Source organism: Triturus cristatus, chromosome 8 (genome assembly GCF_964204655.1).
Source record: "Triturus cristatus chromosome 8, aTriCri1.1, whole genome shotgun sequence".
In the NCBI taxonomy this organism is placed as follows: Eukaryota; Metazoa; Chordata; class Amphibia; order Caudata; family Salamandridae; genus Triturus; species Triturus cristatus.
This window is the reverse complement of record NC_140591.1, coordinates 1452348087-1452492265: the sequence shown is the minus strand read 5'-3', so window position 1 is coordinate 1452492265 and position 144179 is coordinate 1452348087. Positions and strand designations below refer to the sequence as shown.

Sequence of the window (144179 nt, the reverse complement as noted above, 5' to 3'; positions counted from 1 at the left end):
CACGGGTGTACGGGCCGTACACGCGTGAGTACGTGCCATATCACTAGGCCCTACGGTACCCCCCAACTATAGTGATAGGCACGTACTCACGCGTGTACGGCCCGTACACGCGTGAGTACGTGCCGTATCACTCGGACCTACAGTAACCCCAACTATAGTGATAGGCACGTACTCACGTGTGTACGTGCCGTACACGCGTGAGTACGTGCCGTATCACTAGGGCCTACGGTATCCCCAACTATAGTGATAGGCACGTACTCACGCGTGTACGGGCCGTACACGCGTGAGTACGTGCCGTATCACTAGGCCCTACGGTACCCCCCAACTATAGTGATAGGCACGTACTCACGCGTGTACGGCCCGTACACGCGTGAGTACGTGCCGTATCACTCGGACCTACAGTAACCCCAACTATAGTGATAGGCACGTACTCATGCGTGTACGGGCTGTACACGCGTGAGTATGTGCCATATCACTAGGGCCTACGGTACCCCCAACTATAGTGATAGGCACGTACTCACGCGTGTTTGGGCTGTACTCGCGTGAGTACGTGCCATATCACTAGGGCCTACGGTACCCCCAACTATAGTGATAGGCACGTACTCACGCGTGTACGGGCCATACACGCGTTAGTACGTGCTGTATCACTAGGGCCTACGGTACCCCCAACTATAGTGATAGGCACGTACTCATGCGTGTATGGGCCGTACACGCGTGAGTACGTGCCGTATCACTAGGCCCTACGGTACCCCCAACTATAGTGATAGGCACGTACTCACGCGTGTACGTGCCGTACACGTGTGAGTACAGCCCGTATCACTGTAGTGATGGTGCCCTAGGGGTACGTGTGAAACGCGCCGTACCTGTGTGGGGATTTAAGAATTACAATGGGGACGCATGAGGGACAAGTATTAGGGCCTAAATGCATGCTGGTTGTCATGGATACCAAGTTTCAAGTTCAAAATTTAACATCATGTGGTCTCGAAAAAGCAGTTGGCCACATTATACATTGTTGCAAAGTGGTTCTTGACTTGACATGATGCTGCAAAATCGAAAGATGCTAAGGCTGTCACTGTTGTATGTTTAAAGGGATTGGAGGAAACGTAGGATGCAAATGAGTCTGACCAATCACTCTGTACTCCTGTAAATGTAATAGGCCAGCAAGGCAGATATAAGGCAGGCAGAACCCATGAGAGGGCACTTGCCTGCACAACATGTCAGTCGATACCACTGCTGCTGTATTGTCTCCCTCTGGCATCATGTCAAGGACTGTGGAGAGGGCCCAGCCTTTCACCCAGGAGGAGAACGAGACCCTGCTGGATGTGATCCTCCCACGGTACCCCATGCTGTATGGTCAACCAGGGGAGCAGGTGAGTGCTGACTCCACTATCTTTGCCTGTGCACCTTTATTGTGTCTGTCGCTTCTGGCATTGTGTCCAGGTGTGACAGACATGCAATGTTGGTTGGAGTGGGTCCCAGGGGGGGGTGGATGGCTTATGTTTCTCATGCAGGGCTTGATGTAGTTCATGTGTGCACTCCTCACTTGCATTGTGCTTACTGTGACATTCACTGCATAGTGCATGGCACATTCAGCCAGCTTAATCCTCTTGGGCATTCTTGTTCTATTGTCCTGCGGTGATTCAGTGGTCACCCCGGTGTGACAGGTGACTGCACCCACAGATGTGTGTGAGAGTTGAGTGGAGCTGTGGTGAGAGTGGTGAGAGTGTCCAAATGATGTGTACGCCCCCTGGACATTGATGTGTGTGAATGTTTCTTGTCATGTGGGTGAGTGTCTATGTGGCGTGTTGCACCACAGCTGCATGGAGGAGGCAACTGCTCAATCCATCTGATGTGTGAAGTAAGCCGTGCTGTGTGTCTGACTTGCTGAGCTAGCCCCATACCTGTGACCCTCCCCCTGGCAAGTGGCACATGTGCAGAGTGAGGTTTGCATCCGCTGTTGCCAATTGCAGGTGATTGATGTGTGCCTGTGTGTGTCTGTGTACTCTGCTGAGGTTTCGTCAGTGGCCTGGGGCATGTGACTGCTTTGCGGTGCTGTCCATCAGCCTTGTGTTGCTTGGGATGCACAGTGTGTGCCATGATCAGGGATTCTTTCGCACCCCTCATGCCACCTGTGTACTTACTATGCCATGTAGTGCATTGGTGCGTCCCCAGTGGAAAAAGTCCCTATGACTAAGGTGCTATTACTTGCTAGCATACTATGCCCTGTTCAACAAATCAAAGATGTTCAAATGTGTGTCTCTGTGACATGGTGCAGGTGTAGTGATGTTGTCCCACTTTGTCATCCACACAGGTACCCGCCTACCACAAGGGGAAGATCTGGAAGGATGCCGTCAAGGCCGTGCAATCGGTGGAGGGTCGCAGTCGGCGCCTGCCACAAGTGAGGAAGAGATGGCAGGACATCCGGTGCTGGACCCGGAGGATCGCCCGGGTCATGCTGAAGGAGGAGGCTCCTCGCAAGCATGGCGGGCGCCGGCGCCTGACCCACCAGATGAAGCGTGTCCTGGCGGTGGTCTTCCCTGACCTGGATAGGCGGATACAGGAGTTACAGCAGCAGGAAGGGGGTAGGTACATGTGTGTTTGTTGTGTGTCGCCAGCTTTTGTAGCTGCTCAGTCGCCTGGATACACTGCCAGGCTATATATGTGCAGTGCATATCCTGTTCCCCCAAGTCAACCTGTGCTGTTCTTCCTCCCTTCCCCTCCTTGACATGTGTTACCTGGTCTGTGTGTTATCACTATTGCACATGGTCATCTAGGCTGCCAGTTTATCAAGGTGCACACTGCTTTCAGCATCAAGTGTGGGGGTGGTCTGCCTGTGCCCTGTCCTGTTCAGTCATTTGGGGGTGCATAATTGTTGGCACTGATGCTAAGTCTCAACATAGGAGTGTGAGGGTTCCAATGAACAGACTTGCAGCATGCATTACCAATGTTGTGGCCTCAGACATGATGTGCATGAGTGGGATATATGCATAGTGCCGGGACGGTTGCTCCTGTAACAGTCAGCTCATTCCAGGACCATGGAGCAGTGTGCCCACTACAGTCCCATGACACAGCCTGCCCTCCTACTCATGTGTGTCATCCAACACTGTGCACATTCACTGTGGGTTCAGCATGGCTCTGCCTCTGTGGCATTGTTCCCTGCCCTAGATAGTATTTTTCACATGTGTGATACATTTGTCCACTGGACAGGGATACACCAGTTTGCTTGTGCATACTCACACTGGCCAGTGCCTGTGTGGCTATTCACAACAATCTGTTGATGTTTGTTTGTGAGCAATATGTTTTGGCAGCCCTACAAGGTGATGTCGTGTTAATGAAGCTAGTTTTCAAGCACAGTTATTGTAACCCTGAATAAGAGGTGTCACTTCTTGATCGGTATCAGTCACATTGACTCAGGTATGGGTGGGTGTGTGCGGGAGGGGAGTACATGTTCAACCCTGATGTTTCATCGTGCAGTGCCCCCGTGATGTTGGCCAGTGCTTAATGTTCGTGCTTCATAGCCTGTGTCAGTTTTTGACAATCATGTATCCTGCTTGTACATTTTTGGCACCTGTGTGTGGTTCAGATGCTACACAGTTGTGACTTTGTGTGCTGACATCTGTGGGTACATTCTGGCTTGCCATGAGGGGGAACCCACAGTACAGCTAGGCTTTTTTGCTAAACAATTGCAGGCCCATTAGCTTATGCATTGTCCTGGGTGTGGACATGTGTGCCACTCCAGATGACAGTCAGTAGGTCATATGTGTAGCCAACTGTGTGATCAGGTGACGGATAGCCATGTGACAAATGACATTATTCAAGTTGTCACTCAGAGAAAATGTCCATTGGCACTCACTACACCTGTCAACATGTCTCAAAGTTTCATATGCTTGACCTTGTTGTTTTGTTGTGAAGGACAATGATGTGCCTGCATGACAGATGTCACCCAAGGAAGTGCACAAGACACCACCTTTACACTTTCCAGGGACACGCTGGCACATTTTAAAGTAAGGCACAGTTTGAACAAAACTTGTTTGGAGTTCATACATATACATGTTCCCACATTGTGGTAGCATTTGGGTTAGTCCTTGGTTGTTGCTGATACCAACTTACGAGTGTCAAGGCATCCAGACCACCGTGGTGCCATGTATATGTACTCACTGATATGCCATTTCAGCCTAACAGTGGCTGATTTGAATGAGTCTGGCAGCTCCGACAATGACTGTGTACATGTAGTTTGGTGTGCACCTCCTTGTGTGACTTCTGCTATACAGACACATGTGTGTTGTGTTCACAGAGTGCCACATTCACACATTCTAGACATGTCCATTGTGTAAAGTGTTGTGATTCTCCAGGAGTCACAATGTATTTCTTTGGGGTGTCAAAAGTACTCACAGGTCTCTGAGTGTGGGGACACCTTCTGCATTGGCATGTGGTATTTGGCCTTGGGTGCGACAATACTGTTTGGTTCACAGTGAAGAAGAGGTGGCATGCCTTCATAGTCTTGCTGTGCTCACCTGATCCCAGACACTAGCGTCTCATGATCTTGTGATTTCAAGTTATTTGCTGTTGTGTCCTAATTTTAATTGTTTCCAAGTGGCATGGTGGGTCAACCAACTGGGGAGTGCAGGGCTTACATATGTGGGGAGCTACGTTCCCTTTAAGGTGCGCGCACGCGCGCACCTTCCATGATGTCAGCGCGCACTCCCGGATGTGGAGCGCGCACAACGATTCCAGGACGTCGGGAGAGAGGCGCCGCCGCTTTAAGAAGCAGGCGGCACGAAAAGCAGGCACTTTTGAAGCGGTGCCGGAGAGGAGTCGTGGAGAGCGCAGGTAAGGGGGCTTGGGGGCTTGAGGGCTTGTGGCGGCGGGGGGGGCTCGGGGCGTGTGGATGCAGAGCGTGGGGCTGATTGTGGCCTTTTGTTTATGCATTGATGGCAATCACAGCCCGTGAAGGGGCTCTGATTACCATCAATACTTAAACAAAAGGCCACAATCGTCCCCGCGCTTTACTAACAAAACAGTAGAGTCGGTTTAAAATCACAGCGTGTACCAAAGTACACGCTGTGTTTTTAAACTGGCTCTACTCTTTTGTCAGAGGCTTTTAGTTCTAAATCACATAAGGCGAGAACCGCGTTCTTGCAAAATTCACGCATCTCACCCTGAGCACGGACCCTTGATACCATCTGAGTTTTCAAAAACGCGGTTCTCGCCGTATGTGATTTAGAACGGAATGATTGTGTTTACTATTACGATTTTGTGGAGGAGCAGCCATCATGACCTGACAGCAAACAGAAAATCATGGCAGTAACCTCACTTCCAGACCTCCGTAGTGAATACATGGGTGTAAAAACTCTTCTGTTCTGTCTCGAGCCTTGGAGTTTGACAGTAAGGTTGGGAGAAGGGCAGAAAGGGTCAGAGATCACAGTCGCAGTGCCAGAAACAGTCTGCCATGCTCTGGAATCTGCCACCAGGCCCACTCAGCATTCTTGTCCAGCATGAGCATCTCTCTTGCATGGCCAGAGCCCCAGGGGAGAGGGGGGTGGCAGCGGAATGCATCCAGAAAACATGACACTATATTCGTGTTGCCTTATACATTAATACATTTTGCACATGTATATCACAACGGATGAACAGATATGTCTTTATAATCGGAGTTGAATACTGTTTTATATTAACCTGAAGTGTTCATCAGCCTTAACAGGCACGCTTAGTGTCATGATCACTATAAGCTTAAAAGCCATTTTATGTGAGGCAGTACATCTGCACATTTCCTGCATTTCTCAATAAAGCGTAGCCTCACTTCCAATGTTGGCAAACGAAAGAGTAATGATAGGAAAGTAATGAATTCAGAAGTATGTTTATGTATCTTTATCTTACAATCAAGGTCGTCCCCCATTCTCTCCATAAGAAGATCCTGCCTTCTACTCATCAAATAGTTTTGGTGAAGTAACAGCTTCTGTCACATGCTTCTGCTCCATAGATTTGTGTTGAGACAAAGGTATATAAGGATAGTTCAAAACTGCATGCAGTTTCGCATTGCATGCTCCAACTGGCATTTTGAGCGAGCGCACAGATCGACTGAAATGACAATTGTTGCATTATTATGTGCTGTGCCTTTTGCTATTTTTGCACATAATGCATGTTAGACTTTTAGGTCTCCCGACGTATTGGGTTTTCATTTAACCAGGGGGAGTGCGGAGGGTCTGCAGGTTGGTGGGCTGCATCCCTCTGCAATGCCAGGCAGGAGTGTTGGGTGCACGGGGATCACTTGTCGGGCCTTTGTGCAGCAATGTGTTGGATGAGGAAACCGCCCTTGTGCAATCAGAACTCTCCCCATGGCCCATGGGTGAGCATCAGCATGTATGTATGTATGTGGCGGCTTGGGGGGGGGGGGAGGCTCGGGGCGTGTGGATGCAGAGCGCGGGGCTGATTGTGGCCTTTTGTTTATTTATTGATGGCAATCACAGCCCGTGAAGGGGCTCTGATTACCATCAATACTTAAACAAAAGGCCACAATCGTCCCCGCTCTTTACTAACAAAACAGTAGAGTCGGTTTAAAATCACAGCGTGTACCAAAGTACACGCTGTGTTTTTAAACTGGCTCTACTCTTTTGTTAGTAAAGCGCGGTGCGGGGACGATTGTGGCCTCTTGTTCTGGGAGCAGGCTGTACTCTCTAAAATAATTTACAGGAAGAAGATTGTTTCCCAGTTTCATTGAAACGGGAGTTGGGGTAGTAGCGCTGCAAAGAACCGATTTGCGTTCAAGCCGCTCTGCAGTCACTCAGTTGCACCGAGGCCAGAAAGGACAGTTCTAGGCAAGTTTCGGTGCTTTGTAGATTAATCTTGCTTGCCGTATACGGTATTTCACTTTCAGTCTTATTCCCACAATTGCGGGGCAATAGACTCCCTTATCTAAGGGTTCCTTCAGTCAGAAACCAGGGGGTAGTACGTCCTATCTGTGAGATCACCAGCTGCAGCAGGAGTGTAGTTACAAGCCTTGTTTCAGTGTATATAGTCAGACCTTGTTACTGAATTCGTAACATTCGAAAATCGGCACCAACGAAACCCAGTAAATCTTAGGATGCAAATTCCCACAAAAGGCGAGGGGATTTGACTTCAGCCACTTTTGGGAAGACCTTTTAGATGGTGAAAAAAAAACAACTAAAGTTAAATCAATGAGGACATTGTTCCATGTTGGCGGTGAAACAAAAATCGCGATCACCTGCTCAACACAAGAAAAAAGAGAAGAGAGAGTGTAGAGGGGGGAGGGAGGTAGAAGGGAGGTGAAAAGAGGCAGAGAGAAATTTCCCCAGTCTCAAGGATCTAGTCCCGAAGGGGAGGACTCAATGTAGCCTCTTGTTAGCCCTCACACACCCCGAAGGATGTCTTGCTTCATCATTGGGCTTGTTGTTGCTCCTCGTCGGGCCGGCGCTGCAATGCCCGACGGTCCCCCGAAGGGTCTCTCTGTCGGAGGTCTTTTAAAGAGAAAAGCCGTAAGGTGAGTGGGGGTATGTGGGCTAAAAAAATGTTAGATCCGAGAGGTAAGTGGTTGCGTGCGTGCGGGGTGTGTGAATAAAAATGCCTAGGGGTGTCTAAAAAGTATTGTTTTAATATTGTAGGGCCCCTGGCAAAATAAAAAGACCAAGAGGTCACGGGGTCACTAATAAGCGCGAGGTGCTAGTGTGACTTATAAAAAGGTCGACATGTTTCACGCCTAGTATGCCCAAGAGGGTCAGTGGCGTTTCATCAAAAAAAACAACAACAAAAAACATTTTGTCACCTTGCAATAAATTATTTTACGCTGTGGATGCGGTAAATTTTGCACTTGCACTAGAGTTAGTGCATGTTTGAGGCACAAGCAAAGGCTGGTTGTAAGCTGTTGATCTTTAAAAGTGAAATGCTTTGCCGTGGATTGTATCATTGAGCTGCTGTAGAGCATGCATAATGTTGCAATTATCTCCCTTGTTAGTGCGTTCTTTAGGCACATGGGTCATGTCATTGTGGGCGCTATATGTAGTCTGATAGCTTTGGGAATTGCCAAAAAAGCAACTTTTGTTTGCTGCTGGAACCCTAATCCTGCCTGTTTTTTGCGAACAGCTAAGCAATGCACTTCCTGGAGATAAGCACAATATTTATAGGATCCTTGTGTTCGACATGTAGGCCCCTTTTATGATCATCTCCACTCAGGTGGATAATAAGTGCTGCTTTTATTTTAAGCATCAACTCACTATTTTGCCTTTGATAATGAATGAGACACTCAAGGTACCTCAGGGGAGAAGATGTGGCCTAACGGCGCTGTAGCAGCTACAGCAGCTGTGGAGTTCATAATGGGCTTCTTATTTCTGCAGGTCCAGACAAAGGTTCATAATTGACATGAAAGGGTGGATGGATGGATGAATGAGTGAAAGTATAGATGTAAGGATGGATGAGTGAAAGAATGGATGGATGAGTTCAAGGGAGAATGGATGGATGGGGTTTAAGTGGATGGGTGAGTGAAAGGATGGATGGTTTAATGAAAGAGTGGATTGATGGATGAAGGAAAGAGTGGATGAATAGCTGATGGAGTGGGTGTGTGGATGGGTGGCTGGGTGGAAGGATGGATAGATGGGTGGAAGGATGGATAATTGTGTGGAAGCATGGATAGATTGATGGGTGGATAGTTGAGTGAAACGGTGGATGGAGCGATGAGTGAAAGGGTGGATGGATATGAGTGAAAAGGAGGATGGATGGGGTGAAAGATGGAAGAGGAAAAGGATGGCTGGATGGAGGGATGAGTGAAAGAGTGGATGGAGGGGGTGAAAGTGGATGGATGAGCGAATGGATGGACTGATGAGTGGAAGGAGGGATGGATGAGTTTGAATTATAGATTTGGAGCTGGAAGGATAGGGTGTCATGAATGAATCGCTTTAGTAGCTACACTGGGTATGGGGCTCTTGATGAGAAATCGACTTTTATGATACATTTGAAATCACAAGACCCCTATTTAAGAGTCCCTATGGTATATATCAATGGTTTCAGTGTGAAATATTTTTTAAATTCCGTGTGCATTTAAGAGATACAGACAGCGCTAATATGTGTTCCCCTTCAAGGATTGCCAACGCACGGATGGAGTTCTGCTGTGGCTTGTAGGCCTCCATCCCTGTGCTTGCAGGCCTTCACAGGGGGTTGCAAAATGCCCTCTTTCTCCTTAATATTCATGAGGCGGGAATATTTTTGCTGTCCTGCGAATATCCATTTTCACACCGGACTGATTGGTACATTGGTCATGTCATGTCACATATAGCTGGGCATGTCACAACCAGTTGGTTTGCAATTTGCACATACAGGTTTTAACCTGCCCAATGATACATTAAAAACACAGCGTGTACTTTTAGAAAGTAGTAAGTGGGGGAGGAGGGGTAGACGGACACACACGTGTGGTTAATCACCGAGATGCAGCACCAACCTTCTCATTACATGTTCCCGTTTTTGGCAAACTCTTCCAATATAAAATACAAAAATCATTAGTAATTAGAGTTTGTTTTTGTGTTCGAATTACTCTTGTACTGCTTACATCATACTAATAATGAAACACATTGGCACACGCCTGTTTGTCCTAGACTGGAATCCCAGGTAATTATTTGGTCAATGTTTCTATTGGGCTCTCTAGACCGGGCCCATTCATATTTTGTGATTCTTCAAGCGTTTGCTGACTATCTTGTCTTCAGTTGCAGGTTTCCAGTCTGTAAGGTATTTGGATAGGAGTGGTCAGGTGCGAGTACCCACAAAGACAAGGTAATTCTGTGTACGTTCCTCGTTGGGTTGGGCGTTGCTGGGTAAATAGAATCACAATCTGCACCCCTTTTCTTTTGCAGGTATGGGAGACCGTACTACGAATACAATTGCACAGGCAGACGGGAGTACAGGCAGAACAAACAGGTAATTGTTTGCTAGAGTTAAAGTAGTGCATCTTCTGTTGCAGGTTTTGCTTCCAGAACCCCACATATTTAAACTGGCGTACGTGAGTTCAAGCAGAAGAGGTAATTGTTTGGTAGAGTTAAACTGTGGTGCATCTTGATCATTGTAGTATAATATACTTACCCATGTTTTCTTCTGTTGCAGGCTTCGCAGCCAGACCCCAATACATTCACACAGGCATACGTGAGTTCAAGCAGAAGAGGTAATTGTTTGGTAGAGTTAAACTGTGGTGCATCTTGATCATTGTAGTATAATATACTTACCCATGTTTTCTTCTGTTGCAGGCTTCGCAGCCAGACCCCCATACATTCACACAGGCGTACGTGAGTTCAAGCAGAAGAGGTAATTGTTTGGTAGAGTTAAACTGTGGTGCATCTTGATCATTGTAGTATAAAGGATTGCATTCATGAGCTAGGCGTCAACGTAAGCCATGTTCCCTTATCTTGCAGGCTTTGTGGCACAGCAGGTTAAAACCGGCGGGCACGGAAATGTTCAAGCGCAAAGCTGTCACTTTGGGAGAGTGCAGTGCGTCACCACAAAGGAAGAAATGTTGCCTTGTATTCAAGGAAGAGTGGATGAAGGAAATTGTGGAGGCTGAGACGCAGAAATCATGAAGCAAGGTCCGCGTGCAACTCGGGGAACTTTTCCAATACAGTTCAGACGTGGGCTTGATTTGCAAAGCATGTGCCGAAGCCAAGATTGTTGGGGACTTTTCCACAGGGAAGAAATGGAGTGATGGCTGGAAACTGGATTACATGAAACGCCATCTACTTAGCAAAGTACACGAGTCTGCCATGGGGATCTTGAGAAACAGAAGTGCTGCTGCCAGGTTTGGTTATGGAGTGCGGGCAATGCTGACAGAAACTGCCACTGACAAAGCAAATAGAATGGAAGAAGTTGAACGCCAAAGATCTGTGCCTGAAGAGATAAAGATTCTCATCAACAACGTGTTGCTGGCAGTCAAGATGAATACTTCAATGTTATCTGTACAAGACATCCATGACCACCTAGCTTTGTATGTCAAGATACCAGACAGCTGGAGGAGCAAGAACTATGCCTTTGAGTTCCTTGAGGCCATCAATAGCGTGATACACTGTGAAGCTATGGCAGAACTTCGTAATGCTTTGTATCACACATTGATAATTGATGAGAGCACTGATAGCAAACACTGAAAGTAATTCACGCGAGTTGATGGAGGCTTAAGACTTCGGGATGTACTCGTCCTAGATTTGAAGCGGCTTTTTATTGGCAACACTTGAATGGCCATTTATTTGTTGGAGGACGTAGACGGTTCACATTTTCCCTTAAGACCTACCGGGTCGGAATTATCACCGGTTTCAAGGTCTGATATACCTGCTACACATATAGAAGCCCTGAAGAAGTCTGGGGTTTTAGCCCTTTGACGAAACACGTGTTGGCTGGTTGCATCTCCTAACTCTCCATAAACAGCGAGACTGAATATAATCCTGTTTCCTGTGGTCCATTGTTTTGACAACTGCTTTGTTCAATGATTGTTTATCGATATATTATGCTAATACGCATTTTACACCCATCAAACGTGTGCACAGCTTGCATTTTGTTCGTACGAGTGGGCTATTGGTCCACCATTGGAGGGTTTTAGGGGAAAATTTTCCCTCTCCTGTGGCACCGTTGCAGATTCATTCAGACTCATACATTAACGTGATCTACAGTGCGCCCAGTAGGGACCTGACATAAAAATAACACCCCTTATTTTGTTTCACTGATATTTCTGTTTCAAAAATGCTCATCCTGTACTTCAAGTTCCGACCAGTACCATCAACAGAGCACAAAACACAGTTTGGGGGCATAGTGAAGCTGACTAGTTGTAATGCTGAGGCTATCACTACTGCTGTGAAAGATTTCTACACTGCCAATGAACTGGACCTTATGAAAATGGTCATGTTCACATCTGATGGTGCGTCCGTAATGCTGGGTAAGAATAATGGTGTTGCTACTCGCCTTATACAATCCATACCTCATCTAGTTGGGCAGCATTGTGTCGCCCATCGAGAAGATTTGGGAGTTGATGATGCCTGGAAAAGGGTTCCAATGGTTAAAGAGATGGAGACATTATTGAGGACTGTCTACACTGTGTTCTCCAGATCTCCTGCAAGGAAGTCCAAGCTGGATGAAATTGCATCGGTCACTGAATGTGAAGTGGTCTCTTTTCGACCACTGAATGAAGTCCGGTGGCTTTCAAGGCATTTTGCTGTTGGTGCACTAATTCGTAATTACGAGGCTGTTCTTAAGTACTTTGAGCATGAGAAAGTTGAGGAGAATGATCCAGTTGCTAAATATTGTTATAAAAAGCTATCAAACTCCAACTACCATATTTCACTTGCAGTACTTAATGACATTCTGGGTGAATTTGCATCTTTGTGCAAACTATTCCAAAAAAGTTCTCTGACTACTGTTGAAGCTGTACAGTATGCAAGAGCAAAGATTGGCCAAGTTAAGCAACAGTATTTGGGGGACACTGTCTTTTGGAGCAGCAATGTAAGAGATCTGATGGTGTTGTACAAGGAAAGGCAAGAGTTTGACAGTGGGCCTATTTTGTCTTTTGTTTCCCTTCTTTGTGAGCACATGCAAAAAAGGTTCCCTGAAGATGAGCTAAAAGAATGGGCAAGTTTTGAAATCCAGGCAATGGCCGCACAATCACATTTTGATTTTGGGACTGAGAATATACAAAGACTTGTAGAAAAGTATAAAAATGTCTTGGTCCTGGGTGATTGCGAAACACCAGAAGATGTTGTTCGACAGTACAGAGACTATAAATATGTGGTGGCAGAACATGTAAAGGGTGGGTTATTTACCACCTTTCAAGACATGGTGAATTTCACTGTACGCAATGCTGCTCAGTATAGTGTGGTCTCTCAGCTTGTTGATGTCTGCGCAACGTTTCAAGCATCTAGTGCAGATTGTAAACGAGGATTCAGCCTCATGAATACTATAAAGAGTAAATTGAGGAATAGACTAGAGCAGAAGCATTTGGATATGCTGATGAGGACAAAGGCCTACCTCCTGAACGGGAAAGTTGACCTAGATCGAGTTTATAACCACTGGAAAAATGGCAAAGATCGCCGTGAGAAGCAACCCTGTCACCCCTCTAGTGATGCCACTTGACATGTCTCCCTTATTGTTTATATGTGATATTGTATAGGCTCCCAACATTTCCCCACCCAATTAACAGTGCTCAAGTTAAGAATATTTATTAAAATCTTATGATGGTACCACCGTTTAAGTCTTGTGCTTTTCTATACATGAAGTGTACTTGCCTGTGTAACCAATTCATGTCATCATGGCTCGTTTATCCAATTTGGAAACTGCCCTCAAGACACTTATTGTGGCACTGTATGTGTGAAAATGCACCACCTTTTTACTTATTGAAGTAAACGTTCTGAGTAACATTTGGCGCCGCGCACACACGCGGTGTGGTTCCTGGCGCACATAGCCATGGTTGCAGCGCACAGAGACCCTCCACTGCCGCACACAGAGGAAAGAAATTAGAGGGAACATTGGTGGGGAGTATCCTAGATGTTACTCATGATGCCTTTCCTGATATGCACTGTTGCCTATTTAGTTTGGACTCATGTTTCAGATGTATACAGGTGACTGATTTTTTCCTGTCTCTTCACCTTGCCCACAGCATCATCGGAGGACACCGAGGGAGACACTGGCATGGACGTGGAGAAGGGATCGAGCAGTGGTGCCACCACTGCTGAGGAGTCGGTGGAATCTAGTGGCACGGAGGGCGAGGGGAGTGAGGCGGAGGACCTGCCCAGTACCAACACTGACTACGAGGGAGGAGGAGCCTAGCGCTTGACCAAGATGGCCGCGTGAGCTCAGAGCTCCCGAGACCCCCGCGCCCTCCGTCGACTATCCTGTCTTTAATCCTGTCGGTAGGCATGGCATCGTGTGGATGACCTGTCAGGGAGGCGATTGATGCTACCCGCGGTCGGATCGCCCACCGGGAACCGGACTTATGCCTGGCGGAAGATTGAGGCCTATCTCCGGGGGATGCCAGGGGCTAGAGTTGGCAGGATGCCCGACTCCTAGTTGAACAACAACGGCCTGGCGAGGTGTGAACTGTCGGACGGAGGTCCCCGTCCTTTCACTTTCGCTTTCTCTCCCTTTGTCAGCCCTGCCCCTGGAGAGCTCTTGGTGGCTTTATAACCCTATGGACGCTCTGCAGGCTACTCTGGCGGCCCACTGCAGAACTGATCACTCCTGATTCCTTTCGTTGAGAGGGACCCGTCTTATCTGAACCGACCTGCCTGGTGTCAACCATGTCGGGCAAAGCAGAGGTGGATCGGCTGAAGGCTAAGTCTACCAGGCGGGGAGCCTATACCCAAGTCAATAGCATGGACCGCTATGCTCTGCAGAAGGGATCACCGAGTGGGTCGAGCCAGTCGCTGGATACCCAGAAGGCGGCCTCGCCTTTGGCCCCGGAGCTCTCACTACATGATGTCATGGGCGCGCTCGAAGGGATGCAGACTTCGATTGGGAGACAGTTTGATGCCCTGGCGCATAAGGTGGACGCCATCTTGGTGGATGTCAACCTGATCCGTGCGGACTTGGGTAAAACGAATGAACGGGTTAAGAACCTGGACCTCAAGACCACGGGCCTCACCGATGATGTCACGGAACTGCAGACCGAGGTTCGTAAGCTGAGGACCGAGAGTGATCTCGCCGCCCGCCGGCTGGAGGACTTTGAGAGCCGGGCCAGGCGCAACAACGTGCGCGTCATCGGGGTCCCGGAGTCCTCGGATGAGGCTTCGGTTGACCTGCTTGTCGAGGACTTGGTGCTTAATCATCTGCAGCCTAAGGGTCTTGGAAAGTTCTTTGCGGTTGAAAGGGCCCATAGAGTGCCGGGTGGGAGGCCCAAGGCGGGTGCCCCGCCGAGGCCGATCGTCGCCCGGCTCTTTCATTTTCGAGATCGGGACGCTATCCTGCAAGCATCGAGGGTGACGGGCCCGGTCCCCTTCCAGAACGCGTCGGTGAATTTCTATCCGGACTTCACCCAGCAGGTGCAGAGGCAGAGACAGGGCTTTCTGGGGGTGAAGAGGCGGCTCCGGGAGAGGGATCTGAAGTATGCCATGCTCTTCCCTGCCAGATTACGTGTGGTGCACGAAGATCGGACATTCTTCTTTGACTCTCCTGTTATGGCCGATGAATGGCTGGACGCTTTGCCCCGACGACGGACGGGGGCGGACACTGCCGAGGATGGAGACAGTGGCCGGGATGGGCAGGGCTGATTTTTCGGAGCCGGTCTGACTCGATTTGGCTATATTTGAAGACTTGAATAGAGTGCAGTAAATGCGGAGGGTTGCGGGAGGACGAGGGGTGCTCTTTTCCTCCCTTAGGGTACTTTTTGTAGATTTTGGGTTTTTGTAGGGCGACAGGCACACTGCAAGTTGGGGGGGCTTTGTAAGCTGCAGCAGGGGTGCAGGGTGGGGGGGGTTCTGGGATTTTCGGTTTGTTGTTGGGGGGTTTATTTCTGCAAGGCATGGTGATTATTTCCAGGACTGTTCCATGGTGGCTCTTCGGGTGTGGGGTGGGCCTCTTTACGTTTGAGGATGGGGGGTAGGGGTTTAAGTGTTATAAGCTGGAATGTTAATGGTTTGGGGGATCGCATTAAGCGTGGGATTGTTTTGCAATTCTTGAAACGGTCAATGCCGGATGTTGCCCTGCTGCAGGAGACGCATCTTATAGGTAATACGTGCTATGCTCTGAATAGGAAGGGTTATACATTCATAGCACATTCGGGATTCTCTTCCGGGTCCAGGGGTGTGGGCATCCTAGTCAGAGCCTCGCTGCCATTTGAGGTGGACTCCACCATTGTTGATGATAGGGGGAGGTTTGTGGCGGTGGCGGGGCGGTGGGAAGGAAGAACTTTGGTTTTGGTTTCGGTTTATGTCCCGCCGGCCCTGCAGGCCTCCACGTTCACAGATCTGGGTAGGGCCTTGCTGGATCTCCCAGGGGGGTATGTTTGTGGTGGGAGGTGATTTCAACGCTGTTGGCTCCGGTCTGCTGGATAGACACCCGCCCAGAGACACAGGGGGGGCTCAGAAGTGGCTTCCAGACTTCCTAGACACGCTTGGCCTGATAGACTGCTGGAGGCTCCGGCACCCCACACAGAGCCAATACACGTTCCACTCCGGGGCACATGGTAGCCTTTCCAGGATTGATTACCTACTCACTCTGGCTGCGCATGCCTCATTGGTCTCCGAGGCGAGGCACATGGCGCGTGGTATATCGGACCATTCGCCAGTATGGATCCGGCTGGATCTAGGTCGGGAGGGAGGAGGAAGGGTGGCCCCTATCAACCCGTGGTATTTCCGAGACCCCAAGATGCGCAGCGCGCTGGTAAAGAAAGTAGATAATTTCTTCAAGGACAATCAGGGATCCGTGGACTCGGCAGTGTCGCTGTGGGAAGCATTTAAGACCGTGCTCCGAGGGGAAGCCCTCTCCCTTGTAGTAGCTGCCAAGCGGCGGAGAGATGGCGAGGTTCTGCAGGTTGAGGAGGAGATCGCGGCTCTGGAGGGAGCGCTAGAGGAGGAGGTTACAGAGGCCTCTCTGCATGAGCTTTGCTTGAAGCAAACTGAGTATAAGGACCTGGTGACGAACGCCGCTAAGACCCTCAGTAGGGAACAGCAGGGTCGTTTGTATGATGTAGGTGACAAGGCAGGGAAGCTCCTGGCTTGGCTGGACAGAAAAGAACGGGTCAATAGAGTTGTGCCAGAGTTGACGGGAGAGAGGGGAGAGGCGATTGTGGAACCTGAGAGGATTGTAAAGTGTTTCTCGGACTATTTCTGTAGGGTTTATGCTTCAGTGTCGGACAAGCCGCCCGAGGACTCATGTGACCTCCTCCGTGATATCGAGTTGCCCTGCCTCTCCGATATAGATAGGGACGATCTAGATGGTGACATAACGGTTGACGAGGTGGCGGGGGCCATCCGCGCGTTAAACTCGGGCAAGGCCTCGAGACCGAACGGCTTGCCGGTCGATCTGTACAAGCTGTTTCTGGATAGGGTCGCCCCTCACCTGCGCGCCATGTTTGTGAAGGCGCGGGGGAGTGGGACCCTCCCGTTGGACCAGCGACTGGCGACGATTGTGGTTATACACAAAGAGGGCAAACCCCGAGATAAGTGCGCCTCATATAGGCCTATCTCACTCCTTAACACAGAGCCGAAAATTCTGGCCAAAATCCTGGCGACCCGATTGATTAGGGTACTCGGTGACTTGGTCCACCCGGATCAATCCGGCTTCATCCCGCACCGAAACACAGCGTTAAATCTTCGGCGCCTCCATGGCGTAATCGCCAGGGCGGGCACGCTGCGTGAACCGGCTATTGTGGCGTCTCTCGACGCCACGATGGCCTTTGACACGGTGGAATGGGCATATTTGTGGGCCGTGCTGACCAAGTTCGGCTTTGGCCACGGTTTTGTGAGCTGGGTGAGGTTGCTGTATGAGGGGCCTCTTGCGAGTGTGGTGGTGAATGGTCGGGCGTCGACTCCGTTTCAGCTTGGGAGGGGTACTCGGCAGGGTTGTCCCTTGTCGTCTTTGTTGTTCGCCCTCGCCCTCGAGCCGCTGGCTGCGTGGATACGTTGGCACCCGGATATACGGGGCCTTAGATGGTCGCCTGAACACGAGGACCGTATTTCGCTCTATGCTGATGATATCCTGCTGTATCTTGCCTCACCCAAGAAATCACTTATAGTGGTCTGTGACGTACTCACATCATTTGGTAGGAACTCGGGTCTCGTTATCAACTGGAGTAAATCGTATTTGTATGTTCTTAGTGGCGAGGTACCACCGATCCCTAGAACATGCTCGATACAGGTCGCTCAGCAGGGCTTCGTGTACTTGGGGATCTTTATCTCCATGGACCCTGCTGTGCGATATGAGAAGAACCTGCTCCCCCCCTGGCACGCCTGAGGCGGGATGTTGAAGGCTGGCGGAGGCTGCCGCTCTCCCTCGTTGGGCGTGCGGCCCTGTTCAAAATGATGTCTCTTCCCCGCTTCCTCTACGCACTGCAGAATACTTTGGACTGGGTACCGGCCAAATACTTTCGGGAGGTCGAAGGCCTCCAACGAACGTTGCTGTGGGATGGGCGGCCGCGAATAGCTATTGCAAAGTTGACGCTTCCATGGTACGACGGGGGCATTGCGCTCCCAGACATCCGACGGTACTATTGGGCCACCCAGCTGAGCGCGATTAATCATGGGTTGTATGGCCCTGCCCTCAGCCCTGGGTATGCCATGGACAGGTGGCTGCTGCGTGGTGGTAACTACTACAGGGCGTTGTACTCGCGGTCCCTAGACTCGTCCCTCACGGGGCCCACTGGTGTGGCAGTGCGTGTGTGGAAGATGGCAACTGACTCGCTGGGCTGGAAGGATAGGCTCACCCTCGCTACCCCGCTGTTTGAATCGGAGATGCTGGGAAAGCTTTGGCACACAAAAGGTTTTGATAAATGGGACCTGATCGGCATCTCCAGGGTGGGAGATGTGCTGAATAAGGGGAAGGTAAAGTCCTTTGAAGAGTTGCAGATGGAGTATGAGCTGGGGCCTTCCGAGTGTTTCCGATATATTCAGGTGCGTCACGCCCTCCGATCAGTCCTCGTAGAGGGTGAGAAGGTGCCTGAGTCCTCTCCTTTGGAGGACCGGGTCCTTGATGGCCATATGCCCGAAAGCACGATCTCGCTCATCTATAAGAAACTGATCAACGTCCGGGCGGACATGCTTCTGGGGCTGAGGGACCAGTGGACTAGGGATGGCCTCGAGTTGGATGATGAGGATTGGCAGTCTGCTGTTTCCTCTCCTAAGGAGGTTGCGATCCCGTCGCGTCTGAGGCTTGTGCAGCTTAAAATACTGCATCGAGTGTATGTGACGGGGCCAAGGCTGGTTCACATGGGATTCTCGGAGGACGGCCTATGTAGGAGGGGATGTGGTATGGTGGGTACTTTCCTGCATATCATTTGGGAATGTGGTGTCATTACGGAATTCTGGAGGAGAGTCCATGCAGTGATGGGGGAGGTGACGGGCATTGCTATGCAGCCGGAAGCGCGGTGTTGCCTCCTGAATGTCTGGGGGCCCACTGACCACGATGCGGCACAGACCCAATGGGTGACTCTGGGCAACATGGTCGCTAAGAGAGATATCGCGCGACTGTGGGGCTCCGCGGGGCCCCCCACATTGACCGCGTGGAAAGAAAATATGGACTGGAGTATGCTAAGGGAGAAGATGGTATATTGCACTAGAGGCCGCCCCCGGAAGTGGCACGCCATCTGGGGGCGGTGGAATCAATACAGGGGGGGAATATGTGTTGCCCCGGATCTGGATCCTCCCGAGGAACAGCTTTCCTCCTGACCTTCTTTCCAGCTCAGTATGGTTAATGGACCCTTTTTTGGCCTCTGCTCTCCCCCCTTCTCCCTCTTTACACTGTACTGTAACTGGTAGATGAGTGGGGTCCGGCCTCCCCTGGGGGGCTTTCACCATGGGCTTTCAGTGTTCTTGCCTTGCTGGGGTTTGTTGTGTGTTTTGTGTTTACTTAAAATTGAACCTTTGCACTTCTCCAGTCACGCTACTGGGGACGCATCTCTGTTTCTATATATCGATGCTGCCGAACCTCCGGGTTGTCGGCTGAATAGCTGTGTCCTCACTTTTGAAAATAAAGGTTTTTAAAAATAAAAAATAAAAAAAAAATAAAAAACACTGGCTACGAGGCAGACGGGTCCGAGGCTGAGCTCCCAGAGGGGGCGGAGGCTGCTCCCACAGCTGACAGCAGCAGTACATCTCTCGCCGCCCCCTCCATTCCCATCACCGCCCTCCCACCTGCTCAGGTCCCTTCTGTCCGTGCTAGGCCACACCGTGTCTCCTTCGTGCCAGGCACCGCACCCCCTGCCCCTGTCCCCCCTGCTGCCCTCACTGCCGAGTCTGTGGACATTCAGCAGCAGTTGCAAGTTGGGCAGACATCGATCCTGACTGTCCTCCATGGCCACACCAGACTGCTGACCCAGATGGTGTTGTACATGGAGGGCATGTCATCAGCGATGTCTGACCAACGGATGTTGCTGAGGTCCCTGGACTCGTCACTGATGGCAGTAGTGAGTCACCTGCAGCACTGCCTCCCCCCCACCCCTGCCCCATCCACATCCCACACCCATGCCTGTCCCAAGCACACCAAGACATCCACACACACGCACCCCACCAGACACAAGCAGCACACCACCACGTAAGGGCAAGCGCACACCTCCTGACACGCACACTCAGGGGGAAGCAGGCACACCCACTGGGTCTGGGGCACACAGGCAGGCACGCAGCCACAGTCCTCGTCCACATGACTCACTCCCCAGTCCCTCCGATGTCACTCCCCTTGGCTCCCCTGCCCCAGATTCGGAGAAGGAGGCCTACTTTGCTGGGCTGGGACTCAGCCCCACTAGTTAACCTGGCCGGAAACGGTCAAGGCACTCCACGGGTAGGGGAGTTAAGTCCCCCAGCCTGTCCACCACCTCCCCCAGTAGCGCTGCAACCCATCCCTCCGACCCCCCCCTCCTTTGGGCCTGTTGTTTCTCCGGGTGCAGGGGAGACGCTTGAAGAACTGGCAGAAGTGTGCAGCGCCGAGCTCACCTCCACCTTTGGCGCTGCCCCACCCCCTGTGGTGGAGTCGTCCGTCCCTGTACCCACCACACCTACCCTTCCCCCTCCTGTCCCTGCGGTGCCTGGTCCTTCCCCACATGATGCCCCCCCCCAGTCGCTGAACCAGAGGTTTAGTATGTGCAGGCAAGCTAGGGGAGACGCGTGGCCATGTGTCCCCCCCAAGGACTTCATATCTGGACTGGCCATTGGCCTTTGTACATAGTGTTCTTTACTACATCTTATTTTTTCATGCTGAATAAAGCATTTTGTTTTCCGTTTTGAAAAGTCTTGCATTTCATGTATTGATGTTGATGCTGAGGCTCCAGGAGTTGGGGTTGTGGGAATGTGTTATGTTTTATGGACATGTTGTAGTCTGCATCTCATGGGGTGGAACCTGGTATCTGCGTGCCCTCACAAGGTCTCTGCAAAGAATCTTTGGTCGTGTCTGCTCTTTGTGTTTGGAGACATTGTCCCTAGGAGTGTTCCTTCCTCTGTGGCACCTGACATCTCCCCTGCAGAGGGTTGCACAATTGTTGTGTTGCCCTGTGTCTACATTTCCTTTGTTGGTGATGGATCCCTTCAACTCTGGCCATGCCTGGTCAGCAATGTCTCCGGCTGCATCGTCTGTGCCATCCTTGGTACTCACTGTACTTGTGTATAGAGTATTTTGCCATGCCTTCATGGAGAAATTGTCCCTTTTCCGCACAATGCATGTGTGTAATCCCAGCCTAGTACACATATGGTACTTGTTCTGCTGGGTATTTGAACACCTGACTCACAATTGTGGGCATTGTATCTGTGGGAACTCCACCCTATTCCTTCCATGACAGACAACATCTTGGTGGCTGGCCCAGCACCTGAACATTCCTATCAGTCCTGGGATGTGCGTGACAGTGTGTGTTCTCTTTGGCTCTCTTAGTTTATTAGGCAGTGACATGACTATACAGTCTTGTGGCATGATCTCAGTGTGTGTATTGTGCTGCATCTGCCAGGGGTGGGTATGCATGTGTTATTTGTCCTCACACCCACATGTGGTGTGTCATGCAGTGGGGGAAAGACATCCATCCTCCTGGGAGTGGGACACTGCTGTCAGTGATTTGTTGTTATGGCACTATCATCATTGTCCAAAGTTAGGGATGCGTACATACACCCATGGAGTTGTGGTCATCTGATAATGATGTACACCCCCCAATGTCTCTGTCCACTGCTGGGAGTCCTCTGCACCCACCCCCATGTCTCTGTCCACTGCTGGTATTCCTCTGCACCCACCCCCATGTCTCTGTCCACTGCTGGGAGTCCTCTGCACCCACCCCCATGTCTGTGTCCACTGCTGGTATTCCTCTGCACCCACCCCTATGTCTCTGTCCACTGCTGGGAGTGATGGGCACCCACCCCTCACATGTCCCTGTCCACTGCTGGTATTCCTCTGCACCCACCCCCATGTCTCTGTCCACTGCTGGGTGTCCTCTGCACCCACCCCCATGTCTCTGTCCACTGCTGGGAGTCCTCTGCACCCACCCCCATGTCTCTGTCCACTGCTGGAGTTGATATGCACCCACCCCATGTGTCTGTCCACTGCTGGGAGTCCTCTGCACCCCCCCCATGTCTCTGTCCACTTCTGGGAGTCCTCTGCATCCACCCCCATGTCTCTGTCCACTGCTGGGAGTCCTCTACACCCACCCCCATGTCTCTGTCCACTGCTGGAGTTGATATGCACCCACCCCCATGTCTCTGTCCACTGCTGGGAGTCCTCCGCACCCACCCCCATGTCTCTGTCCACTGCTGGGAGTCCTCTGCACCCACTCCCAGGTCTCTGTCCACTGCTGGGAGTCCTCTGCACCCACCCCCATGTCTCTGTCCACTGCTGGAGTTGATATGCACCCACTCCCATGTCCCTGTCCACTGCATCAGGGAGTCCTCTGCACCCACCCCCATGTCTCTGTCCACTGCTGGGAGTCCTCTGCACCCACGCATTGTCTGGGTTCAAATTCGTAACATCGTCGTTAGGGACATTTCTGTGTGAAAGTGCGTGAGTGCAATAGCAACAGGTTCTCGTGAAACTCTGGCCTTAATTCTCAGTGGCAGTGTAGTCTCCACATGTGTCTTATCCCCAAGAAACGGTTAGCCTTCTTGCTTGTTAGAAGGTAAGGTAGAGGGAAGTGCTACTTTATCGGCGAAACAGAATAATTCTGTGGTAGGGTAGAGGTAAGCGCTGCCTTCGGGAAATACAGAATTCTTGTGTAAATGAGCAAAACTATCTCTTTGGATTAGCGAAACAGGCAATGGTGGTGTTTTTATGTCTTTATTAACAGATGTTTGATTGAAAAGAACGTACGAGAAATTTTGCAGATACATTTTTGTAAAGGAGGGGTCAGCAGAAGCAGGAGTAGCGAGACAAGCTGACATCAGAAAGACCGCGCTGGGATTGGCCAGCCATAGAGAGACGAGGTCTTCACGGATTGGTGCGCTGGTGTAGGCCGCGCTAGGCGTGGAGAATTCCAGTGTGACATAGACGCTCAGGATTGGTGCGTTGGTGTAAATCGCGCTGGGACTGGAGAATTACAGAGTGACGTAGATGCTCCGGATTGGTGCGTTAGTGTGAGTCGCGCTGGGATTGGACAGCAAACAGAATAGTCGTAGAGAAGCGATTCAGGAAATCTAGCGATTTCGAATTAAAAGAAAATGATGTATTACGATCCACCAGAGAAGAAGAAAAAGTCATGGTTTGGGAGAATCAAGAACCTATTTAAAAAGGATAAGCCAATTGTGACTATGGAAGGACAGCTACTTCCTCCACCGAATTCGCCCGCATCCTTTATGGTAGCGAAATATGGGTACCATACATGTATTTGGCTAGATAATTGGGCAAAGTATACAAAAGAAGATGGAGTTTTAGCATTTCCAGAAAGTGGTTCGTTCAGTTTAGCTGTATTACGGAACCTAAGAAAAAGAATGATGAGGATAGAACAGAGACCTAGACCTACTCAGGTTGAAGCTTTAACGGAATGGAAGAAGATATGTATGAAAGACAACGGCAGCGGAGTGGCGGAAGGTATAATTAAATGTTTGGTAGACCGTGTGGAATGGAAAGTCATGATGACAGAATGAGGAGATGGCGGAGTGCCAACATGACTGATGGGATGTTTCCATTGAGATATACTGAAGAGACTAGTGGTAGAAAGTGTACAGAAAAGAGAAACAATACAGGGTCAGAAGGTTACAAGTATGTTGTGAATGAATTGGAGGATGATGTGCTAGAGGACATGTTTTTATAAAAATCCTCCCCCGTATCAACCAAACTCCACATTGCTGACGCCGAATGCGCCAGTAAAAGAAATACCCCAAAATAGAACTTTTGAGCAAATGCCACTTGATTTAGGGAAAAATAATCAATTTCGAGACTCTGAAATGCACAACCTGACAGGATGGTAAATTAAAATTCGGATGAACTGGCTAGAACTACCCTGGAATTAACTGAGAAAATTAGAGAATTAACCAAAAATATGGAAGCTGAAACCGTTCCTGTGACTATAGGACCAGTGATGCCTGTCTTTGATAAACAGAAAGATAGTGAGCATTGTTTAACAGTTCCTTACAATAGTAATAAACAAATCGAGACGGGAGAAAATCCATGGGGAATATTAGTAGGTACCTCAGGGTTAAGTACTCCAAAAAATCTGACAATTAATCAAAGTCCAGCAAGTAAGACGCTGATGACAACAGAATCAGCATCAGAGACCCAATAAAGAAGTATGGGACAGATAAGGAATGAAACAATTCCTGTAGGTCGAACTTCTGATGAATTAAGTGATTGGTTAAGGAGTTTACAGCGAAAAGATACAGAACCTCAACCTTTAGATGTGGCAAAATTAAAAATAACGGAGGAATTAATAGTAGATACTATTCCAACTGAAAAATTAAAAGCATATCAGGATGAAGAGCCAATGTTTCTTTGTAAAAGTATAACTTGGAGAGCGAGGAGTTTGCATGAGAAACTGGAAGAAGTGGCAAGTGAAATGGGCATTGATTTTGAGAAAATAAAGTCATTACAGAAGCCATATAGAGTAGATTTCTCTGAAAAGGATATCGAAAATCTGAATACTGCAGGAAGGTTGACTCAAATTAAAGAACTGATTGCCTTGTTAAGAAAATGGGGTGATGTAGCTAGATGGGAAAGCAGGTGGTTTCGAAAAAGAGATGACGCAACAGATAAGACTTTTTCAGCGTTCCCGGTGAGAGAAAAGAAAACAGTGGTAACAGAATGTCCCATCATGGAGGAGGTTATGTGCATGTTCCATGGACTAGACAAGACATGTTATCATTTACAAATGATTTCCCCAGGCTCCGGGAGAAGCCTGTGGAGTGGTATCGACAGGTAGAAAGGTATGTTAAATTATCAAAAGTGTTGTGGATAGATTTGAATGGTCTTTTTGATATAACTGTGCCTGCAGATCTGTGGGCAGAATGTAAAATTACAGTAGGCTGGCCTACTCAAGAGTATCCAAGGGATCCTAAAACAGGTGCCCCTAATCCAGAAGTAATGAGAAAGTATGAACAGGTAATTACTTAAAAAAAAAAAATAAAGTGCCTCCAAAAGAAACTGATTGGGTACAAATTGATAGAACTCATCAGGAAGTTAAAGAATCTGTCCATGCCTATTATGAAAGATTGCTGTTGGCCTTTAAGCAATACAGTGGGGATGAGAAATTAAGTGAGAAAGATTTAAGTCACGTTGTATATTGATTTGTTTATGGTTTGAGACCTGAAGTAAGCGAAATGATTAAACAGCATACAGGAGATTGGCAAAATAAACAGATAGATGAAGTGCTGAGACATGCAAAATATTTTAGTGACGAAATTGAAGCAAAACAACGCAATCTGAAAGAGAAGGCCATGTGGACACAGGTTAAAGTAGCAGAAAGGCAAGAAGCCCAGCTGACCGAACAAGCAAATGGCATGGGCCATGTGAGACCAAAACCTAATATTGGAAAAGGAAAGGGACAGATTAGTTTAGATGAAGCGAAAAAGAAGTGGTCATGTCATAACTGCGGAAAATTAGGGCATTGGAAATCCGAGTGCAAATTGCTCCAGGTGCTAATGGTGATAATGCATCACTGAATCCACAGGTGCAGAATGAGGTGAGTTGTCAACCGCCGCGACAGCAGCAGGTTGTTGCCCAACAGTGCCAGGTGCCAAAGCCACCTTTTCCACAGAGCATAAACCCTCAGAGATACAGTAATGAGACAGGATTCTACACCGAGGAACAGGGAACAAAGCTACCACGCGCTAGTGCCGTTTCGCAGTATTGGCTGCAGCGCAATGAGAGTGAGTCAGAAGAGAGTTATTGACGGTGCCGAGGAGAGGAAGAGGAGTGCGTACTTGGGGCAAGTCTAGCGGTAGACCAGACAGGCCCTTTTTTGGATGGAAAGGTAAATGATGAAAATATTACTTTCCTGGTAGATACTGGTGCTACTCGTTCAACTGTTAGATCAGATGACGTAAAAAAACTTCCTCTCTCGGATGACACAATCCAAGTAGTTGGAGTCTCCAATAGACAAATAAAAACGTATCTTACTGAGCCTGTTAAAATTAAGATAGGGAAATTTACTGACATGCACCGTTTTGTCGTGTGCCATACCAGCCCTGTAAATTTGTTAGGGAGGGATTTGTTGTGTAAAATGAACTGCACGATTTTCTGTACCCCGGACGGCATAGCTTTTGAAACTCCTGATGAGGATGTACTGTATAGAATGACAATGGATAATTTGGAACCCGAAATCACTGAGGCATTTGCTGTATTTGATCCAGAAGAATTGCCTCAGGAATTAAAGAAAACAGTGAGACCTGAAGTGTGGGATTTCACAGGAGAATATATGGGATTGATGAAAAGGGTAGACCCAGTGAAGATAACTGTAAAAGAAAGAATAAGTTACCCGAATATTCCCCAATATAAATTGACACCAGAAATAATTTCAGGAGTGACTCCTATAATAGACAAGATGATTGAACAAGGAATTTTGAGAGAAATAATGAGCAGTCCATGTAATTCACCAATTATGGGTTTGAAGAAGCCTAACGGGACTTTCAGGCTAGTCCAAGATTTGAGAAAAGTGAATAAAATTGTTGTACCTTGTTGTCCCATTGTACCAAACCCTTCAGTGATCCTATATCAGATTCCCCATGACGCAGAATGGTACACGGTCATTGACCTGTGTCACGCTTTCTTTTCTATCCCATTGCACCCTGACAGCCAACAGATTTTTGCGTTCCGGTTCGGCGAACGTACTTTGGCATGGTGCCGAATCCCACAGGGGTATACAGAAGGTCCATCAATATTTAATCAGATCCTAAAGAAATCCCTGGAAGACTTAAAAATGCCCGAAAGCTCAGTACTAGTGCAATACATCGATGACCTACTGGTGGCATCGAGAATACGTGAAGCCTGTGTGGTATATACTGTTGCATTGTTGAACCATCTGGCGGATGGAGGACTTAAAGTATCCCCATCGAAATTACAATTTTGCAAAAAGGAAGTACAATACTTACGTCATAAGATCGAGAAAGGCCTGAGAAAGGTGACTGCAGATAGGATCAGAATAATAAAGGGAATGAGAGCACCAATGACTCAAAGAGAGGTGAGAATGTTTCTTGGAATGGTTGGATACTGTCGTCAGTGGATCAGCAACTTTTCACTGATTGCAAAACCCCTGGTACATTTGACGAAGAGTGATGTGAAAGACCCCCTTGAATTGAACAAAGAAGAATTGAAGGCTCTTAAACAATTGAGAGACAGCTTGTGTGAAGCACCGGCTCTTGGAATGCCTGACTATGAAAAAGAGTTTGAACTCTATTGCAGTGAGAGAGATGGATGTGCACTTTCCGTGTTAGTACAAAAGCATGAAAAACTGAGACGACCAATTGCATACTTTTCAGCACTATTAGATCCTGTAGCTGTAGCGTTGCCTGGTTGTTTGAAAGTAGTGGCTGCTACCTGTAAGAGCTTGGAACAGAGTGAAGGAATTGTGATGGGATACCCTGTGAGAGTGTTTGTACCCCATGATGTTGCGATCCTTTTAACAAGGAGCCGCACTCAGTTTATGACGCATAGTCATCTAACTAAATATGAGAAAGTCATTTTGGGTGCTACGAATGTTAGCCTTGTGAGGTGTCTCAATGTGAACCCCTCAACGTTGCTGCCTGATGCTGTAAATGTGGAAGTGAAGGATGAGGTGTTCACAATTGTTTGGAAGTGCTTGAATTTTGCACTAAGCCACGTCCGGACATAAAAGATCTACTTTTGAAAGAAAGTGCCTATGTGATGTTTGTGGACGGGTCATGCCTGAGAACTGAAGAAGGAATTTTGAGTGCAGCGTACGCAGTATGTACTGTAGCGGCTGTATTGGAAGCGTCCTGTTTGAAAGGAGTGCGATCAGCTCAGGTTGCTGAATTGTTTGCATTAACAAGAGCATGCAAGTAGGGAAAGAATCTGCAAATAACTGTGATTACTGATAGTCAGTATGGATTTGGAGTTGTGCATGATTTTGGGAAGATTGGGTCCCAAAGAGGGTTCTTGACATCGGGTGGAACTCCTATAAGGAATGCGGAAGTGGTTGGTAAGTTGCTTGAGGCGATACAGCTGCTTAAGCAATTGGTGGTAGTAAAATGCGCAGCCCATTCGAAGGGTGCTGATTATGTGTCGGCGGGTAACGGATTCGCAAATTACATAGCGCAATATTGTGCGTGCAACCAAAATTCAGTCAATCGAAACAGGGAAAAGGAAGTGAACTCATGTCCCTTACTTTTTACTAACACTGTGAGTACTTGGGAGGAGGTGAGGCAGTTACAGGAAGAGGCAGGTGAGGAAGAAAAGAAACAGTGGATAAAATCAGGATGTGCACCACGAGAGGCAGACAGAGTTTGAGTTTATCGAGATGGAAGACCAGTAATGCCTGATAGCATGATCTCTACCATGGCACGGATGTACCATGGACAAGCACATGTGGGTAGGGATGCCATGATCAGACTTTTCAAACAGACCTGGTATAATGCAAAATTCCGGCTTGTAGCTGAGAGCCTTTGTCAGAGATGCCTAATATGTCAGCAATACAATCCTGGAAGAAAAACAGTGGTGAGTTTGGGAACGATAGGACGGGAGGGAGGTCCTTTCACCAGAATGCAGATTGATTTCATTGAAATGCCTCCATGTAATCGGCTCAGGTATGTTCTAGTAGTTGTTTGTCTGTTTTCACGCTGGGTGGAAGCGTATCCAACAAGAAGGAGTGATGGGGTTACAGTAACGAAACTCCTATTGAGAGAGTTCATTCCTAGGTTTGGTTTCCCAGTTACGATCGAGTCAGATAGAGGAAAGCATTTTGAGAATGAGATCATAAAATTGATTTGTGAAGCACTGAATGTACAACAGAAACTGCATTGTGCCTACCGTCCAGAGGCTTCTGGAGTAGTGGAACAGATGAATAGCACCATTAAAAACAGATTGGGAAAAATGTGTTTGGCCACAGGTTTAAAATGGCCTGATGTCTTGCCTCTAGTGCTCATGACTATTAGATCGATTCCGGATAGGAATACTGGACTGAGTCCCCATGAGATTGTTATCGGTAGAGCGATGAGACATGTTTTCATTCCTGTCAACAAACTACTGCCTATATCTGATGACTTCGTGTTGGATTATTGCAAAGGGCTGGCTGATTCCGATCATTCTGTGTTTCATCAGGTTGGATCGGATGCCACCACCCTTGAAAAGAAGCCAGGTCATGATTTGAGTCCAGGAGACTGGGTAAGGATCAAAGTGCATAGAAGGAGAAATTGTCTGGTCCCACGTTGGGGAAAAGCATGTCAAGTGATTTTGACCACGACAACGGCTGTGAAATGCACAAGAGTAAAGAATTGGATACATGCGAGTCATACTCTCTGGATCCCTAGTCCTGTAAATAGACCTGAGGAAGAGTATTTAGGAGAGTAGGAGACCAGTTCTGAGTCAGAATCAGAAGAAACCAGAACAAGACAAGCTCCGAGAAGGGGAGAGTTGGAACCAAGTCAAGTTCCAGAACAAGATAATTTGCCATTAAGGAGACGACTGGAAATTTCGGATACTAGCTCCGAATCAGAGACGGAACAGGTGAGAATGCAGGAAAAGGAAAAGGAGAATATTGAGGAAACCGACAAGGAAATCCTAGATAAAGAAGCCCCACATACAAGTAAGAGAGAAATTCCATCTGAGGTCATAGAGCTAGAAGGTGAGGAATTAGATACAGAGAGTGAGGGTAAGATTGTTGTGGAAGACCCCCGAGGAGGTGTAGGGAATACACACATCCAGGTAGAAGAAGGGACAGTAAGTCCGCAGGAAGATGGCGTGGAAGAAACACGAGGAGGGACAATTGTAGATAGGGGACAGGAGGTCGTGAAGGAAAAATCCAAAGAAGGTAAGTCAAACCGAGACCGAATCTCAAGAAAGCGAAGGATAAGCACAAGAAGGACGAGTATTGCGGAAGAGGGCTTAGAAAACTGAGCGAGGTGAGAAGGGAACTAGATTGAAAAGGCCATCAAAAGAAGAGATTTGGCCAAACAGAATAAAAAGATTGAGTTATCGGTTGACAAGAGTGAAATCATCTAAAGCAGAACAAGTGAATGAAGTGTCCAGTCAAGAGAGAGCAGAAGACACTGATCAGGCACTCTTGAAGAAGGAAAGGCGAATTAAGAAACCCAACCAGAAGTATAGGTCACCGGAATGGACGTATGTGGCACTTCCTGAAGTACAAGAGGAAGCAGACAGCCAAGAGAGTCTAGGTGTGACTGTACCGGAAGTGGTTGAAGAAGAAGAAGATTTGGAGATCCTGAGAGTTATCTTGTCTGATATTGGAGAAGAGAAGGATGTTCAGGAAATTCTGAATCAAGATTGTGAAAACAAGGTAAAAGACGATCAAATGCCAGACTGAAGTGACGAGAGGAAGTTGCAGAGAGATTGAATTACCGGATATGACATATAATAGAAAAAGGAACCAAGTAGGCGCTTAGAGCCTTGGGTTTAGACAAAGGTTAGTTGTGAATAAAAGAGGCTAAGTAAAAAGACACTGATCATTTCCGAAGTGGCAAACACAGAAGGTAGAAAACCTACATGTGGGTTCCTTCGAAGATGGTGCAAGGTGTGTTGTTGTTGTACAGGATTACTAATGCTTCTTTGGAGTGTATTAGTTATCATAATTTCATTTAGAGTCGCATTGGAAAGGGTAGAAAATAACACTGAAAACAAGACTAATATAGAAAGGGTTTATGATACTTGTGCAACTAGACTGGTAGATAGAACTGACTTACATAAGGATAGGTCTATAACTGGTTTTTCTAATAACGTTTTTTCAAAATTATTGTATGAATATGTAAAGACTATGGATGTTAGAGATTGTTATGTTTGTATGCAGTTACCTGCATCAGTATCAGAGGGTGTTAGCTATCACCACCTTCCGGTGACATATGGGATAACATGTAGTGTATTAGCGAGTTTGTTTTATAAGACAGGGAAATTAGGCTATTATTACTCTAATGTAGATAATATTTTCTCACAAGTACCTGTAGTTCCTGAACTAAATAAGATAAAACCTGGTAAAGTTTTAGGTGAATATTTCTTAGAAACTAGAGAATTAACTTTAGAAGAAGTGTTTAAGAATAGTCTTACTTGTAGTCTGAGAAAAGAAGAGAAGACCTTCTTGGACATGGTTGAAGAGAGGAGCATTAAGATGCAAAGAAAGATACCTGAGGGAAAAGGAGAGACGACAGTTTGGGATGTGGATAAGGAAAAATATTTGAAGGGAGAAACCAGTCCGACTATGGCTTTAGATTGGCCTTAGAGGGGGAAATTGTGTATTAGACTAAATGAAACTGTTTACGATAATTATTTTATAGGTGCAAGTGAATGCCATGATACATATAGAATCATGGGAGGATGGGATTTAAAGGAGGAAACGATCCGGTATACCCTGGATTATATTTCATCTGTGGGAACAAAGCTTATTATTGGTTACCAGACCATTGGTATGGCACATGTTACCTAGGCCTGGTCTTCCCAAAGATATTTCATGTGGGAAGGGGAAAAGATAGTGTGCACGAGATAGGTAGGCAACTAACACGTAGAAGGAGAGAAAGTTGGTCAGAAATTGTAGGGGATATTTTTGGAGCACTGATACCAGCAGTTGGAATATCTCTGAATACACATAAAATTAGAAAATTGTCAACAGTAGTGGATCGCTTATCGAGAAGCACTGCTGGAGGATTCTTACTTGTAAATACTGAAATGGTTGCCATGAGAGCCATGGTGATGCAAAATCGACTTGCCCTTGATATTATTTCGGCAAAAGAGGGAGCAGTCTGTGGAATGCTGAAAGTGCAACATTGTTGTACTTACATTCCTGATGAGTCAAAATTTTAAGAAATATATTAAGAACATAACAGATTTGCAGGAGGAAATTGTTCCACTGGTGGTTGAAAGAGTTTGGGAAAGGATTGGTAAAGGGTTTTCTACTATAAAAAAACTTCTTAATCAAAATAGGTAGTTCATTTGTAGGTACGATTCTAATGCCAGTGACCTGTGTGTTAATACTAATATTGATTTTAAGATTAGGATGTGTATGTATATTATTATTATTAATAAATTTGTTAGGCGCACAGCTACCCTATTGGGGTTTCCCGGCACAAATGAGTCTAAAATTAGACTAAGTAACTAGGCCAGTTGCTGGATGAAGAGCCAGGTCTTAATGTCTCGACGGAATTTTAGGTAAGATGGTTCCTGTTTCACATGGTTAGGAAGAGAATTCCAGAGTTTAGGTCCAAGGTACGAGAACGAGCGTCTGCCCATTCTTGTCAGTTTGAATCTGGGAAGCGCCAAGTTACCCAGAGTGGAAGAACACAAGGCGCGATGTGGCGTGTAAGGGCAAATAAGATCACGTAGATACACTGGGGCTGCGCCTTGCTTTATTTTAAAAATATGACAGAGAGCCTTAAATTTGATGCGGCTGCCAATGCAGAGCCAGTGAAGATTATGAAGAAAAGGAGTGACAGAGGTTTTCCTTGCGATGTGACAGAGAAGGCGCGCTGCAGAATTTTGGACCACTTGTAGCCTCTTCAAGAGTTCCTTGTTGCAACCTAAATAAAGGATGTTCCAGTAGTCCAAACGGGAAATAACAAGAGATTGGACTACGGTTCTTTGTGTAGAAGCAGGGAGCATCCAGATTATGTTCCGCAACCATCTTAGTATGGAAAAACAAATGCCAGCGGTGCTCACTGCTTGTTGCCGCATGGAAAGTTGGCTATCAATAATGAAACCTAGGTTACGGGCTTGGGCTACCGGCTGAGGGAATGAACCCATTTCTTGAGGCCAATGAGAATGGTTCCAGAGATGTTTATCTATGCCCAGGATGATGACCTCCGTTTTGTCCCCGTTTAATTTTAGGTAGTTGGTGTTCATCCATTCCGAGACTTGAAACAAACCACTCCTTAAGGAAGATATCGTGTTGTCTTTAGAAGAGGATAGCGAAAAAATAATTTGAGTGTCATCTGCATAGGAGTATAGGGTGACCCCTGCTTTCTCAACGATGGTAGCAAGGGGACGCACATAGATATTAAAAAGTAATGGACTCAAGGTAGAACCCTGTGGAACTCCATATGCAGATGCACGGGAAGTGGAAGAGAAGCCAGAGGAGAAAACCTGAAATGAACGGTCACTAAGAAAAGAGGTTAACCATAACAGGGCTGGACCTTCCACACCTGCTAACTGAAGAGATTTCAACAGGATAGGGTGAGACACAGAATCAAACGCTGCGCTCAAATCTAATAAGATGAGCGCCATGGTCTCACCCTGATCTAAGCAATGACGTAATTTTTCAGTAACTCCTAAAAGGGTAGTTTCAGTAGAGTGGTGTGTTCTGAAACCCGATTGAGAAGGGTGCAGGTATCCAGACTTTTCAATATGAGCAGTTAGATGAAAATTGACGTGCTTTTCCAGAATTTTGGAAAATACTGGTAGAAGTGAAATGGGGCGATAATTAGCCAAGACCGAGGGATCGGCATTGGGTTTTTTCAATAGAGGAACCACCATCGCGTGTTTCCAATCAGATGGAACATGGGATTCGCGTATCGAAGTGTTAAGGAGCCCTCTAAAGAATCCCAGTGCAACAGGGGAAAGTTGTTTTAGAATGTTAGCTGGTAGGGGATCCAAAGGGGAACCTGAGTTTACCCTGGATAGACAATATTTAAATGATTCATCATCAAGGAGAGGCCACTGTGAGATTTTCACTATGTCCGGAATTGAATCCATGTACATAGTGTCTAATCCAGACGAATTTGAATCCTGAGAAAGAGTGGGAATAAAATTACTATATATAGTCTTCACTTTCTCAGTAAAAAAATTTGCGATGTTGTTACATTTGGAGGCATCCAGGGCAGGAGGTAAGGGGAGAGTGTTAGCCCCGGACAGTTTTTTAACCATTGAGAACAAGACTTGAGGTTTGTTCAATGAATTAGTGATGGTCTTAGAAACATACGTTGCTCTTGCTGCCTTAAACGCGGCATGATATTTATGAAGAGCTGTCTTGTAATCAACTTTACAGCTAGGAACATATAATTTTCGCCATTTTCTTTCTAGAGCTTTACATTTTGATTTCAAAATCTTCAGGTCTTCATTAAACCAAGGAACTGGGGTACAATGGGAGGAGCGAGTTATCAACGAGAGAGGCAGGCAAAGGTTAATAGAGGAAAATAGCCAGTCCGATATTGCCTTGTTTAACGAAGTAAGTGGAAGTGTCGGATCTGGAGGATTCCCTTCAAGGAGACCGTTTAAAGAGTCTAGATTTAACTTGTGCCAGGGTCTCTTGCTCCCAGAATCAGATATTGGCAGAGACAAAAAGTAGAAAGTTACAAAATAAAATAAAAAGAGAACTTGCAAAGAAAAGAGAGAAAGAAACAAGGGAAAGAGAAATGGGAGATATAGAATTGGAAGAATGGAAAGAAAACATGTAGAAGAAAACAAGAAAGGATGAGATGGGGGAAACAATGATGTGACGTAACAAAATGTAAGAGAACTGAGAATTCATTTCCATAAAATTTTTACTGAAATTTAGTAGGATTTGTGGTGATATCAAAAATCACCAAAGGGGGGATTGGTGGAGCAGGTAAAGCAAAAATGTGTATACCTTCTCTATTTTGCATGAAAACACTAATTACGTAATAATTGTAATTATTAACCTGTACTAATTGTTTGCAGTGTTATTATTAATCAACTTTACACCTTAATAAACACGAATTACACGCGGGACTAAGTTGCAAATTGCATGGCTAATAATTGTAATAAATAACTGTGGTACGCAAATTAAACGTAGAATGTGTTGGTATAGAAATCGCATGATTTATGTTGCTTTTGTAATGGTTTGCGTTCCTGGTATAGCGGAATGGTGAATATTATTGCTTTAAATGTTGCTATAAGCTAGGAAAATATTAATATATAATGGGATTAGTGTGGGTTTAAACATTAGAATCTTCATTTCCGTATATTAATTACTTTTTATGTTTGTTTTGCTTCAGTTGGCATTCGGGCCTACTAGGCCGCAGTATTAAAAATGGAGTTCGGAAGTGGCCACCATCATTTGAGCGCGATTTCTACTGCGCAGACTCGAATGGCTCTGAAGATCTCCAGGCGACCTCCGAAGCAGGCACAGTGTTCCTTGTCAAGGATAGGAACGTGGAGGATTGCCAGAATTCGGCTAGTGTGAATGACAGAAAAGACAATAAGTGACCTGTATCCAGAGGTCTACATGTTGATACTTAGGAACTTTTCACATAAGAACTGTACAAACTAAAGGATGACATATTCAATTCCCTGAGAACCAAGAAAACCTGGGAACCAAGTTCAATATTGCAAATTTGAGGGGATTTAGACAATCAGGTTACTGCTGCCTTTAACTTGTTACACATTGAGTCTAGAAAACAGGGGAAAAAAGGTATAAAAGATGTTTAGTAGGAGAAAAGTGTGTGCGAGTGCGTTCCAGAAGTGCGTTCCAAATTTTCCGTTGGTGACTGCTGATCGATTTGCTTGCACGATTTATTGGTCCTTGTGATATCTTTGGGACAGTATCATGCCGAGCGAAAGAACTTTTCCCAGTCTTATTTGGGTCTTATCCTGCAATTGCTTGGACGATTTTACCAGAAGGGATTTGATTTATGCAGGATTGATGGGTTTCGGGAAATGGTCACCTGTATCAGAATTTAGGTAAATATAATGGTTATACAAATTCGTGACAAAATATTCATTGAAATTCTGATTTGATTTAAAGCTGATTATACCAATGAAAGTGAATTAAGTAGATAAAATAAGCATTAATTTACAAATTATGAGTCCGTGATTATTTAATAAGGTATGGATAAATTGAAATGTCCGAGTCTTTAATGTGTTTTAGCTGGTTCTAAATCACCATCAACCAGTTCAACTAATAGGTCCATCGACCAAGTGGTGGAGTGCCTTGATGTTAAAGTTAGGATTCTACAGATGCAGATGTACATAATGTATTTAATGTAAACATTTTTCTTCCTCTAGGTAATAAGGTACCCCCCCCTGTCCAGCGCTTCATTCCTCCTGTGTGCAGACTCGAAGTGTGACGTAACAGTGTTGGTGTTATGGGCCCCACCAATGAATGCGTGTATGAATGAGTGATGACAGGTCTGTGACGCAAGGAGGATATGTAAATTTGCCCTTTCCCACTGGAGCAGGGTACTTATATGTACTGCTGACAATCTGTCACCAAATTGTATTAACAGCCAATTCAGGCAAAACGGTGATCTCTGCTTTATTTTTTTATTTTATTTTTTGAAACCTTTATTACAGAATGCAAAAGATATACAAAGATGGGCCTACAACCTTCAGGCCGGCCGCTAGCAAACAGTGAGAGCATAAAATACAGTCATTAAACACAAGCGGCAAGCGATAAAAGGTCCCAGAAGTCGAGGGAAGCGTTGGCGGCCACACCGGCCGGACCCCCCAAATGGCGGTTCCATTTTTTATAAGAAACCACAAACAAATCCACAAGGCAGCAAAAGTCAAAGCAGCATTATGAGCTCCCTTGGGGAGGACCCTACCGATCCACAGGAATAGGGGGGGGGGGACAGGCCGGGACAGAAACAAAGTAGACACAATGCCCAGAACCAAGGTGGCAAGCAGACTAGGGAGACTGGGCCACTGCCAAGTCAGGCGTCAGCGGCGGGGATCTCTGCTTTATTGTTAAGTGTACTCATCACAGCAGGAACGTACAGAAGAAACTCTGCACATCTCCTCCACCAACAGCATTCTCCAACAGAATAGAATACTCTTAGCATCACTGGAATCGGAACACAGAAGGTAACATAACATAACACAAGCCCACAACACAAGCCTATCGAAAATATAGTGTTTTCTTCAGAAAAGCAGCTAAGCATATTCTACAAGTGCTGGTCACACCAGCAGTTTATGATTTTGCCTTGCATGGTAATGCAGAAATAACATTAACAGTGTTTGCCTCTTAATTCCGCAAAGCAAAATATTTTGCAGAAAAAAATATGCACTTCACAGAAAACATACAAGTATATATGTATGTGCATGTATTATACAGAGCAAACATAACTGGGAAGTAGCAGAACACTTAAAGGTAGGCAAGCCCAGAGAAACATACTTCACTGTAGCAGAGGGACAAGTAACAGATGGGTTCCCACCCTCTAGCATACTGCGGTTTGGAGAAGGAGCTTAGACAGTCCTGTATGCATACTTGCCAACACGCCCAATTCAGGTGAGAGACTCCCCACTTTTTAACCTAGTAATGGCTAGTAATTAGCTGTCACCTGTCTAAAATTGCTTCCACCTCAATGCAGGTTGATCGGGAAAATACATTCCTCCAGTTTGATTTTCAAAAGCTTCCTTTTTCCTGTTTCCAGATGTTGGCATATATGAATAGCTGAAAATATGAGGCATGCTATTTAGATTTTAGCTGCATTTTTGTTCCACTATATATTTTGTTGACATTCGTAAGCTATGCGTAGTTTGTAAGTTTAAACTATGAGTCACCTTGGTAGATGATATCTGACTTGGCCCAATTTATACTAATGCCTATGGGAATGTGCTTTCCATAACTTCCATATATGAATAAAGGACTTCAGATGAAAAGGCGCTAATAGTGTATATTCTAAATACAACTTTCCCTGCATTCAAGGTGTGTGTGTGTGTGTGTTTACGAATATATATGAATACACACACAAATACACATATGTGCTCTTCAACTAAAAACAGGGCACTCTCACCTGAAAAGTGATTTGATTGTACATGGCCATCCACTTGCAAAGCGGTGTGTGCTGTTCCTTGTTTTCAAAGGACGTGCACAGATATCTCTCAGATACACACAGCTTGTTAAGTATCCAAACTAGAGTGTCCCAATCTACACCTTTAGTATTGTATATTGCAATGATTACCTGATTTCCCTAATGCAGGACCTTTGCCAAGATGCACTTGTGCGTCTTACCCCAACTTTAAGTCCTAGGCTGGGCACGAAAAGAAGAGGAAAACCTCAAACCAGAAATAATAAGAAGAAAAAAAGGGAAAGAAGAACTAAAAGTGAACCAAACTAATGTATCATGGTGAATGTGTTCCAAAGCGGGCCGAGTGGTGGGGTGGTCTTGTGGGCGAGGGCTAGGGTCATTTCTCTCTCATCGTATGTTCGCCTAAAGAGCTCCCCCTCCAATTAAATGTGAAAAAGGTGAAGTGCTTGCAGTCTGGGGCTACATGCAAATAAGGGCAGTCCTTCTGATAGATATGCCACTAGCAGGGACCAAATATACTCTAACCACTTTCTTGAACCCTTTCTTATGTCTGTCAATCGCACCAGCGCTCACACTCACCACAATCTGGCGTGCCACTGCATGATGGACGGAGCCTCCACTCTCTTCCAGGCAGCCACAATAGCCATCTTAGCAGCACCCAGGCACAACCACATGATGGAGCGATCTCCGTATGTTTGCTGCTTCAGAGTCGGATCTTCGATTCCAAGGAGAGTGTGGTCTATGGTGTCTGGAATGGGATACCCTAATATCCGTTTAATATGTGAGAGAATCTACTTCCAGAATGGCTGAATAGAGGGGCAGTCCCACCAGATGTGTTGAAAGTCCCCCAGGAGCCCACGCCCCCTCCAGCACCTGTCCGTAGTGTTAGGGAATATTTTTTGTAATTTCTGGGGGTGCAAATACCAGTTGTACATAATTTTATAGTGAGCCTCTCTCAAATGCATAGAGCGGTTGTGCTTAGCAATGTCATTTTACAAGCGGCTCCATTGTTTCTCCTCCAGTGGCCCAGAGAGGGTAGAGTGCCAGAAAGTCTTGTGTCTCGGAGTCGACCGTGGGCTTAGCGCCCTAATGAGGGAATACAGAAAAGAGATAGTCCCTTGGAGGATGCCCCCGCTTGTGCAAATCTTTCAATTGGGAGCAGATCCCTGGTCGCGGGCAGCCACACCTAGGGCTGCTGCACCCAATGTTTAAGCTGTGTGTAATGGAAGCTCTCTGTGGGTTGCAGTTGGAATGTTTTGGCGCATTCTGCAAACGTCAGGAGTTCCTCTTTTTTGTATAGGTGAGAGATTGTAAGACAGCCCCCAATTTAATTGTCTAAATGGCCCCTCCTGCATCGCCGGAGGAAACTCCGGGTTGGAGTAAATGAGGGTGTAGGGTGATGGGAAAGTTGTCAGGGATAATTTTGTTGTTGTAACGTCTGTTTATTGAAAACAAAGCGAGAAGAAAAACAGAGGCCAAGCAAATGTCTCAATAAGAAAAGCGGTGAGATAACATCAGTGACCAAGCTGTACATTGAAACATCAATATAAAATCAAACCACCAGATACAGAGGTCGGACTGTGTAAAAAAAGCAAACCCTTCCCTACAAAATATAGTAGATTGGGGCAATATAAAACATGGTACCCTCCCAGGTCACAAACAGCGTAGCAGTAGTCCCAGCTCCAAGGGAAAATATATGGGAGGAACTAGGGTACAAAAGCCAGTCCAGAGTCCAAGCATCCTGTGGAGGAGTGCCGCAGCGCCACAGCTGGACATACAGTAGAGACATGTTAGGCGTAGCCTTAGCAACGATGAGACCTTCACATCATGGAGAGGAAATACCTTGCACTGTGGAAATACTAGACAGCTATCTCCATTTTTATGAACAAGAACACACAACAAAGAAAAGAAAGAACAAGCATTGGCATAGCAAATAGATCTTGCTTTTGGGACCTTATAAGTATTTAGTTATGCAGCACAATATCCTTGGTGTAACAACATCAACTGTTGCATGGCTAAACACTTATAAGGTCCCAAAGGTGAGACCTATTGGCTATACCAATGCTTATTATAGCTCCATTCACCCCGGGGCCTAATGGGACAACATAGGAGAATAAAAACCCTAAGGATAAAAAGTAATAGCATAGTCTGAAAGCTCTACTGGCAAACATCATCTGAACCACTCTGTTTGCGGAAGAGGCAGGATTTCTTTGCTTTAGGGAGTTCACGCTGAAATTGCATAAAACTACTCCTGAATCCGACCCACGATTGTAAATGTAAGCTCAGAATAACATGGGCAGAAATACAAAATTTATTAATGCCCAAGACTAACGTATAATCTAATAAACAGGTATTAGCAAACCATCTATTGTCTTTTGTAAAGTGAAATGTGACAAACCCCAGAAGAGCCTCAAAGGCAGGTTAGCCTCAGAATTTCAAATTATGCTCTGCCCATTGACAGGTTTCATGAGTCGATTTACCAATTTGTTGATACTGGCTTATGGGCTTACCTAGTCTTGTTGTTATGAAAGAAGTGTGTGGTTACTTAATTACCGCACATCTCTCCAGATAACACCGGCTTTCAAGAAAAGAGGTAATTGCGCAGAACATCACAAAATATTGTGAATATTTTCTGGTGGAAAAAGGATGATGGAAATTGTACTTGCTACTTTAGTTGTTTTTATTGCATATTCTTCTGTAGACATCTCTTCTACTTTATGACTCTGGAAGACTTTTCTAACACGTAAAAGGCGTTTTGTAAATAGAAAAAAGGTTCTTTGTGGTCACACCGCCCGTGATTTTGCAAATTACAGGCTTTGCAACTGCAAAATCCTGTTGTACATGAGGCTCTTTGTTCCCAGATCCGGCAAGGAAGTAGACAGAATCCATTAGGGTCCCTGAACCATATCTTCCTGTTACTCACCAATTTCCTCCATCTGTCTAAAAATGGTGGAGCAGCCAGTTGGGCAAAGAACCCCATAGTATGTGCAAGGTGCCGACAGACGTATAAACCAATAGGCATAAAATCAGCAGGGAAGCCCCGCCCCAGACGCACGATGTTCCTACAGTGTAGCGAGGCCAATCATCCCACTTAGTACTAAAAGCACCAAAGGGCATGTTGGGCGGTAGGTCAATATTCAGCAAAGTAACAAAGTCCCAGACGCATCGCCAAGCATAATGTAAAAAGCTTACCTTCACAGTGCAGAAGACGCAAAAGACGGCATGATAACCGGCAAGGAACTTGCGGAATGTACTGTGCCATTATTTCTTCCTTTAAAAAATCCCTTGAAGGCACACTTTACCAGTACATTTGAATTTACCCAAGCCCTCAAGGGTATATTGGGTTGTCCACTACATATATCATTATTTCAAGCCGGCAGAAATCCACGTTCAATGCGTAGTGACGTCACAAGTGCGTCACGAACAAGAATCGAAAAGGGACCAAATACGAAATAAACAAGCTCTGTTGTCAGAACGGCCATCTTCTAAGTTCACAAATATTATCTGACGAAAACCAGAAAGAATCAAACCACGAGCGTATTCGAGATGTGGTCAATTGTGAAGAAACAATTCTTCTGAGCATAATAACCAGCAAGATATCCAGCAAGAGATCTTATGGAATATACTGCGCCATTGTTTAAAACCGGCAGGAATCCACGTGGGAAGCATCGTGATGTAACAAGCGAGTAAAACGAAGAGAGGAGGAGGCAGCAGGGGGAGAGGAGGGGGCCTGCGCCTGTTTCCCTAGCGGGAGCGAGCAGGAACCATCTGTTCAAAGCTCGCTCCCGCAAGGGAATCGCCAAATGTGCACGTGTTGTCATTGAAAGCAATGCAATGCGTGCACGTTTTTGGGGCAAAAAGCGAATCGATTACTAAAGGTTTCTCCTATGCAGCGCATGCATGCACGCTGCATAGGAGAGACCTAAAAAGAGATCTTAAGCGACTAAAACACATAAAAAAGAAAACAATCAGAGGGAACTTACCTCGGGGGGGGGTAGATGCCGGATGCGCTGTGGGGAGCTAGGGCCCAAATTGGGGGCCGTAAGGGGTTCCAGGGGGCAAAAAGACCTGCCTGCTATTTGAAGTGGGTCGTTCCGGGGATTCTGGTTTCTAACCCCGAGAGAAAGGCTCCAAGGGATCTTCGAACAGCTGTAGGGCACGCAGTTTGGGGGGTACCAGTCGGGGATGCTCAGTCTTGGTGTGGTGGTGTAGAAGTGGCTGCCAAATGTGCTTGAATAAAGTGTCCGTGTGGTTAATACAGGTTGTAAGTAATTCTAAGGCCAGGACATCCCACACTCAAAGAAACCAAATGGCAAGTGGGGGGAGGGTGGGGCCTCTTCCAACACAAGGCAATGGACTGTCTAGCCGCTCCTAGTTGATGGAGGGTCAGATGCCATTCCGCGTTAGTCATGGCTTTCAACGTGCCGGGTTTAATGCCCAAAATCGCCAATGACAGGGTAGAAGGAACCGGGAAACCTACCACTTCTTTAATGTGACTGAGGAACTCCTTCCAAAATAGTGTGAGACCGGGGCAAGACCACTAAATGTGCAGTAAGTCCCCTCTATCGCCCTGGTACCTCCAGCAAAGCGAAGGGGAGTTCGGGAACATCTGATGGAGGCGAGTGGGGGTATAGTACCATTGTGTCATTAGTTCGTATGCTGATTCATGCTGTGGTGTACTGCGGTACACCTTAGGGATGTCCCTCCACAGATGGGCCCACCCCTCAGGGGGGATGTCCTCATCCAGGTCTGAGGCCCAACGTGTCTGATAGCCATGGGGAGTTGTTTTTTGAGTGTTGTAAAACAGAATAGGTTTTAGAAATCAGACCCTTTGACCCCTCAAACCTACGAACCAAAGATTCAAAGGGGGTGAGTTGTCGAGTAGCGCCCTGGACATATGTCGGGGAGCTGAGCTAATGCCGCAACTGGTAATATTGCATGCGCGCCTTCCGAAAGGTGATAGGTTTGTCTGCATTGTTCAAACGTACGGAGGGCGGTGCCCTGAAAAAAGTCCTGGATAATTTGCCGTCCCTCTACTGTTCATGCATCAAAAGCATGAGGCTGTAAAGCAGGGGGAAGCATAGGGTTACGCACTAGAGGTGTGTTGGGGGAGGGAAACGTCGTGAGGCCCCGGGGTACTGCCAGTCTATCCCAGATCTCCAAGACCGTTCTCGTAGGGGTAGCTATGTAAGCACTGTGGAGGCGAGCTCCACTCGGGAGCCAAGCTAGATCCCACAAGGGGCTACAGGATGCCACCTGGTCCAAGTGGAACCAATGCTTCTCGCTTTCACAAACTATCCATTCTGATATAAACCGAAGGTGACAGGCCCAATAGTATTCCAACAGATTGGGGCAGGCAAGACCACCCCAGTTTCTGGGAAGCATAAGGATCTTATTAGAGAAGCGAGGGCGAGATTTACCCCATATAAATTTGGTAAAGTCCCGCTGCAGGGCCAGGATATCCGCTTGTGGTATGGGGGTGGGAAGGGTTTGAAAAAGATAGAGAATTTTAGAAAGAAGAAACATTTTAATGGTGTTGATTCGTCCTAACCATGCCAGGGGAAGGCCTTTCCATCTAAGCATTTCCTCTCGTATGGATTTCCTATACCTGGGCCAATTAGACGAAGTCCAAGACGAAAGTGTAGGAGTCAGATCCAGGACCAGGTATTGAATCGACACATCGGTCCACTGCACAGGAATCGAGTCCCACAGTTCCTGGAATTCCGAGGCCGAAAGTGTAAGATTAAGGGCGTGGGATTTAGCAAGATTGATCCGATAGCCGGAGGCTGCTCCGAATGACCCCAGGAGTGTCGCCACTGCAGGAAGGGAGGTCGGTGGGGAGGACAGGGATAAGAGGAGATCTTCAGCGAAGAGAGAGGCTTCATGCTCATAATCACCCATGGGAATACCCCGTATATCCTGATCCCGACGTATAGCAATAGCCAGGGGCTCTACCACAAGTGCACATAGTAAGGGGGAGAGCAGGCACCCTTGTCTAGTGCCACGGTGGATAGGAATAGGGGCCGTAAGATGTCCATTAAAACGAAAGCGAGTGGTGGGCTTCACATATGGAGCCATCAGTTTACAGTTTAGCCCAGGTCCCAGACCAACTTTCTGGCGGACCGCCTTAAGAAAGCCCCAGTCCACGCAATCGAACGCCTTTTCTGCGTCTAGGGACACCAGACAGGCAGGGATATTTCTGAATCGCGCTTTCTCCACTAGATGGGCTATCCAGCGGTTATTGTCTGCACCCTGACGGTGACCAATAAACGCCACTTGATCGGGGTCAATGAGACCCGGAAGATGAGGTTCCAAGCGATTCGCCAGGATTTTCGTATATATCTTGACGTCAGTGTTTAACAGGGCAATAGGGCAAAAGGAAGCGGGCAGGGTCAGATCCTTTCCTGGCTTAGGGATAAGCACTATTTCCGTCTCGTTCATTGTGGGGGAGAGACCAGAGCAATCAGTGAAGCTATTAAAGAGATGAAGCATATGGTCTCGAAGTTGCGGGTAGAAGACCAGATAGAAAGTAACCAGCAGGCTGTCAGGTCCCGGGGTTTTGCCTATCGGAAGTTGTTTCAGCGCTTTGGCTATTTCGTCATGAGTAATAGGATCATCAATTATTTTGTGAAATAGGGCTCTATAGGGTCCCAAGGGCAGGAGTCGAGAAAATCTGTGGCAGTATCGGGTGAACAAGGAGCATGCGCGTACAGATCCCTGTAAAAGGTCTCCAATTCAAGGCTTTTGTCCGCCTCCGAGATGGCCCAGGAACCATCCTGCCGCTTAAGCTTGGCAATGTGGGCTTAGGTAGTCTGAGCACGAACTAGTCGTGCTAGACACGCCCCAACTTTATCCCCTTCCGTATAGAATTTCTGTTTGAGAGTGACTAAAAGCCGCTCTGCCTTGTTGGTACACTGTAAGCACAGTTGGCCACGGAGTTCGGCAAGGAGCCGCTTGTTGCAGAGGGACGGATGCATGTGGTCACTACGTTCTAAGACTTTAATATCTCTAGAAAGGGTAGACTCAACCAGGCGCGCCTCCCTAGACCGGGCGACTGATATTGATGTGATGATCCCCCGAATAGTGGCTTTGAAGGCGTCCCAGCGGACATCTTCAGGGGTATCAGAAAGGGAATTGGCGAGAAAGAAGACCTCAATCTCCTAACGAATGTCTGCCACATTCACAGGGTCTTGAAGGGTCTGGGGGGGGAGGGGAGCAGTCTCCACCGAGGCAGGGGTTCTCTACGTGTATCAGGGGGTTGGAGAGTGAGCAGGACATGTGCATGGTCCGATATAGATATATCGTAGATCTCTGCGCTACACAGCAAGGGATAATGTTTTTGTAAGAAGGACCCGGACCCGCAGAGTGGTGACCATGGGGGTGCTGAGGTAAGCGTTAGGGAGCCTATGTTGTTTCTTTAACCACAGGAGATCCCAGATGGTCCTGCCTGTTATTTGACAATCCATATGGAGCCAATGCTTTTCGGACTCTCTGAGGGACCATTCCGTCAGCACCCGGTTAACACTCGGTAGGAGAGTCGGATCTTTGTCCCTGCCAAATGAATTTAGTGATGATCATTTTTAGTTCTGTAAAGAGGTCCCTGTCCACCAGAACCGGAAGTCCCTGAAAGAGGTAGAGTAACCTGGGGAGGACATTCATCTTAATTGCATTAATTCTCCCTATCCAGGAGATATAGGCCGCTTTCCATCTATTCAGGTCTGCGTTAATCTGTCGCAGTAAGGGCGGGTAGTTGGCCTTGTAAAAGCCAGCAATCTTTGGGGTGAGCTTGACCCCTAGATATGTAATATCTTTGTCTGTACAGCAGAAAGGGGAGGTCTCCTTTATTCTTTCCATCACCTCTCCCGAAAGAGTTAAGTTGAGCAAGAATGACTTTGAGAGATTTACCCTAAAGCCGGAGACTAGTTCAAAGTGATCAAGCTCCTCTTTTATGGCCGGCAGTGAGTTCAGCGGGTCAGTGATGGGAAGTAGGACGTCATCCGCAAAGAGAGTGATCTTGTGGTTATCTGTGCCAAATATACCCCCCTCTTGTATCTGGGGTTACCCTGATCCGCCCAGCCAGAGGTTCAATGCTAAGAGCAAAGAGCATGGGGGGACACAGGGCAGCCCTGCCTTGTCCCCGGCAAGAGTGCAAAAGAGTCGGAGGTCACCCTGTTTACAAAGACTTGAGACCTGGGAGAGTAATAGTTGGCCCGCACCATACCAATAAATGTTTAATTGAAGCCAAATCGGCTCAGTGTTCGCAGGAGAAAAGGCCAGTCGACCCAGTCGAAGGCCTTTTCCGCATCCAACGAGAGGAGCGCCGCAGGAATGCCCTTCTTCTGTACTTACTCAATTATGTGAGCTATATTCCATAAATTATTGTGGGTCTTTCTTCCCTTAATAAACCCAGACTGATCGGGATCAATCAGAGCTGGGAGGAGATTTTCAAGGCGAGTGGCCAGTAATTTTAGAATATAATTATGCGTCCAGGTTCAGAAGTACGATGGGCCTGTAAGAGGCGCAAGCTTTAGGGTCCTTCCCTGGTTTAGGTATAACATTGACCAATGCCTCCCCCATGGAATCCATCACCCTTTGGGGCTTTGCTATGTCGTTAAAGAGGGTCACCAGATGTGGAGTCACCTCGGGTGCAAAGGTACGATAGCATTGATCATTTAGCCCGTCCGGGCTAGGGACCTTCTGCAGTTTCAAGACGTCTATCACCTTCTGGACCTCTTCCCCGGTGACAGGCCGACTAAGTTCCTTGTTAGTGTGGGCTGGGACTTGAGGCAGGTTGATAGTCGCTAGGTAACACTCCTGGGCATGGGTCTACAGCGGGTCGGTGGAGTAGAGGTTGCGATAAAAATTCCAAAAGGCGTTTATCTCGGGTCCCAATGGCATACCCATCGAACTCTATAAACCCAGGCCCGACAAGATAGCCCCATACCTCCGCTCGATGTTTATAGATAGCAGAGAAAGGGGGATGCTCCCAACTGATCAAAGAGTAGCAAACATTGTTGTCATCCACAAAGAAGGTAAACCCAAAAGCAGCTGTGCCTCGTATAGGCCAATATACCTCCTTAACGTGGAACCCAAGATCCTCGCAAAACTTCTGGCGATTTGTTTAGTGAAAGTAATAGACAGCTTAGTACATCCCGATCAGTCAGGCTTTATGCCACAGCGGAACACAGCCTTAAACCTACGCAGAGTGCATGGGGTGTTGGGAAGAGCAGCCACTATCCAGGAGCCTGCAATACTGGTTTCCTTGGACGCCACCATGGCTTTCGACATGGTGGAATGGCCATACCTTTTGCAGTACTCGAAAAAATGGGATTTGGGCCCAATTTTATGGGCTGGGTCAGACTGCTATACTCGAAACTAATGGCACAGGTAGTGGTGAACAATAGGAAATCGGAGGTATTTCAATTAAGCCGTGGAATGTGCCAGGGATACCCCTTGTCCCCGCTCCTGTTTTTTTTATTTTTAATTTTGTATCTTTTTTTTTTTATTAAACAAATAACAAAAGACAGTGGCATACAGGCGTAAATTCCTTATCGCAAGGTACAGTTTAGGTCACAGAATTGTAACAGTTCTATAACATCGTGTTCACACTATTGTTCCATCTCGGTTCTGGGACTGCTAAGTATTGCTAGTTCTTCCAGGAAGGGGGCCAATGGTGGCTCACATATGTCCCCGCTCCTGTTTGCTCTAGCTCTGGAGCACCTAGCTGTGTGGATTCGCAAGGATCCGGTCATTCGCGGTCTGCGCTGGTCCCTGGACTGAGAGGATAGGATATCTCTATATGCGGATGATATTCTGCTATATCTGGCCTCCCCGAAAGCTTCTTTGGTGTGCCCATTGGATATACTGGCAGTGTTTGGCAGCTATTCAGGATTCATAATAAACTGGACCACAAATCCATCATTTACGTCCTTTGGGGGGAGCTACCAGTCCTGCCGAGGAATTGCTCGATTCAGACAACAACAGAGGGCTTTAGATACCTTGGCATTTTCATCTCGCTGAATCCCATGCTCCGTTTTACCCGGAACCTCCTGCCTCCTATACAAAGATTGAAACAAGACATAGGGAGCTGGAAGTCTTTGCCGCTCTTATTGCTGGGCAAAGTCGCTCTCTTTAAAATGATGGTGTGGCCCGCTTCCTGTATGCCCTCCAGAACTCGTTAGATCCGGTACCCAAATCATAACTTCAAGAAATCGAGAGCCTCCAGAGAGACCTAAACTCACCCTCAATTGGTACGACGGAGGCATTAGCCTCCCAGATATCAAAAAATATTACTGGGCGACTCAGCTAGCAGCCATAAACCAGGGGTCCTATGGTCGTCTCGCCGACCCGGGATATGCCGTGGATAGATGTCTCTTGCCGGGAGGGAACTACCGTAGAGCGCTTTACTCTAGACCTCGTAAATATTCCTTAACAGGTCCAACCTCCTACTCGGTCCAGATATGGCATATCATAAACAATCATCTGGGCTGGGACAGCAGGCTCACACTGGCAACCCCTTGTGGGATTCCGAAAAACTGGGAAACCTGTGGCAAACCCGGGGATTTGATAAGTGGGGCCTTATTGGGATTTCCCAGATTAAGGATCTTTGGGTCAAAGATGAAATTGTACCGTTTGCCTCCCTCCAACAGTAGTATAGCTTAGCAGACACTGAATGCTTTAGATATCTCCAGATCTGTCATGCCCTCCAGATCCATCTCACTAGGGGGATTTCCCTCCCGGATGCCTCACCCTTAGAAGATAGAATATTGGACGGCCATCTGCCCGAAAAGGCCATCTCCCTGATTTATAAACAACTAATCAATAATATGGAGGACCCACTTCAGTCCCTTAAAGAGAAATGGATAAGAGAAGGACTTGAGCTTGACAAGGAAGATTGGCGGGAGGCAGTTTCCTCCCCGAGGGAGGTGGCGATTCAGGCTAGACTGCGATTAGTGCAACTCAAGATTCTCCACAGAATCTACATAACAGGACCGTGTCTGGTGCGTATGGATAGAGCAGAAAGTGGGGAGTGTAGACGTGAATGTGGGAGGGATGGCACCTTCATACATATCATATGGGAATGTGACCAAATACAAACTTACTGGCGCGCTAATTACCGCATCCTCAGTGAGGTGCTCACAATTGAGTTGCTTCAGGAGGCGCGCAGGTGCAGGTGTTGTATTTATCATTATCCCTCCTGATTCTGTGCATTAAAAACAATAAACAAAAAAGATAACAATCCCTTACCCAATTCTTGAATGGTTTCTGTGTCTCAGGGGACCGTAAAGCATCTAGGGGTAGCTTTTTAGTCAAACCCTAAAATCGTGACCCCAGAAGGTTAAGGGAAATGTAAATAAATATGGTGAGTGGTTTTCTCTAACCACAATGGATCGAATCCCTCGTATTCCCCATTTAGAGGAACGAAGGATGAAAGTGTTGGCGATCGGATTGGAAATTGCCAGTCTATAACTTACTTCATCAAAAGTCCTGCCCCGCGTGCACACCTACTTGGCTCCGGTCCCCGGCTTTCGCGTTTGTAAAGCGAAGGGACCGTGTTTTAGTACCCGTGAGTTGTCATAGGAACAAATCGGTAGGCGGCCCTGGGCGCGGATCCAAGTACGTAATGACGTTAATTACGTGCCCGGAACCATGGGGCTTGTAGTTCCGTATTATATTTGGTGAAAAACAAGGAGATTTAAGTCTTTTTATACGACCTAAAAATCTCTTATTGCCATTATGATTGGATAAAAATGCAATGTAAGAGCAATATATGCAGACTGTTGTTTTAGACATGTTGTTTCGTTATCGGCGTTTGACGTTGTTAGAATTACGTAATTACGTCTCAAAACGTGCCGGGAAACAAGGGAGTTGTAGTTCCTTGTAGCCATCATAAACACTGCGGACAAGTATATATCATCTGGACCATTCTCCGAAATTTATTGCCTCCGTGACACAAGGCACAAAGATAAAAATAAAAGTGAGATAAAATAACGTGTTGTACAACAGTGCTATGACACCACAGTTGAAGCCCACACAGTATGCCTGCTTCTTCGATCGGTGATGCGTGTGTGTCAATTTGAGTTTGTTAGTTTTATTTTAAATTTTCAACAAGAAACCCCAGTAACCGCAACCAATTGTGTCGGTATAGGCTCATAGCGTAGGTAAACATTCGTGGGGATCTCAAATAAAGATAGAAATGGAAGCAATACCCCAACATACTTGAACGCTGATTATTGGGGAATTTCAACACCCAAATGAAAGCGAACCTGTTGGTGGAATACCAATAGTAATGCATATGTTTTATTCGTATTTAGCTCCTAGTGAGGAATATTCGGGGAGTTTAAATCTGGGTATACTCCGCGTGTTATTTTCGAAAGAATTTCCTTTTTGTAGGAGATGATATACCGGCATCAAAAATATATTTTTATATATATATATAGGGTGTTATATATATATATATATATATATGTGCCCTTCGATGAAGGGAGGATAAGCTGGACATAGCATGACGTGTACGAATGCTATTATTAGGAATTTGGACCAATGTTCATATGGCCGCCATATAGAAGTCCCTAAGTTGGATAAACAGTTTTAGGGCGCATATTTAATAACCAAAGAACAGAGAGGTGGCCTAGTTGTAAAAAAGACCCCTTTCCTTCATTTATTTAGTTGGTTCCAGGGTATACAATCATTAAGGCCCCTTTCATGGGTTTTTAATCGATGGACCCAACGTTGTTCACGCTCTAGGAGTTTGTGTTGGAGGTTATTTACATGTTTGATTTTTTCTATGATGGTCCACTTTATCTCTGTGTCTTTGTGTTTTTTCTCATTGTAGTGTGCAGTCAGTTTTGTTGCTGTTATTGCACGTCTTATTGTGCTCCTGTGTTCACTGATGCGTAATTTTACTTTTCGGCTTGTCATACCAATATACATTAGATCGCACGGGCACTTGATCATATAGATCACTGCTTCAGAATTACAGTTGGTGTGAGTTCTCTGTTCCCATGGAGAGTGTAATCCCAGATTTATTACTTTTGTGTGTTCTGTGAATGGACATGCTACACATGTGCCACATGGGTAGTGTCCCGTAACCTGAGGTGTACTCCAGAGGGTTGATTGACTGGTAATTTTCGGTGTATATGTGTCAGTATGTACCAGTAAATCTCGTAGACTTGTGTTCCTTTTGAATGAGAACATAGGTTTCTCAAACGTTATTGTATTCGATGTCAGGATGGTCCATTTTTTGTTTATTATCTTCTTTAGGTCATTAGAAGATGTGTTATATGTTGTAACACATATCAATTGGTCAGAGTGTTTCTTTTCATGGGTCTCTAACAGTGCCTCTCCTCCTACACAAAGCTCTGGGTTTCACTGGCTGTAATGATCGCAAAGAGAAATATCAAACGACATTGGGGAGCCCTTCAACCACCTGGGGTAGAATCATGGAAGGAAGATCTAGACTGGTGCATGTTGAGAGAAAAGTCAGTCTACATAGCCAGGGGGTGTCCCAGGAAATAGAACAGGGTCTGGGGGCCTTAGAACTTCTACCGAGGAGATATTTGTACCCCTCCGGCACACATGAATGCAGATGATAGCCTCACACCCCCCTAATTGTTCCGCACTGTGCACTATGATTTGAATCTATGTAATCCAGAAACTAAGTTGCTTGAAATGTAGTTTCCTCAGCATGTTAAGAATGGTATGATGTGTCGATGATACTTAATAAAAAGAATTATACATTTCTTTTTTTTAAAGGCGTTTATTTTACCCTCCTCATTGAGATGGGATCCCCCTGCATCATGCACTATTTGTTTGATATATTCTTTTTCTTGCTTTGCTCTCAGCTGCCGTGCCAGTAGGGTGCCTATTTTGTTGCCACTTTCATAGCCTCGGGCCTGGAGCCTTAGGGTAGATTTCTCAGCCCTGTTACTGTATATGGCCTTTAATTTCCCCTTTAGGGAGGTGACTTTGTGGTGAGTTTGGTTCGACGGGCTCTCTTGATGTGTTTTTTCTGCCGCTTGGCGTTTCCCTTCTAACAGTAATCTCTCCCCTCTCTGCTGATTTCTGAGCGTGGTGGCTAACTCTATGCATTTTCCCCAATTAACCGCATTAAAGGCATCCCAGTTGTTAGCATGAGATGTAAGTGCCGGATTGTTGGTACTCTATGATCGCCTTTCTGAGTTCGTCCCTGAGACGTTTATCCCTGCTAAGGAAATTGGGGAAATACCATCTCCTGTGTTTCGACTGCTGGGCAGGCCAATTTTGTGTTACCTCCAGGGGGGCATGCTCTGAGAGGCATATTGGATGGAACCTAGTACCCGAGATTGTGTACAAAAGGGATTGACAGAGGAAGATGTGGTCTATTCTATAGTAGGTTCTGTGGGCGTGAGAGAAAAAAGAATAGTCTCTTGTCTCAGGGTGAACTGCCCTCCAAGCGTATAGTAGGTCCAAACGCTGAAGAGAGGCTTTAAGAGCCCTACTGAATGTTCCTCCCGTTGTCTTGTGGGGGTAAGTCGTGTCCAATGCCGGATCCCATATTAAGTTGAAGTCCCCCAGCAGTAGGATGTCTCCCACTGCAAATCCATCAAGAGATGTTAAAAATGTCTCTAGGAAGTCCAGTTGCCCTGTGTTAGGTGCATAAATCGAAGCAATGGTGCATGCTCTACCCCTAAGCTCCCCCCGGACTATCAGTGAAGGAAAATGTCAATGCTATTAGGGACAAGAAGGATAGGATTATGATTTTCCACTTCACTTTATTCTCTAACAGCAACACATCAATGCCAACATATGTGTCCCATGAACCATAGGGAAAAATGTAATTTAGAATTAATTAACCAATCACTGTCCCACTCCATGTATAAAACATCCTGGCAACAATTCTTCCTCCTGTTTCTTCCTGCGACCCATCCATTCTTGCAGCACGAGTTCCTGTGGGGTAGAAATAAACAGTTTAAGGTATAGTTTCTGAGCGATCACAAAGTCAAATACTTTACAAAAATACAGAGTATGAATCCACCATAATTTATTGACATTTTATATATACACTATAGTTAGAGTTGCCACCTTTCCTAGTGAATTTGTTCACGTTTTAAGATTCTGCAAAGACTTGGGCATAATACTTAAATAGACTTTAAATAAAACAACAGTATTCATTTTAAACAGCTTTTCTGACTTTGTTCACTTTAACTATCAGTCACAGATCTCTAAGGCAGCTCTAGAACATATTTTAAAGGGTTGCCTGATATTTACTTTTTAAAGTATGTATCAAGAAGAGGGAAAAATGCAGCTGTTTGGGGGTTTTCCCAAGAGGCAAGTACATAAACGAGCCATGGTGGGGAGGACCAAGGAAACAAGAGGAAAATGATTACTTCAACCACCACATTTGGGGCCCAGTAATCAGTCTGCTATGTGGCCCCACAAATGAGGCCTGACAGTCATAAAAGAAGCAATTAATCTGCATTATCAACACAGTTTTTGAAGTCGATCATGAATTACAAAGTTCTTAATCTGAATTCAAACGTGAGTGGCACGGTGTTAAATCTCAGTGCTGCTATCTCTGAGAAAACCACTGATGAAGGCTGATGAGGAACAAGCAGCTGTGTTTATCCTGCTCAGCCTCTCCAACCTTTTGGTGCAGTAGTTCATCAAGTTCCAGATACGTTGGAACATTGTACAAGTGGAACATAATACAGGCAAAAACCACCAAAAACTAAATAGGATAGCAGGTAAAAGGCCAGGAATGGCACAATAAAGGAATAGGGTTCAGGGAAAAGCAGAACCATATTCTTGAAAGCCAGGAACAGAGCAAGAGTAGTGGAATACAGAAAGAGTAGACAGACAAAACCAGGGGCGTAGCTTGGTCAGTAAGACCCCGGGGGTATGAAGGGGTGAACTTCAGGTTTTCCAACAAACATGCTATAATATCATGTTATTCATTACATGAGAAGCACTGCATGAGGGGGGGCTAAGGGCTAGTGGTAAAGGATTGTGAGGGATACTTAAAACACAGTATTTTATAATTAACCATGTTCTAAGACCTACAAAACAGAGACAAGTGTGTGTGGGTGTTTTTGTTTCAGAGAGTATTTCAAAATCCCAGGTGAAATTCGAAAGATACCTTACCATACTTGACTGAAAATTCCCGTACACAACTGCTTATTAAATAATCCATTTATTAGGGGGTTGTAACACCCCAAACTGCCCCACTGAAGCTACGCCCCTGGACAAAATTTAACTGACTGCGAAAGCAAGGCTAAACCAAAGGGGATGATTAACGGAGTGTTGAACATTGCAAGCACTCACCCCCAGTCAACTGATCTGGGTTTAATCCATCATCATTCTTTAGCTCACTCAGCCACCCCAGTTCAGACATGGCGATATGCAAATCAGTCTGACCCTGTGCCTCATGGTAACAGTCCAGCCCGAACTGCCAAGCCATGTCTTCCCTGGACTGGAAACAAGCATCCTGGGACCGGTTTCTGGCTAATCAGCGGTCATCAGCCAGGCTAGCTTGAATCCAGTGGCAAAGTGAGCAAGGGACCCATGAGGCACAGGGTCAGACTGATTTGCATACGGCCATGTCTGAACTGGGGTGGCAGTGTGAGCTAAAGAATGATGATGGATTAAACCCAGATCAGTTGACTGGGGGTGAGTGCTTGCAATGTTCAACACTCTGTCCATTATCCCCTTTGGTTTTGCTTTGTTCGCCCCAGAAACCGGCCCCAGGATGCTTGTTTCCGGTCTAGGGAAGACATTTTGTTCACCCTAAGTTGGCAGGGTATGCCCAGACGTGGGTCCCTTGCTCACTTTGCCACTACATTCAAGCTAGCCTGGCTGATGACGGCTGATTAGCCAGAAACCGGTCCCAGGATGCTGGTTTTCGGTCCAGTGAAGAAACGGCTTGGCAGTTCAGACTGGACTGTTCCCATGAGGCACAGGGTCAGACTGGTTTGCATATGGCCATGTCTGAACTGGGGTGGTGGAGTGAGCTAAAGAATGATGATGGATTAAACCCAGATCAGTTGACTGGGCTTGAGTGCTTGCAATGTTCAACACTCCGTCCATCATCTCCTTTGGTTTTGCTTTGTTCGCCCTAAGTTGGCAGGGTATGCCCAGACGTGGGTCCCTTGCTCACTTTGCCACTGGATCCAAGCAAGCCTGGCTGATGACAGCTGATTAGCCAGAAACCGGTCCCAGGATGCTTCTTTCCGGTCCAGGGAAGGCATGGCTTGGCAGTTCGGGCTGGACTGTTCCCATGAGACACAGGGTCAGACTGATTTGCATATGGCCATGTCTGAACTGGGGTGGCAGAGTGGGCTAAAGAACGGTGATGGATCAAACCCAGATCTTTGACTGGGTGTGAGTGTTTGATTGGTTCTGATGCTCTGTCCATCACCACCCCCTTTTGTACCGTTTACAGGAGATGGCCCCTTTGCTTTTACCAAGGGATGTAATCAAACAGTGCATTATAAGGATATACAGTCCAGTCATAGTGGTAGCCAACTGGTCCAACGGGTGGGGGTAGGGGGAGAAGAAACAGAGGAAGGAACAAACAAATGAGCAAGGAATTGATTTTAAATAAGAACTGAAAGCAAGACAAGAGTCATGCAAAGTCTCAGCAAGGAGATGGTTGTGAGAACAAGGAACAATGAGTTCAAAGGGGTTTTATAACAGGCAGATGAAGAGATGTGTGCAGGTGAAAAGCGGGTAATAGTGAGCCACCCAATCACTGGATATTACAATTCTACCTATAACGGGAAGGCTACATTGACACTTAGATTGACTGACTACCTTCAGGATGCCCACCCAAGAACAGTCAGTGAAGGGACACAGAGACATTTGCTCAAAGTGAGACCTATTCGGACCGTCAATAAGCAGTCATGTGATCAATGCATCACACCTTGCATTTATCACAGAATCACTGATTCAAACTGGTAAGTAACTGGAACTATGGAATACTGGCAATGACATCTAGGGAAGACTTGACCATTAACTAACTTAAGCGTCACGGGTGGGAATTTCCTGGATTAGCAGTTCTTTTGTAAACCCCCACTAAGAAACCATTGGAAGGCAAGGAATGAAATGTTAGCATTTTCTACATTTTGAACCACATAAAATTCCTAAAGGTACAGAAACAAGTATACATCAAACAAATATAGACATTATTAAATATTTTCTTTAATTCACAAACAAAAAAATAGAAAAGACAACATTTTTATTTTATTGGGAAAGCTTTTCAATATGTGTATTTTTTTCCCTAAAAAACAAAGCGATATGCAACTTTAACATATCACTTTGTCTTTTTTGGTCCTAATGAATCCTCTCTTTCTTATTTAATTTTCTGAAGTCACAGAACTCCTGAGAAGGCATCATGGACCCCGAGGACCAGTGGACCACAGGTTAAGAAACGCTATCCTACATCAAGAATCCTGTAAACACAAGATGATTGATGGAGTGCTGAAACTTTTCCACCACTCACCCCCAGTCACAGATCTGGGTTTAATCCATCGTTCTTTTGCTCACTATGCCACCCCAGTTTGGACCCAGCCATATGCAAATCAGTCTTGACCCTGCTCCTCATGGGAACAGTCCAGCCAGAATTGCCAGGCCAGGTCATCCCTGGACCGGAAACAAGCATCCTGGGACCAGTTTCAGAGTTTCGCCCCTCATCAGCCAAGCTAGCTTGAATCAAGTAGCACAGCGAGCAAGGGACCAATGTCTGGGCATACTCTTGGCTACATTGGGTGAACATTGCAAACACAACAAGATGATGGACGGAGTGCTGAAACGTTTCAGCCACGCACCTCCAGCGAGCAAGGGGCCCACGTCGGGTCATACCCTTGGCCTCTTTCGGCGAACATAGCCAACGCAAAAAGATGATGGACGGAGTGCTTAAACTTTTCTACCACTAACCCCCAGTCACAGATCTGGGTTTAATCCATCATTTTTTTGCTCACTATGCCACCCCAGTTTGGGCCCAGCCATTTGCAAATCAGTCTTAACCCTGCTCCTCATGAGAACAGTCTAGCCCAAACTGCCAGGCCAGGTCCTCCCTGGACCGGAAACAAGCATCCTGGGACCGGTTTCAAGGTTTCACCCCTCATCAGCCAGGCTAGCTTGAATCCAGTGGCACAGCGAGCAAGGGACCCACGTTGGGGCATACCCTTGGCCACTTTGGGCAAACTGTCCAAAATCCAACGAGTGACAATAGACAATGTAACACAATGACCATTACAGCCATGACTCAGCTTACCCAAGAAGTAGCTATCATGTGAAGTGGCCACAGCAAGAAGATCACTTTTGAACAGATTGAAGCATCACAGGAGCATCATTAGCAGGTTATCCGTGCTGGTAATCCACATGCTGGGTAGGTGGCTCATGTGTTCACTCTAAGGCCAGGATAAGCCAATCATCAACTATTCCTATAAAGAAACTCACCAGCCAAGAAAGAAAGCTTGTGAAACAAGTAAAGATGTGTCGAGCATCCTGTATTCGCATTCCTACGGAAAATGAAGAATATCAGGATGTTAAAAAGGAACTAGATACATAGCCACCCCATTGATCCTTATATCCACTAATTCTTAGGCAATTAGGGGCAGGTGTATCACTTTCGTGAATATATCTATTATTCACATCTGAGAACGAAATCTATATAGTGACTAGAACTGGTCACCAACCCTGATATATAACAAACATTGACAAATTTTTCAGATATTTGAGACCTATTGGCAATGATTTTTAGCCATGCTGTACAGCAGCACGGCTGATGGGGAAGCATACGGACAACAGAGGATGGGCATGGATGGGGATGTACACAAACAACGGAGGGTGGGTGGGCGAGCATGAAGATGCAAATGGAAAACAGAGGATGGGTGGGCAGAGATGGAGAAGCACAGACGATAAATGGTTGGGGAGCACGAACAGCCACAGAATGTGGGTGAGTGGGGAGAAGGCAAGAACAGCAACTGAGGGAGGGAGTGGAAGGGATACAACATAAAGGCAAGAAAGTACATTAGGGAGACAACTGGAAGAATACGCGCACTCTTGTAGAGTGCTGAACGAAAAAGAAAAAGGCAGCACCTGAAAAGGGACCAGTGAAGGATACAGGTAATGGGTCCGTGATCCAGGGGACGGTCAATCGCCAGAAAAGGAAGGAAAGTCCATGGTAGCTGATAAATAAGAAGCAAGCAAATGAGAGTGACATTAAAAACAACCAATAGTTAGCAATGGGCAGACTCTTAGTCAACTGTAAACTCAAAATATGTGTGCACTGTCTTAGGCAAGACCTCAAAATTGCTCAACCCTCTTCCTGGTTATGCAATATCATTCATCTGATTGATAACCTTTATATTCTAACTATAACGCTATGCACAATATGATAATAATTGCTTTTTAAACAACCATAAATGGTGAACCTATGCAATTGCTTTGTTGACTAAAATTCTATCGTTAGTTGTAGACTACATCAAATCAAAATTTCAGTACCAAATAAGACCACTAGATGTCGGCATGTCTATGTTCATTATTAACTTGAGAGACGTTTTATTTATTTTTGGAGGTCTTGTACAACGTGTGTAATTGTAGTTGCATTTATATAGCGCTTACTACCCCTGATGAGGCGTCGATGCGCTTTTCGGTGAGGATTAGTGGTGAATTGGTATAGGAAAGTATGAAATGAATTTGAGCTGTGGACATGCGAGTCTGTGAATTGGATTGAAAAAGGATAGTGGAGAGATAGAAGAGGGAAGGTTTGCATTTATATAGCGCTTGCTACCCCTGATAAGGTGTTGAAGCGTTTTATCGGTGAGTAGCACGCTACTACGGAAGCCAAACAGGATTAGAGATGAATTAGTACAGGGAAATGTGAAATTAATTTAAGGGGTGAACATGTGAGTCTGTTAGTTGGATTGAAAAGGATAGTGGAGAAATAGAAGAGGGAAGGGTCTAGAAGTGTTTATTTGGAGATCACAGCAGCAGGAGGAGGTTTGGGATGAGTAGAGGGGAGGGAGAAGAGTCAGAGGAAAGGGTTTAGAAAGGCTTGTTTAGGAGAGATGAATAGTAAAAGAGGTTTGAGATGATGCAAGGAGGGGGTAGAAGAGGGAAGAGTCTAGAAAGGGTTATTTTGGGGATTACAGTAGTAGAATTGTGTTTGGGATGAGTCAGAAAGTGGAGGTAGAGGATATACTGAGAGAGGTATAGGGTGAGAAATAGAATAGTACATTGGAGAGAGTAGTAAAATGAGGTTTGGGATGAGTCAGAGTGGAGGTAGAGGATATATTTAGAGAGGTATAGGGCGAGATATAGGGTAGTGCATTAGATATGTTGAATTAGGAGTAAAGTAATAAATATAAAGATACATAGGTACATGGAAGATATATAAGTATAAAGAAGGTAATAAATCTAGATTTAAGTTGTATTTAATAACTCAGACTTTCGAATGTTGCTACACTTTAAGCTAATTTATTTGTTTTTATTAAAAAAAATTAACTCAATAGTGAAGCCATTGTAGCTGAATAGTTATGATAAAAATGTACACATTTATGCAGCGGCCAACCGAAATACATGTTAAACATAGAATATTATAACCATAAGTAATATGTATAATATGTACATTTGTTTAGCAGAACTAAAAAAATCCATATATTTATAAACATGATTATTATACATGTTTATACAAAGGAATACACATGTCTAGGTACACATATATAATCCAAATAAAGGCTTATATATACAGGGATATGCTGTATATTTATATTTGAGTATGGTGGCTATGTGGAGAAGAGCCACCTCTTGAGTAGTCTTCTGAAGATAAGGTAGTTATACGTGGATCTTATGTTTGGGGGTAATAAGTTCCATAGTTTGGCTGCTTGAACAGGGGAAACAGCCATTACAACGCGGCTGTTACTACGCATGCCGTTACGTCGCATGCGTTACAACACATGCGACGTAACCACGCGTACACATTACGACGCAGGCCTTCACATCGCATGTGCTTTTAAAACGCATGCGATGTAATGGTGTCGGAACGCGGGAACTGGGAATGGGACCGGATGCTGGGAACGGGTCCGGAACACAGGAAACCGGAGCAGAGACGACCACGAGGAAGGAGAGAAGTAAGGGGGATTAGGGTTTAGGGTAGTCTCAGGTGGTAGTAGTGTAGGCTAGTGTATTAGGCTCTAGGGCTTAGGGTAGTGTCAGGGGGTTGTAGTGTAATGTAGTGTATTAGGCTTTAGGGCTTAGGGTAGTGTCAGGGGGTTGTAGTGTATGCAAGTATTTTAGGATTTAGGGCTTAGGGTAGTGTAAGGGGGTTGTAGTGTATGCTAGTGTTTTTTACTTTAGGGCTTAGGGTAGTGTCAGGGGTTTGTAGTGTATGCTAGAATTTTAGGATTTAGGGCTTAGTGTAGTCTCAGGGGGTTGTAGTGTAATCTAGTGTATTAGGCTTTAGGGCTTAGGGTAGTGTCGGGGGTTGTAGTGTAATGTAGTGTATTAGGCTTTAGGGCTTAGGGTAGTGTCAGGGGGTTGTAGTGTATGAAAGTATTTTTAGGATTTAGGGCTTAGGGTAGTGTAAGGGGGTTGTAGAGTATGCTAGTGTTTTTGATTTTAGAGCTTAGGGTAGTGTCAGGGGGTTGTAGTGTATGTTATTGGTTTAGGCTTTAGGGTTGTGTAAGCAGGTCCAGTATGGTGGTGTTATATTTTTATTTTAGTGTTAATATTTTGCAATTTAAATGCATGCGGGAATCTTGGATGCGTTGTAAAGGCATATAGTATACATTTCAAAGGAAATACGAACTAATGCCATCCGTAGAAAAAACATACGTTGTGACGGTACATGCGAACTAAAAACTGCGTTGTAAATGCACACGTTGTTTTAGTTTGCGATGTATCGTCATACAACCCTTGAACAGAGATGGATGTGCCACATGAGTTTTTTTCTTGAATGGATGGGATTGTGAGGTGAGGTGCCAATCTAGAGCGGAGGGTTCTTTGTTGAATGTATTTTGTGATTTTATTCCGGATGAAGAGAGGCTCTGTTCCATGGATCGCTTTTTAAGTGATACACAGCAGCTTGAATGTGGATCTTCTGGCAACCGGTAACCAATGTAGGGCCTTCAAGGCAGGGGAAATGTGGGCTTGTGGCTTTATATGTAATAGTAGTCTGCCAGCAGAGTTCTAAATCCGTAGTAGTCCTTTCATAGTTGTTAAAGATGATCTGTGGTAGAGGATATTGGTGTAATTGAATTTAGACAGAACAGCGCTTTAGCTTTCGGTTACTACAGAGCGCCAACAGTTCTAGCATTACACCTTGAGTGCCCTGCCCCTTTCTGCGATGCTTAAGTTCAGGCCTACACAAGACCACAACTTGCATTCCTTCAGTAGTACATCCTGTGGGCCTCTCCCTGTAACTTTAAGTACAGTGCCAGTTACCAGACTCCTTCTATCCTCCAAAAAGGTGCATCTTTATTGTTTCAAAATGATATGTCTTAAATTACATAATGTGGTCTTCTAGTATTTCCAAGGTTTATGCTTTTCAGAGCTCTCACCCACTTGCAAAGGTCCTTTAGCCACATACCACCCTCATGGTTGAGCATCCCTTTCTCCCAATAACTACACTTGGTCAAAGCTACTAACTCTAAGGAGCGCAGTCACCCGAAGGAAGCTTCGAAAGTGACTTGCTTTTTGATAACACAGCCAAATCTGTATTAATTGTCTTATTGTGTTGTTGTTTTAGAACTAAAATGGAAAATTGATTAGATTGCCCATTATTGCTAGTTTTTTTTCTGATTTAACAGAGATTGGGAATAGGCATACTTTTCTTGGCATGGGGGGCATCTAACTTCCCCCCTCCTAAGAGGTCTTGTGACAGACCTTTAAAGAACACCTCCAATATGTGTCTTTGTGCTCTTATGAGAGGACTGCTGGTAGGAGCTCTCAGGATTCAAGAGACCAGGCCTCGGGGACTCAGACTGCTGTCCTTTTCGACCCTGTGCTATGACCAACAGTGGCGGTCTGCGATTGTATTAACACTAACACACTGCAGTAAGGAGAGAAGGTTACAAATTGCAAATTAGTTGAGGAAGTTATGGATGCTAAGTAAAGATGCCCGCATAAACATCCATAAGGGAGGGAAACACTGTACAGAAGAGACTGTCCCTTATCACCCCATTTCCCAGAGGCATACAGACCCAGTCCGACAATCCTCTGGCATCGACACACATCTGACAGTCTGTGCTCACCTCCACGCACCTCTTACTGGGTTTGAGAGGTCATTCTTCTGGCCGGATAGTGGTTCATGAAGCCTCTCTTCGCCGTCACCGTGAAGTCCTGTAACTGTAGGAGACGAGGCTGCAGCCTGCAGGTTTCTCTGCTTTGGATTCCTTGAGATGACTGCATAGCCAAAGACGTTGGCACAAAAAATTGCTTAAGCCCAGGGGAAGATGGAAAATGCAGCCAAAGCAAGCCTCAATAAAAAGCCCTGTGCACACTTATGAAAAGTGCATACATTCATGGCTGTCCCATTTTTCCACTTTTGCTGGTGCTTAAACGTGAGGTAATTAATATTTGTTGAATTCACAGAGCCATTGTCCAGCTGGTAATACATCTGTGTGTTATCTGCATACAACTGAAAGTTCACTTGACACTGGTAAAGGAGCTTTTCCAGGGGCATATATATATTTGTTAGACATCTGACAGCAGAAAGATGATTCTTGGGTGATGCCATAAGACATTGGTTTTGTGTTCCATTCGGCTGCCCTATTTCTGACTTTTTGGGTGCGGTTTGTGAGAATTGTATGGATTCATAGCTGACCACCTGGCCTCGCCCTCACCCTGCTAAGACCCCGCTGGTACCCCTTACATGCCCACAGCATCTTCTAAACCAGCTGCATGATCTATAACATTAACACAACCAGCACTCTTGCCTAGGAGACTGGCAAGCATACAGTTTCCGGTGGCTCTAGGCACACCGGTGGCCAGGACACCATCAGACTAGAGATGAAAAAGCGCAAAGAGAAAAAAGAAAATAAAAAAAAGACAACAGGACATCCCCATCTTTCATCCCAACATCTGTAAAGACATCTCTGTATCCATCATTACTGCCCAAACACTGCTCCAATTCAAGGAAAAGCTGAAGACACTCTTCTTGAATGAGCACTACATCGCAATGCAGTATTCACTCGTGCTCTTGGATACAACTACCCTCCCACTCACACTGACTACTTTTTACCTTTAGGTCACCACAGCACTCCACTGCCTTTCAGATAGGTCCAGCTATACACATACATACAAACATACATACCTACATGTATACATATGAATATGACACACATTGTTCTATCTTTTCCAACTACATACAGTGGTGAACAGTTTTACAGTCAGCGGAGACGCCAAGGAGTGTACGAGCTGTGCCTGTCAATGGGGAGCAGGCACTCTTCCCTGCTGTTGGATAATGAGGATTGTGGGGCTTATTTAAAAGCCCCTTGCGCTGCCGGTGCGTCATTTTTTGTGACGCACCGGTGGCACATTTTGCTCCAGATTTACAAGGACAGTAAAAGCCACCCTGCGTGTTTTTTCCTGTCCTTGTAAATACGCCCCCTTTACACGCTGCACGTTGCGTGAAAGGGCCGTTCCATGGGTGCTGCTGTGGGTGTTCCCTTGCAACACCTATGGAACCAGACACATTCCCAGATTAATGAGACATCGGAAACCTGGAAATGCGTCTGAATGCTACGCCTACCAGAGGAGGCGTAGGGAGGCGCAAAGAGGAGAAATGTATTCATTTCTCCTCGTTTCTTTCCTCATTCTTTGCGTGCTGCATTCTGCAGCACAAATAGAATGAGGAAATCACCTCTGGTGATTGATTAAGTACAGGAAGGTGTCCCTTCCTGCACATAAACAATCATTAAAAAAATGCTGTTTTGCAAGTTCTACGTGTGCTAATGCAGCACACTTAGAAGTTGAAAAACGCCATTTCAATAAATTGTTTATGCGCAGGAAGAGCGGGGTTGTTGCGCGCCTGGTCCGTTGATACTGGTGTTGTGATCTACCTATAGCTTTTGAGGCCGTTCCTGTTGGTAATACATTTCTTCTGGGACCCACTTGTTATACAAGCTCTACTTACTTCAAGTTGACGGCCAGTGGAGTACAGGACATACCTCTTATCAGCAGAAGTTTCGTCATATAGTACCATCAGGATATGTCACCACACGGAGTGAGTTCAGCTGTGCTTTCCTCTTGTCTGGCATGGGTTCCACAGGGTCTGGATTTCATCTTTATGATCGTGTGTGTTCATGGCCGATTTTGAGGCCTTGGGTGCCCCCGTGGATGCGAGGCCTTTGAAGTAGGCAGCAATGACCTCACAGCCAGGCAGAACTCAGCCACTGTGACGCTACATCCAGGCAGAACGTCACAATCAGGCGGAGTTTCAGACCGATGATGCTACTTCCGGGTAGCAGCATAGTGTTCACGCCAAGGCAAGGACGTAGTGTTTCGCACGTCAGTTTTGCACGATCAAGGCACCGTTTCACTCTCATTCTGAAGCCAAAATGAGCTCTACCAACGCTGATTTAGAGGATGCGTCTATAAAAATGCTCTGTAGGGCATATCATTTTGCCAGCACTATCTTCGTTTCCTGCCATGTGTTATATTTCTTATAGCATTGACATTAATTTGGGGACAGCAAAACTTCCATGCATCTTTCTTGTGTATTTATCTGGGTAATACGTTTGTCTTGAAAAGCTGGAATCTCGCCTGTATTTAGGTGTCACTCTAACATGGCGAACATTGTGACTCCTCCATATTTCTTGCAAGTGGTAGGCTGTCCTCGTTGAAGAATGTTTGCCTCATAGGAAACTATCATTATTAAAGTCTTGTTTGGGTAGTGTGGCCTGTCAGGAGTATAGAGGCTTACCACCTTTGTAGAATGCTCAGAACATGCATATTTTTAATCATGCCATATAGCAACGGAATATGATATTTGGCAAAAAAAAAGTCAGCACAGCGATGGAGGGATTTAAGTTTTATTCTTGTGCCCGAAAAGAGAATGAATCCATCAAAAACTATGTTTTGGCGTGGAGAGCTTTAGTAGCATTGTGCGATTTTGAGACTATCACATATGATCAAATTAGAGTGCGGACAAGCTGACGACGAAAAGTAAGAAGGTGCAGGAAAAGTTATGGGTTGGTACTGAAATGACTCTGAGTGCTGCTATAAACATCGCAAAGGTATTGAACAGTCAGAGAGAAGTTTGTGCAGGACATTGTAGGACAGGGAAACACCACGTTGAGAAGAGGTGAAACTATTCCATACATTAATGTAATGAAAGGCAATAATGTTGTCTTTGACAAAGGCAGGAAAGACAGTGATTGTGTAAAAAAAAAAAAAAAAAAAACACATTGTTTTCTTGTTTTAGATGTGGGAGCTTGTACCATGTGTGAAACTTTAAAGGGTGTTCGACCATTGATAACATGTGCAAATGTTGCAAGGCAGCACGCGGCCCGGGAAGGTGCAGTCGGACCGGTAAAGGGCCCGCGACAAACCCCTACCGAGGGGCGGAAACGAAAGCGGGCAGCAGCTGAGCCCGGGAAGAGGCCAGGCATTGATTGGTCACTTTGGTTTGAAGGAACCAATCGGCAGAGGATAATTGTAACAGGCGCATTTGATTGTCTTCTAATTCCTAAACTGTTCATGTACAGTGAGGTCAGTGCTAAGTCTACAAAACTTTACCGCATCCCCCATGATCCAACATCACCCCAGATGCTCCCATGTCAAACAGGCGCACCATCCACATAATGAAAGCCTCCCCGGGTCTCTGTCCGAATCTATCTAGAATGTCATTAATCTCTTGCTGAGTAAAATCCTCCATGGAGTCCATCGCAACCCCCGTGGATAATTTGGACCACCCTGTATCTCCTGTCAAAATATGGGCTGTGCATGGACAACCTTCCGATCTTACGACTCACGCTGGCTTCTAGTTTGGCCACACTCTCCCCCAGAATCTAGAAACTGTGAAGAATCCCAGATGTTACCATCCCATTTCTCTGGGTCCCAGTCTATTCCTGCCTTCACAATGACTAAGTGAACTTTTCTCATCTTAACCTTCCCCCTCCTTCTCCGGTATTGATATTGCGTATACCTGCTCTCTTAGTCACAGTCTGATAAGTTTCCAACTTATCTTGCAATAGCTTATTTTAACAAGTCAGCATTGTGGAAATATTCCTGGCTTCCACTAGCTGTTTTTCTTTCTATTTTATCATGTTCCTGCTGTAACTGAACACATTTTTCATGCATTTTACAATAAGCACATACGAGGATCCAGCCTCTTCGCCCTAACATGCTAAGCTCTTTCCCTTTCTCAATTTGTACTTTCTGCAGACATGCCACTATTTGTGCTGGCTCAGCATCAGCTATACATGCATTCCATTTTTCACTCAATCCAGCACAACAAGACCATTCATGTGCAAGCATACTATAGGGGTCCACTTCCCACCCCGGTATCTCATTTGGTGGCTGGGAATCTGCCTTTTTCTTTTTGGTAAACATTTCCCCCTTTATTTCGGGTTCCTGCAAAGTGACGCCAAAATGTTCTGCTTTAGACTTGAAACAATAGGACACACTTAATCTCAGCGATCTTAAAATTAGGGAAATGTATATGTATATCACTGCACCTTTAAATGACACGCGTAGAAAAGGAACTCAGCACTCTCAAAATGAGGAAAATAAACTGACCAAGGCACTTTCAAAAGGAAACGCGTGTATTTATTAATGCAGCACTTTAAGAAGGAGAGCGAAGACGGGCTCGAGGCTAGATTACTTCCTGGTCCCCCAGGTTCAGGAACACAGGTACTGTGTTACCACGTTCCTGCTGAGGGGAATTTCTGACCATGCACTGCTTTATACCAGGTTCAAGACGTCGATTAGGGTCCACTGACCCACATGACATCTGGATCCTTGGTATGTCAAGGACTGCGACACAAGTCTTGGAATGATTATGAAGAATTACTTCACTGAAAACCGGAGTTCAGTGGAGTCTGAGGCTACGGTATGGGAGGTGTAGAAAATGGTAATACATTGTTATTTAATCACTAGGAGATCTGGAAAGCGAAAAGAGATGCCAAAACAGTTGGGGAATATGGAGCAACGGTTAGAACAGTAGTAGGAGGATTATCAGGACAATCCAATGCCTGCGTTGGTGCATCGTCCTGCGCTTCTGTGGGAGTAGTACAGGCAGATCGAAGAAGATGCGGCACGAAAACAGCTTAGAGCCTCGCAGCACAGACTATATGGGGTCGGTAATAAGGCAGGGAAGATCCTGGCCTGTTTAACACACTGTGAGGAAGGTCACTGATGGGTTTGTGAGGTTGCCACAACAACTGGTCAGACAGTTGACACTGACCCCGGAGCTAGCAGATCGGTTCTCAGAGTAACTGGAGGCCCTGTATTCCCCAAGGTATCACAACATGAATGAGGAACTACAGAGCTTCAGTGATGCAGGGATATCCCTGCCCACGCCCTGACACCGGAGGATAAGGCCACGTTAGAGCAGGATATGGAGGTGACAGAGATTGCAGGGTGGAGCAGGATCCCAATGACCTCCCAGCAGAATTCTTCAGGTGCCTGGGGAGACAACTGTGTGAACACCTTCTTTGCATGGACCACAATGAACTGGCAGCCGGGAACTACCCAAAAGATATCAGAATGGCCCATATTGTCCTGATTCACAAAGCGGGAAACGAGCCGGAGGAGTGTGCCTCCTATAGGCCCATCTACTTGTTAAATATAGAGGCCAAAATACTGGCAAAGGTGCTAGGTACCTGTCTCTATGAGGTGAGCGACAGACTGATTAATATGGGCCAGCCTGGGTTTATGCCACACAGAGCCACAAGGCACAACCCTTGATGCCTCTACTGTGCACTCGAAAAAAAACAGTGGTGATTTTATCACTGGAATTTGAAAAGACATTCAGTTCGCTTGAGTGGCCTTACCAGTGGTGTTGGGAAAAATAGGATTTTGATCGGCGTTTATGGACTGGGTCCAACTGCTTTACACAGCACCATTGGCTACAGCGTTCATTAATGGGACACTATCATGGGAATCTCAACTGAGAAAGGGAATTAGGCAGGGATGGCCAATGTCCCCTTTTCTGTTTGTGTTGGAAATCGAGCCCCTAGCAGAATGCATCTTAAAGGATTCCCTGCCATGGGGTTGGGGCTGAGACTCCTATTGGGAGGATGCAACTTCCCTCTATGCCGACGGTCTGTTATTGTGTTTGGCAGACCGTTTGCAGTCCATCCCCTGGGTGCTGAAAATACTTAACATTTTTGCAAAAGACTCTGGGATCAAGATAAAGTGGCATAAGTCAGTAGCATACTTCGATATGGGCTGGTACCCCCCTGGAGATCTGGGAATGCCCATTGCAGTGGTCAACGCTTGGCTTCCAATATTTAGGCATATTTGTCACAAAAGTCCCCAGAGACTTCTATGTTCAGAACCTGGAAAATCCACTTGGCTGTTAAAAAGCAGACTTAGCCAGCTGGAGGAAGCGGACGATATCCCTGATGGGTAGGCAGCACTCTATAAAATGATCTTACCAAAATGTCTCTATATATTACAAAATACACCATACATAATGCCTGAGAATTTCTTCCAGGCAGAGTAGGCAACCACCAGGACACTGTTGTGGGACAGGGGCACATCCAGGGTACCTCTGGATACCCGGAGGAGAGGCCAAATTGTCTGCCTAATCTTAAATTATATTACTGGGCTGCGCAGCTGAAGGTAATAAATGACTGGGCATTTGAGGAGCAGAAGGACCTAGCCTTTATGGCAGATAGGAGAGCTATGCCCCAAAGAGGATATCTGAGGGCACTTTACAGCAGGACTAAGGTACAGGAGGGTCAGACCCACAAGGCTATAGTGATCCACACATGGAAGAAGGCAACCAAAGCAACAAGATGGGAGGGGTAAATTACCCTAGAAACACTATTTTGGGTCTTGGAAGCACTCACTGGTCTCAAAATGTTGGAAAGCTTCCGACAGTGGGGATTAATCTCCAAGGTTGGGGACTTATGGGATGGAAAAGGCGTGTTGCCATTTGAGAACCTTCATGAACAATATGGGCTAGCAGAATCCATGAGATTCCATTACACGCAGGTTAGGCATGCCCTACACAGCCATACAGGACACCTAGAGGAGATAGCAAAAGAAACCTTATTGGAATATAAACTCTTAGCAGCCCCCTTACATTGGCACGCAATTTCTGTAATTTATGCTACCCTAGACCGGAATTGTCTGCAGCCCTTAGACAAGTTAAAAGGCCGGTTGGAATGAGACTTGGGCACAACTGCAGAAGCAGACTGGGCAGTGGCTTGCAGATATCTCAAGGAGGCATGCATGTGTATGTATGTATAATTCATTTGTATCACGCACGAATCATCCCAGGAGGGATATCTCGGCGCGGAGCTTAAGTACAAGCTAAGCAGCTCTACAGAGAGTTAAAACAGTGCTGTTTTAAGTGGTTTCTTAAATTTAGAGTGATCTGTGCACATTCAAATATGAAGGGGTAGCTCATTCAAATACAGTAGGAAAAGTATCTACCCCCTATGCGGGTTTTTCTGATCTGTGGGACCATTAATAGTGCTTTCTCACTGGATCTAGCCGGATGGTAGAAGGAGAGCCAGGGCTGCCTTTCAACTCATACAACTCAAGATATTGCACAGGGCGTATCACACAAGGACTAGGCTCCATAACATTTTCCCCACGACAGACACCCAAGATAATGCAACCAGAGAGGGACCCTGGTACACACCCAGTGGGAGTGCTGGAGACTTGGGTCCTTTTGGCAGGTCATACAGGGGCATCGAAAGGAGGCAGTGGGAGACCTCGTCGAACTATCTGCACACACGGTGTGCCTGGGTATGTGGGGTGAGCAGGCATTGCCGAGGAACTCTCTCTTGTTCTGTAATATTGCACTAATGGTGGCCAGAGGGCAATTTGACAGTCATGGGGCAGCGAAAGGACTCCCACTATGACTAATTGGCTCGAAACATGGACTGGTATTTGCTAGCAGAATGGACAATCTATCAATCATGTGGGTGCCCAAAGAACTTTGACAAAATTTGGGGCCTGTGGAAAGAAGTGAGGGAGCAAGGGTCTAACTGGTGGGATATCATGGGTCAACACATGGTCAAATGCCCAGGACCTGCAGAGCTCTCACACAGGTCTACCTGCCAAGTCGACCCCCAGCAATGCTTAGCAACTGTTACTACAGAGCTACTGTCTTCCTGAGAGATGCCGAAGTTATATGTAATGATCACAATTGTTATCTTGCTGTATACTGTTATAATGCAAATAAAAAAATATATATATCTTTTTAAAAAGGTCTGATTTAAGGCCAGGAGTCTCGCCCTTTCGCCCACATACAAAGCGGCAGATTAAAGTGAGTGTTTTTTTCTGACATGTTAGAGGCTGGGGATCTGGAAGGACTCAGGAAGCCTGTCTCTCAGGTAGGGAAGATGGGGATCAATTTCCCACTTACTAATATTTAATTTTTATGGTATGCTACTGTAAACACACGGGGGCAGATAAGTGATTTACAACGAGAGGCTGAGGCAAAGCACCCAGCACCTATCTCTCAAGCAGGACACGTATATAAGAAGAACATTTCCTTATATCTAATTTCTCGAGTGCACATGTCAGAACCTCTTAACCCCCCATACAGGAGAAAACTCCCTACAAATGTAATCAAGCGTTTGACTCGGCACAAATGATTCTTCTGTCACTTTTGATACTTCAACAAACAGTCCAAACAAAATTGTATATCTCAAGGTGTCAATTACTGCACAGACTCCGTCTTCTTAATTTTTTGAAACGATTTCTTTATTGAAAAAAATATTTTTTTAAATCATCTTCTTTTGCCCACTCGTAGGCTACGTGCTGAGTCAAAAGCGCGATGCAACATGGGGTCCAGATAAAACATGGGGTCCAGATAAAACATGGGGTCCAGATGTATAAAGAGACTGGTCACAAATAGTGGTCGCAAACTTCACATGGATGTTTTGCAACCAGTCTTTAATTTTGCGATGCAAACTAGATATTAATAGGTCACTGCAAAATATCAAGTCTCGGGGGTCATAGCTATTTGCGACCACCTGTGATTGATTTCAAACACAGGGATGGTGGTCTGCAAGAAAGAGCAGACCACCATGCCTGGGCTTGCTATCCCAAATAGAAAACATTTTTTTTTTTATTTTGTATAAAAACAGCAGCTCTGGGACTGGGGGCAGGTTCCTATACCCTGGACCACTGCCTATCTCGTACCATCTTGAGTCTGCCAACACCATCCACAAAGGGCAAGGCTTGTGAACCACTTACCATCTTCTTTGAGGCACTAGTACCTGATCAAAACCACTGCTACATTCAATACCAAACTGCCCTTAAGAAGAAACACCCCTTCATGCACTTTTCTTAATTGTAATTCCGTATGCAACCACAGAGGAGGCACTTCCCATCTCAACCACCAATTTACTTGACAGTTCTGAGACCACTCACGACTCCCCGGTCCTAGTTGTACCGTCTGAAATACCATCCTCCCCACTGGAACCATGGCCTTGCTCCGTGGCCACACCCAAAGAGGTGCTTATCAATGAGGTGCCAACCAGCATCAGTGCATCAGTGGATTCTCTGTCCAGGAGGGCTAAGAAAAAGCTGAGGACACAACATAAAAAAGCTAAAGCCAAAAGAATGGCGTTGCAGTCACCCAATTGAACAGTCACATACAGAGAGCCAACGCGCAAGCTCCATTATATCCAATCTTCACCTCTAAGGTGGCTCCAATAATAAATATCACAGGGGGACACTGCTCAGGGAACAAAGACGCACCTGCCCCCTAAGAACACACCAGAATATTAGGCCTCTGATGAGGCAAGTCCCGCCCCAGGGCACATGTACGACCAAGCGCGCTTCAAGCAAACTATGGATGCCAGCACCCAGTTTTCTACAGCAAAGGCCCCAGGTATCGTAACATCTGAATATCTTACAGGGTCCCCTCCTTGCCTGATAATATCACCAGCTCTGTCCAACTGGCAGTCACTTGCTGAACCAAAAGTGGTCAATAGTCAAATAGGCAACTCTACGATAGAACCCTCAGGCTCTGATCCCCCAATTCCATACCAAGCAATCAGATTGGAGCCAGCAACGCACCTCGTCTCCAACACAGCCCCCGTACTTATGAGGCAGTGCTTACCCTGAGGTATCATGCTAAAGGGCCATTTGACACTTTGAACAGGAGTAACTTTTTACGCCTATTGAAACATATACCAGCCCAGCCCCTCCTTAAGTCATACAACCTTGAGTGGGTAAGAATCCAGAATTTCCAAGGGGACACGCATGACGAATCCACCCTGTTGGGGTTCTGCCAGCAGCACACCAATTAGCAGCTCTCAAAGAAGCAACTCAGCTGGCAGAATTGGGAAATTGACATCCAACCCACCTGCCTGGAGAAATACCTGCACCACGTCCTTTATCCCTCTGAACGGCGGAAGGAGGCCATCTCGGTCCTGCTTGGCACAAACAGTATCAATAACAGTGAGAGAAGCTATCAAACATTACCCAAGTCCTCTAAAGACCTCCAAATAGCCTGCAGCAATAAAGAACGGGCGGCACAACTCAGCCACCAATGGGGGACCTAGAGGGGATGGAAGCCCCCACAGATGTCATCCCTAACACCTGTTTAGTCAGGCAAAATCGAGTTGCAACAGTAAAGCAGGCTACTCCCATCCATTAACAATAATTTAATGGAATGAAGCAGCGCTCAAGCAACTCCTCGAGGAAAAAGCTGCTCTTCTCAATGGCAACATATTGTGTTGCTGGATATTATGAATTTCATCATGCTGCCACAAGACATAATATATTTGGGTGATCATCAGGTCTTTGGGCGACCATCTTCATTAAACATGCTCAGAAAACAGGAGTCACTGCATTACCCACCAAGCCCTGCTCATTAAAGGCATAAAGCTCAATTCTCAACCCCTACGTCTGCTGTTATTCAACTGCTATCTCAATCCCACATTGCTCCAGAAGAAGCAGGCCCAGGACCTTTTAGAAAATACGGTTGACGAGCTGCTGATCAAATAGGAGTCGCGTCAGGCAATCATAACCGGGGACTTTAATATCAGAGATCTGTGCGAGCCCACCTACCTTCTCGCGCCGTCAGGTGTGGCAGCATCCCTACATGCTCTCCTTTTCAACAACCCCCTCTGCTCGTCCCATGCCATAAAGAAGCCAGCTCTCCCTTATTGTTCCCCAAACCCACTTTTAGGCACATCTCCACAATAGATTACATCTTTGTCAGCGAAGGGCTGGCTCCTATGCTCCAAGACTTTGAAATTGATGACAGGGACGAAAGCGACCACAGACCCCCTATGCATAACATTGCAACTAGTCTCTGCAGACTCATTTTTAATACCTTTGCTTGGGGAACCAACAGGGAATGAGTGCCACCACATTTTACACAGAATTCAATGGTCGACTAAACTAGGTGTCAAAGGTTTAGCCTGGATAGAGGAAAGAAATACCGCTATCAACCCATCCTCCTAAAAACAGCACCAGAGTACTGGGAGGACCTTGTAGCAGGTCTTCAGCAGACGTTGAGCAATGGCCAACTGAAATCTCCCAGTTGCTTATTTCCAACACAGACCCCCCGCCATTCCAAGGAGCTAATGGACTGCAAACGCACCTTCCGTAGGCCCCGGCTGCCAGGAGAAGAGGCAGTAAACCAGGAAACAACCAAATCATCACCCAGCTTAGGGCAATCTATAAGCAGAAAGTATGGCAGCAGAAAAGGAGCATAACGAAGCAGAGTGGCTTAGAATTTTGATGCTACTTAAAGATAAAAGTCCCTCCCGACTACGGAGGCACATAAATTGTCTTGGCAATTCAGGGCTCACCAAAGAGAATGGCGTGGCGGAAAAACACTGGCTTAGTCATATGGAACAGCTATACACAACTGACCAAGTGAAGGCAGCAGCCTCCTCTTCACCCTGCCCAACCCCAGATCCTGGGATCCAACAGGGCATGCATATCACAGAAGGAACCGTAAAGGCCACAACCAAGAAAATTAAGAAGGACGGGGCACCAGGGCCATATGTATAAAACAGAGCAAGAATTCTGACAGATAATACTAGCGCCAGTCTTTAATTATGCATTTGCAATGGTAACAATACTGGCCTCCTGGAAGGGCTCAATTCTCTTCCCCATTCACAAATAGGGAGACTGCTCTAACCCTGCAAATTATAGGCTCATTGCTCTCCTTGATCTTGAAGCAAAGGCCTACGCAGGCGTTCTTCTAAAAGAGCTGGAAACATGGGTAGCGGAAAAAGGAATTCTCCCGCCTTTCCAATACGGCTTTAGGCCAGATTGCTCTACAATGGATAATATCTTAACGCTGGCATACTTATTTACACAAGCGGTTAGGAGGAAGGAACCCCCTTTGTTCTGCTGCTTCATTGACTATAGCTCTGCCTTCGACAGTGTGGACCGGGGCGGACTATGGGGGAAGCTAGCCATTTGGGGGATTCCACCCCAGCTCCTCAGGGCGATCACATCATTATATCAGTGAACATGGGTCCTGGTAAAAACAAGCCTCACCACAACTACCGCCAAAGTGCCCACTAACAACGGGCTCAAACTGGGCGGGGTTCTGGCACCCCTCTTTATCAATCTCTACACTGAAGATATGGGAGCAGCCTTGGAAGGAGCCAGTTTAGTCACACCCAGGCTGGGAAGGCTGCGTCTCTCAATCTTGTAGTTTGCAGACGATACTGCCATCATGGATCATACTAGAATTGGTCTGCAGAGAGCCCTCAATGCTCTCCATCACTACAATCAAGCGACCAACTTGCATGTGAACCAGAGCAAAACCAAGGTTATTGTATTCAGTAAAAACCCACACAAAAAACACAATGTCACTGGCAGCTGGGCAGCCTATAAATTAAGGCAGCATATAACTACCTTGGAGTGTTACTCTCGGAAGGTGCCAAACCGACTCAGGGCCAGACTGGGAACCAAAACCGGCCCTGGCAAAGTGCTCGGCCAGCCGGCTTGGGGGTACTGCCGAGCTCTTTGCGAGGGCCGGTTTTCGGCCGATTTTGTTACAGGGCCGATCACGGCCCTGTAACAAAAACAGCCCGCAGGGGCCCAAATCCGGCCCCCACCTGTGCGGCGCACCGGGGGATTGCCCGGTGCCCGCTACGGCCAGTCCGGCCCTGAACCGACTGCTCATCTAAGGAATATTAAAACAAAGCCTACCACTGCCATCAACCTACTAAAGCACCTTAGCAACTGCCTACCAAGTCCATCAGTTGAGTCCAAATCTGACAGTTTTGGGAGGAAAACTGATCCCGGCTCTTAATTCTGGTGACCTGGCATTTCCCTGTGCCATCGCTAAGTTCTTAACAAACTCCCAGATCAAGGCATACAAGAGAAATCTACTCGGCCCCCAGCAAGCCAGAAGATCGAGGCCTAGGCTGGAGCTGGGCCTCAGGAGCCCATACCTCATGGGACATGGGGGATTAATAAAGTTCTATCTCAGGATCCTAGCTCAAACACTATCTGATATCAATCTTTGATGGAGCAGGGCCCCCTGACAATCACAACTCACAACCACAATAAGCTCTATGAAGATCAGGACTGAAAGCCTGCATACACAAGATAATCCATTGCCAGTCTGGAAAAAAGTTGTGAATAGGCAAATGATTTCAACCACTTTTGAACGAGACATTGGGAGTCTCCGTCCCAGCCCTCTGACAGGGGCACTGGATGCATCTTACATCCCAGGAAAGGCGCAGTCCTATTTTCAACACGCACTCTCAACCCAGGCTCGCAGGAAAATTCTCTACATGAGGCTTATCGCTTTGCCAATCTCAGATTTTAATCCTGCCTGGGCCTATCAAAATGAAGCAATCTCATGCATGCTATGCAATTATAGTAAAGAGTCTTGGCTCCATTTACTGTAATGCTGTGGTAAACAGGCCCAGGAATGACAGCGCCTGCTCCTTCCTTTGTTTAGGTTGAAAGACATCAAGCGCTGCAGGGAGGCCTCAGAACTGTGCTTCACTTAAATGTATGAGCCTTATTTGTTTCTCTCTTACTGAAGTGATGACAACAGCGACTGGCCACATACCACAGGTCCGACACTCCACAGTCAGCTATTAGGGGATCGGCTAACCCGTACCGACAACCTCATGGGATATGTGTGGCGCTCTACAAGGTCAAGCAGCCACATGCTCTGGTAATTGCCAACCTGGAATTTCATCCTTCTCAAGTGATCTTTATCCAGTGAGGTAAGGGAACCTCTGTTAGCTAAGCTCAAAACATCTTGAGGTGACTAGTTGTATGCAGCTTGAAGACCTATTAGTTACCACCCGGCACATTACACTTAACTCCCTCACCTTTACAACCTTGTACACTGGTATTCCAAAGTCCCATAGCAAAAGATTATGGAGAGCGATTCAGATGGTAAAATATAGAATGGAAATGGGTATCAAAGAAAGCTATGTTTTTCTGAAATAGACGCCATATACAGAATTCATGAGCAGTGGTTATTTTTACATCTCAGAATTTGTGGTTACCCATACTACTGTGTGATTCAGAGCGGATTTATCAAAACGTCTTCTTTCTTTCACCCTGCCCTACATTTGGAAGGCACAAATGCACAAGAATAAAGAAATTGGTAATAACAAATATTCTTCTATTTTGCATACCCACAGGTTAGTGCATGCGAAAGGGAAAGGGCCCTAAACACAACATTGACACATCACATTTCTTCTACTGAAAACTGACCCCTTTTTTTCAATGTGGGTAGCTGTAGATTTGGGCCCCTAGTTCAGCAGGCACCTAGGGAAACCTAGCAACCTTTACATTTTTTTTAAAACTAGACACATAGGGAAATCCAGGGTGGGCTCTCACCAGGTTCTTACCCAGACTCCTTTGCAAATCTCAAACATTGACTAAAAACGCACATTTTCTTCACATTTCTGTGAGGAAACCTTCTGGAATCTGTGGGAAGCCTACCACCCAGCATTCTCCCAAGTCTCCCAATAAAAATAGTACCACAATTGAGTGGGTAGGGCGCGTGTCTGCGACCGGAAAGGCAATAAAAACACAACATAGACATGTCACATTTTTCCATAGAAAATTGACCCTTTTTCTGCAATGTGGCTAGCTGTGGATTTTGGGCCCTAGCTCATCTGGCACCTAAGGAAACTAGCAAACGATGACACTTTAAAAAAAAAACTAGACACCCAGGGAAATCGAGGATGGGGTAACTTGCAATGCTCTCACCAGGTTTTCTTTACCCAGCAGCACAGACAACTCTAAAACTTTGACAAAAATACACACATTTTCCTCACACCTCTGTGACGGAAAGTTATGGAATCTGCAGGGAGCAACACATTTCCTACCACCTATCATTCCCCGCACCTCCCCATACAAATGGTACTTCACTTGTGTGGGTACACTTAGTGATTGCAAGAGAAAAGGCCCCAAAGTACAATGTGGAGACCTCAACATTTTCTGTCACAAAAATGATCTATCTGATTTGGCAATGGGGGTAGCGGCGTTTGTTTGACCGGGGATCAACAGCCACCCTGGGTAACCTACCAAACCCAGACATTTCTGAAACCTAGACAACCAGGGGAGAGCAGGTTCTTATGCCTCGGGTGAATCCCACAAAGTTTTCTTACACACAATGCCTTTCAAATTTGAAGCTTTGCCTGAAATTGCACATTTCCTTGCATTTTTGTGAAGTAAATGTCCGGAATCAGCAGGAATCCACAAAATTCCTTCCACCCAGCATTCTTCCATTTGTCCCGATAAAACGATACCGCACTTGTGTGGCTGCAACTCTCGCTGACCCTGGTTTGATTTGTGCGTGTTGGGGGCACTAGGCCAAGTCACACAAAAGGGGTCGCATTTTTTTCGGGACAAGTGGGGGGGGGGGGGGGGGAACGCTGGGTGGTAGGAATTTTGTGGAGCCTTAGGTTCCCAGACGTTTTTTGCACAACATTGTGGGTAAGCAAATATTGTGGGATACATACGAGGCACACCACCCTGGAAACCTCCGTATGTCTAGTTTTCAGAAATGTTTGGGTTTGGTAGGATTCCCTGTGTGACTGCCAACCCACTTCCCAACAGTGAGGCTGCCCCTATTGGTGAATTCTCCACATTGCGCTTTGGGGGCCTTTTGCATTTTGGGTGCTAGGCCCAACCACACAAGTGGAGTAACATTTTTATCAGATCAAGTGGGGAAGGGCAGGGTGGTAGGAATTTTGTGGATCCCTGAGGTTTACGGACGTTTACATCACAGAAATGGAAAGTTAAAGTCAAAGTTTGAGATCTGCAGGGCATTGTGTGTAAGAAATGTCATGGGATCCATACAAGAAACACCATCTTGAACTGCCCCAGGTGTTTAGTTTTCAGAAATGGCAGGCTTTGGTAGGTTCCTCCAGGTGACAGCTGACCCGAGCCCAAAATGTGCAGCCATTCAGCATAGAAGTAAGTATTGGGACTTACCCCAACTCTGCTACTCCCATGTAAAAGTAAAAAAAATAATTTAAAAACATCCAAAATCAAAACTTACCTTCTTGCTATAAAGCTGGAGATACTTTAGTCCGCAGGGGGTGGCAGAAAGACTATTGGGGGTTGTACGAAAGTGGAATTTTAAGTGATATATCGATAAATTGATATACCATGTAGAGTGTCCAGGGGTTCCCTTATGAGTGTACTGGGGCTTGCTATGCAATCCCAAAGTGCTCTATTAGGGGGTAGTGTGGTCAAGCAGCCTTAGGGTTAACACAGAGGAGTGCAAAACATTTGCAAATACACACAATGATTAATAAATGACCCACACGACTCAAGAAGGAGATCTACACCAATTTATAGAAATACCAAGTACCTTTATATATGAAAGGCATCAGAAAAAAAATCGTTCAGGTATGTAAGTTTTTAAATAAAAATTATTTTTACTTTAAATAGGGACACAGTGCAATTTCTGAGTTCTGCAATGTTATCATGTGGAAGGAAGAGCAAGTTGTGCAAACAGGTACAGTACATTGACTTACAGGACCAATCTTCAGGAGTTAAAGTGAGTGGTGGGCAAGATCCAAGGCAGCCCCAACAGTACACCACCAGCAGTGGCACGAGGGCGGCTGGGTGCCGAGTGCAAACCAGCGTCGGGAGTCCAATGAGTTTCAATGGGGATCAGTTACTATAAATAAACAAGACTGCAGGCTCTGTCTAGGAAGCCAGTTGGGCTGAACCAGCAAGTGGGCTCTAGCCTTGCGATACTTGGGGATGGGGGAACAACTTTGGTCCTCTTCTCCAAAGCCCAGGGGTGTCCTTGGGTTTTGTGTTTTTCCTTACTGGAGCAGTGGCGGTTGAGGGGGCCTGCATACAGAGGCTGCAAGAAATGTTGGGGGGGGGGGGGGGGGGGGGAGTCCAGGAGGCATGAAACCATGATAGACTCGAGCTTTGGAGGGCTGGGGGACCTGGTTGTCTACTTCAACTCGGGCCAGAGGCGACAGGAGCAGTGATGGGTTTTGGTGGTTTCAGAGTACTCCGTCTTCTCTTTTGGAGTTTCTTTAGAACAAGTTTGCTGTTCACGGGCGGTCTGGAGTATTTTTCAAAACCAGGCAGTCCTCCCAAGTTTCTGGAGTAACAGTTGCAGGACAAATTGACTTTGGCCCCGTTTGTGGAGGGATACAGACAGGCCGGTAGGGTTGGTACCAGGTCAGCTGCTTCTTCTCGCTTCTCTGCTTTTGCCGCTCTTTGGTGTCCTCTTTCTTCTTAGGTTATCAGGATCTGCTTCTCTGGTGCCATGGACTCCCCTAAATACTGAATTTAGGTGTGTTAGGGGAGTTTAGGGTAATATCCAATGGGCTACTGACCATTGGGGCCGCTACACCCCCTTATGACCACTTCCTGTGGGACGTAGGCATAACCCTGTCCCAGAATTCCTAATTATGCCATCACAAAGATGGCTACTTCTGAAAAACCGTGTCCACCTCACAGTAACCCACCTTACGGGTAGTACTAGCCTGGAGGTGGCACGACTACTTAACTAGCTAATTTTCCCACCTGTTGAGGTGCCAAGTAGGATCTGGACAGGGATGGGTGGCTTCCTCTCCTTTGAGGGGAGCAAGATTCTCATTCCAAAGCCGGCAGCTTCTTTGAAGCTCGTCGGCCAGAGGAGACTAATCAGCAGGTCATCCTGAGGGAGGTGGTGTTACATCCTCTTCCCGGACAGGTTTTTCCTTTGTGTCTCCTTAGAGCAATGGCTCTCACCCTAGGAGGTCAGAACAGCATCTCTGGTGTCCGGCTGACAGAAATCAGTCGGCAAACACACCAGAGGCTGGTAGGTGTTTAGGGGGCACCTCTAAGGTGCCCTTTGGGTTTAGTATGTATTGATAAATCCAACACTGGCCTCAGTGTGGGTTTACCATTGTGAGAGGTTTGATACAAAACATCTCTTTTATCAGAGAAGCCATCATGTAGCTGGGGAACTCAGTTTCACCAGCGTCCAACACAATTTAAAATGGCTTCCCTGGTCACTTGTACTGGTAGTAATAGGACTGACCAGCACAGGGGCATATCTTCTCAGGTAGGTATGCCCTCACATGTAATATTCCGCACCCTTCTCTTAGGGCTGTCAGGCCTGTTGTAGTGGTGACTTACAAATATTACATGCAGTGTTAGGGACATCGCACACAGGTGTGTGTGACATGTGTTTTCACTTTTGTCTGCACCAAGACACACAGCCTGCAATGGCAATCTTGCATGTGCTTGGTGAGGGGTTCTTTAGGGTGGCACTGTTCATTCTGCAGACCTCTTTAGTTCTCTCAGGTTCTAGGTACCGGGGCAGGCGCGGCTGGCATTAAGGGGTGAAGGGGGCGTTGCTCTGCCAGCATTGAGGAGGAGACATAAGGGAGAGAATAAACCCCATGGAGCAGGTGTTCACTGCTTGGTGATCCTCCGTGAAACAATTTAAATGTAATTTTTTTTTTTTTTTTTTTGAGAGGTCGAGTCCTCCTGCACATGTGCTGGCTGGGCAAGGAATTCCTCGCCCCTGAAGCACAAGGGAGGAGATCGACATCAGCCTGGTGGGAATGGCTGGACACAGCAGCAGTGTTAGGGTTTCAAATGGGCCGCTTCTGAATTGGCCTGGGGAGCGATCAGCAGAACGTCATTCACATAAAGGGAAAGGGGCAGGGCTGGCCAACACCAAAACAGTGCAGTGGGCGTTAACAATTTGTTTGGCAGATCCTTTTTCCAGGATAATCAGCACGTGTGCTGTAGTGCATGTTGGCTCTTTACTGCAGTCAGGATGGACACCATCCAGCAGCAAGTGGCACCTCAGGGACCAGATGTTGGAAAAAGAAAGGCGCCTGTAGTACGGTAACAAACACGCGCTCAGCAGGGGGATTTCCCCCAAATTATAGAGAGCTCAATTGGGGGTGGGGGCTACTGTATTCTGCCTAAGCCCCAGCAGCATAGACCTATTTTTGCCAAGAATCATTTCTGAGCAACAACTTTGCTGGCAGGAAATGACTCTTAGTCTGCTTTCTGGAGCGAAGTCACTGTCATAACTCTCTCCAGCGCAGCCCTTTCTTTCCTTAGATCCCGGGGGGCTGTGACATGCAGAGGACATCCTCACCTTATCCCGTTTACAGAAATAAGGGGTCGTTCCCTAAAAATATTTGACCATCGATCTGATTTTGTGCTAATAACTCGCTGGAGAAAGAGGCCGACAAGAGCAAGCAGCCTTGTGCAGGAATTAAACGGTGCAGGAATCATGTGCTACCAAGAAAAAATCTCTCCATTAAAATCAAGATGCGACTCCATTGCTAAACCGGATTGTTTCTTGGACTCTTTGCAGGACAAACAAGTGCTTATAGGTGTGAAAAAAACAAGGGTAACCCAGTAAAATGGATGGCGGCCAGTCAGTTGGGCAAGTCTATAACTTCAAAAGCTTTACACCACACTGGCATAAAACTTTGAAGAAATCCTTCCTTAATTTTTCCAATCAGTTTTAAAAACTTCCACTTCCACCAACTTAGGAGTTTTATACAACCGAAAAAGTAAAATCCAAGTAAAATAATTCACTTTTCAATGCGAATTTCTGTTTGTGAATGGCCTCCGGTGCCATCAATAAATTGAAAGAAAGCAGTGGAAAGTTCTTGAGTTCCAACGCCGATTCCTTTGTGAAATTAGTGGGTCTGTGGCTGCTAGTATTAATCATAGCAAACGAAACTTGCTGAGTCGTCCTGCCTGCCAGATTTATAGAGAAGCAGCCGGTCTGTGAAAAAGACACCTTGAGAATTGCCGTTTAGTTCCCACTTTTCCGCGAAATTTGTACACATCCTTGAACAAGCTATAAATCGCACATGTAGCAATCTTGTCTCTAATCTCTGCCTCACGATAAAACAAACAAGCATTTGCAATGCAATAGGTCTCACATTTATGACAGTTTGAGCTATTGGCATTGTAAATGACAATTTCTTTTATCATTTGTTGTTTTTAAAACCGATAAATAAAAGGTATTGTCATTTACAATGCCAATAGCTTACACTCTTGCAAATGCGAGACCTATTGCATTGCTAACGGGTGCTACAAAAATAAAGGATTGGGAACGATCGTGTCCTGCCTGAACTCTATTTGAGAAAATAGTGCTCGGAGGCAGTAATCAAAGCATACTGAGCAACAACACACGTAACAGAGAGTGTCATCATGGGAGGTTACAAAATGATACACGGCGGTACTAAGAAGGGACTACTAAACCTTTTGACCAATGAACAGCCACAGTTTATAGTGAACAATGACACAAGCCAATTAAAAATGTGGGCGGAGAGTGGGCAGAGCTTCAAGTCCCTATCTCAATACAGCATGCCTCACAGAGCAGCACATGCACTGCCCACGCCAGACCTAAAAAAACATCTTAGTCAGCAATGTGCGCCTGTGAGCTGGCAGGGTTTCCTGGGTTAATTTTGACACATGATCGCTATATTTGAGATGGTGCTGTCTCACTGATCGCTTTTAAACTCGCCAACAGGTCTAATGGTGCAGCCGTGACACATTTTCTTTTCGCTTTGTTGAGCAGTGGGCAGGACACCAGCCAACTGTTTTAAGCCATGCTGGGGCTCTTAGACTTACACCAGTAGCAGACTCTGTGGCTGCTGAACTTTGAAATGTCAGAAGGGCTGGGGCCTGGTCAGTCAAGTTGCTACGGGCAAGCCAGCCTTCTAGTGAACTTGAAGAACAGATGCAACTGGTGAAAGTAAGTTCATGTTCAGATTTAGGCACAAAAACAACAAGCTGTGTCCCTAAAACACATTGTCTTGTGGTCGGTATGGTGACAGAATTCGCCCAACCACATTTTAAAGTCATAGGCCGCCACTATACCAGGGTGCCATTTACTAGAGATTTACAGAGGGTGCTAAAGATTTTGCCAATTGGGGGAACAATTGTACAGTTTTGGGAAAGAGCTCTTTCACTGGGAACCTGGTTAACAGGAACCCAGTGTACTTTCAGTCAAAATCACATTATTTACAAGGCAAACAGTGGAGTGACCATGTCAAAAAAGGGCACTTTCCTACAGGAGTCATATTGGAGGTGGAGGCTAGGCCCGATATGTGGCTAGGTGGGCAGGCTAACCCAATACCTTATAGCAATAAAAAAAAGCCTCAGGTTTGTAGAGGCCTTTCTGCCCCCTTCCCCACCATGGGCCAGATTTGAGTTAAAGACCGCTTATCTGCCCCCCCTTGGAGGGCAGAAAGACTGTTGCAGGTCATTTGAAGGGTGGGCAGGGGTGTGGAATTTAATTAAATATCTACTCGTCCATGGGGCAGGTTGCTTCATAAATCTACGTGTCCTTTAACAAAATCCACTTGTCCCTTTGGTGCCATGTAGTGCGGCGACAAATTATAGCAACAGTCTCATTATATAAGAGCTCTGATATAGCCTCTCTGATTATGCCAGGGCTCATACCATAGTGGTGTTGGAATACTTGCAATCCCCTTATGTTGCCACGTTTCCACTGATCTACATACTAGGGCTGAAGGTAGTGGTAATCAATAGTTCCAGGGTATGAATGCCCTTTTGAGTATGAGCAAACCTACTAACTTGCATGTTTTAAGGGTTTAACAACTCTTCTCTAATCTTTTCCCATACTGAGAAATGTTGGAAATTTGCTCCTGACAATTGCAGATGTAAACCTTCTTCCAGAAACTGGGAAAAAGTGTTTGGCGAGAAAGTGGGCTTGGAAACACTCAGATTTTCACATGAGGAAATCTATACATGCATATTTGCTCATGCTAAAATGCAGTTCACAAATATTTTCTAGAAGAAATATTTCTTGTCCTACTCTGTAAATTCTTGGGAATTCAAGAAAGGCGATAGCTGCACTTAATGCAAGGACATATACCATGGGTGCACTTTTGAGACTTTCTTTAATAATTGGGCCCCTAATTTTGTCTGGCGTTGACCATGACCTTTTGCGTTTATTAAAATTCTGTGTCTCTCTCTCTCTGTATTGGTCTGGCTTCACTGTGAGCGACAGCATTCTGCTCTTTCACAAGGAGCATATCGGCACACAAAGTAGTTTTGTTCAGTGCCAGTAACTACTGTGGCAGCGAGTGCTTTTTGAGACCAGAAACAATTTTTGCTTTTGCTAATGTTTGTCATAATGGTGAGGGCCCAGCTGCTCCCACACCAATAAGGTTTTACAAAAACCATGCCAAAACAATTCACACATTGACAAAACTAAAAAGCTGACCACGAATTTCAGACTACTGGCTTTGCCAGTGCTTGTTTATTTTTGTTTCCCATAATCTAATTGAAACGGGTTAGACTGATTTTCCATTAGGAATATTTTTGGGAAATACTAGCATGCATCAACACATGTTACTAAATGATGCTGCAAAGAGATGGTACCTGAAACTTTACAGTAGTTTAGCGAAATGTTTTTTTTTCTGCTTTCATTTTTTTTATAAACATTTTATTTTGAGAGCAAAGAATCATCAATCTTGCTTTCGAGCTTCTGCAAATATTTGCATCAAATCAGAGAGCAATCTAGGAGTATTATACATGGCCTCATATTGTTAAACTTTGAAAATGTGTGTACACATTTCTATACTGGAACCACTGTCAGTAGTGAAGTCAGAGCTTACAACATTAACTAAGAGCGCTCACACTAATAAAGGCTTTTTGAACAGCATTAACATATGGACAAAAATATTACCTTAACTGCAGACAGTGCCCTTCCCTGATCCATAATGTGGTACTGCAAACTGGCAGCCAAAGGGTTTGTGCTGCAGGGGTTTGGGCCTACTTGTCCAAAGGACAAAATACACATGAAAACTTGTTGCCCTTGACCCCAAACAATATGTCCCGGATGTGCAGCTTCGGCCAAAGGCTAAGTTCATGTCAGTGGACTTTGAAAAGGCCTTGGCTCAGTGGACATTTAAGTTTGCAGTCATGCGCAAGATGGGTCTAGGAGAGTGTTGGATTCACTGGGTCAACCTGCTTTACACCAATCCTACCGCACAAATCAGAACAGGAACTACCATTTACCCGCAAAACTATGAACATAGAGGCACCAGACAGGGATGCCCCCCCCCCCCCCCATCCGGACTACTGAGTTGCTGGCGGAGCTCTTTCGTCCTGAGGGGGGATGGGCACCGGTATGATGATGAGGGCCGGGAACATATTATTCCCCTTTATGTGGATGACCTTCTGCTTTACCTAGACAATTGCCCTGTAGTTGCTGCGGCCATGATGCATCTACTGGGGGAATTTGCTACACTTACGGGGCTCTGGGTCAATAAATTGTTGGAGGCGGTGGGCGCCATTTTAGGTAGGGCTGGGGGTGCGCTCTAGTCGCGCCGCCCTCCCAGGCTATTTAGAGCTGCTCTTTGAAGCCCTCGCTGCCTATTTGAGAGCTCTCCCTAGTGAGAGACGCTAGGGCTGCGAGCGTTTTTTTTACCTGGAACCTACTTGCTGGCATATGTATCTGTGAAATTGTGATTTAAAACTGCAAAGAGATCGTTTTTATAACTTTTTACTTGGGGGTTTTAAATTGAATAGTTAACTGGGGAATTTATTTAGGCACACTGACATTTCTCTATCACGCTGATCTTCCTTTCTCTGCCTCGCCCAGCCGTCTTGTGTTATTTGCTGTTGGAGGCGGTGGGCGCCATTTTAGGTAGGGCTGGGGGTGCGCTCTAGTCGCGCCGCCCTCCCACCCTCCTCACACCCTATATAATGTGCGTCCCGGCCAGACGGCGCAGCGGGCTGGCGCAGTGGGCGCGCCGGACACGCGCCTAAGCCAAGCCCGTCTGCGCCCGTCCGCGCCCGTCCGCGACCGGACACTGCCCAGGGCCCCAACCCCTGGCCCAGATCGTAAGTTGACCTGGAGTAGGAGTGACTTAGTGAGTTTATCCTCGATTGTGTGCACCCTTGATCACCATAGTGTAAGGGTAGGGGAGAATGTAGCTATTGCCAATTCCGCTTCAGCCCAGCCCTAGTAGATACCAGGGCAAGCAATCCCTCGCTGTCCTGCGGCCTCATTAATGTGAGGTCGCTTAGCTGTCACAAACATGACGTATATAACCTTCTCACTGATAAACATTATGATCTGCTGTTCATTACTGAAACGTGGCTAGACGCCTATTCTGATCCCGATATCATTCAGGCTTTACCTGATGACTATCAGATGGTGCGCCTGGACAGACCGATAGGCAGAGGAGGCGGGATTGCGATCGCCTTTAAACAACAATGGCCTTGCAAACTAGAACTAGTTGACCTGGCAGGTTGTGAAGCGGGTGTTTTCACCATAACAATTGCTAATGTATCGCCCACCGGGACCTATGGCCAGTTTTAAAGGAAATCTTAGAGTGAGTCACAGAAACAGCGATTATGAGGGACAAGTTTTTGCTGTTGGGAGATTTAAATATACACCTGCAAGACGCACTAGACAAAGGAGCGGTGGAGTTCCGGGAAGAACTTCACACCCTACAGCTAGAGTTAAAAGGTCAGCTTCCAACACACAATCGTGGGCACCTGCTAGACCCAATATTCGCCAATTGGGAGGGTGTTTTAGTCGCTCCCCCAGTGCCCCTGCCCTGGACAGATCATTTTCTTGTTCCATTCACTATTTACTTGTCCAAGCATAAAGCTAGCGCTCCCACCCCTCTTAACTACCCTCGACGTAGGTGGGCAAGATTCTCCCTGCGAGAGTTCAATAAGGCTCTTACCGTGGAAGGGCCTCCAGGAGGAAATGACGTGACAACGGCAAATAAATTGCTCAATGACCGTATCACGGCTGCTCTGGACCACACAGCCCCATTGGGTTGGTCAACCAAACCTGTCCACAGACAAAGAACTGCACCCTGGTTCAGCGAGGCGCTGCGCTGTGCCAAAAGGGACTGCAAACGAGCAGAAAGACAATGGAGAGTGGCATATGATGATCGGATGAAAGAGGCCTACCTCACAAAGACGATCCTATCATAATAAAATCCGGATAGAGAAAGCCACCTACTATGCAGATAAAATTTACGGGGCAGAGAACTCGGCTAGGGAATTGTTTAGCATATATAAATCCCTATCCACCCCAAAAACCGTTACTCGAGATGAAGATTACTCAGTAACAGCATGTAACCGCATTGCCAACTACTTCGGAGACAAAGTGTGTAAGATTTACTCTGCTTTTCCCGACACGCCACCCCTAGCGGAAGAGCCTGCTGACTTAGCAGGAGCTGAAGCCGATTTAGATCTGCTACTTCACTTCACCACTCCTCTATCGGAGGATCTTGTCAAAATCTGCAGATCCGTCAGACCTGGCTCCCCACGCGACCCTGCTTCCCCAAAAAGGTTGAGTGACAGCCTAGAGACACTAGAACCTTATATCAGGCATTTGCTAGATGTCTCCTTCCGATCCAGTTTTATACCTGAGGATTGGAAACAGGCTGTGGTGCTTCCCCTCCGTAAGAAGCCTAACATCGGCTTCGACAAGCTGGATAACTTGCGCCCCATCTCTCTCCTGCCTTATTTTTCGAAGGTAGCTGAGAAGGTGGTAAATAAGCAGCTAATGAAATATGTGGAGGATAGTAACCTACTTCATCCGACTCAATTCGGGTTTCGGCCCCGCCATTCCACGGAGTCTGCCCTCCTCAGGGCCTCCGAAACCCTCAGGCAGGGTGCCGACGAGGGACAAACTATGGCTCTCATCCTTTTAGACCTTAGCGCGGCGTTCGACACCGTAGCACATTCCATCTTGCTACAGTGTCTGAGCAAAGGTGGGGTAAGAGGGGCAGCGCTGAAATGGATTCATTCATTTCTTGCAGGCCGAGGCTTTCAAGTGAGGCAGGGTGACTATTATTCTGAGCGAATCGTTCTGGACCAGGGAGTGCCGCAGGGCTCGTCCCTGAGCCCAACACTTTTTAATCTCTATGTAGCTCCGATTGCCTCTTTGGTAGAGAGCTACGGCCTTCGAATGGTATCCTATGCCGACGACACGCAGTTGGTGATCTCCCTGTCGCGTGCACCCGATCTTTCGGCGGACACCTTCAGAGCCTGTATGCAAGACCTAGCTGCCTGGATGTCCGCAAATTGCCTTAAGCTCAACGGAAACAAGACAGAGGTGCTTGTCGTAGAGGGGAGACCGATCGGCGTGGACGTCGGCATGGTGGCCACCATGCCTAGGTTCAACACCCATCCCGTGCCTGAAAGCGAAGAACTTGGGCATCTGGTTTGACTCCGACCTGACCTTCGGCCCTCAGATCAACCGGGTGGTCGGATCATGCTTTGGGACCCTCAAAAGTCTCAGGAAGGCACTGAAGTTTCTACCCGTAAATGCCTGTCAAACCCTTGTGCATGCATTAGTCACTTCAAAGATGGACTATGGCAATCTCCTCTATCTAGGGACTCTGAAGAAGAATTTGAGTAGTTTACAGGTCCTACAGAATGCCGCTGCTAGGCTAGTACTTAGCCGCATCCTCTGTGGCCCTCCGGTCCTTGCACTGGCTCCCGATCAGAAGTAGGGTTGAATTCAAAGCACTCTGCATGTGCCATCGGATCATCAACGGGAGATCTCCTCTCCCTTTGAAAGGACTGCTGACGCCTTATGAACCGTCCCGCTCCCTCAGATCCTCTGGCTCAGGACTCCTAGTTATCCCCAAGGTGTCTAGAGCACGGATGGGCGGAAGATCCTTTAGGTACCTTGCAGCCGTCAGATGGAACACATTACCCTTAATATTGCGTCTCGAACCATCTGAACTAATCTTTAGAGCCAAGCTTAAAACTGCACTATTTGAACAGTAAAGTATTCCACTCCTGTAGGTTCCAGTAAGCAGCCGCTCCTTAGCGCGGGGACACGCCGCTGTGCGTCACCAAGCGCTTTACAAAACTCCCTAAATAGAAATAGAAATAGAAATAAATCTAAGACTTGTCTGTTGCCCATGACTCCAGGCACCCAGCGGCTGCCGTATATACCGCGGTACTGGACCTAGTCCCCTACGTCCTTTTGGTATTTGGATATTAGTGTGTTCCACTTGCTGGACGATCTGTGGGAGGGTAATCTGGGGACTACCCTTTGACCTTTGATGATCTCTTAACCTGCCTATTATGGCTCGGATATCAGTGTCCAAGATAGTTATACTGCAGAGATTGCTTCATTTTTTTTTTGGCCACTCAACTTTGGGAGCAGATATGGGATGGTGGCTGCAACAGGGTGTCGCTGGGAGAGCTCCGGCACCTCCAGAATGAGGGCGACCTGGGTACTCCATCCAGGTGCATGGTTAGACGTTGCATTGATATGTTGGAGATGCGGTGTGCTGAAGACTGCGGGAACCCCCCTTTAAGCTCCTGCACTTCCATTGGGTGGATTCAGCTGGATAAACGACCATTTTGAGAGACAGTGATGCGTACACTAAATACCACACTAGGCTGCCCCCTGGCCTACACTTTGGAGTTCTGTTTATTGGGGTTGTTTCCTAGGCCTTAGGCATGGAAGGTGGGTTCTAGGTTCCTGGACTTGGCCCTGCCACTGGCCAAGAGAAGGTTGTCAATTGCCTGGAAGTCCACAGTGGGGCCGGCGGGTATGACCTGGGTGAAGGATGTTACGGTGTGGGCTAGCGCGGAGGAGTGCCCTACTTAGGGAGGACGCCTGATGTGTATGATGGCAGCCGATAGCAGGATTGTGGATGGAGGAGTTAGAGTTTTGGAAGCACCCCGAGGGAGACACAGAGGAGGGCCCTAAGGGACCGACTGAGAGACGGGAACCACACTGATGAGGGAAGGAGCCTACACTAGGAGAGATGGACTGCTGTGCCCCCGGTTGACATGCAACCCCCTTCTGGTTAAAGACCTGTTGGGTGTGTGCCTCTGTGCCTTCCCTCCTCCCACTGGACTCATGCCTATTGTTCCCACAGCCCCACCAACCCCACCCAGTTGGCCACTGTGTGGCCCTCTGACCTCTCCCTTTACAATACTCTACCTTCTCTGTATTACCTAATTTGAGGGATCCATGAGAAGGTTTGGTTGTTTTTTTTGTTTTTCTACTTTATAGGAGTCTGCCTCAACACATCTCCTTTATCTTGCTCTTAAGTACTAGTCTGAGTGACACTGTGCTTTGAAATAGACAATCACAATTTTTGAGGCATTGTATAATTAGAGGTGCCGGCCATGCTCTGGATGGGACACTGCGGGGAAAGGGGAGGGAGCAATGAATTTTGTGTATGAGATCTGTGTTGGTCTGCACTGCTCAGATTTACTTTCGCTATGGGACTGCTATGTTGTTTTTAGGTCGAGGGACCGTCCGGTCTGCTGAAGGCAGAACCGGAAGTCCGGAGATCTTATGATGCTTAGAGTGGCTATTTAGCCCGCCTCTCTTTTTGGCTCTCCTCCATTGGCTGGCTTCCTAAACGGAGGCCAGCCATTGGAGGAGAGAGCCGTCCCTCCAAATAGGCTCCGTCTTTTTCAGATTCGGGGGCGTGTTCCGTGCTCTTCTTTCCACTTTTTACCCACGCCCTTTTTAGGTCTCGGCTTGAAGGCTGCGCTTGCGCAGTCTCGCTCCGAGATTTAATGTTTTGGAGAAGAGGGGCTTGAACCCGCCCCTCTTCTCTCCTCCATTGGCTGGCCTCTTAAATGCTGGCCAGCCATTGGAGAAGAGTCTTTGTCTCGCAAAACAAGCCCCGTCCTTTTCGGATTCGGGGGCGTGTTTTTTCGCTACTTTTCGCTGGGCGTGTTTTTCTCTCCTCCAGCCAATGGCAAGAGGAGAGAAAAGAAAAACACGCCCCCGAATCCGAAACCGCCGCTGCGTTTCTCCGAGGCATTTCTGCTTCGCCTCGGAGAAAGGCGACGGTGTTCATGGCTCTCGCTGCCCTATCCTCGCAACCTGGAGCTTGTGCTCTGATGTTCAAGTTTCCAACTCAGGTCACAAACCATAACACGTTTAAATCCTGGTTTCTCCACTTGACACCAACCGTGTGATCTTGCGCAAACCACTTTAACTCCCGGTGCAAAGTTCCGGATTCCCCGGGAACGGTCTAAGCTCCAATATCAAGCCTTATCTTGGAAGACTGCATCCTCCTGCACTGGAGCCGCACTGTTGGGGTCCCCCGTACCCCAGGATGTCCTCGGTGCTGGCTGAGCTGCAGAAAGGAGGTCCAAGGGTCCGTCCCTGCCGCGCCGCTCCTTATGCGCCCTTGACTCCTCTGTGCACTGCACCCTCCGCTGCAGCGGGTGGAGAACAAAGGATCTGCTGAAGAGTGGGCGCGGTGCCCTGGCACCCCTGGGTCCGCAAGGGTCCAGCTGGGAGTGCGAGGTGAGTGTGTGGGGTGCCACAGGTGCACTCTTCTTCCCCTGCAGTTAGCCTTGTGAAGCTCTCAGCTATGGCACAGTACCGGTGCTTGACACGGATCCTCCCCCCTACCTTTAAGTACAGTGCATCCGCCCTATCCAATTACAGCGCCATTTCCACCCCCCGCGGCCCCTCCCGGCCCCTTGTGCGCTCTATTGTTTGCTAACAAGCTTCTGATGCAATTTAAAAGCCGCCAGACTCTGCCAGGCCAGGAGGATGTGCCTTATTCATGAGGTGCTGCGGTGGCGAACCTTCAAGTCTTGGCACCTCCCACAGTGCCCTCGTGTGATGGGCAAGGCGCTATAGGTCACCCCTCTAAAGGCAGCTCAGTGTGTTGGGACCCTACTGCAAAGAGTACCGTTAAACCCAGGCTGTCATGATTGGGCAGATCTAGGCCGCAATCCTTACGAGGTCGATATATTTACAGCCATATGTGAAACTCAACCGGTTATCCTTCGGAGATCTATATAATCAGGGCCACTTGAATTATGCGATTCTGCAGCCGCAGCGTTTTCCACATTATTATAGATTTGCCCCATTTGCCACTTGATCCATCCACTGCTGTATCTGCAGATTTTAACCAAACAATGCATCTAGCTGAATCACATCAAACGTTACTAAATATGTGGCGACCCCTGTTCCCGCACAATAGAATGCCACCCACAAAGGTTGACTGGTTATCCATCCTTCAGTTGTTTATGACCGTATTTGGTTGTTAAACTGGTACCAATGAGGTCAAATCTTTGGCCAGAAAGTGTTAGAAAGTATTAAAAAAACACAAAATAATGAAGCAATACTATAATAAAAAAGTGCCTCATTATACTGCATAGTTGCCTTTTTTGCCTCCTAGTTTAGTCCTCCCTTTCTGCGTCATTCGAGTGGCCTAGGAGATAATTAATATCATAATTCAAATTACGCATGTCATCTTTCCGAGGTCGATAAAAATAGTCCTGCAGGTGACAGCCTTTAATCCTTCCGAGGCTGCTAATGTGAAGGACATTCTACTCACTCCCTCCACTGTTCAACAGCAATCTAGATGATACCATGAAAGGGGCGGGGGAGGGAGGAAATAAATGCTCTATAATTGTATTATCTTAGCTTTTATTTGTCTCGAGGATTGTATTCACAATGTTAGCATACATATACATTGGTTCTTTTCTCTCCGGCAGATCTAGCATCTTTGAGCTTACCCCTTTACTGCACCTCCTTTCAGCACTGAAGTTGGCAGACATAGTGATTGTGGTGCGGCTGTGGTGGGAAGGGAACGTTTGGGAGTACTTGTGAGGGGGGGGGGGGGGGGAGATTAAAGTTAACAACCTCTGACTGTTCGGGGCAACGCGTTCGGCTTACATGATGAGTGTGAGCTCAGATGCATGATGGGTCGTGTAGTTTCCTTGGTCCTTGCGAGGGTAGTTAATCCTACCCAGATTGTATTTTTGTTACAGGTTCGGATTTATAATTCTCCTGTAAGAATGAGTTAAAAGTAGGGCTACAAGTCTTAGAAGGCACAGCGAAAAACCTGAACTCGGCGAGCTGCTCACGCATGGATCAGGGCACACGAGAACTTAAACAAATTCGCCTTCAAAGTCTCCTAAGTGGTCGAGGTCAAGAGGCAGGTCAGTGGGTCCTATAATTCAAACAGAGGACGTAGACTTAGGGCTAGAGCAGCCGACTTTGGAGCTGACGCACAGGGTTTGAGTGTTGGCCTTGGTTCAGCATCCTGTGATATCTTAATCTTCCTGTGTTTATAAAAAAAAAAAAGAATGTGTCTTGTGAAAGGTAACTGGTGGTCATTTAAAGCGCTCCAATACCTTCGGGTAGAGGTTGCGCTATATCAACCTGCAAAAAAATAGACACTGGATTTAGGAAGAGAAGGGGGCCGCAGAGGTGGGTGTTCATAGCTCTTTGACTTCACAGCCTGTAAGCGCTTTGTGAATATACACATCGTTAGTTTAAACAAGCGCGCGCCTCGCGCTACAAGTGGGGGGGGGGGGGGGGGGGGGGGGGGGGGGAGTGCGAGAGCACACAAAGCGTTTCCCTTGCAGGAGCATTTGAGAGTGATTAAGCTATTGACATTGTAAATAAATGCCGTTTCTTTAAATCTTTTAAAAACAACATACAAAAATAATGTCACGAGCAATGCCAATAGCTCTAACTTTAACAATGCCGAGACCATTGCATTGTAAATGCTTGTTTTTTTTTATCCTGGTCCCGCATGGAGAGATACTTCCATTGTCTCTGCATGGCTAAACACTATCATTCTTGAATTCCACTCACTTGCCATGCTCCTCCTGATGCTTCATGTATACCGACGTGTCTTCACTTTCATGCATTGTATACTATAAATGCCAATGAATATAGGTTTAAAAAGAAAAGAAAAAGTAGGGGGTTGTGCGCCTGTTGGCTCTTGATTCAGGTGTATTTGATTGGTGTTCTGAACCAAACCCTAGAAGGAATATGGCACATCCTGAGCATTATCTGACATAATATATCACATATAAAGCACCAAAAAAAAGTGGAGAACGTTCAAAACGACTTTATTTTATTTGCTTCACTTCCCTGAACAAAAACCTGTACAAAAGCTCCAAATACTTTTTAAGCACCATAAGGTTTTGCCAAAGTTGGAAGGCAGCTTTTTAATACAAAAAAATAAGAATAATCATGTACATTTTAATTAAAACAATAAACAGTATACTTCATATATCGGACAGTCCTTGTTTGGCATGTCAACTGTACAAACACAAAGTAAGTACATTTAAGTAGCCCATCTTCATGCTAATTAGTGAACTTCATCAAGTTGCTTTTAATATTAAGATTATTACAAACATTATCCTTTGGAGAGGACACTTTTTTTTTTTTAAACGGCACCGTTCATACAGGCAAAATGTTGGCTGTCACTAGGCTTCTTTCTATCTAATGCAGATATAGGAGGGTCAAATTGAGGCCAGATTCTCTGAATAACCACCAACTATGCAAGTGACTCCTAGTTAGATGGATTTGTATGCACATTTCTTTTATGTGGATATTTATTTTTAATTGGGCATGGAGCCACCCTTCCTGGACCATACGTTGGCCACCACGACTTGTAAACCATACAAACAGATTACAATATGACACTGAATCGTGCTCTTCTCCCCGACCAACTCTGAGGTTTGTCATGGTCATATGATGCGGCTTTCCATACAATGTTCATTCAGCATTGATCCTCAAGACATCAACCGCTTATCATTAACTAGATGTACTAAACTATTTCTACAACACTTTCAGGCCAAGTTAGACAAATTAAATTTAGCCGACCCCTGTACTTTCTGATCTTCCTAACCTGCAAAAGCGTCATGTATAGCCAAATTCAGAGATGAGCTGCAACTCGCACGAGCTGGCTGTGCATATTCTTTGCAACCAAAGAGTAACAACTATGTTTGCCTGCTTCCTGCATTTTCCACATTACTAATTTAATTAGGGTTTCTGATAGGAAGAATTGGACTCAATTGGCAAACCCATCACAGTCTTCTTCTACCAACTTCTCTGGCGTCTCCCCTCAGGGGTTTGAGACACCCTGCTGTAAATGGTGGAGATGCTTTGTTACACTTTTATTTAGCATACCATATTTTTATCGTTGGGTCATGCATTTGGTCCACTAACAGATCGCCTACGTCCAATGCTGTAAACAGGTGAAATGTAGTGCTACACATATGAAACAGTCACAAATGTACTCTGGACAAAAAACACTCCTATGCTGGACAACAACATTAAGAGGAAGGTGAGACGTGACATGGCTGCATGCCATTTAATGGGGCAGTCCAGTGTCTTTCTTCCTATGGTTTCACCGGTGCTTACCAGCTCTGATCTATAAGAGCACATAGAGACGGAGCTATGGCTAATTCTAAAAGTTGCATCCATTCCGAAAGAAAGCTGCCTCGAGTCTCACCACCATTGAAATTTTCCAACTCCTGTGGATAAAGCAGCCTAAACTGGCAGCCATCGCTCCTTCTCCTCAACAAATACAGAAAAGGTAGTCTGAATATTTGTTACTGTAATATCTCTGGACTGCCGTGACAGTTTGGCCAAAACTTGCTTTAATGCACCGCGATTCACACTTGGAGGCCATTCATTTTTGGCCACTGTGTGGTGTATTCAATGAGGCTCCATGCCTCTTTGTATTGGCCATACGTCCTTGGTTGCAGATAAGGTCAAATAAACAGTAAGGCATCCAAATGTACACATTACCAATTAGGAAAACAAGGCACGTAAGAGGTATAATACTTTGCCAACAATGCATAAAGCAGCAAATGACCGAGCAGGCACTTCTCACACTCTACAGAAGCTGGCATTGCTTTGGACAATTTCTTTCCTTTTTCACAATTAAGAAGGTACATAATTATATTTCTCAAACGTGTGCCTCAAACAAGAAACCAATAGATAAATTAGAGAAGTCAATCTAACACACAAAAACATTTTTAATCAAAAGACAGTTTAAACTTTGAAAGATTTCTTCCTCCCAGAAGTACATTTTTCTGCAGCTGAACCCATGAGTAAACAAAACCTCTTCCTCAATTATTTGTTTTTAAGGTGTGCCTCCTTTTCCACTTCAATATTTTTCATGTACACAGTTTCTTGCTACAGAAACCTCTGTGGCTCATTTTTCAAGAATGCATCACTTACTACTACATACAACAAATGTAAACTCCATTTCTGCCCTCACTTTTACAGAATATCAACCAATCATGTCATCGTTTGAGACAATACTGGATTCCAAGTAGCCGAACAATGCAAGAGTACGAAATCAACTAGCAAACACGGCAACACAGTCTGCATTTGTTTTCTAATTAAGTTATGGCACCATGACAGGTTGAGATCACACATGAAATGCACATTTTCATGATATGAGAGACAAAGCAGCGGTTCAGATAATAAAAACGATTCTATGTCAATTTTTGCACTCCTTTGCAGGTTAGTTACCACCATTGGAGATTGGTACTCATTTTCTTCACAGAACATACAAAGCATGACAACGTAACAGGTGCAGGTAGTCCATAAATGTTTGGGGCTTTTCTCCTGGTTAAAAGTAAGAAAATAAATCTTTGGCAGTTTAACTTGTTCATCATTTGGACAACTGCATGTCCTGTATCCTCCTGGTAAATGGGTATAGCTGACTATCTAACCTTTGAAAGGAGGGCATACTTTAAAAACTTTAGCCAGTCTGAGGCTAAAAATACCAGTAATAGGGTTCGGCCTACTTGTGCTTATCTTGATTTGTGGCCAAGTTTGTCAACTGATAGTAAAAGGCATGGCCCACACTCGCTTTTCAGAACTGTGAGTGGTTCCTATTGATGCAAAATTCCAATTTCATAGCTACAGAGTATAAATAATGGTGGACATGGCACTTCTCTACATACCACATTCACAGGGATATAAAGTATGTACACACAAAAGGTTTTGTGTTAAACTTCTAAGCAATACTGATTACATGGCAGTTGCAGCACTCACATCGTGATCACTTGTCCGGGTGACTGATCATTAAAATTCCAGTACAAAACGTTTGAAACCTCCGATGGGAATAACCTTTATTTAGGATTCCATAACGCACTAATTTTTGGGTTACGCTACTCGAGTGTCAATACAGCCTACATCCTTCAGCTTAGAGTTTCCTAAATCAGTTGCATTATTTGAATTGCACAATTTCTATATCCATCTTTTGCAAAGTCACAACAGTTAAGTTGAACCTTAAACTCAAGGGAGCCCTGTATGCCTTTTAAACAGTTTTTATGGATCTAGAAACAGACAACGGATGGACTCCGTGTTCGTTCAACAGGGTAAACCACTGTTGCTTATTGCTTGGCCTGCTGCAAAGTATGCGATGGAACAAAGTCCTTGTGACAGGTAAACTGGCTGGTCACAGGTATTCCTCCATTGCCTACGCAGACATGCACAGTAAAATTTGCTATATAGAGTGCCAAAATTAGCTTTTCTGCTGCTTCTTATAATCCTTTGTTTGCCCGTTACCACCATGTAAACAGAAACTTGTAAAAGAAGTCGTAGGATTTAAAACGGAAGCCCTTATCTGCCACATGAGGTTGGTACAACGTTTTGTAGCCCTTTGCCTCAATGTCAATTTTAATACAGTCCAATAGGTCTAAAACGGACGGGGAGGCCTTCCAGGGTCCAAACTTCACCACGGAATCTTTATCTGTGTCAAGTGTATTCAGGGCATCGTGACATTTGTTGGCATCCTCCTCAGTCCTGACAATGCACACAATCACGTTAGAGTGTCGCGAGGCCACTGCCTCAGCCCTGGCGATACGGATCATCACTTCAATGTTCTCTCGATAGTTGGGCACCCGAGCCAAGAACTGCTTCCTCCCAACCTGCTCACCAAAGATCAACGGAGAGTCTTCTAGCTGCTTCACCAAAGGGTCGATCTCATAAAACAAGGCCTCCCTATAAACATCTTGCACAAACTGCGTGGGGACCACGTTGCTACGAAGGAATTCGAGGATATACCTAAAATATGTTCCATCTCGGTCTATGAAGTATCTTCCCTCTGAATCCACTCTCAACTTGGGCTGTCCACTGAAGAGATCATAGAGTTTAGAGCCCTGGCATTTCTTCAGTGTGCTGACGGTAGTGGTGAAGATTTCTCCCCCGACATTTAGCTGCACAATTGCCGAGGTCTAGGAAAAAGACAAAAAAACAAACGTTTATTTTCTTTCACACAGCAAATCTGAAAGCTTGATTAGTTGTATCTCTTTGGAACGAGGGATCAGGACTAGTACGATTCTAAATACATATATTATTGCTTGAACAGTACATGAACTTCTGCTATTAAACTAGCTCCGCCAGCAGACAGGCAGTGCTTACACACCGCATGGACAGAAGGGCAGGTTCCAAGACGGGGGAAGAGAAGGGGTTGAGGATGCATTTATTTTACTGGTCCCACAGCACACTCTCTCGGATTTCTCCAGGTGTGTCATTTGAAATGTTGCACTTTGGCATCAAAAACAGCATCACAGGCTGAAAAAATTAAGAGACATCGGTTGTGTAACATTGCTGGAATGTGATAAACCACATCGACCAATCTGTATTTTCACCAACTCACCTCACCCATTTCAGTTCAGTTCAGTTAAACTTTATTTCGACCTAACACATTTCAATTCACACCAATGGTGCACTTTTTTTTTACTGGAGGAGAAGTGGGAACAAACAAGAATGACACCGTTTTTAAGAAGTACATTTGTTTTGGTTAATGCATATAAATATGTGGGAAAATTTATTTTGCCAAAACTTGAGAAGCATCATCGGTGTTAGAACTCTAGCACAGCGTGACCTCATAGTCCCTCTGCTGTTTTAAAAAAAATTTTTTTTTAATAACGCAGGACCTGCTCATAGCCTGTGTGAAAACCAAAAATGCACTAACCTGTATTAGTTCAATCATTGCTTGTTTTTGCAAGAGCGAACATTGCCCACACAAAGAGCCTGTCTCTGAGTTGGAGCCTCATGTCGGATCCTGAGGTATGAAAGTTCGAGATGTGGTTGCTCAACCAAAAACGGTTTACATTTTTGGCACTATTTGAAGATCTCTCTCTAGTTCTCGTGAGCTCACCTTGAAAACTTATGTTCCTTTCAAGAGACTACTACTAGAAATTTTGATAGAGCAGAACATAAATGTGAGTACGGTCTTCTTTCCACAAGTTTACCTCTATTGACCTTTGCCGGGGAACACCTGGCTGATTAACTCTTTGAAACACAGAACACTAATTTTTCTTTTGTCAATAAACCATTTCAGACTTCAATTGGGATGTGAGGAGATTTTCTTTGATCTCGGTTAAGGGGAGAACCCACCACCCTCTTGTTTTCAAATGGTGCATGGCTTTATTCCCAAGCAGGTAGCTGGGAAAGGTCGTTTTTGAAAGAGCCACAGATCACTTGTCTGAATGGATAGGAAATTCTTAAGTAAATTAGTAGTTAAAAGTCTAGATAAGCAACTGGAATGGTGTCTACTACATTGAAAAGTAACAGAATTCAAACAGCAGGAGAATGTATACCCATGAACACTTCAGTCTGGTCTCATGTAAGGTGTATTTACAACTGGTTACTGAGGGGAAATTATAGTAATCAGTTCAAAAACGAAACCCCACATTTTTTCGTGTACTAGTATTGTATTGCAATATTTATATAGTGCTTACTACCACATGTGGGCGCTGAAGCATTTGCCTTGATGGGTAGCATGCTACACCATACAGGGTGTGTGGTTGGAGGCGTGTTGTCTTTGTTTTTGCCCATAATTTCTATCAATGCCCGCCACACAATGGGCACCTTTAAATGGTATTGTGAACCCGGTCCCTTTACCAGGCAGTAGTTGCAATGAAAGGGAAAGGTGAAAAGAAAGGACAATTGGGCTGTGCACATCTGTGTTCATCGATTTACTGTTGTATGCTGTGATGCGAGTGCACCCAATGTATGCCTCAAGCCAGTGGTGTAGCAGGGGCGCTGTGGCGCTAGAGCAAACAAGAAACCCCTTCCACTAGGGCTCAGTAGTAACAAGCATTTGCAGTGCCATAGGTCTCGCATTACTGAAAGTTTGAGCTACTGGCATTGCATTGTTATTTGCAACGCCAATTGCTCAAACTTTCAGTAACGCGAGACCTATTGCATTGCAAATGCTTCTTTAAAGAGTAAACAGTGCATGTTCCAAGTACAAGTGGGCACATATAAATAACAAGCATTGGCATAGTCAATAGGTCTCGCCTTTGGAACCTTACAAGTATTTAGTTATGCAGTACAATATCCTTGGTGCAATAACATCAACTGTTGCATGGCTAAACACTCATAAGGACCCAAAGGCGAGACCTATTGGCTATGCCAATGCTTGTTTAATTTAGAACATTCTACCCTTAGTGGGTGAGTGAAAGGGAGGATGGACAGATGGATTGAAAGTGTGGGTGGATGGAAGGATGGATGAGGGAAAGGATAATTGGAAGAACGGTTGGATGAGAAACTGGTTGGTGAGTGAAACAGAGGATGGATGGATTAATGGATGAATGAAAGGGTGGCTGGATGGTTGGGTGATTGGTGGAAGGAAGAGCAAAAGGATGGATGAATGGATGGCTGAGTGAAAGAATGGGTGATGAGTGAAAAGAAACATGGCTAGATTGAGTACAAGGATGGATGACAAAGGATGGAAGAGTGAAAGGATGGAGGAAGAGAAGGATGATTGAAAGGATGGACAGCTGGATAGATAGATGGGACATTCTTGAACAGTTTATTTCAAACAAGCACTGGTAAAGTCAAAGTGTCTGCTTTTGCGTCAGAGAAGCATGTGCTATTTAGCAGTACGTGTTGCCAAAAGCAGTCCTAAAAAGATCTTACCACAAAATATCTTGGACCACAGTGCCCTAAGTAAGCTAAGAGGCAGAAGAACTCTCAAAGTAGTATTATAAAATCGAGTCAGAAGGTAACGTTTGCACTTTAACTGGTGTTCTTAAAAGGCACACACAGCAAAATATTATAGTTAATACTTTGCACAAAGGGATTGGGTTTTTGTTGCATTTAAGCCTCTGTCCTAACATGTTGAATTTATGGCATTCGATACAACTATTGCGCTCAAAGTGAAAAAATTCATCCACGTGTGATCAATGAACAGTCTTTGACCCAGGCTGCACGCACTTGCATGTAAATCAGCAAATAAAATGGTGTGCCCTGAAACGCCGCTGGGAGAACTCTGTGTGCCCTGAAACGCTGGACTAATCATCGCTGCTGCTTTCACGCCTCATCTAAATCACCGCTTCCAGGGAGGGCGGGACTGCGAGGACCAGCTTCCTCAGCGCCTGGAGCAACATCGGCGCAGCTGGGTCCTCTTCCCTGGCCCTCCCCCTTGTTAAACGCAGCAACTCGCGGCCCCCGCTTCGCGGGAGCCGCTCGGCGATATAAATTCGTGGAGCGGGAGATCTTTGTGTGCCCTGAAACGCCGCTGGGAGAACTCTGTGTGCCCTGAAACGCTGGACTAATCATCGCTGCTGCTTTCACGCCTCATCTAAATCACCGCTTCCAGGGAGGGCGGGACTGCGAGGACCAGCTTCCTCAGCGCCTGGAGCAACATCGGCGCAGCTGGGTCCTCTTCCCTGGCCCTCCCCCTTGTTAAACGCAGCAACTCGCGGCCCCCGCTTCGCGGGAGCCGCTCGGCGATATAAATTCGTGGAGCGGGAGATCTTTGTGTGCCCTGAAACGCCGCTGGGAGAACTCTGTGTGCCCTGAAACGCTGGACTAATCATCGCTGCTGCTTTCACGCCTCATCTAAATCACCGCTTCCAGGGAGGGCGGGACTGCGAGGACCAGCTTCCTCAGCGCCTGGAGCAACATCGGCGCAGCTGGGTCCTCTTCCCTGGCCCTCCCCCTTGTTAAACGCAGCAACTCGCGGCCCCCGCTTCGCGGGAGCCGCTCGGCGATATAAATTCGTGGAGCGGGAGATCTTTGTGTGCCCTGAAACGCCGCTGGGAGAACTCTGTGTGCCCTGAAACGCTGGACTAATCATCGCTGCTGCTTTCACGCCTCATCTAAATCACCGCTTCCAGGGAGGGCGGGACTGCGAGGACCAGCTTCCTCAGCGCCTGGAGCAACATTGGCGCAGCTGGGTCCTCTTCCCTGGCCCTCCCCCTTTCACACCTCTTCGGACAAATACGGCCCACTTACATCGCGCTAGCGGAACGCGCGCGGAACGAAGCGCAGCGCGAAGCCCGGGCCAAGGGCGGGCCCGTTGTAGCCCGAGAGAGACCGGATCGGGCCATCCCCCTTCCATCTACGGACTCAAGTGTATGTTTTCATTGGGCTTCCATATATACATTGTATGTACCTTGTTGGCCGCCTGGGTATAGCGGTTGATAGGCTTTTGATTGCTATAGCTGAGGGTGTTTCATCACTATTCTTTTATAACTCTTGCCTTTAGTGCAATGGCTACCAACGAGGGCAGGAATTATGCTCACAATGCTAATCTCACTGGTACTCTAGATAATTTTATAATTAGAGCAAATTCAGTGATCGACCAGGGCATCGTCCTTATGGAACGTAGAGTTTCGCAGGATCTTGCCCTGGCTAGACGATCATCTCTGGGTCTCTTTGCATCTGCTCGCACCCCTCGAGCTATGGAGGGTACTTCCAACTGTACAGGTCCCAAATCTACTACACTCCCATTGACCCAATTCATTGATGATACACTACAAAGTGATCCTATGAGTTGTGATGACCTGCCAACATCACCGAAAGCTAGATCCCCTCCAGTGCCGAGTTCTGGACCGACCCTGCGAAACAAGAAGGGTAACACTTTGGGGACGCTCCCCAAAATCAAGCCCAAAGCTCCTAGCGGCAAAAGAACTAATCTTGGGGGATCTAAACCAGTAAAACGCCGGGAAAATATAACCTCTGAGACCCCCACTATGAGCACTGAAGATAATGGGACCTGTACCCTGCACCCAGAATCCATTCCTGCAAAGCCTTCCGGGGTACCTTCGGATGAGGTATGTGCTCCTCCTACCACCTCGCTTCAAGCTGACGGAGCCTTATCAATTTTGCAACTAAACTCACTGTTGCACACTTTACTAGTCCCCTTGGAAAAAAGGTTAGACAATATAGCAACTCACCTGGCATTGCTTGAGACACATATTAAGGGCATTTTTGGTAATGCTACTAATAAAGCACAATTGCACTGCCCCTGCAATTGCATTCCTAATAGTAGGATGGATGGGTTAATACATGCTGCTGCTCCTAACTGTGCAAACACTCAGCCACTGATCAACTGTCCTGTAGTAGTACAGGCAGCTTCTGTTAACATCCCTAATTCCCCTCCACCACAACACGAAGCTAGGTCCTCTGTTACTCAACACTCAGCTCCCAATAATCCAGAAATGGCCCCTGCGACAAAAGACAGTGTTATTGGAAGACCGATGAGGAGGGGAGGTAAGGGAGAGGTACCTAGGCTCACTACGACAATTGATTTACCCCGGGAAGCAAACCCTTATGTGGTCATACTCACCGGGGTACCTGAGAATAGCGAAGATACTACGGAGGATTTTAATTCTCTGAAGAATAAGACCATACAATGGTTGAGCATCCATAGGCCCCTGCCCCCCACGTTAGAAGTGAGATTATTATGGTCAGAAGGGTGGGTTGGATAGGTCACACCCCAAAAACCCTTCAAGGTGACTGCGTCATAGTCAACTTCAGGGATCCTAGAACAGTAGATTATATCTGCAAGTGGGGATTTTCCCGCTTAGAAACCAAAATTGTAGTATGTCCACTTACATCCTTCTATCCTAGTGAATCTCTGATCCGGCAGGAAATTGACTGGACCCATGTACCCTATTCCCGTTGGGGAGGAGGTGGGAAGACAAGGCGAGATGCCCACACCTTGCCACGGCCTCTTACCCTTCATTATAATAGGTTTAGCCATTTAGATCAGGTTGACTGACTGGTTAGGGTAACTGATGGAACCCAGGACCCTGATCCGAAAGAGGTAATACGTGAAGGTAATACGCTTTCCTGCAATTGGGCGCTTCCTTTCCACTCTGCAGGGATTAGTACTGGCTCGCCCTCAGAGAGAATTAGCCGTAGTACTAGTGAGCAACATCTCCCAGTAAAATTAGATAATGCTAGCATTGCTCCCTCGTACTCCACTGAATCCAACCATCAGAACAGTCATTCCCTCCCGCCTGATTCCTTACTTTCATCCCTGAGTCTTGTTCAGCACATGACTATAACATCTTGGAATGTGGCGGGATTAAGTACCAAGTTAGAGTGCCCAGAATGGGGCACTTTTGTTGATACTTTTGATGTGATTCTATTTCAGGAGACTTGGGCCAGGGAGGAAGCCCACAGATTGGGGTTTGTGGCCTTTAATATCTTGGCACGCTGGGGAGGCATTGGCCGCCCTTCTGGCGGTCTGACCACGTGGGTTGGTATCCACCTGGGCTGCAAGGTCGAACTAATTCAGACCAACTCTGATGACATTTTATGTGTCTTAATGACATGGCCTTCTTCCTTTAAACTAGCTGTAATTAATGTTTACTCTCGTCCTACCGCATTGGCAAAGGAATCCAGAACTATCAGGGAACTATCAGCTTTTCTCGACTCTTTAAATCGGGAAATTCAGTATGTAATCGCAGGCGACTTCAATTGCCATTATGAGCCCTTAAAAGGGATGAATGAGGGGACATTGATGGAAGAGGATGAGTTTTGGGGAATCCCTCCTTGCAATTCTGCTCCTGCAAAGGCTTGGTCTCCACTGGCCATGCAGATCATGTCCCTAACCCTCCACAACTCGGTTAGGGCGGTTAATGGTAGGAAGCCCTCGGATACTCCCTCTAGGTGTACGTACAACAAAAAAGACCACGAATCCCACTTAGATTATGTTATGGTCGAGACCAGGCTATGGCCAAAGATTGTGGATCTGGAGGTACTGTTCAGGATGGATAGCGACCATAACGCCCTGACGTTAAAGATGGAATCCCCCCCATGTTTCAAGGAGATTAACTGAAGTGCCCAACGACCCTGGCCTTATTTCCAACAATAGGCGGCGGGTTAAATGGGAGAATTTGCGAGAGAAGAGGGATGCACTCTCCAGTCTATATACAATCATTCTCCCCTTCCTTACTATGGCAAGCGACATCTGGACTCTAGGAACGCATCCTGATCCATCTGTGAATTTGCTTACTCTCCACCAGGATTTGGTGGACACGCTAGCCGATATTTTTAATCCAATTGTTCCATCTAACAAACCTAGGGTGTCCCGCCCTTCCTCCTGGTACAATGCTGCCTGCAGGAAGTCAAAAACTAACCTGATAAATGCAATCAAGGATGGCACCGATAGTACAATTATACGCGCTCTGAGATGTTCCTATAAGGAAGTAATGGAACAGGCAAAAATAGCCTGGGATTGGGAGAGATGGCATAATCTAGCTTCTGCACTCACCAACAAGGAATCGCGGAGATTTTGGGCCATTGTGAATACAGGGTCTGCTGAACCCCGTAATGCAATTGAAGTAAATCTAGATGCAGGGGTCTGGGAATCCCATTTTAAATCTCTTTATGCAGTAACCTCCGTCTTAGATCTTTGCCCCCTACATTCATCTACACCTGGAGTCGCTAAGGATGAGGTTCTGGAATTCACTCACGAGGATATCACCATTGCCTTGGGAAAACTGATATGGGGTAAAGCACCAGGAATAGATAAACTTCCCGGCGATATGTTTAAGGAACAACCAATGATTTGGGCCCCGTATTTGTGTGCTCTATTCAACACAATACTGCGAGGTGCAGAAGTTCCGGGCACGTGGTTGGGAGCTGAGATTATACCCATTTTCAAAAAGGGCTCCCCCTTGCTCCCAGTAAATTATAGGCCCATCAGTCTCATTGATGTCCCCCAAAAAATATTTGCACGACTTATTTTAGATCGTTTGCAAGAGTGGATCAATGAGAATGAAATTCTTTCACCCTACCAGGCCGGCTTCAGGAGCAAAACATCTACAACGGATCAGATCTTCCATTTAGTTATGTTGTACTGGAAGACTGTCATAATAGAGGGTGGCAGCCTCTATATGGTGTTTGTAGACCTCCGTTCAGCATTTGACACCGTGCCAAGGGGGAAACTTTGGGCTGTTCTCCGGGACCTGGGAGTCCCCAATGCATTATTGGAAATATTAGTGAGGCTGCATACACAGAACTTTGCACAGGTCAGGTGTGCGAGAGAAGGAGTATTGTCCGCGAGGTTACCAGTAAACAAGGGAGTTAGGCAAGGGTGCGTCCTTGCCCCTACCCTGTTCTGTCTATATGTGAATGGGTTGATATCTTACTTGGACGCAGTGCTAAATGATGCACCTAGGTTGGCAGGTAAGAAAGTCGCGGCTATAATGTTTGCCGACGACACTCTTCTACTATCTAAGTCACCCATGGGGATACAGCGCATATTGGACGGTTTTCATAAATTTTGCTCCGAACATGGTTTACAGATCAACGTAGACAAAACTAAATTCATGATTTTTAACCCCTCATCACGCACCAGACCTCCTCCCACTTTGGACTCAGTTTCTCTAGAGAGAGTGCAGACCTTTCAATACCTAGGCGTTACACTGTGTGAAAACCTTTCCTGGACTCCCCATCTTTTAAAATCACAACTCAAACTGACCCAAATAGCGGGTGGAACATTGAAAATGAATAATGCCTCAACATATAGGCCCATAAGCCCAGGGCTTGAAATTTATAAATCCAGGGCAAGAGCAGCGGCCTTGTATGGTGGGGAATTATGGGGGCATGCTGCCAGACCCGAAATGACTAAAGCGGAGAATAGATTTCTGAGACAGCTGCTATTGCTTCCACAAAGTACTCCACTTATTCCACTAAGGCTTGATTTGGGTCTATTCCCAATTCAGGAGGAACTATCTATAAAACCCCTTAGATTCTGGAGGAGGTTATGGTCAACCCCTGAACTCTTACAATATAGAACTGAACTTCAGGAAATACTGAGCCTGTGTAAAGCAGTGCACATTCCTTGGCTCACCTATGTCAAACAAGAACTAGTGACAATGGGCCTTGCAGATATGTGGCACCACCCAGCAACTGCCTGTAGTGTGAATTCAGGGAAACTGCTTACTCAGTGCTACAGAACTCGTTGCACCAGCGCATGGTTGCACGACTCATGTAACGGTTCTTTGGTAAATTCATTCCTAGAGATAAAAACTGCATACTCTTTTGAAGACTATATGAATGTAATTTACCCTGTATTGGCCAGAAAGCTCTACATCCAATGGAGGTTTGGTTGCCTCCCACTAGCGAGCTTTACAAACAAGTGGTCTACTTCTGGGGTTTCCAATTGTCCAGGCTGTGGCACGGACATAGAGAATGATTGTCATATTTTATTCTTCTGTCCTATGTACAGCAGAGCTCGGAAGCACTGGATTATACCGATCTGTAGAAATCTGGGCTTTCGTAAATATGCAGATGCACTCAGAATTTTTAAATCAGACACAGCAGGTCACATTGTGTTTGCACTTTCCAAGTATCTTCATGCATTCTGGATAAAAAGGAGTTTTATAATTCGAAATAGTGCCTAGACATACTGGTTTTTATTAGTTTTGTATTGCAGTATTGTTTTAATATTGTGTGCTTTCATGTAACTGTGGTTTTATCTGCTGCTTTTATGGCTGAAATAAAGTACTATTGAATTGAAAAAAATGTTATCTTTACTGCAACGTAAATACATTAAAGTAAAGACATTGGGTCTCATCAGCTGGGTCTCATTTACAAGCCACACCTTGACTATGCAGTAAAACTAAGGGACTACATAATTCCCCTTCACCGAAACACAATGAGAACTAACTGAACACAATCATACCGGGAATGCCATGTCCTCGAATACAAGCCCATCCAAACAAGAGCACCCCATGAAAACCAATGGCTACATGGGGCCAACTTAAAGAACAGTCTCCCTGTACTATGTACTGTATTTATTTTGAAGAATCACTACTGGGTAGTCTAAACGGCTAAAGCTGCCTTGGTCACACATAAATAGAGGTAAGGAGCTTCTTAGAAGAAAAACAGTGGATTGCGTATAAAGTGTGTTTGGAGGGAAGATGACCGATGATTGAACACTACCATTAAAATAAACACAGTGTAGCCCCTACTTGTAGGTATTTTAGACTTCTGCCACGTCATCACAGCTGTATGAGAACAAAGGTCACTCGCCAAATTAAGTAGCACAGGCGGTTAGCTCTTTTCAAGCACTCGTGCTTGTGGCGACATCCACCTTGCGGGAGCGAGCAGAAGCGCGCTAAGCAACACCTAGACTAAATCAACAAGCATTGGCATAGCCAATAGGTCTCGCTTTTGGGACTTTCTAAGTGAATAGCTATGCAACACTTGTTGTTAATTTGAATTATATTGTGCTGGATAACTAAACATTTATAATGTCTCCAAGGCGAGACCTATTGGCTATGCATTGGGGGGCCTTTTAAGTGTTTATGTAGAGCTATTGACTTTGCCAATGTTTCTAAGCTGTGCTGTAGAGAAGTGTGGCTGCTATGCAGCATGCTGAGAAGTTGTAATTAAAACGTGTAAGAAGCGCCGAGTGATGCTGCGGTGGCGCCGAGTGATGCTGTGGTGGCGCCGAGTGACGCTGCGGTGGCGCCGAGTGACGCTGCGGTGGCGCCGAGTGAATCTGTGCACTTCCAATAAAGCGACCAGCCCTTTCCGGAGTCAACATGTGCCATGGTGCAATTTTATGTTAAATATCCTAATATGCGCTAGAAGACGGCATACTGTTTTTGGGGAGATTATGTGATGATCAAACAAGGTTACTTAGCCAACAGTGCAATTATAAAGCTAGTGTACGCACGTTTTTAAAAATAAAAAACACGTTATGTGCCATAAAGTCTGTAGTGTAGGAGTAGTATTTATTAGCCCTGTAATATTTTAATACAAGGATGGTACAGTGAAGTAATACGCACATGTCTTGTTGTTATACTAAAAGCCAGTGCGTGCACCATGAATTCTGTAGTATGGGGGTTGTTTTGATTATTTCCTGCAATGTTTCTAAAGGTGTGAATGTTGCTGTGAACGAATGCGCATGCACCTAAAGTTGTGCTTGGTGGTAACTTCAGTTTTTCTTGCTGTTAATGGCTTTTTTATCCGGCTCGCACTCGGGATAGTTGTTAACACATGAAAATGCACGTCCCTATCATGTGGAAAAAAGTCCAAGATAAAATGGGGGGGAGGGGGAAATTTGAAAGCGCACAAGTAGAAGTTTTTGATTATTTCCTGCAAGGTTTTTAAAGGTGGGAACGTTGCTGTGAATGAAACGCGCACGCACCTTGCTGTTAAACGAAAGACGAGGGCGGGCGCCATGAAGTCTGTAGTATAGGCGCTGTTTTGAATGTTTCCTGCAATGTTTTTAAAGGTGTGAATGTTGCTGTGAAAGAATGCGCACGCAACTAAAGTTGTGCTTGGTGGTAACTTCAGTTTTATTGGTTGTTAAAGGCTTTTTTTTCGAGCTTGCACTCGGGATAATTGTTAACACATGAAAATGCACGTCCCCATCATGTGCAAAAAAAGTCCAAGATAAAATGGGGGAAAAATTTGAAAGCGCACAAGTAGAAGTCCGGAAACACGAGGCACAAGTTTTAAATCTGGAAAGTTGTCCTACGGATACATATGACCAGATGATAATACACATCCCTATCATGGGGAAATGTAAAAAAAGCTTAAGCTAAAAGTGGGTGATATAAAAAGTAAAAATTACAAGTTACATGCCAAGTTAAACCGATACAATTGACCACGCACCTAAAGTTGTGCTTGGTGGTAACTTCATTTTTTTTGGGGGGTTAATGGTGATCAGGGTCACATAATAAAGACAAGCCCGGAGTTGTGTGCAAAGTAAAAATGACAAGTTAGATGCCAAGTTACGTCCGGGTACAAATTTGAATGGTTTGGTGAAGTTTTGATCTCGGCATGCTCAACATCCTGTGATCCTGGGCTGATGATTAATCTCTAAGAGTACTTAGAAAGAGGAATGTGGTGACAGGGGGGGGGGGGGGGAATTTTAAAGGACGCGTTAATATTGGAGGCGGGTAGAGGTAGACGGGGAGCTTGAGTGAGAGCAGCGAGAAGGGAGGGGCATGGGGGCTGTTTTGGTGGCTTGGGTAAAGGCAGCAAAGGGTCTGGTTGCAAGGTTGGGGCGGGGTGTCAGGCTGACCAAGAGGAGGTTTTCTGCGGATAAGAAGAGTGGGTCGGGTCGGTTGGAGTGCACTGGGCGTTCCTAGCATGGGGGGGGGGGTGGATGGAGTTGCGGTGCCGGGCACTGTGGGGCACGACGGCCACAGATGAAGGTCAAGAGTGATTTGCACACGGGGGAGTTTAGAGGCACCAGTTCGGCAATATGGGGATACACTGGGTTGTGTGGTGCACGCTGCTGTAAGATGGGGCGAGAAGGCAACTCGTGGCAGCCGGGACCTGCGTTATGCCCCTTACTCGTGGTATGGTGGTCTGCGTGGCGCAACAGAGCTTGGTAAAAAGATGCCCTCCCTATCTTAAACAAAGAACTCCGTCGTGTGTCCGTTTAAGCTCTGTTGTATATACTCCAACCAATGTGCAAAGCCACGGAAAGGGGGGGGGGGGAGGGGGGGGGGGAGATTGTCGCAACGGGTGGTACCAGCGCTAATGCCGGCCTTGTCAAGCTAAGTTTAATGTAATATTTGTTAATTTTAAGAACATAACTCTTTACAACTGACACAAACACATCTAATGTTTATCTACCTTTATAAGTGACTAACAGATCGAGTTTTAGTTTCGAAATGCAGATAAGTCGACCCCTGAGGTGTTTGTTTTGGTTTCTAAGCACTGTGCAGGTCTTCTATTAAAAAGACACACAGTGAGCATAGTGTGGTCAGTCAGTGAATCGGAAAATGTGCAGTACAATGTAACTTTGATCCCATGCATCACTGTTACCGGGGAGTCCTTGTGAGCACTAGAAGGGGGGAGCGATTTACCGAGCTGCACCACGTCGCAAAGCGATTCGCGGACATGCAAAGCAGTAACAAGCAGTTCTGCGTGATGGAGACGAGCAGACTATGCTAGACAATACATTGTCTAGAAGTGTACATCCAGTAATGCGTGCAGTGGAGCTGGCCTGCAGCCATTTGTGTGAATCGTCCAGCTTACATTAAAGTGCAGAGTGCTAACTATGGGACGTACAACACGCGCCACCATTAATGCCCGCACGCACTGTGCCACGGTGAGCGACAGCCTAAGCGCTACAGTGAGGCCTAGAGGGACTGGAACCCAGTTACCCATCACCAGCACGCCTGTTTGTCACTTCACTGTAAGTTGGACAACAAACAGACCGAGATACAAGTGTCCTACTTTCTCACGCTCTCTTAAAAGAAAAAAAAAAAAAAAAGAAGAAAAAAAGGACGTATTGTAAATGAAAGCTGAAGGCCATGTGAGTGGTGAAACTGATGGCAGCGTCATGAGGTGGCGCGAGAGGCTGCAGCAGCGCTCTGAGCACATGGGGTTTCGCTTGTAAGGCATGGCGCTTGAGCCTGGCATGACAATCATTGGCCGCGCGGCCTTGAAAGTGACACAACCGCGAAAGAGGAAGGGGTGGAGGAGAATGAAAAGGAAAATGAAGCTGACGAGGAGGAAGTGGGAGAAGGGAGGGGGTAGAGGAGGGGATTCACGAGCTGTAAGGCTTAATGAGCCATTACAGAAAGCCAGATGGCAGCTGTGCACGTTCACACGTGCGTAACTGCACGCTTGAGGCCAGCAAAAGCCTTTGGTAGCAGTTACTAAATGTCTCACCAGAGCAAAGCATGCGCTGGCTCAGGCGAGACCTAAAAAGTGCTACTCATGTGTGCCTTTGTAATGTATAGACTCAAAACACACCTATCAGCCTCCGTTAAGCCCTTCATAAAGGGAGAGCGTCATTTTACTCCTCTCAAAAAGCATTAAAATGAGTTAAATGAGAAATCTAGCATAGGTCTTTATTCTAAGCCCATTCTCCTGATTAAAACCAAATCCCATGTTTAGACCATTTTAATATGAACAGCCGACATGTTTCATTGCCACACTGCAACTCACGGGCAATTTCATCAGGGAATGAGGACCATTAATCACCCAATAGTGCACCAGACCTGGGCTAAAAAGAAGAGCAGTGGACAGAAGCGAGACAAAAATAGATCGTATCCCACAAAAGTTAAAAATAACTGCACACATCTGATCCACACCTGCAATATGTATATGTAATATTTACCATATGGCCCCCTGGGTGAGCGCCTATCAGTAGGCCATGGGGGAAAGTATCTGGGAGCACAACTGTGGATGCCTGAAAGGGAGGAAACACCATGTATTGCACAAATCACACAGTCTACATTTCGATCATTGCACTCTTTAATTTTTTTTTGCTGGTATATATTTCCTGAAGCGTATACAGTGATTGTTTCCCGCAGCCAATGGTTAATATAGAGGAGTTGGCCTTACGGTTGGGGAGGAGTTGGCCTAACGGCTAGGGAAGCTGACCTTGAATCTGAGGAACTGGGTTCGAGTCTCGGCAATGACACTGAACATCCTGTGATTCTGGGCAAATCACTTAATCTCCCCGTGCCTAACAAAAATGAATGTGACCTTGCTGGAGCGGGTAAAATAAAATTATTTTGGTATACCCAATCCATTTATATATGTTTATATTAAAAGGACTAAACTAAAATTCTTAATGTTTAAACAGTGTGCTGTGATGAACTAATCAACCTCATTAATCAAGAGAACATACGTGGGAATGCATTTGCATGGCTAAAATAGGTGAACTAAGATGGTACGCATATTAAAAATTATAAGTTTAGTTTAAGCAATGTTTATGTGAATTGCGCTTAAATAAACCCGCATTAACGGCTTTAGTTGTCGCATATGGCTAGATAAATGCATACACATAAGGGTATTAGCAAGGGAGTAACATTGTTTTATTAATTTCCATGTATTAATTACGTTTTGTGTTTCTTTACCTTAAGTTGACTATTTCGGCCTGCTAAAAGATGGCCGCCAACTGAATCCACACTAAAGTACATGACTTCATGCAATTGACAGCAGAGGAAGGCGTCTGCACTGACTACGCAGCAACCTCTCCTTGAACCCCTGTACCAGGTCCATGAAGACTACTCTGGGCGAGAAGCCAATGTCCCTGAACACGGATGAAAATGTTGCTAGTTTGGAACCAAAAGCCACCTTTTCCACAATAGACGGATACATTCCTGACCTGGGAACGATTTTCCCATACGCCTGGTTGAATACATCATCCGAATATGAACATTACATATGTTGCTTAAAATCTTGGGACGGGGCTGAATTCAGCCAATGAAATGACTAGAAATTATGAAATGTTTCCTTTATATGGAAAATTTCAATATAAATATTGGTAGTCCAGAGAGGGAAATTACCGGTTACCACCCTATGATCTCGAGACGCACCCTGATCGATGCTATTCACGACGCTATTCACGACGCTGACAGCAGAGGACGGGACGCTAGACTCGGATGATTTTCTGAGGACCTGATTCTGACTTAGAGAACGACAATTAGTCAGAATAGGTAATTATGACTCAAGATTATTGCACTTATTAGGATTGAACATGAACATTTAAATTAGATAAAGAAATTGATTGTTTGAAGAACTGTGTCGGGTGGTTATTTCTTGAAATGTATATTTTATTAGCATAAGAATTGAAGTGTTTATCATCACATCCCTAGTCAACTAAATGATCCAATTGGCCTCCGGATGGAGGAATGGTCAGGATAAATAAATAAATAAATAAATGTGGTCTCCTCCATCCAGGGGAAATAAAGCTGTAGTTCGGAAGGGAAATTGAAGACCTCTCTCTCTCCTGTAGGCACGGATGGATTGAGGAGAATGAATGTTGGTGTTATGGGCCCCACCAGCGTGTGATGTGTGTATGTGCGTGTGACTGTGGAATCATTCCGTCCGTGACAGCAGGAGGAGATTTTGTGTTCTGAACTGCACCAACCTCACGCAACGTAACTAGTGCTATGTAAAGCGCTCCGATACCCACGTCGGGGCAAGTTCGCGCTATAAAAAAACTCTGTAAAATTAAAAAATTAAAATATAGTGGCAGAGAAACTGGACCGGCACTGTTAGAAAAGGTAGACGGACCGGGAGGGTCGGCCGGGGTCAGGAGGAGAGGTCTCCGGGGAGAGCCGTCTCCAGCGATCGTACAGAACAGTAACTTCCCCCCCACAGACAGATATCACACACGGATAAGGTTCAGTGTTCTTTATAAGCACTTATTTAAGGTACGGTTGAATGGTACAAGGAGGTCTGGACTCAGGGGTCCCCTCGATTAGAGTCTCGTAAGGTAGGGAAGGGGGTAGCGGGACAGTCTATTTACCAATCAGGTAGTTCGGATGAGATGATGATGAGCTCACAATCCTCGAGCTGGGGGGTTAGGTGGTACGGTCCGCGGCAGCGCCAGCAGGTCCCGGTGAGGATGGTCGATACAACGGGCCGCGGCAGCGCCAGCAGGTCCCCGGAAGATGGTCGTTACAACGGGCCGCGGCAGCGCCAGCAGGTCCCCGGAAGATGGTCGTTACAACGGGCCGCGGCAGCGCCAGCAGGTCCCCGGAAGATGGTCGTTACAACGGGCCGCGGCAGCGCCAGCAGGTCCCCGGAAGAGGAAGGTTGCAGAAGGCCGCGGCAGCGCCAGCAGGCAGGGCGATGGTTCACAAGAGCGGGCTACGGCAGCGCCAGTAGACCGTCAAGGTTGAGTTCACTCGGGGTCTCTCGACTACAGGATACAACTGCCTTCCTGCTCCGGAGCTGCCTCAGTTATAGGGCTGGTGCCCTTTGATGTCCGGACCCTCGCACTTGGAGGTCGGAGGGTCCGGGATGAAGGTGTCCAGACACCCAGCAGGGGGTGGAGCCAGTGCCTGGGGGAGCTGGGGGCGATCGGCACTTGGCGGGGGAGAGCCCTTGACACTTCGTTCTCCCATTGACCTGCCAAGTGGTCCTCTCACCTCCTGGGTGGTTGGTGGTGCCGGGATGTCGGGGCCGGCCAGGCCCGGGGTTAGGGTCGAGGTGAGGCCATGCGGCCGCGTGGTGCAGGGCCCAAGATGGCGGCTTGATCCGGCCGGGGAAGCCGGTGGGGCTGGGGCCCGTGATGAGTAGAGGTCCTGAGGGCAGAAGATCCGTCGGGAGAGGGAGTACGGGTGCTTGTCGCGGGGGTATGCCAGGGGGGCCGGAGTTCGGGCCCTGTCGTGCGGGGAGGGAGCAAGCCGTCTGTGAGGCCTGTCCAACAGGCACTATTTATAAAAACATGCTGTGTCAGCACAAAGATCACTGATAGTTTATATTTCGATCACTGCACTCTGTTTATCTAGTTTATTTCTTAAGGCGCATACAGTGACTGTTTCACACAACCATTGGTTGATATAGTAGCTGGGAAACGGGACCGGCCTTCTTTATAAAAACATGGCGTGTCAATTCGGGATAATTTATAATCCCTTTTCTACTGTAAACACAAAGCAATGACTCCTACTGCCATCAGTTTAGAGGTAATGCTGCAGTCCCCGTACGGGAGGCTTAATGGCCCAAAAGTCCCCCATGTTCACAAGCCATATTTGTATGTGTCCTATACACATCCACAATGCAACCCCTCTTGGCCTGCAAACAAACCACTGCAGACCCCCGATCAAAAAAAATCCTTGCTTAACATTACGCCAGTCCCCAATCACCACACGTGCATGAACACCTTAGTGTCTATCGGGACTCAGAGTTTTTGCAACAACTCCCTGCAGGTGCCAGGAACCCGTCCAACACGCCACCAACCAGTTTTCCTACGATGACGCATTTTAAAGTCAAGGAGACGTGTCTTTCCTTGGTAACCACCTGGAACCACTAGACCGCTTTTGTCCACTGGCGCAATCTTGGGAGGTAATTCATTTATGCCCAACCGATGAGTTAAGTACGGCTCAGGAGCCTCATCACCAGTTGACTGACGAACGTGGGACGGGTATGCTCAGACACGAGTCCCATGCTCTCCATGCCACTGGAATCAAGCTATCCTGGCTGAAGAGGGGTGAAACCCAGAAACCGGTCCTAGGATGCTTGTTTCCAGTCCAGGGAGGACCTGGCTTGGCAGTTCGGGCTGGACTGTTCCCATGAGGCACAGGGTCAAGACTGATTTGAATATGGCTGGGTTCAAACTGGAATGGCGAGCAAAAAAACGATGGATTTAGGCCCAGATCTCTGTACTGTGGTGAATGTATGACATTGTTCTGCATTCTGTCCATCAACTGTTGTTTTTGCGAATGTCACTTTGAAAGCATGTTCTAAAAACAATGACCTAGAATAGCCAAAGGGAATTACCAAAGGTGCTCCCTATTTCTTGGGAAATAGCTGCTACAATGAACCTCACCAACAGCGCCATCTTCGGAGAACGAAATTCATGGGCGCCTGCCTGCTACACTGAACACTGCTCATGGCCAGCCCCATGGCCTCGTCGGCAACCCCCTGTAACAGCTTATACCGAAGGCATATTTTTGGAACCTGTATTTCTTACAAAGCCAAAAAGGGGTTGCAAATGTAAATGAACAAAATCAAAGAGGACATACAAGGGAGTTGGAATGATGAAGATGTGGAGAATGCCCACTAAGCCCACCTCCCTCTCTGGCCGCTGCAACCACTCATACCGCAGCGAGTACCAAATAAAAAGCACGCACCTTAAGAGGCTAAAATCAAGCGGTCTTCACTTTTCAAGCACTCGTGCTTGTGGCGGAATCCACCTTGCAGGAGCGAGCAGCGGCACGCAGGGGCCTTCTGTTTGTAATTAACGTGGCCGCTCCGCCGAGCGCTCCCGCAAGGTGGATGCCGCCACAAGCACGAGTGCTTGAAAAGTGAAGACCGATTCCTAAAGGCCCTCTCCTAGTGCAGCACATGTGCGCTGCCTATACGAGACCTAGAAAAGGGCTTGAGAATAGTGACGGTCCAAACAAGATGATTTACTCGGAAATATGGCCTGCAGTATCCCCCAGCATGATGGGGAGGGGTAAAACTATTTAAGCCCAATTGGCATTGCCCACCTGCCTTGGCTCTCCGGTCAGGAAAAAAATCCACGCAAGAGAACATTTGCTGAGGAATGGATGGGATAATCTGCAAGACAGATTGGAACAGAGGTTATCATCAGTTCGAAGCAAGAAACAATTGGGAACAAAGGAGAGAGTGTCCAAGCGAGTCAAGTTGGATTGGGAGGATGAAAGATGCATTTATTTATTTTGGTCAGTAAATCCGATTTGGTGGTGAAAAGGAACTCTATTGTACTGGGTTTTCATAAGGTTAGATCAGAGAAATGGGGGGAGGGGAGCTGCGAAAGACTTGATTGATGGCCGTGTTGTGTCATCGTATGTTGAGTCTATGAAATAAAAACAAGTAGAATCCATGCAAAGCAGAGACAACAGGAAGTTGTAGACAAAGAAACTGGATGCCAAGATTTTACTAAGAGAAGCCAAAGAAGAAGTTAGATGATCGCAGACCGGAAAACAGATCTAACATCGACGAAGGATTAGACTGCAAGTGTGGATTAGCCCGATGAAACACTTACACTTATGAACACTTACCAAATCGCATACATAACGGTCTGCTGGGAAGCGCTGCCAACTTCAGGTGACGCTGTTCCATCAGTTTCTGAAAGTGAACATCGAGTAGCTAAAAAACGAAAGCCATGCTAAAAGAAAGGCATGTGGCTGCCATAGTTCCAGTTGAAATGCGGCATGCCAGTGTGCTTGAAAAAGATTGTCGAGCCGCGCATGACAAAATTGAACAAAAAAAAAAAAAATTAAAGGCGTGGCCGCCATTCTCAAATGTGAAGCAGGCGTGACGCGCTGCTTTAGTCGGAGATAGCGCCCGTGCTGTTAATATGAAAGTGAAAAGCAGGCACTGTGCTGAAACCTAAAGCGCGGCACCTGGGGGCTGGTCGGGGAGGAGGTCCTGCAAGCCACCGGTGCCATTGTTTACAGTGCTGATTGATTTGGGCGAGCCGCGCCTAACTAAAAGAAATGTGCAGCAGCTATTGTGTAACCTGAAACATGCCACGTGCAAGAAAAAATAACACAAAGCTAGTCATAAAACTTCGGTGCTTTAAAGAAAATATATTAAGGCATGACCAGCGTGAATAGCATTCTTTTTTATAACTCTTTTTATTAGAAAAACATCAACTTCAAGGCATAGTTTCATAGTAACACAGCATAGGTAATTGCAAGCACAAGGATTCATCAATGCATAAAATGATGGTGCAATTGGAATCACGGGGAAGGGGAGACATCTACATCGTGAAGTCTGGGGGGGTACATATTTCACCTTGATACAGGTTGCAGGGGGTCCATATCTTGGACCATTTCCGGGGGGTGAATAGCATTCTTGAATCAAAAAACATGACACGAGCTAAAAACACGCCTGCGCTGCTTAACATAAAAGCAGTTGCAGTAAAGTATGTTGTGCGTGCAATAGGAGAAAGTCATTTAACAAAATAATCCACACAGACTGTAAATAAAACATACACGAGAGGGCCAGTTGTCATGAGAGGTTACAACAGAAAAGGTGGTACTAAAGAGGGACTACTAAGCCTATTGACCAATGAAAAGCCATCATTTTCAAAGGACAATAACAGGAGCCAATTAAAAAGATGGACGAAAGTGGCCGGAGCTTAAAGCCCATTTCCTGAATACAGCATGTCAGGAAGAGACAGGCAAGCGCTGCATAGGCGAGCCCTAAAACCGCAATACTAGGGAAGCAGTGGGTCCGTCAGTCGTGGCCTGGGACTATTGTTAGTTACACCCCTGCCTCTCGCCGAGGTATGCTGTGTGTGCAGACAAACATTGTGTAAAGCTCCTTCTGCACCAAAGATGGTCAGCATCTAGTGCACAGTAAAAATATGAGGGCTTCATACATGTGCATTGCGCATTTAATCCAGTATACAAATGTGGCGCCAAAGTGCCAATCTACAATGTCTTCTGAAGCAGATGTTCCAAACCGGCATATCCTGGTACTAGCTCTGCTTCTCTTGCCACAAAATGTGCGTTGAACGGGTTTGAAGCAGAGTGCATCTATGTCCATCACTACGCTATATTTCGCACTCTATGCGGCTTTGCTTCCACAAACTTTGTGCTTGCAGCATGAAGGAATTTGATGCAGTGAAATAAGGTTTTGCAAAAACACAGCTCTGGTCTCTGCTGGCCCTGTGCAGTGCAGGGACGGCGTGCAGTGGGCCCGGGACCTGGCGATACGTTCTAATGACATCGTTGAAAGCCTACCTGCCAGGCGGATCAATCGACGGCAGCGACAGACCCAGGAATAGAGATTGGCGGCGACCGCACCCTGGGCAGCTGCACTGGAGTTTTCCCTGAAGACGCCGTGGCCGACGGGCTTGGAGGCCGGAGACGCGGTGCTCAGTGACGCAGCAACGATGTGATCTTTTCTGCACTGCTGGTGGGGGCGCACAACGCCCCAAGTGTACCTCGTGGCTGCTGGAGGGACGAGCAGCTGCTACCAGGTCAGTGGTTGGGACCTTGCATTGGCATGGGCTGTGGTCTCAGAGCTCCGGCTGCTTTCCTGGGCTGCCATGCTCCTGCCTGAGGCTCGTGCTCTACATCAGGGGCAGTACCTACCTGGGCTCACTCTGGGGCTTTCCCTTCCTACCCCTGACGTGGTTGCGGGTGTGGTGTGGAGCAGAGGGCCTGGACAGTGCCTTTATTCTGACCCAACCGAACGCTGCGGCCCCCTACTGTTTGTGGTAGCTTGAAACTGGCCTGCGCTTTATGAGGCCTTAATCCCTATGCCTTTGAGACACGGAAGAGTTGGTGGAGTCGCTGCCCGTGGCTCGCGCTGTGCTCTAGATGTGCCCTGCCTCCATACATTAAAGACTTTGTGCGAAGACGGTCTTCCCGCCTCTTAGATGCGCTGGGCTGCAGGAGGGAGTCGGAGACCTGGGGTGAACCTCCCTGGCGTAGTGCTGACCTTCCATTCGACCACTGAAGGACGACCCCAGATTAAAACTTCACGGTGAGGCGGAGTTTTGCTGGGTAGGGGCGCCCATGAGGAGGGTGGGGAGGTCCCTATGCGCTGAAGCGGCCGGACTAGGTCCCAATGCGGCTTGTGTGTGGGTCGCCTTCTCGCCTGCCTTCCTGCTTCCCTTGAGGGCATACATTGTTCGGACTGTTTGCCGCCCTCCAGGTGATAATATTCCAGTGTCTACCGAGTGAGGTAAGAAAACGCCGCTTATCGGCCCCTACAGAACTGCACTAACGTGGAAGGGATCCAGCTACTACCACTGAAAAGGACTTGGGACAAGCTGCAGGGCACCAAACAAAGCAGGCTGGATCGATATGCGGGTGCCGGGACACAGGCGGCAGATCTGCCAAGCCAAACCTCCACTGGCCCAGACAATGCTGTGTTAATGGCGGCGATAACAGTCTCGAGATGCGCTGGAGGCCAAGATCGGGGCGGTGGGGTCAGATGTTATGCTGATTAGTCAGGATCTTCGCAAAGCGGTAGACAGAATAACAGAGGCTGATACCCGGATATCAACTACGGAGGACACGGTCTCATCCCTCCAAAAAAAGAGTGTCCTCTTTGGAATCCATTACAAAAGGCCTGGCGCTCAGAGTGAAGGACGCCGAAGGCAAAGCACGAATGAATAACCTTCACTTTGTGGGCTTTACAGGGGGCTGCGAAGGCAACAATATGAAACAGTTTACCACGTGGATAGCAGGATGGATTCCCCCAGACTTCTTTGTCGCAATGCTTCATTATTGAACGCGCACACCATACCCCGATGCAAAAGCCTCTGCCGGGGTCACAACCAATTATTGCCAGACTCCTGAATTTCCAGGACCGCGATGTCCTCCCTCAGGCCAGATTGGCAGGCAAACTCCAATACGACTCCCATCATATCTTAATCTTTCCGGACTACACGAGACTGGTGCAGCAGCGCCGACAGTCGTTTACGGCCGCTAAAGGTTGGCTGCGAGACCTAAACATTCAATATGCTCTGCTGTTCCCGGCCCAGTTGAGGGTTGTATACAAATCGCGTGCACTCTTCTTGGATACTCCCGAAGAGGTGTTCGCCTGGACGGATGAGAGGCAGAAGCTCAGGCCACAAACCCCGCCACGCCTTGATTCTGGGTCGCCCTCTGGGGAGGCCGCACAGAAACTCCTCAAACCTAAAGGGAAGCAGACCCGCAGATCACGTTCGAGGCGCCGCTCAAAGTCACAGGGTGCATCTAGCTCCAGACTGACCGAAGATCGCCACAATTCATCACCATCGCAACATGGAGACAGGACCATAAAGATTATTTTTATATAGCTGAGGATATAGACCTGGGGCATTGGAAAGCTTTTTCCCTCATTACTCACTTCTCAGTATCTGAGAACGTTACTTATGTTTGGGGATCACTGGGGATCCATTGGTCTGGAGTTGCGCCCTGCCCCCGTTGGAGCAGCAGTAAGACCCCAACCGCGACAGATGATTCAGCTGTTTTGTGTTTTGGGCGGGGTGGGAGGGAATGGGATTGTTTAGTTTAGGTAAAGGTGCTGTATCATATTTTACTGTGCAGATGGTGTTTGTGCCCCCACATTAAGCAGAGTCCTACATTTACTCTCCATATACTGCCCCATATTAGAATCAGTTAACAGACTTCAGATAGTCAGCTGGAATGTACGGGGTGCGCTCGACAAGGTTAAAAGAGGTACTATCCTTGAACAGGCTAAACGTGCCTCAGCAGATGTCTTGTTGCTACAAGAAACCCACCTTCTGGGTACCAAGGCACCATGCCTTTCCCATTTCGGCTGCATACAGGTCTTCCATGCTGGGTTTACCAGGGGTTCCCGTGGGGTGGAGGTCTTAATTCATTGAAGAGTCCCCTTTACACGCACACAAACATGGGCCGATTCCCAGGGTACATACATTGTGACCGGTACGTTATGTGGGAAACTCATTATCCTTGGCAGTATTTATGCACCCCCCCCCCCCCAATTATCGGAGTCATTTGTAGAGCGCCTGGAAAATATAATGTTAAATGTACCCAAAGGCATCTGCATAGTGGTTGGTGATTGGAATGATGTCTTGATTCAGACCCAGGACAGATGGAGACCAAGTGGAGAGTTGGGGACATTTAGAGAAACACGATCACAGACAGAAGGGCAGGACATGGGCTGGATAGACACATGGAGACATTTACACCAGACTGCGCAAAGCTACACATACTACTCTACAGTACATGATTCGTTCTCATGCTTGGACTATATTTTTGCACCGGTGAGGACGGGAAGCTGATTTGCCACCAACTCCTTCTTGTGCAACAAACATACGCCAACACACTGCACGATGAGGCCAGACAAGCTTGGCGGGGGTCCCGCAGCAGAATTTACCTTTGGGGGTATAAGTCGAGCTCTCTCCTACATAGTCTATGCCAACAAGCATTCCACCCACCCACCAACGACACCTGGTATTCTGGGCGAGAACGGTCAAATACTTACGGACCCGGTCTAAATTGCATCCAGCTTTGCATCCTATTATGCTGATCTATATACACCCAAGGAAGTTCTGACAGAACCCATGATACACCGCTTTCTCGATGACCTACCCCCAAAGGCCTTATCGGATACGGCGCACGCCGAAGTAGATGCCCCCCTGATGGTCGAGGAGCTTGGTGACGCCATCGCACCCGAACTGCAACACACCATCAACAGAACCTTCAAAACAAGCACCTTCCCAGACGACTGGAAGCGCGCAGAAGTCAGGCCCCTGCACAAGAAGCCCACAGCGGACCCCACCGACCTCAAGAACTACTGGCCCATTTCGCTCCTCCCCTTCACAGCCAAAGTTGCAGAGTAAATGGTCAACAGGGAACTGACAATTCATCAAAGAGAACGCCATCCTCGACCTGTCCCAATCTGGATTCCGAAGCAACCACAGCACCGAGACCACCCTACTTGCTGCTACATAGACTACATCCGCACCCTCCTGGACCAAGGCCACTCCGCAGCCCTCATCCGACGACCTGTCAGCGGCCTTTGACACAGTCTCTCACCACACACTAATCGCCAGACTGCACGACGCTAGCATACAAGGAACAGCCCTGGACTGGATCCGATCGCTCCGCACCAGCAGAAGCCAGAGAATCAGACTACCACCCTTCCTCTCCGATCCGACGGAAATCACCTGTGGAGTCCCACAAGGGTCATCGCTGAGCCCAACCCTCTTCAACATCTACATGGCTCCCCTCGCAGTCATCGTCCGACAACACGGCCTCAACATCGTATCCTACGCCGACGACACCCAGCTCACCCTCTCCCTCACCCGAGACCTCACCACCGCCAAACTCGAATTCCAAAAAGGAATGAAAGACGTTGCAGTCTGGATGATCAACTGCTGCCTTAAACTCAATGCCGAGAAGACAGAAGTCCTCGTCCCTGGAACCACCCCTTCAGCATGGGACAACTAGTGGCCAACTGCCCTCAGAAGCCCACCTATCACCTCAGACCACGTCAAGAACCTCGGTATCATACTCAACTCATCACTCACCATGACCCGACAGGTCAATGCTGTCACATCCAGCTGCTTCAACACCCTCCGCATACTTCACAAGAACTTCAAATGGATCCCCCCTGAGTCAAGGAAGACAGTCACCCACGCACTCATCACCAGCAGACTGGACTATGGAAACGCACAGTACGCCGGCATCAACAAGTCCCTACTCCACAAACTCCAGACTATACAGAACACCACCGCAAGACTCGTCCTCCCCTGGCACTAACACTTCAGACAGCACCTCCGAAAACTCCACTGGTTCCCCGTGGAGAAAAGAGTCCCTTTCAAAATCCTCACTGACACCTACAAATGCCTACACAACAACGGACCCAAATTCCTCAACGCCAGAATCACCTTCCACGTACCAAAGAGAAACCTCTGATCCTCCAACCTTGCACTGGCCGAAACCCTGCGCATTCACAGAGCCAGAGCATGCAGAAGATCTTTCTCTCACATCACAGCCAAGACCTGGAACGAGCTACTGGCAGACATCAGAAGCGCCTCCTCCCTGAACACCTTCAGGAAGGCTCTCAAGACCAGGCTTTTCGGCTAAACAGATATGGGGAACCCTCCCCCTCAGCGCCTCGAGACCCTCACGGGTGAGTAGCACGCTTACAATTCCCCTGATTGATTGGTGCAGCCCTTACAGACTTGCGCACAGGCAAACCTCCGGGTCCCAACGTTTTCCCGTGCGAATTATAAAAGCTTTTTCAATCTCAGTTCATTCCCCACTACCTTGCGAGAGTGAACGCAGCCCTAGCGGATGAAAGGTTCCCGCCAGACTGGCGCCTTGCCGAAATTGCAGTATTCCTCAAGCCCAGCAGACCCAGAGATCAGCATTTATCGTATCGTCCTATATTGCTGTTGAATGTTGAGGCCAAACTCTTGGCCAAAGCCCTCGCTAACCGTATCCTTCCCTATATGGCAGGTCTGGTTCATCCTGAACAGGCAGGATTTATGCCTCATCGGGCTACTCGCCACAATATCCGGCGGGCCCACATGTCGTAGCAGCGATTGAACATCTTGAAGGTCCGGCAGCATTACTGCTGGCTGATATAGACGGGGCATTCGATTCGCTGGGGTGGACGTACCGGTTTGCCCTCCTACACCGCATGAACATTGGACAGCGTCTTATGTCATATATTCGACTGCTATATACCGACCTTACGGCCTTGATTAGAGTGGCGGGCGTGGTCTCTGAACCCTTCTCTATATGGCGCAGCACTCACCAGGGATGCCCTCTATCCCCTTATTTATTTGCATTGGCAATGGGACCGTTGGCCTCGTGTGTCGCACAGGTTAAGGGATTTGAATTGCTGGGTAGGATATCAGCCCGAATAGCCTTTTATGCAGACAACGTCCTTTTCTTTCTTTTAGAGCAGCATCAGACGAGACTTTGATTGCTCCACATAATGCAAATATTCAGAGAAACCTCAGGACTGTATATGAATGCCCGTAAGTCTATACTGTGGCCTCTGCGAGGAGATTCGGAGATGAGCGCCTGGGTGGAGGAGGTGACGCTAGCTGTAACCGGGTTTAAATATCTCGGGGTCCACCTCTCGTCCTCCCAATCGGTATGGTGGGATAAAAATATTGCCCCAATCTGGGCACGCACTCAGGCTGAGATGAGGTCGCAGTCGCATATGCCTGTATCTTTTTTGGGATGGTCTGCAATTTAAGATGGTGATGCTCCCTCGCCTTCTTTATCAGCTGTAGAACCATACCTTTCAGATACCACCCTTCTGGTTCTGTCAGCTTAAATTGAGGCTCAGTCGTTTCCTCTGGAATGATCAAGCATTTAGAGTTGCGCTAAAAACTTGTTTTCAGTCTACGTACTGTGGGGGATAGCAACCCCTGACATCCAAGCATACCACGCAGCGTCTCACCTCCTGGTGCTGAACGATTGGTGGTACGGGAAATCGAGATGACCCGGCGTATCGGGTAGAACAGTGGCTCATGGGAGACACACTACCCTACATACCTCAAAAGAGCTTTAACGACTTCCGTCTGCCACGCGCGTGGTGTTTGGAGTACGGAAAGATTCATTGCGCAGAATGGGATGGTGGGGATGACTGACAGGAGAGACCCCCCTCAGAGTGGCCTTCTACCGCAAGAATCCACTCTGTTGGGATTTCGGGACTGGGATGCCATAGGTATCTCTAATTTGGGGGATGTAATGTGAGGCACCACCTTGAAGTCCTTCCAAGAGCTCAGGAAGGAATTCGCTATGCCGCATTCACAATTCTTTAAGTACCTGCAACTGCGGCATGCTGTAACCCCATACATTGCACACCTGGAATCTCTCCCGGAGTTCAATCCGATAGAAGCCAAGGTGTTCATGGGCGACTTAGGGGACCACAGGATTGCAAAGATATACCAAACCTTGGTGACGAATTGCTCTACTACACTAGACTCACTCCGGGAGAGATGGCAAATGGACCTTGGTCCCCGCGATGGTGATGACGGGACGGAGGCGCTAGAATCCCCACCGAGTGCTGCAATAGCTTCTCGCCTAAGACTTATCCAGTTCAAATACATACACCGTGCTTATTTTACCAGACATAGGCTATGGAGGGCAGGACTGATCGCTTCCCCTACGTTTGCGATGAGACGTCACGGACGGCACGTTTATCCGCACCGTTTGGGAATGCACTGCTTTTAATAGATTTTGGACGGGGGTCACTGGCTGTTTGTCAGAAGTACTGGGATGGGAAATACTCTCATCTCCGAAGCCTGTCGTGCTACACATCACCGACTAAATAGGGGGCAATATCTATGAAAGGCATTTGCTATTCTTGGGCATCACTTTGGCTATAAGAGATATAGCTAGAGTATGGAAGGACCCCCCCCCCCCCCCCCTAACTTGGGAGCGTGGAAGGCAGGTCTTGATTGGTGCATGGGTCAGGAGCAGCCTAGATTTACAGCGTGGGGTTGCCCACAGAAGCACCCCTAAATTTGGAAGCGATGGGCAGACTTTAGAGGTCTCGTTTTGGAACCCCCTCCACCACAACATGCTGATGTGGAGGCCTTGTGAGAACAAACCACGGCAAAGAATAATGATACTTGTGACCTGGCTTGATGGGTACGATACCTGGACTATTACAAAGTCCATAGCACACTTGGTTGTAATGTTAAGGGCTGACGTTTACAGGCACGAAATTTTCATTTTATTATATTATAAATGTCATACTATTGTCATGGAAGTCACCAGCTTGGATGCTATGATACTGTTCAGTTTTTATTGTATTTCTCCTGTCCGAAATGTGGTTATTTTCTCTGCTGACTTAATAAAAATGTGTGTTGAAGAAAAAATAAAAAAAAACACAGCTCTGGGAACATAAAACAGAAATTTAGTCACTACTTTGCGATACAGTAGATCACTTAATTTACTCTCCCCTAAATGTGTCATTTTCGCAAATCCTTTCTTGTATTACTAAGTTTTTATTGTGTAGGTGTTTGTATAGCTCTATCCATATCCTGGATGGTAACCAGATTCAGCGCCTCATAAGTGGTAGTAAGCAGTATATAAATGCAATCTCTCTCGGATCTGCTATTCAGCAGAGCAATCCAGTTTTCCAGGACCACTTGTGCCCAGTCCAGGCTTATTTTTCACAACATTCCCCACTGTACCCTGTGAGCATGACCTTAGCGTACAATAGTCTGCAATAGGGTGTCAGTCACAAATATTTCCCATGTTGGTTGACAACTAAAGTTTGCAATGCAATGGTTGCAGATTTGGAGTGGACTGCTTTAGATGTCTATCCTGCACACAGACAGCATTGTTATCAATACTTCAACTGTACTCATGACTGGATGGCACTTTAGCCCATTCCAATTTCCTGCTCCAGATTGGATTGCTTTACTCCCTATTCTTGGGTTTTTCCCAGCCTCTGGAGAATTTAGGCTTTCACATTTGTTTTTGACTGAGCGCATCTATTCACAGCTGGTGCCGGGGACCTATTCCTTGTATTTTTTTTCATGGCCATCATTTGTTACTTAGCACTCATTGAGAGTGCATGTTTTGCACCTATCTCTCCTTCACCCTCCCTACTTAATCAAGACACCGTCTGTACCTCCCCAGCCCCACACACCAGAGGTTTTCCTCCCTCTCTCTGACAATGGGTCTGTGTTGTGCGCTCCCTTTCTCTCTCCGTTCCACCGCTTTTTTCTTGATCCCCGCCACTCCATGCTATTGGCTATGCAAACGCCGGATGCTTTGAAAACTGCACTGGCCAAGCCAATATCAGCAGCCAGAATTTCTTAGAAGTATATTTTTTCTATTTCAAAGATAACCGCCAAGTTGAACTGCCAATCAGTCTCTGGCATCAGAAGCATAGCTTCTTTAGAGGACACCTTGAATGTGAAGCAGTAGACTGTGGAAAGGATATAGTAGGCTTTGAAACACGCAACAGCTTCGACACCCTAGACGCTGCCACTTCGCACGCCACCACTGCACGCAACCACGCTGCACCCCAACAGACCGTGCTCTGCTGGACTCCGCTCACAACAGGGGACATGCTAAAGACCATGAAGAGCATCCACTCAGGAGCCCAGTCGGATCCTTGCCGCACCATATCTTCCACAGAGCAGCCGCCACCATCGCCCCCCAGGTTTGCCGCACCATCAACTGCTCCATCAAAACCGCCACCTTCCCCGACAGCTGGAAACACTCAGAGAACAACCCCCTGCTGAAGAAGCCACACGCAGAACCGAATGACCTCAAGAACTTCAGACCCATCTCCCACCTCCCCTTCCCAGTCAAGGTCATCGAGAAGGCCATCAACGCATCCTAAGCAGGAGACGCCACGACAACGGCATCCACGACATGGCACTGGACTGGAATCCGCTCCTTACTCAGCGAGTCAGACTACCCCATTCCTCTCAGGACCTACAGAGATCAGCTGCAGAGTGCCTAGGGTTCCTCCCAGAGTCCCACCCGCTTCAACGTCTACATGGCCCCCCTCGCAGTCATCGTCAGAAGCCAAGGACTCAACATGATCACCACCACTGACACTCAACTGAACCTCTCCCTCCTCAAGGAACCCAAAACTGCCTGAACCAACTTCCACAGCGGAATGAAGGACGTTGCTACCTGGATGAAAGATAGCTGCCTCAAGCTCAACTCAAACAAGACTGAAGTAATCATCCTGGGACCCACTCCTACAGCCTGGGACGCCTCTTGGTGGCCAGCCACTCTGTGATCCCCCTCCCACCCTGACAGATCACACATGTAACCTCAGCATCATACTGAAGTCATCGCTTACAATGAACCACCAAATCAATGCAGTTTCCTCCCCACAGAATCCAGAATGACGGTCACCCACACACTCATCACCAACAGACTACTACAGCAATGCACTCTACGCCGGCGTCACACAGAAACAGCTCAAGAAACTACAGAATGTCAAAAACGCCGCAGCCAGACTGGTCCTCGAAATCCCCCACCACAGCCACATCACATAACACCTCTGCCAACCCCACTGGCTCCCAGTAAACAAAAGAATCACTTTCCAGCTCCTCACACATGCCTACAAAGCTCTCCACGATGAAGGACCAGCATACCTAAACCACCGCCTCGCATTCCACGTAACTGCCAGACAAATCAGTCCCGCCCAACTCGCCCTAGCCTCCCTCCCCAGGATTCACAAGACCAGAACCGGAGGAAGATCTTTCTCCTACCCCACCGCCAAGACCTGGAACACCCTGCTCCTCCACCTTAGGCAATCCAAGTCATTGACCAAATTCAAGAAGGATCTCAAGACCTGGATCTTCGAATGATTCTACACCCAGAAGGCCCAGCAGCGCCCCCTGCGTCTTGAGGCCCTCACAGATGAGTAGCCATGCTCTACAAGCCGCTAATTGGTTGAGTGAAACGGATGAGCATCTGAAAGTAAAGCCAGTACAGAAGTCATTAGTCAGGATGATATGGTCTAATTTCTTCTGACCCGTGATGAGGTTGTCAATGTCAAGTTCCTGGTAAATGATCGATCAGACATGAACCTCTGCCCTCTTCTCCACTCTAAGAGAGTCCTACTCACCGCTAATCATCTTGACAGTAAATAAAGGATGGGACGCAAGGATGAGAAACATCCTGCAGACTCAGAAGGCTTTTGGGTTTTCACTGTGAAGCCCCAGACAATGAATGGCAAAAATGAAAAACCCTTCCTTACTGAAGGCATCGGCAACATGGTTAACAACATGGCACCTTAGTCCTCCATCTAGTGTTGTGCTGTTGATCATTGAGGAAGACCAGGAACCATTAGAGTCAAACATGAAGAAGTTAGGAGGAAGGTTCCGCATGCTAAGGCTGAAGGAAGATGGCAAAAAAAAAGCAAAAATTAGGCATACCCAGTGTTTTTTAAAGAAGCAAGGTGCCAAGTAGGCGAGAACACAACAAATGTGCAGGGCATAGAGGTTGTGTGAAAAACTAGTGGTAGCAAGAAATCACAACAAAAGCGCAGTGACTGCCTCACACTACTGTGTTGCTGATTCAAAGATGACGACCTGGATTCCAAAAATATATATATAGCATCTAGGAGGCTTTTTGCATCTTGTAGGCTTTTTGTTCAGCCCCTTCACCGGGCAATTACCCCCATCCAGGAAGACTGAAATATTCAAATATGCTGAAGGGAGCACAAGCCCTTGCTTAAGGGGCTGGTCCCCCCCCCCCCCTCATCCCTTGTGCCTAGTGGGCAGATTCTTTGCTTGGGGGTCGCTCATATTGACGATCTGCAAGCAGAGACCACTGTGCAGAGGAATCATTGGAGGGGGAGGGAGGGGGGGGGGTGAGAGACATTCTCCCCTTTCTAACAATACCTCTCCAAATGCAATTAGGGCTCTGGGTACTGAGATATGCTTCCGAGCACTAATGTAGTGAAAATAAAACTAGCCCATTGTCTTGTTTTACTTTCACTTTACTGTGATGGCATCAAGCGCCGATTGTCATAGTATTAATAAAATAAAACAATTAAAGAAACCACACACAATCAGGCTACTCTGGAAGCTTTTCTCAAGCAAGCTGGATGTAAAAAATAAGATAAAAAATAAAAAACACAGAGAACTCCCACTGGTGCAGAACACCAGAGGGGCCTTTAAATACCGCCCTAGTTTTGGCCAATGGCCTACGCTCGCACAGGGGAGGTAGTGCCATTGGCCGACACCCGCACTTAAAAAGTTATTGATTTAAATCCTGAATTATACTTCCTGCTTTAGACATATTACTGGTATCTCAGAAGATTTCAAGAACTGCCTGTTGCCCAAGCCTTGTATGGAACAGTGTTCAACTGAGCTTTGAGTGGTAAAAGAGGACAATTAATGCAAAAGCAGCACTTTGACAACTATAAAGACAAAATATTAGAAAGCCACAACAGGTACAATTGCTTGTAAAGCCCATGAAAAACTCCTACTGTTAACTTGTGGGAGGCTATTTTTCATTGATCCTTGCACCACTGTAGGAAATCTGCCTTTTTTGCCTTTTACATGCTATAGTTTTGCTGGCTTTAGATGTCGAAGCGCTTTACCTCTGCCAACTAGCAGTAAAGTACCTGACCTGTGCTTCCCCTTTCAACATGGTTGATTTGGCATATTCCCGATTGGCATATTTAACTTGCCTTTGAGTCCCTAGTATATGGTGCAAAGGGTATCCAGGCCATGAAGTTAAATGGCACTAGTTTACTGCAGCACCTATTTTATCATCCACTACAGTGGCAGTGCAAAAATGGCTTCAGGCCTACATCTGCAGCCTGACCACTGCAGAGTAAAAACAGCAATTCAACCTGTAAAAAGAAACTTTTAGCAGGTCAAAACCTCCCTTTTAAATAGTAAGTCACTATGTAGAACTTGTAGCCTAGAAGGGCAGTGTGCATGGTATTTAAAAGTAGGACATGTAGAAATATAATGTTAACATGTCCTTATAGCCCTAAAAAGTTATTTTCACTGTGGTAGGCCTAGCTGTCCTATGTAGAATACCAGAGCTCAGATTACAATACTAATACTGTGTCTCAGGAAATGGATCAGTAAGAAAAACAATTGGACACCTAGTTATAATAGGTATTAAAAATTCAATTCAATGGTGTAGTTGGACTGTTAATGAATATAAATGAAAAGTAACTTTTAGAAAATTATCTTTTCCCTGCCTGAAGTTCCTGGAAGCTAATTTGCATTCCCATGAAGAACTGGAAATAGAGCCTGTGGAGACACACAGGCACAAGGGTCCTCCAGGATCGCTCTCAGGCAGATAGCTTCTCACTCAGCCACGTGGGAGAGGCTTAACCTAGCTCTTTCACAGACAGTCGCTCCTTCTCCAGGGCAAGGCAGGCTCCTTGTGACTCAGGCAGGCACACTTCCAGGCATTCAAGGGCATGCACACAGCTCCTCATGCAGGGAATCAAGACTTTAGTGGTGTCCAGTCACCTCTGGCAGTAAGGTAGACACCAGACTTGGTGGCACAGCAGCCTTGTGAGTACTCTGCAGAGTACTCCCTTCCTTGGTCTTAGAGAACTTGGAACTGGAACCAAGTCTGGTGGTTTGGATCCCACTTTTAAACATAGCTTTCAGACAAGAGACGCGGATCCACTGTAGAACTGGTTAAAGGTGATTCTTCTTTCAATTCTCCTTTCCAAGCTGTTCTCCACACACAGACTGTGTACAGCTATATTACTTAGACACACACACCTACAACCACACACACACACAACCACTGGGGCGGTCACTATCCTGGAAATTCCACAACAGAGGCACAGAGGTGTGAGGTTTCTGCACCTAGTTGATACCAGCTCAGCAAAAGGGGTGTTCACAGAAATAAACAAGCATTGGCATAGCCAATAGGTCTCGCTTTTGGGACATTATAAGTGTTTAGCCATGCAACAGTTGATGTTGCACCAAGGATATTGTGCTGCATAATTAAATACTTATAAGGTCCCAAAGGCGAGACCTATTGACTATGCCAATGCTTGTTGCAATTGTGCTTGCCTTCTTTCGAGCTGTAAAGTCGCAGGCACCTAAATGGGAAGGTAGAGTCTGCAGCAGGTTCTGTTTTGCTCCTCATCTAGTAGGTGTTGGCCACAGCACTCGCACGGGTCTGAACATGCACCAGCAGCAAAACTGGGCCGGCACTGACCAAGGCGTTTCTCTGTCCCTGGTCCACTGCCAGTGTGATGGTGGCTGTAGCGTGGAGTTCAATGGCTGGTCAACAGTCATCGCGATGGTGGACCAGAAAGAGGATTCTCATTTAATATCAGCATACCAGGCTCCGTCTATATGGCATCTTCAAGCATCCGTGATGTTTTCCACAGAGTTGGTAGAGGAAGCCAGTCTCTTAACAGTTCGAAGGCCAATTTCTGTCTAAATACCGCACTACTGAAGTGTTCCCTAAGGGCAAGGGCCAGTCTGATGAGGGTAGAACAGGGGAAGGGACAAAACTTGCTTGGCTTTCCCAAAACATATCCCAGATATCCCTTGACTCCGAAAAAATTTATTGATTCAGGTTAGATGTGTTTTGCTTTGATAAACAAGACTGTTCGAAAATAATTCGTAAATAAGGCGCATGATTGTTGGAGTACTTACCAATATTGGCAATAACAAATGTTTTAGCAGCAGTTTTACGTAGTGTTCCATTTCCTGGGCAATCAAAATACCACCGAGCTCTCGCTCTCACACACACGAATGCCACGAGTGTGGTGGTTGTGTCTACACATACACGCGTGCATGGATAGCATCCCCATCTAGTGCATTATAACTATGAGCGGCACAACTCTTTCTCCATAGATTAATCAGCTTATCGGTACGTTTCACAGTAAACGATATAACATATATAGGACAAGAATCGGACAGTCTCCTAAAGTACTGTTCCCAATAAAGTACTGATCCCAATTATGCGCAAACAGTGATGCTTAGAAAACACTACATACGTCCGGTTAAACTTCACTGAAAAAAACCCAAAATAATTTCAACGAGCATATACTGTTTGAGTGTGGAAAAAATGTATGGTTAATCCTAAATTCGACAGGATGCAATTATTCTAGAGTGTTTTTAGATTTTCAAATTGCTACAAACAAATAAGTTATATTGTTTCCAACCAATATGAACTTTAGAGTTGGGGGGGGGGGGGGGGGGGAGGGGGGGGTGATCACTGAAAATTAATTCTTCAAGAGTTCACGAACTGTGGCTCAATGGTCAGGAAATATATGAAACAAAGTGTGATATAGATTGGATCTGCTAGCGCTGAAGGGGTTTCTGCAGCGAACCAGGTATTTTTTAAAAGAAGGAGACAAGAGAGAAAAGGAGAGCGTGAGAAAGAGTGGTGCGTGTGTATGCGGTTTGCTCTTTTTCGAAGCACATACTCGTGCTTGTGGCGCGCCCCTGCTCAGTCCCGCAAGGTGGATGCAGCCACAAACACGAGTATGTGGTTTGAAAAAGAGCAGAACGACGGCTAAAGGTTCTCCTAAGAAGCGCATGCGAGCTGCGTAGGAGAGACCTAAAAAGGATTTTGCCTAGACATTTTGTCACCTTTAACAGTCTGCAGTGTACCACTCACTCTTACAGACCACCAAATGGCAGTGCTCGGCGAGAATAAACAAACTCCTGCCAAACAAAAGGCCTCTCTGGAGCTGTGTCTCCAATACCCTCACTTCAGTGTCTGGGGTTCCTCCATCCATCTGCAGGAATGTAAGCAATACACTTCCAAGCTAGGAGCACAATTCTCAACCTCCATCTTGTGTTAGGCCAGGCCTGGGGTATCCAAAATTGATTCAGCTTGACTCCATACTCTGGCTCATTAGCGCATCATGTATGTGCTACACTGGCTACACACACAACCATTCACTCTGGATGTCAGTGCAAGGATCTGGGCAACAGCTTGGAAGCAGACATTTAAAGAGGTAAGACAGCAGGCCTCAACCTGATTAACCCAGATAAAAAGGTCTGGTCACACTATTGATTCTGTTAACCACTCTATGCCGCGACCACCGCCATAAGTACTGAATCCAAACCAGGGACACTAGTCCACTATCAGTAACTAAGGCATGTATGGTGCTACCCACCAGGTCAATGTGCAGATTTAGACCTTTCACAGTTGGGGACAGGCCTAGCACAGAACAGGGAGAGTGCACATTTTAAATGTATATGTGTTGTTAAGCACATCGTTTTATTAATGCGGAAATATTTGGAAATATTGTATTTTTAGAACGAGGTCTCCCACCCCAAAATTGCCACATTTCAGGATTTCTGAAACAGGAGCCAAAGGATCCGAGTGGAGTCAGCAGAAAGTTGCAATGGGCGACACAGGATAGCTTTGGTGGGCCTAGAGCAACCAATATTAGGTCCTACCAATTTCAAGAGCAGAATTGGAGGTACGAGTATCTCACAATTGTCAAATTTCAGGAGGAAAATGTGCAAACACTAATAAATAATTTTAGGAAACGCTGCTCAATTAAGTCTCTAGAAGCATTCAAACAGACTGACAGTGCTCACTAAACATATACAAAATGATTCAAGAGAGCAATTATTTGCCAACAGTGTGAATCTGCTGGTCCACTAGAGTTTTAGACAGTGAAAAGGACGTGCAGAAATTTATCATAACACACGAGAATGCAGAAACTCTCACCTTAAAATACCAGACACTGTAGTAAATAAATAAAATAAACAAATATTGTGTGCTGTTTGGCAAAGCCTAAATAAAGCACTGCACAGTATTCAAAGTAATGCAAACAGGAATTACAAGACATAATGGCATTCAGTAGAAACTCTTAGTGAGTCATATCTTGACTTTGCATAAACCACAGGAATGCATTAAGCTTCAGAAATATTTAAAACCTGCAGTAAAAGCTTAACACAGTAGACCTGTAATTACATTAAAACATTTTTACAATGGCCATATTTCTTTGGTTATAACTCAGTACCTTCTCAACCTCCACCTCACTTCTATCTCTCAAAACTCCGAGCAGAAATGACCCTACCTGACCTAAACACCCAAGATGAAGACATATTCGGACTATACATGATCAAACACAAAAATCTTCTACTTGTAGCATGCGTTTCATGCAAAACAAGTACTGGCAAAGTCAATCGTTCTGGAGTAGGCTGCCAAGCTTTGGCATTGCCAGTTTTGTCCTCATGATTTTTATAAAATTTTAGTTTTGGGGGAGTTGCCTCACCAATATTTAATCTAAAAAAAGCAAAAAACGGCTGAAAACTCAAATATTTTTGGTCACAATAAGCACACATTGCCATAGCAGTCTGCGGCACAGAAGGGAACTACCTTGTGTGCCGATGTTCTATTGTGAGACAGAGCAATGCCATCACTCACAGTGAAGTGTAATTGGAAGCATTACCCCAACAGTCGCAAATGCTGAAGATCAAAAGTATGAGCAGACATTTATTGAACAAAATCTGCTAAGAGATTATGGCTGGAGTGGACTGCTTCATTGCCTTATGCTGTTGGGGCCGGAAGTGAAATGTGAATGACCCAACAGCAGACAATTGAATGAAGAGGGCTGGATGAATGCCCCTATAAGTACGTATATTTTATCTTTGTAACTTTAGCAATATTAAAACGGTCATGGCTAATGACAGACCTATAAAAGGAGTGGATGAAGATAGGGACACTCCATTCCTCCCTGAAATCCATCACATTCCACTTCCAGAACATACATCTGCTAGGAACCTGCTACCACAAGTGCCTGTTGCATAAAGGATATTACAGCAAGACAAATATCAACCAAATGCAGCTGTTGTAAAACAAAAAACACAGCAGGTCTAACATTGACTAAAAGAAAACTTACTCAGCAATGGGCTCAAATGACATAGCATTGGCAACTTATAAAACTTACAAAAGAAACTAAAATGAAGGGTACACTGATTAGAACTACCATTGCATGGACAACGAGGTAGTTCTACTCCCTAGATCACTCCCCAATCTTCGGAGAGGCGGACAAAAAAAAATGAACAGTGCTAAAACAAAAACGTGTCACATAAACCTATGATGAAGATTAGTCATTGCTCCTAAATTAAATGCAGGGTCTCGTTTGGCGGGCTACTCAATTTGCTACAAATCAATTTACCAAGCTCTCCAAAATGTGTCCAGTACACTACACGAGAGATGCATCCTCAGAAAGGAGGAGTACGCTCCTGGGCACGGAACAGGAATGTAGAGAGGGTCTAACTTCTCCAATAATTTAAGGAGGAGAACTTTCTCACTAAATATCAGAAAATTAAATAAAGACCAGAGAAACTGTGTGGCAGAAGGATTATGTGGAGGGCGTGTGAGGGTTCTGTGGGAAATCCACTTTTAAGTAGCTATCCAGTGAAGTGACGAAAACTGGTTTCTATACCAAGTCCTGCATCACAGTCCTACCCTCTTTCAATTCCAATCTGGATTCCATCAGGGTCACAGCATCGAAATTGCCCTTACTCACATTGTCGATGATGCGCTTACAATGCTTCATCAGAACGAATCCTGCATTCTAATCCTCCTCAATCTCTAGTCAGCTTTTGATACTCTCAAACATGACAATCTCCTTGACGTACTGGAACGCAGGATGGGTCTATCTGGGTGAGTGTTAAACTGGTTTGCCTAATTTCTGCACACCAGAACTTTTAGAAAATCAGTCCCTTTCCAATTCCACTCCATTCTCACTCGGGGTCCCTCAGGGATTCTTCTCTCACCCACACTCTTAAACTTGTTAATGGAGCTTCTAAGTGAAATCCTCAAAGCATCTAACATCCACCACCACATTTATGCTGACGACACCCAATTGTACCTGAAAATCGCTTCCCCTGATATTATCAATCAAGTCACTCAACAAAACCCTACACAAAACCCAAAACTAGCTAACCTCCAACCATTCCAAACTTAACTCCTTCAAAACAGAATTCCCCCTAATATCCCCACCCAAGCAATCTCCCACTATTGAAGGATATTTGAAACATCCAACGGCTCTCAGCTGCATACCACACATTTTAGCCTCTACAAGATCTCTGGGTATAATACTAGATGAGAACTTTAACATGCAGGATTATATCAGCACCACTACCAAAGGAGTGAACTTCTAACTGAGCATACTAAGAAAAATAAAACCCTTCCTCCCCGCCTGATGACTTCAAGTCCGCTGTTCAAGCCTTAATCATCTCAAGGTTGGAGTATGGCAGTGCAACCCTTTGCGGTCTACCTAGCTACAAATTTGCTCCCCTTGTGGCCTCTCTGAACTTGGCTGCAAGGATAATAACAGAATCCAAAAAAGCAACCACATCTCTACATTTTAAATCCCTATATTGGATCCCATACAAGTCCAGTATACAGCTAAATATTGCCTGCATGGCTCATAAAGCCCTTCATTTCAACACCCCTCTGTAAACCTGCTCAAAAACTGGAACATTCTGGCAGTTGCCGATCCTCTAGGAGCTCTAGCACTCTGCTGCTAAAACCAAAACAATTTCAAAGAAAGAAGACGTATACTCAAGTCTTCTCTGGTATTGCCCCGGGAATCTGGAACTCCCTGCCTCCGGAAACCAGAGTGAATCCTTCAAAAAAAATAAGTGAAACTTTTACTGATGAATACTTTCTGAACTAGAAATTAGCTGGCCGTGGTCTATTACCTTGTCAGCCTGGCTCTGTATGGGTCTCCACACCCAGTTTAGCGTTGCTACATCCTGTATCGTTCCTGAACATTTTGCTATATTTAACACCCATGTTCTATTGCTTACTTATGCCATTGTATATTTTTTATCTTTTGGTGTTACGTGTTACTGTTCCTCCTCCATTAACTCAGAGGTGACCGTCTGTATCTGTCACAACACCTTTGTTGTTTAGCCTCACTTTTCTCCCACTCATGTGTTCATGACTCTTTGTAAAGTGCTCTGATACCCTGTTGGGTCACGTTTGCGCTATATAAAACATTTAAAATAAATAATTACCAATCATTCTAAAATGTTCCTTTGTTTGACGAGGTCTGCTTGGATTTGGAGAGGACTTGTGACATTCACCACATGGACCATTTAAAAGATATGCTTTTGTTGTAACTTCCCAATTGGCTCCTTGAGGATTAAAAATATAGAGTAAACTTGATGTTCTTTGTATCTCTCACAGTGCACATAAAGAGACGTTATCAGAGTGAAAGGAGAAAAGACCAAGTAAGAGGCAGAATAAGAGTAAACCAGTGGAGAGAGTGGCAGAAACTGAACATGGGTGGGAGCTTGGTTGAAGCAGACAGCAGTAACTCAGGAATTTGCCACATGCTTTCAAAAATTAAATGGGTCCAATATACCCAATCCTTTAGCTGAACTCTATCCTTTGATGGATTATTTACCTGTAGCCAGCACTAACAGGCCATGCACTCATCAGCAGCAGACTCTACTATGGAAACGCACTCTACGCCGGCACTGCCCAGAAACTCCAAAAGAAACTGCAGAACATCTAAAACCCCTCCGCCAAATATATTCTGAACCTCCACGCAGCAGCCACATCACCGGCCACCTGAGATCTTCACTAGCCACCTATCAACAAACGAATTGCCTTTAAAATCCTCACACACGCCTACAAAGCCCTCCACAACGCCAGACCTGCATATCGCAACCACCACCTCTCCTTCTACACTTCCATCAGGCTTCTCCGCTCAACTGACCCTGGCCACCATCCCACAGATCTGCAAGGCCACAGCTGGAGGAAAATTCTTCTCCTAACTCGCTGCGAGGACCTGGAACTCCCTGTCTCTGCACCTAAGGCAATCAAATCACCATCGCTGTCGCAATTTAGGAAGGACCTCAAGACCTAGCATATCAACTGAAGAGCAGATCCACCTCCCTCCCCACCCCCCCCCCCCCTCCTTGTCTTGAGACTCTTGCAGGTGCACTGTCGCACTTTACAAGAAACTTGATTGATGAAAGACTCACTTAATGCATGTGCGATCCAACGACTGAAGACATATCTGAAGCCACTGCTTAAGAATCACAGAAAAGACTGGCCCGATGGGTTTTAAGAGAGTTTTATAAAAATCTTTTCAGATGCCTTGCACAACCGTTACATGCAATCTTTACCACCTCGTGAAAAAAAGAAGAACTCCTCTGAGACATGTGAGGCAGTCGTCACAGTGCTTCTGAAACCCTAGCTCTGCCTTATTTGCAGAGTATTGTCTTACTTTTCAATTTTCTAATAAAACCGTTTAACTATTCCACTGATCTAGATCTCAGTTATTATGTGGACCCTTTTATTAAATTGACTGTTTTCCGATAGTCGTATGTATTGGGAGGTGTCTTAAATCGGGGACAGATTGCCCAATGAAATTGCGGTTTAACGCAGTCTCCGAGTCATCAAAATGTGGTCGTTCTGTAGTGTTGAGGTACATTCTTGTGTCTGCAAATTACAGGTTACCCCCCCCCTGGAATTACGTTCACTCATAGTAAACACGCTCGCGTTATGCATTCGCTCACTCGGCACAGCAGCTCCTTCTTTCTCACCTCATTCAAAAGCGTCCAGCGCATTTGAACAGAAAAGACGGTGCTGCACTGAGCTCCAAAATAAAAACTTCACACCCTTGAACGAGACTCCACACCCAACAAGCGAGGTGGTGCTCAAAGACTCACACTCACATCCAGTTAGTATGGCTGTGCGCCAAGGTGTCAATGTGCTAAACTCACATCCAGTTGATTAAAACTGTACATACCCCAAAGTGCAAGAGGCCCCTTATGTAATTTACTAGGTACGAAACTCGGTTCTAATAAACGGGTATGTAATGTTGCTTCCAAAATACAATAAGCAAGATAAATGAGCGAAACATGACGTTTAACACCAATACAATTGTTTTCAAAAGTTGTATCTCTTCCTAATAGGGTTTACAGTAAAAGTTACCATGCAACTTCTGTGATAGTAGTGCATTCGTACTTGAATATTTAATATGAACACCTTCATCGCAAAAATAAACATTAATTTTAAATGCTGGTACGCAAACAAGGAAGAACTAGACTATGTATCCAGATGAGCAGTACTGACCGTGTTTCCGACTGTGATCTGCTTGCCACTGGACTTGTAATCTGATGAGATGCTCATGATGGCTGGAGCTTCGCCCCTCCAGGTTATCCAAGTCCTCGCGTTACTGTTGCTTCTTACGTGGGTCCCTGAGTTGTCTGCACTGCACTGAGCCTGGGCCGGGCGCAGGTAACAGGTATTTACAGGAGGCGGAGTCAGCCGACGTAGAAGGCTGTAGAAGACCAACAGGGAACGCCTCCCCCAGGTCGGCCGCACGTAGATAAGACCTACTTGAAAGGAAGCTAAAAACCACACTGATTTATTAACATAATCACAACTTAAAAAATAACAGTCATTTGTATTCACTTTTACTAATTATTTTCTAAACAATTAAACACTAGTTTACATATTTAGTAAGGATGGAACAATGTCTTTTAAGCCAAAAAGGGGATTTGTTGATTACAAAAATATGTTTTTTTCAGGCTGAGGATTTTGTAACCTTTGTTTAGCATTAAACAATAATCCACTTCAAGATGGCCGAAAGAACAACGGAAACACCTCAAAAACGCTTCTCTTGTGTATGAAAACGGTTCCAGCACCACCACTCTTAGACACTCCTTCACGGTTCAGCCAGGGCGAGGCAGGCGTTCACCTGGCAGTGGCTGACCTAGGCTCCGTCATGCTGCTGGTTCTGCGTCACAACGATACGGGGTGGAGCTGTACTTCGTCAGGAGAAACGTCCGTGTGTTTGTGTACTGGACACCCAGCTACAGCAACGGGGAGCGCTCTTCATGACATAGCTGTGATGGACTCATGCCATGTATTAGCGTTTGCGAGTAGCTGAATGTTGGAGCCCAAAACGAGCGGAGCTTTTATCGCTCTAACCTCGTACAAACAGAATTAATAAACGCAAACCAGTCACATTTGATGTGAAAAAAAGAGAGATAAACTACAGATACTGATATAAATGGCTGAATTGCAAAATTAGATTGAGAAACGGGGATAATTTATAGTGAGTAGCACTTTGAAAAGTGATTTCACCCCTTCAAGAAATGCAAAATAGTTGTTCTCAGATATGTACCTCAGATTAAATCAGACCACCTTATCTTCAGATTGTTACTGGATTCTCTTTTAGGTGTTCATATGAACAGGGAGATGAAATCTAGCTGCCTATACTCAATGGTCTCAAAATGAGTGTGTACAAAAAAAAAACATCTTGGTTAACCTGTTTTTATATTTTTTTGCAAGGCATGGGTTACCCCTTACCAGTGGTCGAAGTGGGGAAAAAAAAGTAGGGGAACTGTGGGCGGAGACTCAGGGGGCGGGAATAAGCAGAGGATTGGATTAGTGGGCGGAGTCGGAGGTGTGGCTAGAAATAGCAAAACATTCCAATTTTTGGACATTTGGCATTTCACTGACCACTTACAGCTTTGAACGTTATTTAATTCAAAGAATCAATAAACATGTTTATTTGAGGTTTAATATATAAGTTGTTTATATTTAATTCATTTACAATGTGGGACATGTTTCCAATCACAGAATATTCCAAATATGCTTATAAGTGGAATCATAAGCCATTTGTCTCCGAACCATGCAGTTTCTTTCATCGGCTCTTCTCCTCCCTTTTTCTAACCATTTCTGAACATAAAATTCAGGTTTAAATTCTATGACAGGAGGCCCCACGATATTTATGAACATTACAGAAGATAGACAATTGATTGATATTCTGTTCCGCAGTGGAGTGAGCACATCATTCGGTACACTAAAGCCCCGTTCACATTTAGCAGTTGAGGTACAAAAGGTGTTTATAATGTGCACTAATGGTTTCAGGTTTTCAGGGATGCAATTTTTATTTTGTTTGTACTCTCTGATACCAAGGATGTACTGCCTAGTATCAAATACATGCAACCTGCTACAAAGGTTTTGTAATTCTCCCTCACCGTATAAGATGACTACTGGATCTGGCTAATAAATTGGTTGTAGGAGTTTCATTCTATGTACTAACTCTTTGTATTCTATTTCATCATTGTTTGTGGCTGTGCATCTAGAAACATTTGATGCATTAGACATTGTCATCCTTTTTTGCAGGTTATTTGCTAAGCTCCTAAAGAACTGTGCCCTATTGATGCTAACAAAGCCTTTGTTTTGTTGCAGTCCTAAACCAGCAAACTGCATCCGTTTGGCAGCATATAATGCAGTTGTAGCAAAGGGCCCAGGTGAATCAGCCATTGATTCAAACACTAAAATCTGCATCTGTATTGAACGATCGGCCTCATATATGGTCCTATCACGCCGCTGCAGCCTTCTGGCTAGGTCACCCAATTCTATAAGAGCATCATATAAAATGCCCATATTTTCAACAAACACCAGGGATGTTAATAAATGGTTTCAACCAGCATACTTCCTTTGCTCAATGTCACTCCTCGTTGAGTCTTTGGAAGATTCGATGACATTTTTACTAAGTGCTTTGTAGATATTCCAAACAGCTCTCACAGATCTTTCACTTGAGGACACCCAACGTACATCTAGCACCTTTCCAATTGCCAGGAGTCTTACTTATACTTCCAGAGCACATTCCCCAAGCTCTCTCTGATTTTTTCGGAGAGGCATGGTAAGTGGTATATAGTTTATCAAAAAAAAACTTTGAGCTGATTAATGCCTGAGACTTCTTTACAAACATCACCCACAGCAAGCTCCAGCTTGTGGTTAGCAGAGTGCCATACACTCAACTGTGGATATTTCAGTTTCAGAACAGTTGCCACACCGGATTTCCTACCTATCATATTGGAAGCACTATCGCTTACAAGTCGAACCAAATGCCTTTTTAAATACTCATCAGTAAAACCGTGTCTCTGTAAGCATGCAAGTAAGGTATCTAAGATTATATCTGCTGCTGTTATTGGCAACTCAACAAGGTCTAAGAAAAAGGTCAGTGGCTCATCGTGCTTATCAATACATGCTCTTACACAGATAATTAGTGTGGTCAATTTACTAACTGTGGTAGATCCATCTATCATGAGGCTTATTTTTGATTAATTCTGCAAAATACAATCAATCAGCGTTGACCTCATTGTAGCAGCAATATGGTCTATTATGTCAGCGCAGCTGTGATCTGAATGTAAGACTCTGCCCAAGTCTGCACCATTCCTCTTTTGAACATCAATATCTAACGGCATATCATAAAAAGGGCGCTAATGTTTGCCTATTTTGTATGCAGTTCTGAATACACGGCATGTCTCTTCCTGTACT

General features: G+C 46.2%; 1 protein-coding gene and 1 long non-coding RNA gene across 2 annotated transcripts; both read right to left on the bottom strand.

Moving 5' to 3' along the window:
• Positions 1 to 52685: 52685 nt before the first annotated feature.
• LOC146805909 (uncharacterized) lies at positions 52686 to 64303 on the bottom strand. Its single transcript, XR_014967522.1, has 4 exons — positions 64103 to 64303; positions 58032 to 58120; positions 57205 to 57451; positions 52686 to 52880 (listed from the first exon to the last, which is right to left on the bottom strand). It is a non-coding gene; the product is annotated as an uncharacterized LOC146805909 (long non-coding RNA).
• A 30072-nt stretch (positions 64304 to 94375) lies between these two features.
• On the bottom strand, positions 94376 to 141142 carry KCTD14 (potassium channel tetramerization domain containing 14). The gene is made up of 2 exons (XM_085623247.1): positions 140955 to 141142; positions 94376 to 98525 (listed from the first exon to the last, which is right to left on the bottom strand). The coding sequence occupies exons 1-2, from the start codon at positions 141009 to 141011 to the stop codon at positions 97854 to 97856; spliced, it is 729 nt and encodes a 242-aa protein (XP_085479373.1). The 5' UTR covers positions 141012 to 141142; the 3' UTR covers positions 94376 to 97853.
• Positions 141143 to 144179: the final 3037 nt, after the last annotated feature.

Bases quoted from the DNA above. Each gene is read 5' to 3' on its own strand.
- KCTD14 (XM_085623247.1), bottom strand. From the start codon at position 141,011: ATGAGCATCTCATCAGATTACAAGTCCAGTGGCAAGCAGATCACAGTC. The intron at 98,526-140,954 runs GTCAGTACTGCT...TCTTTTTCCTAG, and splicing joins AGATCACAGTCGGAAACACG to ACCTCGGCAATTGTGCAGCT.